General features: G+C 39.0%; 4 protein-coding genes across 6 annotated transcripts in view; 3 read left to right on the forward strand and 1 right to left on the reverse strand.

Annotated features, from left to right (window-relative positions):
* TMEM33 (transmembrane protein 33) overlaps nucleotides 1–11,150 on the forward strand; it is a 12,623-nt gene extending 1,473 nt beyond the window's left edge. Inside the window, exons 3-8 of the mRNA XM_021548298.3 lie at nucleotides 65–159; nucleotides 598–785; nucleotides 1,734–1,801; nucleotides 2,516–2,649; nucleotides 4,558–4,641; nucleotides 6,033–11,150. Of these exons, the coding sequence (XP_021403973.1) occupies nucleotides 65–159; nucleotides 598–785; nucleotides 1,734–1,801; nucleotides 2,516–2,649; nucleotides 4,558–4,641; nucleotides 6,033–6,162 (699 nt within the window). The 3' untranslated portion in view covers nucleotides 6,163–11,150. The remainder of the gene's footprint in view (nucleotides 1–64; nucleotides 160–597; nucleotides 786–1,733; nucleotides 1,802–2,515; nucleotides 2,650–4,557; nucleotides 4,642–6,032) is intronic.
* A 6,462-nt stretch (nucleotides 11,151–17,612) lies between these two features.
* SLC30A9 (solute carrier family 30 member 9) lies at nucleotides 17,613–51,651 on the forward strand. Of its 3 annotated transcripts, XM_021551106.3 has the most exons (19): nucleotides 17,640–17,741; nucleotides 18,677–18,782; nucleotides 19,474–19,647; nucleotides 22,004–22,066; nucleotides 24,633–24,732; nucleotides 25,518–25,610; nucleotides 25,833–25,915; nucleotides 26,946–27,004; nucleotides 27,655–27,722; nucleotides 29,040–29,142; nucleotides 30,950–31,005; nucleotides 32,318–32,453; nucleotides 32,891–32,930; nucleotides 33,363–33,434; nucleotides 33,891–33,998; nucleotides 34,926–35,091; nucleotides 40,408–40,537; nucleotides 43,309–43,422; nucleotides 44,859–51,651. In XM_021551106.3, exons 3-19 carry the CDS (start codon nucleotides 19,482–19,484, stop codon nucleotides 44,901–44,903), a joined length of 1,602 nt encoding a protein of 533 aa, XP_021406781.1. In that variant the 5' UTR covers nucleotides 17,640–17,741; nucleotides 18,677–18,782; nucleotides 19,474–19,481; the 3' UTR covers nucleotides 44,904–51,651. The 3 variants fall into 3 exon arrangements, with proteins under 3 accessions (XP_021405210.1, XP_021406003.1, XP_021406781.1); XM_021549535.3 differs by lacking the exon at nucleotides 18,677–18,782 and having other exon boundaries at nucleotides 17,613–17,741; XM_021550328.3 differs by lacking the exons at nucleotides 18,677–18,782; nucleotides 25,518–25,610 and having other exon boundaries at nucleotides 17,625–17,741.
* Nucleotides 51,652–56,136: 4,485 nt separating this feature from the next.
* Nucleotides 56,137–86,726, reverse strand: BEND4 (BEN domain containing 4). Its single transcript, XM_031504558.2, has 5 exons — nucleotides 86,299–86,726; nucleotides 77,498–78,064; nucleotides 66,174–66,265; nucleotides 62,642–62,882; nucleotides 56,137–59,447 (listed from the first exon to the last, which is right to left on the reverse strand). Exons 1-5 carry the CDS (start codon nucleotides 86,660–86,662, stop codon nucleotides 59,230–59,232), a joined length of 1,482 nt encoding a protein of 493 aa, XP_031360418.1. The 5' UTR covers nucleotides 86,663–86,726; the 3' UTR covers nucleotides 56,137–59,229.
* A 57,109-nt stretch (nucleotides 86,727–143,835) lies between these two features.
* The window catches only part of SHISA3 (shisa family member 3), a 2,950-nt gene continuing 2,606 nt past the window's right edge, over nucleotides 143,836–144,179 (forward strand). The window contains exon 1 of the mRNA XM_021555719.2: nucleotides 143,836–144,130. Coding sequence (XP_021411394.2) covers nucleotides 143,836–144,130 — 295 coding nt within the window. The remainder of the gene's footprint in view (nucleotides 144,131–144,179) is intronic.

A 144,179-nucleotide genomic window follows, 5' to 3' on the forward strand; every position in this document is an offset into this window, starting at 1 on the left:
GTATGCAAGTATTAAGATACCAACTTCTGTTGGGGTTGGTCTTTTTTTTTCTTTTCCAATGTAGCAATTTCTGATGGCTAACAAGTTGGATACAGCTATGTGGATTTCCCGCTTGTTCACAGTTTACTGCTCAGCTTTATTTGTCCTGCCTCTTCTAGGGTATGTACTATAATATTGTTAAATAGCATTAAAATTTTTGAAACAAACTAGATTCCCTTTGCATAGAATTGTTTCTTCCTTTTTACCTTAATTGTAGGTAAATTGCTGTTATTCAGCTTACTTGGATGCTTTTTGTCAGAATAGCTTACATATTTTATATTGGTTTAAAACACTTGTAGCTGTGTTTGGAAAATGTATTGAAAAAATATAAAGTAGTAGTAAATGCATGTTTTTTTGTGTAAATGGAGTATTACATTGAGTTGTGTTAAGCATCTGCAGTAAAGTAAGTGTTAAACAGCTGTTATTTTTTGGGAATAGTGCTTATGTACAATAATATAAATCAATACTTCAAGTATTGTTCAGCTGTGATGCAATTCTCAAAGGTAGAAGACTTCTGAGCTTGGTTCACATGGTAACATCTCCTCTGATGATTTGCAGGTTGCATGAAGCAGCAAGCTTTTATCAGCGTGCCTTGCTGGCAAATGCTCTTACCAGTGCCCTCCGACTACACCAAAGGCTACCACACTTCCAGCTTAGCAGGGCATTTCTGGCTCAGGCTTTGCTGGAGGACAGCTGCCATTACCTGCTGTACTCCCTTATCTTTGTGAATTCCTACCCTGTTACAAGTATCCTTTTCTTGTGTCATCCTGCTAATGTTTTTAAATATATAAAAAACATTATTATTTTCATCACATTTGCCATGATTTGAAAAACTAGTGGAACTAGTTTGATATGTTTGCTATTTATACTCTATATGAGAGGCTTATGTTGATTGATCCATATTCAGTTTAATCAACTCTATAATTAGAGCACTGCATTCTCTGGCTACTTAGATTTTCTTTTTTTGAGGCTTAAGTTTGGTGGATTTTATGACCAGCCTCCAGTGATATTTCGAGAAGATGGTATTTCATTTATTGCCAGTGCAGGGTTCATACATGTCTTCTCACTGTAGTAGACATTCATCATGTGGAGCGATAATTATTCAGTAGTAATTTTCTCAGACAAGTTATTAAACCAATAAGTCTGCAAAATTTGTTCCTGTGGATTGTCAAAGGTGACATGTCAGAACTGACAGTTCCTTATGCCACGTGATGTACGCTTAATGTCCTACTCTTAAAATTCTTCTGGCAGAGATATGTCTACATTCTTGGTCTGTAAAATTGGAATGGCTAGCGACTGCATGTTCTTTGGTAAAGAAATTAATTTTGTAGCATCTTTTAACAAAAACTGCGTGTATTTCAGAGGTTTCAAGTAGTATGCTCAGGTGTGCCTCCTGTGCATAGAGAAAGCATTTCAGTAAAAGCACACTGGTGTCTAATGGTGTGTGATATACTTTTGCATAGTTGCAGACACTCATATTTTGAAGTTAATAAAAGTGCATAGCAAAGAGGTGTAAGAAGCAGAAGGAAGAGCTGTAAATATAGGTAGGTCTTAGATTTATACATATGTTCATCCAGTATAGGTCATTCCCACCAAACTTGCAAAGATCCATCAAGCTATCACTGGTATAGTATAACATCATAGAGAAATGAAGCACTTGCACAGCCTGTAATTTTCCTTATGGCTTGCTTCAGTGAGTATTTTTCCAGTTCTGCTGTTCTCTTTGCTTCATGCTGCCACATACACAAAGAAGGTTCTTGATGTAAGTATGATACGTATATGTTATGATTAATACAGTTAGTATTCTTGGGGTTTATAAACAGATTTGAGTTGCAGGTCTGGTTTGGTTTTCATTGGCTGCATTAGAGAAATTAGAATGAAACCGTAATACAGAATCTCAGCTAATTGTTTTTCTCACTAATTATTTTTCTTCAAATTTCTCTGAAGGAAACAAAATCTGTGGAAGAGTTACATTGAAACTTAAGACATGTATTTTTCAAGCTAAACCATAGTCTCTGAATTTTATTGTTCTCAGTAATAAAGGAACAAACTACAGGGGGAGACTAGCAAGGAAAATACTTGCCATTTGGACTTCCTGCTCAATGCACTGCCTTGTGCATCTTAACGTAACTCCAGGCTTTGGTGTTCCTAACTGGGCTGTCATACTACATGGGCACTTCCTCCTAGTGGACTGAACAAAGCTTATGGCTGTCTCTGTGCAGTTGAACCTAAAATTGGTGGATGAGGGAATTGCAACATCTGATGCTTTTAGTTGAACTCTGTAAATTACGGAGTTCAAGCCTGTAGTAGTTTTCCTCAGGATATTAATCTCAATGAATGAAGTAATCTCTCTGATGAAGTCTTAAAATGCTGAAATGGGTGTTAAATAGCAATTGTTTGCATTTTGTTTTCTCTGTACTAATGGAGACAGGTGTAACTTTTATATTTTCTGTAAATAATTTTTTCTTCTTTAAAGGCACGCAGTTCAAATAGTTTGCCCTTTTTGAGAAACCTCTTAGAGAAACTGAATGCTAATCAACAGAATATTCTAAAATTCATTGCCTGCAATGAAATTTTCCTGATGCCAGCTACAGTTTTTATGCTCTTCAGGTAAGAATAATGATAAATATTTAAGTAATTAGAAACTTCCTATACAAGACTGTTTTTTGCAAATGAATTCTCTGTGGGTTATAGTATTCCATTTGTATGGTTCTGGCTGACAAAGGCTTGAATTTCAAATAAAATTTAAGTGATTCTTAGGCTTCTTAAGTTGGTGCATTCTGACATCAAAAGGCATTGACTGTGATGTAACTGAGCACCAAAAAAACCTTCCCGTTCATAGTGTGGGTGATGAGTCACATGGGAGTTTTTCAGGCTTGACACTTGAATTCGCCTACATTTCTATCAGTACATTGTTCAGTAAGTTTAATTTTGGTTCATTTAGTTGAATATTAACATCTTCAGCTTCACTGAAAGTGAACTCTTATTCTTGACAATTAGATTCCTGAAATTTAAGTGGCAAAGTTTCATTATGCAAAAAGTGTGCAAGTATGAGTAGTTTGCATTCTCTCCTATGCTGCTTCTGAGCAGTGACCCTTCTGGGTCTTTTTATTCCCTTTGATTTTGTTTGTTGTCTTGCCTGTTGAAGTCATTTTAGGAATGTTGAACATGTTGGAATACAACTGAAGTTTTACAGGTATAATGACCTGCCAGTCACAGAAGTTTGGGTCATTGCCTTTTAATATTTGGAGGGGGAATGCAGCCTTTTTTCTATACAAGTTCTAGCATGGTGGGAACATTGTCTTGAGTGGTCTCATAAGCAGTAGAAAGGAGGCTTTACCTTCTTGGATAGGATGCATAATTTGTCTTTATCTTTTGATATATCAGCTGAACATTTTAATGCTTCAACCCTCAAGGGTTGCATTCCATCTGAGACTACTTACCAGCTGACTGATACACTCTATCCAGTATCTGAAACTTTCAAGTGCTTTGAAACTTAGTACAGTATTTTTTTCTTTTGCCTCCTTATAGAGAATGTAGTATATGAAATATTGCTGCTTGATATGTCATCTGGTAGATACTGAAGCTTGTAAAAGGTCATATGCCAAACTTTAAAATAATTGACTTGCTAAATGCAGCTATTGTGAGATTTTGTTCTTTAAATGTTGTAGCATATTAAATTGTTTGTCAATACTGTACGGGTTTTCTCTTTCTTCCCTCTCTTTCTTCCCTCCTGTAGCTCATGTTCACTTTATATTTTCCTTCTGGCTAAGGAAGCTGCTAATACTTACTGGAACTTACTTATCATCATGTTTAAATTCAAACAGAATTTTTCAATAATGTGTTATTTAAAGTGGTTTCAGTCACTAAAACTTAGGGCATTTCTGTACTTCACTGTGTATGGTTTGTGTGCTATGTTTTCACTATTTCACAGCACAGCCATGTAAGTCAGCAGTTTTGTGAAGTACTAAAGCCTAATTTCACTGTAACTGAAATAACTGGGTATTAGCTTGGCATTAAAGTCTCATTATACATCTGTAAGTGTGTGCAGTGTGTGTTCTGAGAATTTTCCAAAAGAAATATGATGTTAGAAATATGATCCAGAAATTCAAAGTGCTGCAATTGGATTGAACAGGGTAACTGTAACTGGGCTGCATATGTCAGCCAGTTTCTGGGCTTACCAACAAGTGTTTTTGTGCTATGGAACATGTGTCCACCAGAAATGAGGCATATAAAAACACTTCATAAATACAAATGCAATACAAGAACAGCACTTAAACTGCTTCATTGAGCAGTTTTATTCTATAATGTTTCTGCATTTTTGAGTGTGTAGTTACATACTTTGTCTTGTCAGATCTATATTTTCTATACCAATGTAACCCAAATCTAGCTTTTTTTTGAGTCCAACTAGTTTGCTTGCTTTTCTTAAATTTTTTTTCTTAAAAATTCCTGGTTTTGGTGTTTTGTTTTGGTTTTTTGTTTGTTACTAGTAAGCTCTACTGAACTATTCTCTTTCAGTGGACAAGGGAGTCTGCTCCAGCCTTTCATTTACTATAGGTTTCTTACATTACGCTACTCTTCTCGGCGAAATCCGTACTGTCGGTAAGTGCTAAATTGATTTTGAAAGTTAGTGTTTAACTGCATGGTGCTTAGGCATTCAGAAGCTTCTCATTCTAAAAGGAACTCATAATGCTACATCTCCAGATGTCACTTGTAGAATGTGAAATACACCTGGATGCTAAATAAAATCCTGTCTGATTGAAGGTTAGATTTATTTCATGTAAGTGATCAGAAAAGTACCACCGTTCTTGAATGGGAGCTTTCAGAACTTGCTTGTGTAATTAAAACTACACTTTGGGAATAGAAAGTCTTTCTTATCAGAGAGATATCCTTATTTTACTTTCTAGGTACATCTGAGGCTAAGCCCAAATATGAATAGGCACTTAAAAACTTGTGTAATAATGAGAGAAAAAAATTCTGTGGATGATCTTAAACATGTTCATTACTTTCTTTAAATTCATAAATAAAATTAATTTGTATTGAAAAAAGTATTTGAAATAGAACCTTACTGATTTTGAAAGTTGGTCAAGCCAATATTATTGTTTTAGACTTTGAAATCATAAATATTCCTATGAGTGTTTTTTCAGGTGAGTGCTTTTTAGAAGTTTTCTTATGAGCATTGCAAGCATAAGATTTTGTGATTTTGTGAACAGAATTTCCAGTCTGTTCGATCAGAAAATGACTTGCTAGAGTGCCAAGAAAGTAGCTTTGGCTGCCACAATATGTAAAGAGACGTGTGAGAATCATAAGCTCAATTGTCTTCTATTCCCTATTTTTGTAAGAAATCAATTGTTCCATCATACTACATATATTTATTTTTAACATAACTAACAACATACATAACAACATCTATGAAGTTGCTTTACTGCTTTGGTATCTAAAAATAATTTAAGCTGTATAATACTACAATACTAAAATTGACATTCAGTAGAACTAGTTTATCCAAAATGTTCTGCTGGCATTTTTGTAGTTTTAAGGGAAATTGGTGACGAGGGTTTTATTTCTCATGTCTCTCTTCTAATAGTTGCTTCTGCAGTGCACGTTTCTTGCATATTGCCAAGAAGTAGCACAAATACAATAGCCTCCCAGCTCCTTACACTATTTGTGATAAAGCATTATTCCTTTTCCTCTTTTTTATAGTGCTTGTGTAGCCTTTACAGCCTTTCTTTTTTTTTCTTTTGGTTTTTTTTTGCTTTAAGGTGGAGTTTTTCTGCTCTGTCTAGCTCGGTAACTTCCAGCTGAGGATAGAGTTACTTAAAATGTTAATGTTTAAAAGTCAAAAATTCTGAAGCTTTTGGAAGCAGTACTGAGTTGGTCTAAAGAATTTAACTTAAAATGTGTATGTGAGTGTGATACTGAGAAAAGAAGTTAATGAAAAAGATATATGTGGATAATACTTCTGATAAATGCTGTCTTTAAATCTGATTTTTCAGGACTCTCTTCACCGAGCTCAGGATTGTTGTTGAACACTTAATAACGAAGCCCTCATGCCCTGTTTTTGTAAGAAGACTATGCCTCAGTGGCATTTCCTTTATAAGCAGATTGGCACCAACTGTTGCATAGCCAAATTCAGGCACTCGTGTTTTGTGAACATTATGAGCAGCTGGCACTTCTGCTGATGATTGGAAATTCCTGGTTTTACACTGATTTCACTCCAGGCTGTATAAAAATACATAAATGCTTTTCTTGGAGATAATATGAAATTTAGCATATCAAAAACAAATAATAGAAACTTAAATTAACTGTGCTGTATTGTTAACTGATGAAAAAAGTAGATGCATCCTACCTAAAACATGCCCTATCGTACAAGTTTGTTGGTTTTTTTTGTTTGTTTTTTTAAATCAAGGATTGTTTGAGATTGATTGAAAGTTATTATAAAAGATCTGTGCTCACTAGGTTTATGTTAGTTGGAACTATAGCTGCTTTAGGATGTCTCCAGTGGATAGCAGTTGATACATATACCTATGCAGTACACTTTGGACAGTATTCTTCTGCTTACTAAATGTATCTGTAGAGCTATTTTGTCCAATATACAATACTCAGTGTAGAAATACAGCCCACTCTGAAGTTAACACAAGGGATTAAAATCTATCAAGCTGACAGAGATAACACTGTTTTCTGAACAAGAGGCTATTTTTATTAATAATACTTTAAAAGAATTCTCCCATGTTTCTGCCTCGTGTCCCAATCTTACATTACGCTGTTGGAAGAAATATCAAGACTGATTACAGAAAACTCTGTGAAGTTTTCTTGTCATAACAAGTTGTTTTACCAAGCCAAAATGCTGACCTGTAGGATTTTAAGACTAAGACACAATGCTTAAACTTTTAACCATGTCTCAAATGAACTAATCAATGTGAATGAAGTAAATTTTGCAGAGTAATTGCAGATTTGTTCTAGTGTCCACACAAATGTGAGACTGCAGTAATTCAAGCATGTTAGCTTTTTAGAAAATTAATCTGTAGGTAGCTCTGTATAAATTGTTATTCCAGTTTCTGAGACCCTCATTGTGATGAGAAATCTGCATAAAGAATTGCACCTGTTTAGGCAGCTTCTGAAACAAATGGGTGTAGGATTTCTTGGCATAAATCCATCTGATAACTGATCTGAAGCCAGTGTCATGACTACAGAAGTGAATATTAAATTAAGTGCATAAATTAATTACACTGGTTATGCATTCACCCAGCAGCTGAAGGGTAGGTCATGAAAAAATAATACTGACTGAACAAAACTTCTTTATAGAAATTCAAATTCAATATTTGCCGAATTTTCTGTAGTTAGTGTTAGTATTCTAATTGCATAAAGTTAAAGGGTATTCATGGGCCTTTTGTAAAATTCTGTAGCACTCAACTATTGGTCAGAGGAACCTTGTGAGAAAACAGTTTCAAAAACAGTCTTGAAGCAAAGTATTTTCCTGCAACAGTTGAGTTATCTTGTTTGTGATAAGGATATCATTCCAATTTTCCAGTTGTACTAGTTTTTAGATCAGAACAATGTATTTATAAACTTACTTCATTTTTTTTTTTGCTCAACCTCTTGGTACTAATGAACCAGTTGGTAATTGAATATGATATTCTTTGACTACTTGTCTTGCTCTCTGAACGTGATTAGCTGTTTATGGAATACTTGCACACTGCAGAAGCAACTGCATGCAGTTAATGCTCTACAGCTGCTAAAGACTTGCAATGAGATTGATTATGTGTATATCCTGTAATTTGAGGATTTGATAAAAACTAAAATTTCTACTGCAATAAAAGGAGTGTTAAATGTAACTCGCTAGGCTCTTCAGGCTCGTTTTCTCTTTAACACAACTTACTGATGCTTGAACCTGGAAGTTGAGCAGAATGCTGTCCTGTGCGTATGTGTGCATGTTCCTATATTCCTACTGCTGCCTCTGAATTGGGATATAATGTCTTGTGCATTTCTAAATCATTTTATAGGGAATTTTTGCCTTGTAAAGTGCAAAAATTTTTGACCTTTCCTTCAAAATCTAACCCAAGAATAAGCACTGCAACAATGGTATCTAATCAGAGAAAAATTCAGGTCTACTTATTACTATTTCAGTTGCTCAGCACGATTTTAGACCCTCTCTCATGTTGCATGATGTGTTTTTTGAATGGTGACATCAGATTCTCTTTAGCTGTTGGCACCACTGTGATGTAAAAATGAATTTGGTCATCTAAGTTGATTCCCCATACTGGGAGTGGAAGGCAAATAAATCTGTAATTACAGTAAGCAAAATAACATGTTACTTCTGAGCAAATTTTTGTGGTCTGACTGCTATTATGGGTGCATTCTACTGTTCCCTAATTTTATGATGTTACTAAATTAGAGAGGAGTCTAAACTGAATCCAGTCTAATGCAGCTGTAACTGAAGGATGCTAAGTAGAGATTCAACTCAATGAATGCAGTAGAAGGATTAAAAGGAGTAAGTGACAAGGAATGACAATGCTGTGAGTAAAGAGTTGGAAGACAGTGCTGTGAAGTAGAACTTGGATGTGAATACTGAATTAATCTCTTTCTATTAAGTCTTGAAAATGAGGAAGGAAAAAAAAAAAAGAGGAGGAAATTTCATAAAAGGGGTTTGATTTGGTTTTGCTAGTAGTATATTTTTGGCTTTGCTTGACAAATGAGCAGCTTGTGGCCTGGTAAAACTTATTTCTGTGACGTGCTGAGAAAACATGGAACAATGTTCAAGCCAAATAAATAGGGTAACTGACCTGTACTCTGCATCAACTTTGATTTTTACTGTAGCCTTTCAGCTGCCTAAGTGATAACCTCGAGTTTCCTCAATGCTGGCAAAAACATTCTATCCTTGAGCCTGCTTCCTCACCACAGTTTGTGACTGTTTCTATTCTAATGATTAAATTAAATGTAAAATGCTGGTAGTATGCTGATAGCTTGAGAGTTTTTTTGGTGAAGCAAGCTGTATGTTCATGCTGCTGTGCTGTCAACAGCTAGCTGTGATGCAGAGGCTGTGACACAAGTCTGTGATTGTAGAGAAATTTTGCAACTGACCATAAAGTGCCTGCCAATCCCAAAATGAAGCAGAAGAGTTTTTGTATTACTGAAAGGTTTCCTACCTAATGTGATAACTGTTTCCACTGGTATAAATCATACTGCTCATTGCTTTTTGTCAGCTTCCGTAAGTTAAGTGCTGTTGCACAGATTCTGTGGGTTGACCAACCCCTTGCACTGTACAGGCTTTTTGTAGAAGTGATGCCCCAGCTTAACATTTGTCTGTTTTCACCTGTAGATAAAGTGTCAGGAGGCATTGGGTCTGTTAAAGTAGCTAATGCCAGTTAGGATTTCTTAACACAAAGTAACTCACCAATACATCCATCCTCTCCTTTATTGCCTTTTATTTGATTTTATACATATATTGACATTTCTGTGCTGTCAGTTTTGTTTTGCTCCTTTCTTTGATGGGTGTTTAAGTGGAGCAATATCTGTTAATGTTGTGAGGATTTAAATAAAAATTATTATAATAATGAGCCACTATTTCTTCCAGTAGTTTTGGAGCTGCTAACTATGTATGTGATTGTTCTGTCCAAACAAATAATGTAGCAAATTATTTTGTACAGTCTGTGTTAGACCCTTTTATCGTTAGGCACCTGTATTCAACACTTGCTATACAGATGCCATGTTTATTACAAAGTTCTTACCCATTTTAAAGACAGGAATGGAGTCATGGAAGGAAAGAGCACTTGCCTTATGTAAGAGTTCTGGGAGAGCAGGAAATAGAAAAGAGTTGGACAAGTGCCCAGATGAAACTGTTTTGTTTCTGTTGTACATATGACTTGTTAGTCCTGCTCCTAAAATTATTTTAACTGTGGTCTTAAACACTTTAAAAAGTACTGTACCTTACATTGCTCAGATAAAAAAGTGCTGTACCTTCCAGTGCTCAGATTAAGGGTAAAGAAGATAGTGTGCTAGAACAACATGTTCTTTTAAAGTCAAAATTGATTTTCATGTGCAATGCTAGGTGTGGCCCTTGTATCATCATCTCTGACAAAAAATAATGCAACAGAGTAAGATCCCAAGCCCTTAATGTGCTAGACGGTGGTAGGGTATGCCAATCTGTTCTGTCTATAATTTTTAATTGCTGTGGTACTCCTATTTGTGGTTGAACTATATATACACTGAAATAGGTTAATGTATTGTAACTTTGGTAGTGCTATAATTTTCTTAAAGTCACAGGAATATTCAGGTCTTGCTGTTTTAAATCACCTTTTAAGGACAGAACCTTAAGCAATTCTTTATTCCAAAGATGGAAAGATATTAGTATGGGTAGTGTAATAGAGTTTAATCTTTAATGTGGATTCAAAAATCTTTTTCATAAAATCTCAGCATTACTTTTTAGCTTCTCTGCAGAAGCTAGCTCTGTGATAATGGCAGATGTTGTGCAGGTAAGGGAGTTTCATTGCTTAGTTCTGTGCCATCCAGATGGTATAAACTTTTAAAATTAATTGAAAAATTCATCTTTTACTTGTATTCAAGGACTGAGGCACAAAATGCTAATGTAAGGGCTCAGAGGGGAAATATAGTTCTCCTGCATATTTGAGAAAATGTGAAGCCCTTTCAAGAAAATCTAATAAACATAATAATCGCAGGCTGCTGACACTAAGGAAAAAGCACCTCATTCGCTCTTTCTTTTATGCAGCGATTTACTGGTCCCTACTGATTTTCAAATTGGATCACTGCAGTAAATTATCCATACCAGTACCTGTGAAAGAAAGCACTGGGATCCATATTTGTTCAGTGCTGTGCCTAAATCAGCAAGAATGATAAATTTGATGGTATGAAATTGGAAATACCAAGGGCTTCTCGCAGTGAATGAGCAAGTAGTTTCATTTCTAATTTATTGTGACCCTTTTTCACTGTATGTGCTTTGTATGTCAAATATTTATTTTAAAACAAATTAAATAGTTTTCTGTATTGATACCTATTGTTCTGTTAATGTTCTTGAAATCAAATTGTGTATTTCTTCTGGATTTTAAATATTACCAGTGTGTGTTGCAAACAGCACTTATTAAAGTTCAAATCTCTGAGTGAGTTTGAGTTACTGACCAACAGCTTTGTGTTAAGTGTTCAGGTGCATGTTGGGTGTTGGTTTTTCGTGTATATGTTTAGTATAGTGCAGAATGCAGTGAACTACTGCAACCACTAATTTACTTTTTCTAGAGAAACAGGAAGATTAAGGTGTATATCAAAACAACAACAAAACAACAAAAAAAAGCCCTGATCCCTTCCATTAATTCATTGGAACTATTCTGCTTAATATCTGGCATATATAACACCAAGTCCTGTGGAAAAAAAATCTACCTGTGTGCCCAGTCTACTGCCATATTTTCAGTGCAACTGTTAGCAGAGAAAGTTGTGTACCTGTGTTTTGGCATGAGGAAACTGCTTTCCTGGAACAAGTGCAGATCATGAGATTTTCATTTGCTACATGTGTCCCTGTGAATATTCCCTTGTGTTAATTTTCCAGTGTTAAAAACAGTGATAAAAGTATGTTATATGAAGATGATGCATCAGTTCAGATATTTCACAGGAAAATAAAGCTGAAAATCAGAAATTGTAAAAGATGCAGGACTAGAATATCTGTAGGATTTAAAGCAGTATCAACTATAGTTTTCATGAAGGTAGAAATGCAATAGAAAAAGAAGGTAGAAGAATGGGGAGGAAAATAATGAGAACACAGAAAATCACAGAATCACAGAATATGCTGAATTGGAAGGGACCAGTCAGGATCAGCAAGTCCAGCTCCTGGCCCTACACAGGACACTCAGAGAGTCACACCAGTTGTCTGATATAAAGATGTCTGGAAATCCTGCTGGATGCTCTGTGGCTTTCACAAACCCCATTTCACCATTCATGGTTTCATGCCCTCAGTATCCTCTGGATAGTACTTAAATTTTCAAGCTAAATTTTCAAGTGAATTATGTATAATTTATTCTCCATTAAAATACTGTTGAAATAGCCACACTGCACAGGAGCTACAGTCGATGGAAAACAGCTGCAATGGAATTACATGTTCTTCTCTTACTATGTTTGAAAGTTATGCAGAGAAAAAGTAAAGAAAGAAATAATTTGGGATTCTTGGTTTTTTTTTTTTTTTTTTTTTTTGTGCTTTTATCTTTCCATGTTGCTTTGCTGTTTTTTTCTTGGCCATCTGGGGGAAGACCTTGTATGTGCAACTCATGAGGTTTTGTCCTGATGTATGTTTGCATAGAACATGATATAACTTAGTATACGTTATAACGTATATGTTATAATGTATACGTTAGTATTACGCTATAACATGATGTAACTTAGTATTTTAAATTTTTTTTTAATCTAGAAAATCTGATGAAACAGATGTTTCCATACTACGATCACTTTCGACATGTTTCTGCTATAACAATTTCAGTTACATTCTGACTAAAGCACAGCAAAAATAATTGTGAATCCTTTCAGCAATAAAGTTTAAATCAAAGCCATGGATAAAAAGTTTTTTGTAATGGTAGATGAAAATCTGAGGTTGACTTTCTGAATTTTCATGTCTAGTGGCATTTTCAGTTGTGTAACTGTATAATACAGAGAAATATTGAAGCCTTAGGAAACTACAGGTACAGCAACAAGCATCAAGTTCAGCATGTGTTTGAGCTTCCAATGTCTCTATTCACATTTCTAATTATCTCAAAATTTTTAACATCACTCTGGGGTAGGGGTAAGCCATTCAGTTGCATTAATATGTATGTACTGTGAATGGATGATATATATATATATACTTACAGCAGTAGATAAATGACTAAGTACTTTGGGGCTTTTCCCCCCTTTTTGGAAGTGGTAATACACTTTGCACTTCATGATGAAACAGCCTCTTCCTGTCTGGCGTCATTCTCTGCAGTGTTACACCTTTTTAAGGGAACTAGTTGTTAAAGAAGATTCTTGCACTGCACGAGTGTTTCTAATATACTGTACTAATTGAGTTTATTTCACATTCTTGTAATTCTTTTTTATTTTTCTTTATGAGCAAAAGAATCAAGCTGGTTTTAAGCTGGTCCTTGCGTGGTTCATGCAAGAAATTATAGGATGAGTGGAGTAGCAAGAGCTGAATGCTGGTACAAGAAGCTTCTTCCAGACCTGTGTTCTTATGCATGTCTGTATATTACTGTAGAGAATGAGTAGTTTTTTCAGTATTTTATGTATTATGCACCTAGTATTGTTTTTAAAAATTTAAAGCTAGCTTTCTTGCTTTTGGATGAAGGTAAGTGCTGCTAACCTTAAGAGTTCTTTTTCCATACTCAGAAGCTGGAAATTTTATTTAATGGTATGATTTGTCTATTTGAAATGAAATAGAATTCTTCCTCCATGTACTAATTTTATTCCAAACCACTGACCTCTAGTGGCTTATTTGAAACTATGAAGTTAAAAATTTTAGTAATGTAATGTGCTTCTCCTGAGTCTATTGGCTAAAGGAAAATAAGTTTCCATTTAAATTTATCAGGAAAATAATGCCTTTTCACAATTCCTTTGGCAGTCACTAGCTGCTGCTGGGGTTGAGGACTGCTGCCCCCAGTTTAAGAAACTGTAGATGACTGCTGATGTTAAGGTGAATGAACTGCATGTGAATAACTGAAAACACTTATCCATGTGCTGGAAATGAACATATTTACTTTTTGTTTATGTAGATCGTCCATGGAATGACCATGAAATAGCTTTACAGAGCTGCATGACTCAGTGGTGTTATGCAAGCTTCTCAAGATGCACCATTCTGTGCTTCAGAAGTCATTCCCCTCGTGCACCTGCCTGTCACAAAATATTGTCTCATTTTCTGTGAATTTAAATGGTTTGCCTGAAAACTTAAAGGCTGTTTGTACTATTGGTATATATCTGCTTTGTGTTAACTGTGTATGTGTAGGGTCATAAAAGGTACAAAAATCAGAAGTCTTTCCCTTTTCTCTTTTCCCCTCTTGCTATGCTAAGGCAGAATATGGTGGGAATTCTGAAGAGTAATTTAAACTACATTAAGTCAATACCATCAGCTCTTTCAGTGGATCTGGGGACATTGTAAGTCTCTCTCCACTGTATGAAGTTGAAATATTTAATGAATTTCAGATTAAAAAGATATTCAAAATTGCTTTATATTACTTCATTTTTCATACAAGGAACACGAAAAATCCTTCATTTCTTATTAGCTTTTACATATCACATATTTCTTGCTAGATTGTAATACTGGAGAATTTCATAATGATGAACTGTTGTAGCTTGAGTAATACAGTCACTATATAATACAGTCATTAAAATAACTCAGTTACTGAGTTATTTTAAATAAACAGGGATGAGGAAAAAAGTTTTCAAAGACCTGTATTTCAATCCAGTCACCTGTCTTTCCTGGTCTGCAACCAGTCCTATGTAAACTTTTCCAGTGTGTCCATAAAACAGGTTCTAAATCTTAAAAGGTTGTAACCATAGTCCCAGTTCTTCCTGAAGACCTGGTAAGGCAACTTAACCCTATAATTTTTTGTAGGCAAAGTAATATGTTGTATAAAAAAGGGTTCTAGAATTTTTGCTAAAGGAGGCCTGAGGAAATGACTGATATGCTAGCAAGTCTCCCCACCTCTTCTGAGCAACATACCAGAATCTTCACACAATTGGTCCCTTAGACAGAGGTTCAGGTGGCACAAAAGCCTAAGTACAAGTATGGTATATAGAAATAGTATATTTTTATCAGCTTAGCATCTTGGATGTTAATGAGAATTTTTTTTTTTTTTTTTACTAACTTGATTTTATGAAATACAGACTTAAAGTAGCTAGGGTTGATTTTTTTTTTTTCTTAGGATGCTGCAGCTGCATGCCAGGAGTCTTGGTGCTTTATTATCAATTGCTTTATGTACATGGCTGTCCCGTGCAGAATAGGCTGGTATTGATGCTCTTTTATTTGCTCTTTGTCTCCATTAGTTTTTAGTGTTTCTCAATATAAAGGATCATGCACAGCTGATTGTGTAAATCCTGACAGACCACCACACTTAGTATCTATTAATCTGTCTATGATATTCCAGTTTTATTTTTTTCCTTACTGTTTCATACATACCGTGCCAAAACCAGACAAAACAAATTCAATTATTCAGATGGATAGAAGAATATGAAATAGTTAGTGGTTCAATTTGGTTTTAGAGAGGAAACAATAAACTTACGACTTCACATCTCTTCTATAGTATAAGAGTATAGCAACGACTCTTCAGGTACAAATGTTTCAAGAATTTCTATATGCTTTCAAACATCTTTACGTAGGGGAAAAAAAAAAGGGAACTCTTAACCTCCTCTTTCTTCTTTTTTTACTGTTAGTCTCTTGCCAAAATAATAAGCAGCTAGCAAATATATCAGCTGCATATTAGACTGCAACATTGACCTCACCTGTGCTACTTTACAACTTGCAGTCAATTTAGTACTTAACTCCAGTGCTGTACATCTGGTACTTAATGATACAGCATCTGTTGCAATACTTCTGATTCATTTGGTATGGCTGCAATTGTACTACTGGGAAGATGAGTGTTAATTATTCTGTGGAAGTATTCTACCTCAATCTGCCTCCCCTGGGCTTCTAGGAAAACTTGTTTTGGCAATGCTGCTCACTAGGCAGCTGGTAAAGATGTGCCAACAAACTTTGTTTTAAAATCTAATTGTGTATGTTAAGACAGGCACTGTAATAACTCTCCTCAGAGATCAAATGCTTTGTGGATTATCAGGTACATTCCTTATCCAAATTCCCTATCAACCTAACTTCTGGTAAGCTTCCATGTTTCTCCCAGTGTGCAGAAAATGAAGACAAGGAAGCCTGAGGCATTTTCTCAGTCATGTAAACCAATATCAAAGCTATACTGGAAAAAAAATAGTGCAATACAGTGCCAGTGGGACAGATTACAGACATGGTCCTGAGCCAGGCTGTAGGTGAGCAGGGCAGGAGGTGTCTCAGCTGGGCACAGCAGCCCTTACAACCCTGGAATACAGGATCTGCCACATTGCACTCTCCCTGGAGGAAGACATCATTTTAAATCTCATTTTATCAGCACTGATCTGGGACGTGCTTTTTAGGGGATGGCTTAGGCTAGGGTGTGGGGATGCTGTGCTCCAGGATAGTTTGGATGGATGGAGATGAGAGATCTCTGAAGGCTGCTCTTGGAATATAAGGTTCATTATAGAGGGTGAAAGGTTTTGCTTGGAGCTGCCTGACAAAGCACGTGGCAGGCCTGAGGGAGTGGGGGAAGGGAGAGGCAAGGGATAGAGGGAGACAAGAGGATGCTCCAGGATAGGGTGGAAGTTCCAAGAGAGGGGAAATTCCAAGAGAGGGGGAGTTCCAAGAGAGGGGAAGTCCAAGAGAGGGAAATTCCAAGAGAGGGGAATTCCAACAGAGCGTCTGACTCCTCAGGGACCCCTTGCCAGGGGGCTTCAAGGTGGGCTGGAACAAGACTTGGGCCAATGGGGTCACAGACACTTGATGCTTCAGGGGAGGGTTACAGGTGTGGGATCAATCATACATTTTGGGGGATGAGATGGAACAGTCCCCTTGACTTTAGGACCTATCTGTAGGTAAGGGCATTGTTCAACCAGTAGGGGGGATTGTTTTCATCCTGGCTGTACTATTGTAAATCTTTTGCCAGGCAATCATATTTATTCATCTTCCCCAACACCAGGGGACCACATTTTCATCTGGAAATCATACAAAAAGATTTAGTGTACATGCTTTAATGTTGCCTATGTCCAGGGAAAGGCAATGAAGCTGGTGAAGGCTCTGCACTACAAGTCTTGTGGAGAGTTTTTGAGGGAGCTGGGGGTATTTATCCTGGAGAAAAGGAGGCTCAGGGGAAACCTTACCATTCTCTACAACTGTCTGAGAGGAGGTTGTATCCAGGTAGGAGTCGGGCTCTTTCAGGTAGCAAGTGACAGGACAAGAAGACAGTCTGAAGCTGGACCAGGGGAAACTTAGATTGGACATCAGGGAGAATTACTTCATAGAAATGTCATTAGACATTGGAATGCGCTGTCCAGACAGGTGGTGCAGCCACCGTCCCTGGAGGTCTTCAAGACTGGCTGTGGCTCTTAGTGATATAGTCTAGTCGATGAGGTGGTGTTCGATCATAGATTGAACTCGATGATCTCGGAGGTCTTTTCAACCTATTTATTCCGGTGACCCTATTAAAAAATTCTGTAATGCGTTTTCACCTGTGCTACGAGATTCAACGGCGTCCGTTTGTTACACGCAGAGGTACGCACTACCCTCCACAGGCACAGCGACAGAGCAGGCCCGCTCCCGGGCCGCCGGCCGGGCGCGGCGCGGCGCGGCCCCGCTCCGCGGGCAGGCGCAGGCGCGGCGGGCGGGGCGGGTGAGTCAGCGGCGGCCCCGCGGTGCCCCCGCACATCCGGGTGCCCCGGCACCGCCCACCGCCGGCCTCCGGCCACCGCCGCAGCCCGGGGCCAGCGGGGCTCCGCCGCAGCCGCGCCGGCCCCCGCCGATGCGAATCGCCGGCCGCCCGCCGGCCGCTGCCGAGCGGCCGCCGCCATGATGCCGGCGCTGGCCGCGCAGCGGCGGGGCTGCCGCGGCCTCTACCGCCTGTACCTGCGGTGCCAGGCGGCGCCGCGGCCCCGCGCCTGCCACGGTGAGTCCTGCGGGGCCGGGCCGCTGCACCGCGCCGGCCGCGGCTCGCAGGGAGCCGTGCCGGAGCTCCGGTTCGCCTGGGGCACAGCGAGTGCGGGCGGTGCTGGCAGCCGGGCTCCCTCCCTCCGAGGCGGGAGCGCGCTCCCGGCCGCGAGCACCGCGGGCGGGGAGCGCCGGGCGCTCTCCGAGGGTGGCCGTGGAAGGAAGGCAGGCTACCGGTGGCTGCGAGCGGTGCGGGGCCGCGCTGTCCTCGGCCGGGCTGTGCCGGCCCCGCCTGACGTAGGGCGGGCGCGTCATGCCCGTGTCGGGCCCAAGTTTGCAGTAATTGCTTGAAATACAGCACGGTCTTACAGGATGTGAGCGAGCCCTGGCTTTTCCTTTCGGCCACAGAGCTCATGGAATTTCACTTCTGAGCAGTTTTGCTCCTTTTCGTGTATCACGGGTAAATTGCAGCAAATGCTTTTTCTTTGTCAGTGTCTTGTGTGCGCATGAATTAGTAGGAAAAATGCCCTCTAAATGTGTTGATTATGTTTCCCCTTTTTAACTGCTCCAGTATGACCAAAGCTTAGGAGAGAACTCTGCTCATCTTGTGCCACGTATTTATTGTAAGGTTTTATAAATTCGTAAAGTTCAGTGAACTGTGTTGAGTTCAGTATTAAGGGCTTTTGTCACATTACGACAACTGTCAGTAAGAGCTGTCCTTTTTTGGGGAAATTTTTCCTCCAGTAAGGTTCAGGTCAGTGCATGTAGACATGTGGGTGTGCAGATAACTGAAAAAGAAAGGAAAGCTGTTCAGACTCTTACAGAATGGACAGTTCTGTAAAATATTTTTTTTTTTTGTGAGAGCTGTGTTATTAATGGTTAAGTGGTCATGCTTTGTATGACTTTATTTACTAGCACCTCTTAATTATTTTTAAAAATGTATTTATTTTTTAGTGAGTGCTTTTCAAAGCAGTTTCCCTGCTGCATTTCTGGTTGGAGGTGTTATTTACCCTCTCTACAGAAGTATTGTGCTCCCCAAAGAAACTGATTGCTAATACAGGTTGGTCTGTACTGCAACTCTGCTTTTGGCTAATCTTTTGAAATGGAAGATTGCCTACCTAGGGTGGTTTCTCAATGGACTTTTTGCATATTTATCTTGTAATTTGTCTGTTGTGAATGCTGCAAAATTTAAGACACTTCCCTGTAAAATGTTTTGTACAATGTTGTGTCCTTTTCTATGTGATTTCTGTGGCAACTGTATAATTTGCAGTTATTTGCAGAATACAGTTCAATTTTTCTTCATTAATAAGTCATGATTTGTACAGTGAAATGAAATGGCAGTACTGGCTAATGGTTTTGTAGTGGTCTGTATGTTATTTTATCAATATATGGTTTTTGAAGACTTTGAGGCAGTATGACTAGAATGAGACAATGTATCAGAAAGCCAATCTTGTAAAATTTATTTTTTTTAACACTTCAGATCATTCAGAGGGCTCTGGGAAAAATGCATACTGGAGTGTGGGAAAAACCCTCTAGTGTTAGAATGAAATTTAGAAGTGGATGATGAAGGGAGGTAGTGAAAGCATGCTATGTACTCTCATTTTGTAGTTCACAAACATGGGTAAAATAAGTCTGGGTCAGTACTTACAAGCTAACTTTCCATAACTTATGCTGCCAGAGCAGGACTGCTTTCCCTTCTTTTTCTTTTCAAAATGGCTGCCTGAAACAGCTTTTTTTCTTCTCTGTGTTAGGATGGAAAATGTCAATGAAAAGTGGGAGTCTGTCTTATATTCTACCATGTAATCGCCTGCCTGTGCAGTTGAGTCAAGTGAGAGTTTATACTTCAAATGGTCAGAAGAAAGATCATGGATCAGAAGATACAAATGGATCAGCCCGTGGAGAAACCCTGCATAAAGTTGAAACAGGTAGTACAAAGCTACATATAATAAAAATGTAAAAGCTTAATATATTTGCTGATAACAGGTTTTATAAATTGTACGATATTATGATTGCAGAATTCTTAGTATTTTTGGTTGTGGGTATCTATATAGTAAATTCAAATGGATAAGCAGGGATGGATGCTGAAATTTATTTCTTTGTCTATCTGATATTTTAAGTGTTTTAAGTTTAGAGTAATCAAATTTAAAGTGGTGATAGGAAAAATGTGTATGCTGAAAGGGTTTAAGTAATTTAAGGGGTAAGAAATGGAATGTATTACTCATCTTTCACAACTTTGCTTGTTTATTTGAATTTTTTCGGTAGTATTTCTGGTGTGTTGTGTCAAAGGAATTAATGGTAAAGATTGAATGAGCGCCACTGTTGACCATTGTGGCATCTCAAGGCCAGGCTATAAATGACTGGTAAAGAAGGCTGAGCTGTTTCATCTGCTGTAGCTTTACAATCTGACAGTTGTTAGAACTGCAGCGTTCACATTAAACATTTGATGCAGTGTGCATAACCTGACCCTCCCTGCTGTTCGATTGTTGATCTTGTGCTTGTTAGGTGCTTGTGAAATTCAGAACTGTCTTGTCCTTGCTTCATTGTAACATCCTCTATTTTTGATGCTTATTAACTGTGGGCACTGCACAGATACAGGCTCGGAAGACTGTGCTTAGGAGATAACAGATGCTTTTCAAAATGAAAGCTCTCTTTCTTTGTGCTTCTGTCTACAGTGGAGTGGTCTGCTAAAGAAAATTTCCTTTTCCTTGTCAGGATAGCAGATATTTGTTCCTTCTTTAGTAACTTGTAAATTCCTGGGTCTGGCAACAGTCTTTAAAAGCTAGTAACTGTAGCCAGCTAAGCGGATTACATTCTGATGTTTGGAAGTACAAAAGTGACTCTTAAGCATTGTTCACTCTTGAAAGTTCTACCATATCAACCTCTACTTGTCTGAAAAATAGTGATTGTGAATGGAGGTATTCTGTATCCTTTTTCCTCAATGATGCACTGTGATTTTTCTGACTCTAAGCCGAGGTAGTAAACTTTGAAAGGGTGCTTGATGCACATAGAAAAATACTAAGACTATATCCATGCACAGTGCATTCCCAGATGAGAAAAGAAAGGAACAACGAAGGGATTTTGTTTCTTTTGATTTCAAGTGAAAGCGGTGAATGTTTAAGGAATGCCAGTTAGTTATGGTGCAACCTTATTTGCTAGATAGGAAGATCAACTTCATAAATTTATAATTGTTTTTTTTAAAAACAGTATCCTTGAATTGTTATTAGCTGTAGTTCTCAATTGCATTTAGGGTATTAATTAATTGCCTGATTGAAACATAGTTATGTAGTGCAAGCTTCAAGAAAATCTGATCTTGAAATAATTTAAGTACCATGTTAGGCTAGAAGTACTTCATTACTTAACGCTAACCTGCTAAAAAAATACTAATTTTTTAAAAATATATCACTCTGAATAAGGTAATTTTTAATTTTATGAATGGTTATGAATGTGTGGCAGACCTCCAATGTTATAGAGTGGTAGGGCACATAAGAGTAGGTAAGTTGGTTTGGCATGTTAGAACCATAAGGTTTTTGTTCTGAAAGCTATGTTGAGATGTATGGGACAAGGATGCAATATTTGTTTGAATTTTCAAGTAGTACTTCTGTTTTCTAAGTAAATCTCACTAAAATTACTGGAATTTATAGTTTTCCAAATATTAAAATTAGTTTTACTATTGTAAGTTATATTTTGTTGGGGTTTTTTAATAGATTCATATTCTCAGGCTTCAAAAACAGCTAAAATACTTTGTTTTTGTTCCAGCTCCAGCTTATTACATATGAGTTGTGGAATTTAGTGTAAATTTTCTGTATTTTACTGTGCTAACTTTTTGTAAATGAAGAAGCTTCCATCCCTTAAAATTGAATCCCATCTTGGAAGCTCTGAAACACTCTGATACATAGCATATATGGCATAAGCCATATAGAATTAATTATATTTAATAACCTAAACTTTTGCATAAAACTTGTCCCAAGCCACAAGTGCACTGTTAAACCTTTTTTTAAAAAATTTGGGGTGCTTTTTGAAATATGTTACAAATTGGTGTTCTTCTGCAAGCTGCTAGAAGTTTCTTGATCAATGCTATATTAAATATTTACTTTTGTTATTTTTTCTTTGTTTCTGTCTTTTGAGAATTTGAAATGTTGGAAATCTGGCAAATACGTCTTCTAGTTGTCAGGGTGCAGTGCAATATTAAGATATGTTCTAATATTATGTCAGTCAAATTCTTAACTAAAAAGAAAAGTAGGTACTTCCATATTTACAGTGAGCTTTAATTTTATTTTACAGGACAAGATACAAACAATGCAGGCCAAAAGCAGTCTTCACCTAAACAGCCAATCCAAGTAAAAGGTAAAGAAATACTTAGTGTATTGGAATTTTTCTGCTGTTTGCTAGTAGTCCAAAACAAAAAAAAAAGTGTAAGGAAACTGCTGCTCCTCTTCAGTGGTGTAAGCAATTTACGTGAATAGCATTTTAAAACACACTTGGGTGCCAGCTTTATTTGTTACTGTTAATTTGAAAATGACTCATTAAAAAATCAAACATAGCAGAATTCCTTCTAATTACTCACTCTTCTGTGTTTGTAATTTTCATTTTAGCTTCAGAGTTCAGCAGGAAAAAATGGATTTGTTTTTTCATGTGTTGTTGCAGTCTGTCCTCCTTGTGTGTTTTTAGTCATGTCCATTTCCCCTCTCAGACTTAATGTGGCTAAGCTGAATAGTTGATCTTCCCCATTCTTATTACTGAGTTAATCTAATCAGTGTTGCTTCTAAATATATTTTGAGCACGTGAACTGCCTAATCTGAGTTCTGTAAAGTTCCCATTTGTGTGTAGTAATGTGGTGGGCTTGGCACTGGCTGGACACCAGGTGCCCACCCAAGCCGGTGTATCACTCCTTAGTTGGATAGGGTAGAGAAAATGTAATGAAAGGCATCTGAATTAAGGACAGGGAGAGATCACTCACCAGTTACTGTCATGGGCAAAACAGATTGGACTTGGGGAAAATCAGTTATTTTATTGTCAGGCAAATCAGACTAAAGTACTGAGAAATAAAAACTGAATATTAAAATACCTTCCTCTAACCCTTCACTTCTTCCCAGGATTAATCTTCTCCTGCTTTTCTCTACCTTCTCATCCCCAGTGGTTCAGAGGGATGTCAGTTTCTTTAGATTTTCTGTGAAATAATTGTGAAGATAGATATATATTTCTGTAAGAGCTTTCCTTCTCTTAATTAAAGATGTGCAAAGAGAAATGTATGTTAAGGATTTTGTTAGTGTCTAGAAAGTGGAATTCTACTCTTAAAATGCTTCTCTGATTTAGAAACTTACCTATCCAAGTATTACTAAGTGTTAGAAAGACAGTAACATTTTAAAGGCTCACTGATCTTAACCTGATTTTCAAAGTGTTTTAATTACATCATCTTTTGTTGAGCTTGTCTTTATTTTGGATGCACTGAATAGCGGTTTTTTTTATCCGCATTTACTACATTTTTGTACAGTTATTTGAACTAGGGGTATGATTGTTGGGATACTGTGCAATATACAATTACAGTACAATATATACAATGTACAATATATGATTTATTTTAGTGAAATTTACCCGTATTTCTGAGAGGTGAATTAATAGATTTTTGATAAATCCATAGGTTGCTTTCTAGTAAGCTTAATATTATTTGGGTATATATTGTTTTAAATAAAAGATGGGAATTGTTCTTTATTAAAAATTATCAGTCTGTTCTAACCTTAGTAAATGGTGTACTGTTTTTAGGAAATCTCTAAAGTTTTTTTCATCACCTTCACTCAGGAGCTTTGTGGGATGAATGTGATTATTCAGGGACTTAAAAAATTCTTCAAGTTCAAAGTGGATGAGAGAAATCAGATTATTATGATAAAAATTGATACCTGTGCTCTTATTTTGCTATTAAGCATCAAAACACAGAAATGAGACAATGTAGAACTCTGGGAAAATTTTTCTCAAAGTATTTAAAATCATTATCTTTCTGTGACTTAAGGAGTACCTCTGGACCAGCTATAGAAATCATATCAATCCTGTGATTTGCAAGAAGCTCATGTGTGCTCTAAAGTCTTCTCACCAGTAGAATCTGAGCTTTTTGTTTTAAGTTGTATTCTGTAATGTTAGTTACATTACAGTGTTAGTTGTGTTATTCTTCTGAATGTAACTAGTCTTCCAATAAACATGTTTTTAATGCATGTTAATGTACAGTTATATCCATTTGAGAATAATATGAAGTTATGTACATACAGACAAGTAGAAAATAATAGCATAAATTGAAAACTCTATTTATAATTTTTCTGAATATGTGTGGTATTCTTTTCCTTGTGCATGAGAACCTGATGTGATGAGTACGACTTCCAGACATAAAAATATTATAAAGAATGTATGTTTTTAATTGTTATGAATGCCCAATGTTAAGAGTACTAATTTTGAACATAATGGTTGAGAAAAATGGTGTATACAGTCTGTCTCATTTCTCTGTATGCTCTGCAAGGGTGAAAAGTCTTATCTGCAGAAAGTGGACTTGATTATTGGAAAAAATAGAAATGGCGCATCCTGTTGCTACTTCAGTTGTTAGACCAAGGGTTTCCAAATGGCCATATTTCAATGCTATTTATGTAGCCAAGCACCATCTCTGACATCAAAGGTGGTGACAGTGGCAGTTAGGTTTGAGAACCCTGAACTACAGCTTAGGAAGTAGCATTTTTGGAGGTAAATCATTCTACCTTACTCATTTCCACAGTGAGGAAGAGCCTTTCTCTTCACTGTCAATTTTCTGTATCACTGATACTGTTTTTCAGATTTCCACCAAGAGATATCACAGTATGACACTAGATTGAATTAGTTGTTGAAGTTTCTGCTGTAGTCTCTATGAGTGACTTGTGTATTTATTTTTTTTAAGTGAAAGCAGTCCTTAAAAAAAGAGAGTATGGACCAAAATACACACAGAATAACTTCATCACTGGAGTCAGAGCAATAAATGAGTTTTGTCTTAAATCCAGGTATGATGGGTTTTAGTTGAGATTCAAATTCTGAATATTTGTTCATTTGTGCATGAGAAGTAATTGTGATTGTAGAGTGATTTTGTGGAGCAACTTTTCAAAATGTTTTTGTGGTGTACATAATTGTAGATTAGTTCTTGTTTAGTTTTACAGTGCACTGGGAGCTTGCACTTAATATTCATGTTTCAGTATTTGCTTCTTAAAGTAGTTTATTTGTACTTACGAGACCATGAATCTAGTTTGGGGGAGACATCTCTGTTCCTCCTGTTTTTATATAATGGTGTAGATGCCCTAATGTATTGCTCAGCACATGAAATTTTATCTGTTTCCCCAAGTAACTTTGTTATCTTCAACCTTTTGCAGTTTGTGCTGGGAGTATAAATTTTGGGATTAAATTTTCTTGTCACATGACTTCTGATTTCCATTTAGAGGGGCTAATTCATAAAGCCTCTTGTTTAGCATATGGGCATGTTATCAGTTGCACACAGAATATTCATTGAATGTTTTCTTATTTAGTGTTTTAATACTTTGGCTTCAGTGTGTATTATTTGATAGTATGAAGACATGATTTGGACTTTTAGATGTGAAAAACAGTAGTTTTCAACAACCTGATAGAGATCACTTGCTTCATGTTGTCTGTCTGTTCTATTTGAAGTAGACAACTTCACCTTTTTTGTACAACAAATTAGTAATATCCAAGTGGTGGGTCATCACCCAGACATAAAAGTCAACTTAGAGCAATATGATCCTTTTCTTACACTAAACTCTTTGTCCACTTTCCTTAGTGATTTAGACCAGCTGAGAAAAATTAAACGACGAAGTCCCCATGATGACACTGAAACTTTCACAGTGTACCTGAGATCGGATGTAGAGGCAAAGTAAGAACATTTAAAAAGGATGATGTAAGAGAGAAAAGAGTTTTAAAAGTCAGGTTTGCAATGTGAAAGGGCAGTAATGTTTTCTGTTTTCTATCTGAACACATTTTCTATCCTGATTATTATAATTACATTGTACATAAAAAATTCAACAGTGTGGTTTTATGCTTGGAAAAAAGAGTTGCATGAATAGAAACATTATTAAGTTACTTTTATTTCATGCAGGTCTCTTGAAGTTTGGGGTAGTCCAGAGGCTCTTGCCAGAGAAAGAAAGCGACGTAAAGAGGCAGAGATCAAGTACAGAGAAAGTGAGTATAGGGTTTTCAAATACCTAGAAATGTCTCAAGGAAGTATGATTGTTAGAAATCCACAAGACAGTGCTACTTTGTTGAAAACATGTAAATTTGTAATTAGAAATTGCTGACTAGGTCTTGTGGCATAATCTTAGAATAAAATGTTACTATCTATGCAGATACAGTCTGTTACTATCTTGCAATTTATCACCTTTGTGATACAGGAAGAGCATACATTCAGTGCAGATCTCTAGACGTACTTTTGGGAGGGGCTTTCAATTTCTAGATGATAATTTACATTTTCAATGCTTTTGCATTTTATCCAATTGAGAATTTTGAAAAGAGTTAAAACTGATATAAATCTTTATACCACTACTCATTAATTTATTCCACTTAAAAGAATTCAGCTTGCCTTTGTGTTTCAGAAATCATATTTTTTTGGTGTAATAGTATTTTTGTTATCCTTGCTGGTATTATCAATAACATGTACAGCCAAATCAGTACTTTGTAATGTATTTGGATCTGTTAGTTAAAACACAAGAGGCAATACTGCTTCAAGATACTTAGTCCAGTTGTGTACCTTAAAATGAGAGGTCAATTTTTTTTGAACAGTTATGCCACTAGAACACCCTTCTGTCAAAAAAGTTTAGAACTGCAGACACCTGCTAAAGGTACCTGTAAGTGTACTGAAAATGCAGTCAGGAGCCTCAAAATTTTTATTGGCCTGAAGAACAATTTTTGGATATAAGTATAATGCCTGAATTTGCAGAAGTAGATTTTGAGTTTTTCCCTCTGTGCCTTATCATTTTTTGGTAGAAACGGTAACAATGTATAGGATCGTAACAGATTGTATTTGGCATTTTGCATGAGTGTATAACAATATGTGTTTCTGATTAAGAACATCAAGGGAGGAGTTTTTACAGGTAGATCATCTAGCTCTTATTAGAATTTGGCTACTTTTTTTTTTTGCATAAAAAAAGTACATTTCAGTTCCTGAAACTATTGGTTACTAGTACATATTCATGATGTGAATTCTGTACTGCAGATCTGTTTAGAAACCAAAGGCTGCTGTGGGAATACAAGGAGTTCTTTGGAAATACTAAGGTAACGACATTTTCGAGTGTTTGGCTAGAAAAGTGTAGTGAAATGTGTTATGACACCTTTTGAAGGAAAGTTTATGTAACTGAATATTACTGGAAGATTTTTTTGCACTGTAATGTACCAGATCTATATCTGATTGTTATGCAGTAGTCAATGTTGTGATGACAGCTTGAATGGATTCCTACTGTGATAGTGTAATCCACCAGTAAGAGGGTTTTTTTTTCAGTTGCCTTCTTATCAAAATTGCAGCTGTACTCATGATTTCAAGCATAACCATTACTATGTGTGGTGAATATATTGTTAATTAAAAAACCTAAGTAAGTTTCTTTAAGAAAAAAGACCACAGAAGATGAATGCTTTTGTCTATACATTGCTGGCTGTTCCTTTTTACTGAAGTAGATGCACACCCTAGATCTAGGTGCCTGGGTGTATATTGGGTGTATAGAATGATTCCTTAGCGTGCTCTGGGCCTTATGGCTGCAGTGGCCTCTACTGGAGACTTCATCTTTTTAATAGCCAACCATTTACCCAACTGCAGTTTGGCTTAACATTCTGTAGTAAATTAGTTACCTTTAAGAACATTTGCAATACATGGTAGGTGTCTCATGAGATCAAGATTTAGTTATTAAATAATATGTTATTTTTTTATGTAGCCACGATCCAGTACAGCAGCTATGTTTTTCAAGGGACCAGGGAAGGTGGTAATGGTAGCTATTTGCATGTAAGTAAAAAAAAAAAAAAAAAAAAAAAAAAAATCTTTGTGCAATAAAAAATAATTTATTTATATTTTCCTGGGAATAGGAAGAGTGTGTGTATTTAAGATACCTGGGTGTAACTAAAATTAATAGGTTTATTTGTTTATTGTTGATAGGAGAGAGTTTAGATGAATACATTGATCAATACATAGAGGTCAAGTATTGAATGTATCTTTGATGAGAGAAGAGCAGTTTTTTTGGAGTTGATCACACTATACAGTTTCTTAAAGTAAAAACTAAAATTTTGAAGGACCTGAAGAAGCAGGTATTTAAAGTTGTCTTTTTTTCTTGCTCCTTTTTGAGAGGAAGCTTTTAATACATTTGAAAGAATATTCAATATAACCAACAGAAAATAGCTCAATTTTCTCTTCGTACTGTTATTTCTTTTCTAATTGCAATCTGCCTTCCCAGAAGCTGCTGGGTTTGCTTCCTCTAACTTGAATATAATTTCTGGCACATGTTAAAATATGACACTAGAAGATGTTAATAGTTTCTTATAAGACTTAATTTATTTAGATTCTTAAAAAATTGGCAATAAATGAAACTCATGTTGAAAAAGAGGAGAATATTATAATTCTCCAGTCCGATTTTCTGTGCAATATGTTTGTAGCAATTAACCCACTGATTCTGAAAATGTTTGAAGTGAGAATGTAGACTTGGACTTGGGTGTTAATAGTTACCAATGTGCAACATAACACAGTGTTTACTCCAGGAAACCTGTAACTGTGAAAATGTCTTCACAATTCACACTGAACATCTTACTGGAGAAGTTCTATAGATAATTTTTACAATGTAATCTAGTGACAGCCTTGTCTTCCTGTCTTTCACATTTGTATCCTACTGAGAATAGCTCAGACTGAGGGTGAAGTAGGGAACCTTGCACTACAGTAGTGGCAGAGGATATGTGGGATTTTCAAAGGATTGAAAAAATAGAAAAGGAAGTTGTAAAGACTTGTATTCTCCCACTGGTAGAAAATTAGTTGTTCTGAGTAGTGAGTGTGATGGTAGTTTTCAGGAAGTGTAACTTATTTGGAACTGCTTAGAAGTCAATGATTTCTGAAAAATAAATGGTGTATCTTTGTAAAGTCTAGCTGAAAAGACTTTTATCATAGTGACCATGCAGAAAATCTCTATGAATTATCTGTCTGCAGAGCTCTCTAATTATTAAACTGCTATTTGAGTTGACCCCTTTCTGGCAGATAATGCATGATTGTGCAGCACTTCTGTCTTTGCTTCTAATATTAAATATCAAATATTCTATTATTTCTTCTCTTTGTTTTCAGAAATGGGTTGAACTTTTTTTTTAAGCTACTTGCTTGGGTTTACACGGGTTCTGCAAGTATGTTTTCAGAAGCCATACATTCTTTAGCAGACACATGTAACCAGGTGGGTATTTTTTTCCATTCTGCTAAAGTTAGTACTTGTAATAAAAATGGGAATAAAGACAGATACTTACAGTAGTTGTAGTGTACATGAATGAATAAAATAGGATGCTTCTTAATTGGTATTAACATAAAAATGAGAAGTCAGAATATAGATTTTGAAGTTTTTTAGAAAAACATTGAAAGAGGGGAGTTGCAGTAAGAACTGTACTCAGCTGCTTCATGGATCATGAGTGGTACTTGAAGCTAAAATGATTTTGGTTAGTATTTTGGTTAAATGTTAACTTGAAATGCTTTTCCTGTCAATTATTGTAATACAGTGAAAGACTTTGTTATTTATTCATCTCTAGGTAGAATAGTGAGATTTTGGGCATCTTGTTTTCTTTTTCTGTTCCTAGATTACCTATCAGCCTGTCACAGCACAAGTGGCCATATATGTGGCACATTTACTTTGAGAAGTGGCAGGCTCAGAATTGGACATATAATATTAATGTGCAGGGATAAAATTAATGTAGTTTTTTCTACTGTATACTATACTATGGTATACTTTTCTATAGAATACTTGAAACATATGTTATGAGACCTTGAAATGATATTGCAAGGCTTTGAGGGGGAAAAAAATCAGCCCTTAAAGAAAGGGCTGAAGGAAAGACTCCTGCAGCTCAAGCAAGAGGAGTCCTTGGGTAGCTCATAAAATGGAACAGTCTTGTGCTCCTCCAAATTTGAGGAATCTATGGAACCTTAGAGCAGACTGAATATCTTGAAAAGGCTATTAACATAGTTTTGGCAAATGTTTTGAGTTGGACCTTGTATGCTTCTCTGTCCAGGAAGACTGAGTTGACAACTCACATTTTGTTTGATGGTTTCACACAACCTTTTAGGTGATCCAGATGTAAAGTGAAGACAAGGGTGCTCCTAATTCAACTGGTACAACTTAAGTTTATGGGGAAGCCAGCCTTAAAGTGTGTGATTTTTCACCAAGTGTGTCAATGTATAGGTGAACCAAGTTTGATAGTGGTATTATATACATTGAAGAGCTATTCTGTTTTGTAAATATCAAAATTGAACATTCCACTGAAATGAGGAGAGTTTTGTTTTCTTTTTCCAAACAATTGACTATGTGGTCTTGGGAAAAACACAGGAGAAACCTTGCTTCCTCAAAGCAGCTTGCTGTTACTAAGACTAAAGTATCTGCATTTTACTTGTTATTATGTTTCAGTATCTGTAATCTTAAACAAAACATGCTTTGCAAAGTTCATTATTAGGTTTTTAACTTCCTGCATCAACAACTTAATACATGCCTAATTAAATATATCCCAGGTAGGCAATTTAGATAGCAAGAGGTTATTTCTTCCTTCAAAATATGCTGACAAGTTGCAGTGTAAAGTTACTGCTGTAAATGTTGTCATCACCCTACCACACCACAGTCTCAGTATAGTTTCTCTTCAAGAGGGAGGTATTTAAATAGCTTTGTTCCCTGAGCAACTTCATTCCTTCACACTGAAGCACAGCAACAACACTTGTGATTGCATGTAATGTTCATTTTCAGTTGTGATTCTAAAATTATAATTAACAGTAATTACATATACACACCATATAATTGCATATACATTATAGATGTAGGTATAACTAACAATTTTTTGGGAGTGGTAAATTTAGAAGACAAATATTGAGGATTATATTCCAGCTCTAATGAAATATCAGTAGCAATGCATATATGCAGTTCAAAAAATTACATCTGCCTTTAACCTTTCAAGTTCACTGATACAGAATGTTTCTAAATATTTTTTTTAACCTCTTGTCTTAAATAGGCATTGTTAGCTTTGGGCATCAGTCAGTCTGCAAGGACGCCTGACCCTAGTCATCCGTAAGCTTTTTGAGTAAATAAAGATTCTGGTAACTATATATAGCAGTAAGATTAGTTCTTGTTTGTGCATCACTTTGTTCTTTTTAATTTGCTGTTTTGTGTCATTTCTGAAACATATTGTTTCAGATAAAATAAGAAAAGGGTTTTCTTTTAAGCTCCAGGAATTGGGGCTTTGGTGGCTTGGTGCATGTGTTGTATTTTTTTTTTTTTTTTTTTTTTTTTTTTGTGGTACATTTTGCTATGTTTTATTTGAATTGTCATTATTTCTGTAAGTTGTTCTAGGCTCTTCTGCCTCTTCCAACTAATAGATCTAATTTTTAAACACCATTCATGTGAATCACAGGATTTTTTAAAAAATAAAAATTACTATCCTCTTCCTTTTTTCAACAAAGTGCTTTTATGCAAGCTAGTTACTTGTATCATAAGGAGTTGTGTTTGACATAAATTGCTCTTTGTTTGTATCTAGTAGTAGGGATATTGCTTAATAAGTTCTTACAATGTCGTGAAAGTTATAAGCTGTACTCTCCATGATATTTTCTTGGCATTGACCTGTTTTACTCCTCATATGTTTGGACAAGTCATTCATTCTTTAAGTACTAGTTCAAAAATGTGTCTAATTTATGGGATTAGGTTTTTTTTTTTCATTAACAACATAATTAAAATTTGAAAAAGTTAAATCTTAAATTGTACAAATATTCATCATATCCCATTTTTCCCTCTCACTCTTTTTTTCCTTCGTCCTTGGTATAGACAAAAGAAGTGCACTGTCTGTTGATGGAGTTAAAAGCAAAAAAAGGAATAAACACAAACTTTTAATATTGTTTTAATTCATCCACTGCACTTAAAAACTGCAAGTGTTGGATGTCTGTAGTTAGCTGAACTACTGAGAGATGTGTAAATTTTATTCCCATTAAATTACCTTTATAAATTATGTAGACTGGCTTCCCACAAAACTAGAATCCACATTTAGAAGTAGCATTTCACTAAAATCTTAAAGTGATGCGAATGTTGTTTATTTTGGGATTTTTTTCAGTTATGAAATAAAATCCTCAGTCATTGTACAAGAGCTAATACAAGATATTTAAAAACAAGTTAGAAAAACATTCATGCTTGATGTCCTTATGTGTATTAGATATCTTTTTTCAAGTAATTTTTTACCCCCTTGGATTAGATTTGATTTATCAGCTTTTACTTAAATAGATGCCAAATCATATGATGATAATTTGAGACATGTAAAAATTAATGGCAACTTTGAGATATGTTTGTAGAGACGTAGAATCTTATATTCCTAAAATAATTTTCTTTCTTTTAGGTATGGTTTCACAAATATGCGCTATATTGCCTCCCTGATTAGTGGAGTAGGCATTTTCATGATGGGTGCAGGACTTTCTTGGTATCATGGGATCATGGGTTTACTCCACCCTCATCCTGTAGAATCTCTTCTCTGGGTAAGCTAATTTTGTTTGATGTTGTATTTAACACCAGTAACTTAATAAAAAATAGTGGCATAGTCTGAAACTCGCTTCCTGAGTCGGTTTGAATCCCAACACAATGAACTCAAACCATTCTTAATGAAAATGGGTTTTAAGGAAAAAAAATATCTTTAGACTATAGTTGATCCTGCAACACAATGAGCTGTTCTCTAAACCCTGCATCATCCTTTCATATCCCCCCCTCCAAGAGGTCCTCCTTTCCTGTTTTGGAATGTATTGCATGATCCAATTATTATTAGTTTTCTTCTGTTGAGGGACAATTACATGACACTCTTGGTAATGTGGTTCTGGAATGCTACATTTGGATAGTCTGTGTTGAAGAGATCTGTAGAAATATGCATATAATATAATATAATATAATATCTGATCTGATTCTTGTTTTTTCCATACAGGCATACTGCATTTTAGCAGGATCATTGGTATCAGAAGGAGGTATGCAGTTTCAAGTTTCTATTTAAGTATTTGTAATCTCTTAAGATTACAATGTCAGTAATTATAGTAATAACTGATCTTTGCTAACACAGTGAAGTTTTGAGCTCTGTTGCAATTCTTGTAAACAAAAAGAAACATGAAAATATTTCTTTTTTATATAAATCTATATAGCAAGAAGTTGAAGAACACAAAATTTGGAAAGTAGACATGGATTACCTTTTTGGTATTGAACTATCAATGAATATAACTGTTCTGATTAGTATGGGAGACACACTTGTGGAAAAAAGTAACTATACTTTATTCAAAATACCAATAATCAGTGCTTTCTTGATTATCTGTTCCTATGATACTATAATGATAAGCTTCTCTTTTCAACATGGAAACAAGTCCTTTTGCCTCTAGCAATTTTCAGCAACAACTTTGTTGTTTCAGCCACCCTGCTTGTTGCTATAAATGAAATTCGGAGGAGTGCTCGAGCCAAGGGTCTTTCATTTTATCAATATGGTATGTATCATTATAGCAGGAAGTATGTGGTGTTATTTAAAACACAATCTGTTTGCTAGTCTTTCCATAATAATAAAAACAATTTTCCGTTTTTCCTTTTACTTTTCCCTTTTTTGATCTATTTTCTATTCTACTAACAAATAACATTTTACAAATTAGGTGAGAACTGTTGATTTAAGAGTGCTAATTAAATACTTGGCTAAGTGCATGTATTGTTCTGGATAAATGCCCCTTTTAATTTTTCTAACATTTTGAGAAGCTTCCATAATTTGGCATATTCTGTATATATATAAATGCTTTCGGAAGTGTGAGCATATGCAAAAATTCAGTTTGTACCTATATAATTGCATAAATTGTTATTTTAAATTAGTGTTGTTAGTATAGTTTAAGTACTATTCATAAGATAGTAAAGCTAAATTTTCAGAGCAACATAACTTTTTTTTGTTGTGTGTGCAGTTGTGCAGAGTCGTGATCCTAGTACCAATGTGGTGTTACTGGAGGATGCTGCAGCAGTTCTAAGTGTGGCTGTAGCTGCTACCTGTATGGGACTGACTTCTTTAACAGGTAAAATTCTGCACAGAGGCAAGCAGAATGTGGATTTTTTTTCCCATGCATGATGTGAACACAGAACATTTAGTTTATATTGGTTGATTTAAATATGTCTCTGCTCTTCATTTCTGATACTTACACTCTGTAAGCAGATTTTTGAGCTATTTAATCATACAAACTAAGTTATTTTTTTACCAAAGCTAAGGTGATCTGTATGCCAAGTGTTTCAAAGTATGTCTTTGCTGGGGAATTAAGTTTTTTAAAGAGGGATGATAACTTACTAATCTGTTTTTAATTATTAATTTTTTAAAGACAATAAGTGTTGGAATTTTGTTTCTTCTGGCTTCTAATGACTTAATTGCAATTTTCACTTTTTATATAGAAGGAATTTTAAAGTTTCATTTCTAGTTTCCTTCATCAGCTTAAAAACACAGTACTATTTCTATGGGTCTGAACATGAATAAGTGTTTGAAACTTACAAAGTACTGTATTCCAGAAATGGTTAATGCTTGGAAATTTTTGAGTTACTGATAAAAGAAGACTGGATTTTGTGCTGGTACCTATGTTTTAGTGTATATAACCTTGTGTATAAATGTATGTTTACTAATATAGAAACACATACAGACAAGAGTTTACTCATTTATTAGTCCTGCAGGAGACAGGAGTACTTCAGGGTACAGGAGGATTTAAGACTTTGTTTTATGATAAATAGTTTTGTTCCAGCTTCATCATGTTCCTCGGTAGGAAAATATTTCCACTTACTTAAGAAAAAAAAAAGTAAAATAAATGACCAACTAAAAAAAACATACCAACCAAAAGAATCTCACTAAACAGCAAAACCCAGAAAACCCCTCAAAACTGTTCTCTTTTCAGTGTGAAATTGGAATTCTCTGCTATGTTTTAGAAATACTCTGTGAAACTAATTTGATATATCTTATTTAGGAAACCCATATTATGACAGTGTGGGGTCTCTAGGTGTTGGAACTTTGTTAGGGACTGTGTCAGCATTTCTAATCTACACTAACACTGAAGCCCTGCTGGGACGATCCATTGAACCTGAGCAACTGCAGCGGCTTACTGAGTTACTGGAAAGTGATCCTGTGGTAAGGTAAGAACCTTTACAGCTCAGTCTCTACTACAAACAACAAAAAGCAAGAAAATAACATTTACTGAGAGAAATCTGATAAGGTTACTTTTAGTGTGGAATCTTCTGTATTGGGATTCTAGAGTCTTTATTATTTGTTAACTTCTATTTCTGTGCTAAAACTTTTAGTAAAAGAATACTTGTACCTCTTGTGTGTTAAACAGCTAAAGCAGCATTGCAGATACATTCTAGCTGTCACATTAACTACAGGAATTTACAATGACCTAATGAGAAAGCCATCACAAACTTAAAACTATTTTCAAATTCATGAAATGCAAGCACATAAATGATACTGTTATGTTGCTTGAATAGTTTATTAGCGCTTAAATATTTAAATTCTGTTGCTGTTAGTGTGTGGAATTCTGTAGCAGTTGGCAGGATGTGCTGCAGTAGTATTATAATGTAATGGATTCTTCATGTTACATGCTTATAAATTTACTCATTGCTAATTTCTCCTTCTTAGCAAGTCTGTGATTTGTAGTAAGCTGATAGCTCATTGTAATTCTAAGTCTTGCTTAAATGCTTTTCAATGGGCTATTTTAGCCTTACCCTATTAACCTTGATTTAGAAGTAAACTTCTTTTTGTTTACTTTTAGATCTTTATTTAGGAATATATTTTGGTGTAAATCAGCTGAAGTATTGTAGTGCTTTTTTTATTTGTAGTCATTTTTGAGCTGTGGAGGGAAAAACTCCAAGCCCATTAGTTAATAACAGAGTACTTGAAAGAAGCTAAGTGCTGGCACCATCGCAGTTCCAAGCAAGAAGTCTGGATGACATGCCCGTCATTCCAGAAACTGAACAAGAATCCTATTTGGAATAGAATTCTGTTAGAATTTTCACATGTCAGTAAATTAAGTATTTGTGGTGGCCCTGGATTAGGCTGAATGGTGAAGGATGTGTCAACAGTGCTGTGTTAGAGTAGGTGAGTTCACATGACTTCTGTAGTTCTTTTTTCCAAAGTGCCTAAGTGGCTTTTGCTTATTATTTCAGGCTGAAATAATAAAATTTCTCCTAGGCCAAGTACCATTTTATATTGTATTCCATTTTGTAGGTGGCTCTGATTTCTCAAAAGAGCAGACTTAGTTCATGTTCTTCTTGCTGCATTTTTTTTTTAAACAAGAGGTACCTTAATTTTTAAAAAGTGTGAATAATAAAAGAAATAAATACTTGTGAGAAACTGCATATTTTCATTTTTTGTGGTTAGAAGCTGAAACATGTTTAGGTGCTTGTCATTCTCTCTGTATGCACTTTGTCTTCACTTATCTCTTTTTAAAATACATTATGTTACCAGCTTTGGTTCCTTTCAGTGCCCAGTTTGTCTTTAACTGAGTTCTTACAACAGTTTGTGTAACATACATCTTCTAAGATCACACCTGGTCTTCATCTCAGTTCTCTGCAACATAAACTTATATTACCCTTGCTTCTTACTAGGTATAGGTAGGTATAATTTGGATAAAAAGCTGAAAAATAAACAAACCAAAGGATGAAATAAGGAAAAAAAAATAACAGCTGAAATTAGGAAGCCTTTTAAACCTTAAGTATCTCTTCAAAGGGTTACCTGTACATTTACTTCAACATAAGCTTTGCACTTCTAGGAGTGTCAGCATTTTCTTGAACATTCAAACTCTCATATTTTCTTAAATGGAAATATGTAGTAGCGTGTTGTACTCTTACATGTCCTCTGAAACCAAATGTAAAAGAAAAAACTCCTGATTGCTGGCCTGCTTCTAATAGTGACTAATATTTGCTTTTTTATTTCAATCTTTCAGACTTTTCAGTTCTCAATGCAATGCTTTTTGCAGTTGCTGCTCCCAGAATATTCCTCCCTTATTCTTTCAGGCATGGTTTGCAATGTTTATTTTCACATGTGTTTTGCCAAATCAGAAGGAGCTCTATTAGGCAATCATTCAATATTCATCAGAAAGTATGTTAGATCCAAATTGACAGAAGGATCCAGGGCCTCTGATATCTACTCCCTCAGCCCCTGTTACCACCACACTTAAGTTGCTATTCCAGCAGTAGCTTGGCCAAACACTGTGATCCACTGCTAATTATGAATTCTTTGATTATCAGACAATACTAACTGCTGTCCTACTAAAATAAGTCTCTCTGGTGGTGATATTTTTTCACCTAAATCTTGATACTTTATTTTTTTTATAACAGGATTGTTTGACAAGACCTACATTCCCTAAAATCTTAATGACAGGAATAAATGTTCTTAATACAGAGTTCTTCTCTCCACTTTTCTAACTATTTTTCCTTCAACTGTCAAGTGAAGCTGTCCTCACTTAAATGGATGGACTTGTTTACTCTTCTTAAATTTTGGCACAGTGTTGTTCATCTGGTTTTTGTTTTAATTCTCATCACTATTGCAAGATGAAAAATTAATTTGCCTTCACAGTTACTCCTTAGTTCTTTTAGCTCTTGAATATAAGTTATGGAACCTGTTGGATTAGAAGCATTTTCTTGCATTTAAATATCCAGTATGCTTCTTTGCTTTAAGTAGGGAAATGCTTTGTTGTACTAATATAATCTTGCTTTTTTAGATCAAGAAGACAATTACTGCATATTTTTTCCTATTCTGTTTCATCAGTAACAATTCCATTTCTGTCTAGTAGCAGGCTTATTTCCATATTATCCTTTGGTTTTGATGTACTTAAAAAAAGTTGGTTTGTATCACACTCTGTGACTTTTTCTTCTGTTTCTCCTTTCAGCTTGTTTGACTTGATAATTTCCCCTTTAACTTTTCTTAGTAATTTCTAGTTGTGTCCCATATTTAACTCCTGATCCTGAACAGGCTTTCATAGTTGTTCTCAGCTGGAAAATTATTTGATTTTATTTTTGCTGTACAGACATTCAATTCTTAACTCTCATTGACACCTTTGGTGCTTAAATCATTCTTGTGTTCAGCTTAACTGAGCTGTGGGAGATTAGCCTTTCATAACTGTGAAATAAAATATGTGATGTGGTGCAGACTGTCCTGTTTCTGTTCTTATGGAATTTTATCACAGATTCCTAGGCATAAGCTATTTTTAGTGACAGTTTCATCTTTAATTTTACTTCATTGTAACAGCTGTTGTTTCGTTGTGCTTCTGTTGTGCTGGAAAATCTGTCATTCTGGTTTAAATGAAAACCAAAAATATTATAACCAATTGCTCAAAACCAGTAACTTGATGTTCTCTGACAGATTTTTCATTAATTTGAAACTTACTCTTTTCCTGAGTTAGAATTGATGATTTCTACTAACCATCCAGAAGCTTCCATAAGTGACTTTGTGGCTTAAGACTTAGCATATACATTTGTATTTTTGAATGATTAGTGATTTTTCTCCTTCTGACTTACTGTCTTATCTTTCCTGGGCAGATTATATGCATTAAGGTAGACTGTTTTCCTTCATATTTATAGAATGTGCATTATTTCACTAAATTTTATCAGGCTACTGCTTAATGAGATTCTCAAATACCACTTGTTATCTTCTTGCTTAGTTCTGATAGGCATTTGATATGTCTTCAACTTTTTTGAATCACATGGCTCCAAATTCTCTTTCTTAACTACATCTGTTATCTTAAATACCCTTTTTGGGTTGAGGTAGTTTGATGCCATCTAGTTTGCTCCAATTAATACTGTTTTGATTTGGTAACTTCTCACAGAATAATTGTGTGAATTGGAATGCAGCTGGAAAGTCTTTATTGCCACCAGTAACCTAATAGCTCTTTTAATCTGCTTAAATATTTACTAAGATGTATTTTTTGGTGTCACTATCTTTAGTTCATGTACTATTTCTTTTTTAATATGCTTACCTCTCCTCCACCCGGAGTATTACAAGAAGTATTCTGTAAAAATTTCCTTTAAGATTGTTCATCTTAAAGTTTCTGTCTTCTGCTCTATTTTGGCTGTTCATTCTAACAATCTCCTAACATACATGCCTTCTGCTTTCTTCCTGCATGGCCTGTGAAGTTATTTCTGATTTATAAATATTCAGATGCAAAGAAGCATTTCTAGTTGGGAAGAGTAAATTTGCTTAGGACAATGGGCATGTTAAATTTCCAGATTCCGTGACAGTGCATGACTTAGCAAAATAAATGGAGTCAAAGTTAGTACTTATGTGCCTTGTGGAATCTAAATGTTGCGTTAGAATTTACCAAATAGTCAAGAATGTATTTTTCTGTTAATAAAACCAAAGTCTTTGAAATGTTTTATACTTGTTTTACTTTGAAAACATCAGAAGCAAGAATTTAAAAAATGTGAACCTTTTGTGATTTGTGTCCCGTGTTTTAGTCTCAACTTATTTTTTCTGACCTTGATGGGAAAATGTGGAAACTTGCTCTGCAGTGGCAATTTTAAGTTTTCTTGGCTTTGAATAGAAACTGAGTTTCTGTTAATATAATTAGGAAAAAAATTAAGTATTTTATTTTGTGTTTATTTTACTCTTGAAATTTATCAGTATGTCTTGGTCCTGAGTTTGCTTCTTATCCCAGAAAATTAAGAGCTTGTTGTTTACTACCTATATGCACATATTAGAATTTGTCCAACAAGCTGGAACAAAACTCTGCTACAGAAAACCAGATTTTTTCAAAGGACCAAATTATAAACATTAGAGCTTTCATGTTCTAGTATTTATTAGGAGCCTTGAAATAAATATAGATTTTCAGCATTTACAAACAGGTCTAATATAAGCTGTGATTAATAGTTCTGAAGGATCAAAAATTAGTTCCAAACACAATATCCATAACTTTTATCTAAGTCAAATGTATTTTTGAAAACTCTCTAAAAGATCTTGCCTTTACCACCTTTAGGAAAGGACATGTCTATAATTGCAATGTGTCCTTTCATTAATTAACAATAAGTTCCTTTCCTCAGAATTGAGGTTACTAAAAGACTGTTAATTAGTGTCATGTATATGCTTGAAAAATTCTCTGCAGGGGAAAATAAGTTTGACTTAAACTTTTAACACACAATGGGGAAATTCTCACATTTTTAATTGTGGATTTTTAAAAAATATTCTGTTGATCTAGTTCTAAATCTGTAATGCTTCTGTTACAGTGATTTATAGATATGTTGGTGCTGCAGAAACCTGTGGAAGCGATATAACAAATTAAACATAAATCAGTATTTAATGGAAGTGTGGGTGGGCAAAATTGGTTTTTTTGGTCAAAGACTGACCTTTTAAAATTACAGGATCATTTTGTGGTTGACAGTATTGTTAACATCAGAAGTCAAACTAGCTAGTGGTTTGTTCTATGTTGTTTTACATTGCCTTTAAAAATGGATGTGTTTCAGAGCAATTCATGATGTTAAAGCCACAGACATGGGAATGAGCAAAGTGAGATTCAAGGCAGAAGTAGACTTTGATGGACGTGTTGTTACTCGGTGTTACCTGGAAAAACAAGATATTGAACAGCTGCTACAAGTATGTAGAAAAAATTGCTTTTGTAACCCCCAATATTTGATACTTACTTTCCAAGTTCAAGTACCTCTAAACCCAAAACTTGCAAATAGATGAGATACATTTCACTTCTTCTTTTGAAACGTTGCAGATGTTCTTTAGTAAGTGTTACTTTAGTTAGTGTTTTAAATGTACTTAGAGAGAACTGTATTATGTGCTGCTGAAAAAGACCTGCATTTGGCCTGAGAAGGAGGAAGGTGGATTTTTTTTCTTTTAATTCATTACCCTTGACATTGGCTCAGGTGGTCAGAGCCAAGTACTAATAATGCCAAGGTTGTGCATTTGCTCCCTGCACTGGCCATTCATATAAATGTTGGAGTAAATAACCCTTGTGTGTCACTTCCACTCATAACATTCTATGATTCTGTGATTGTTTTGTTAGAAAATACAGATTTGTAAAAATGAAAAAAATGATGAGAACATAATTATTCCAATACATTTATTGAATTACAAGATCTGCAGTTACAACTAGAAGCTTGTCACCTGCACATAGGCATCTGTTTTGGCAGAGCCATTTGCCTTGGGTGTTGGTGATGCTGGGGCTCACAGGTCCAGCTGTTCAGACTCAGTGTGAAAATGGATTGCCAGCATCACATGATTTAGCATTTCAATGATGTTTAACAATTAACCATCCTTTAGTAAGTATCAGTCTCTGATTTCAGTGTAGTTCAGAGTAGCCTTTCTTAAGCCCTCTTTTCAAGACTGAACTGTTCTCTGCTATATTCTGTATGGCAGGACTATGAAGTATGAAGAAAATAATTATTTATCCAAATTAAAAGGAGAGTTTTAAGTGAGAAAAACATTTTGACAAGACAATGTTTTTGTTTTCACTGGTATCTTTCTTATGTACATTTGTTTACAACATTTCTTTCTTTTCTACCTTTTCAAAATGAAATACAGGTGTCTGCATTTTGTCTGTCCATTAAGCAAGTACTTGGAAGTTATACTTACTTTAAAATTTTACATTGCAATTTTAAAAATCATTAGTCAGTATCCCAGTTTTTAAAAACATTTTAATGTCAAAATAAGAATTAGGTATGTGTATGTATAGTGCAATATCTGGTCTGTTCATATACTGGATTTCAATTTAATACATTTTTTGAGAGGAGGATTGCTATCAGCTTTGTACCACTGAGATACTGCAACTTTGCCTAGTTTTAGATTGCCAGTTGCTTTGCTGTTGCAGTTTTTAGTACTAGTCTTCTTTTCAAGGCTTTGTTAGCTTTTATTCTTTACCTGCTATTCCCTTTGGCAAATACATACAACCTCCACTAGTTCTTAAAATACTTGGAGTATTGTTGGGAAAGATCTTCCTGATTGATTCTAGGTTGGCAACTGTTTCTTACACGGGTCATTGTTGTTTCATGTAGTAACCTCGTGTCAGCTATACAAATAGCATTGAGGGATAACTCCTTTCAGTAGGCTTCAGTCATCTGAAGTCAAAGGCAGACACTGTGCTTGCCTTTTGACCTATACTTTTCAAATAAGCAGCTCATTCAACTAGCATTGCTGTCAATGTTATTCTTTCTACAGTTGTGAAATATTTGTTGAAATGCTGTCATTTAGATTACCTTGGTTTTTTTCTTGTTAGACTTGCTGTTATTGTAGTCATGGGTTATTGTGGTTGAGATATGTTTTAAGCTTGCTCAATTACATTATTCTTCTTCAGCTTTAGAGCAGTGAGAAAGGAAAATAAGTTGCTGTCATGTACTTGTATGCACAAGAAGAATTAGTTTCATAATTTGTGACTTTTTGCAATAACCTGTTTATCCTAAACATACTGCAGCTGAGGTAAACTACAGGACAAATGGCTTCCAGACAGGTTGGTGTGAGACCTCTAAGGAAAGCTCATGGCTTTAAATTGAAAGACATAAAGTAGATATAAGAAAAAATGCTTTACTGTGGTGGCTGGGATGGTGAGACAGTGGAACAGGCTGCCTAGAGAGAAGTTGTGGATGCTCCATCCCTTGGGGTGTGTAGGGCCAGGTTGGACAGGGCCCTGAGTAACCTGGTGTGGCAGAAAGTGTCCCTGCCCATGGCAGTGGGGGAACAACTAGATGATCTTTAAGGCCCTTTCTGACCCAAACCATTATATGATTCTATGGCAATACTGTAGTTGCCTGCTTTGGTGCTGCTGTTGTCTGTGGTATTTTGGAGGGTGGAGTTTAACATCCTGTCTTCCTTAATCTCATTCTAGCTGTTTCTTATGCTGTTGGTTTCTTACTCTGACTTCCTGTCAACTGTCTTCAAGTTTCTGATGTTATGAAGGACTCATATTTACAGCAGCATTTGTTATGATCCTTGTGGACTTTCAGATGGGTTGGTTATGTGATGCCCAGAGTAGACAGTGTAATGGAATAGCAAGAATGGAGAAAGAATACATGGGGTACCCTGCTCTGCCTTGCTGTGAGAAATACCTCAGAAACTTCTAGAAAATGAATGAGATTCTCTAAACTTATTTGGAAAGTTAAGGAGGAAATCAATTGCAGATAGAAGAAGGTTTTGTATTAAATGCAGGTGTAATGACAGAGCCAGCTGTTTTCATCAAATAGATGCTACTCTTCTGTGTCTTTGAGACACAAGAACAGATGATGTTTTGAGAGTAAATGGCAAAAGCTGAAGTGTTTTGTTTAGGTTTTTTTTCCTCCCTCTTGAAATATGTCAAGACCCTCTGGAGTGTTATTCCTTTATTTTCTTTTCCTCATCTCAATCTCTTAAATTTAATTTCTTCCTAGGAAATTCAGCAAGTGAAAACCCTTGAAGAATTAGAAGCCTTTATGCTAAAGCATGGCGAGAATATTGTTGACACACTGGGAGCTGAAGTAGACAGACTTGAGAAGGACCTGAAGGTAAATTTAACTGCTTATTAGTGAGTGCTGATTCTGTGATATATTTTAAACAGTATCTCTGCATCTAGTTTCTGGGATTTCATTTGTAAATATGAGAGAGGGAAGGAAGTTGATATTACAAATGCAGATTTTCTTGCTCTAGTATTATTATCTGAGTTCTGACCACCAGAAAGTCCTTGCTTTGTCACTGATCCATTTGTTAAATTTTTTGTTCCATTTTATACCAACATACAACAAATTTTCATTCAGTAGGCCTGAAAGTGTCTTTTTTACTGTATTCTCACAATGCCAGACTATTTATAGGCCGTTGAATTCTGTTTTGGCTCTAAAAAAGTTTTTTTTTTTGTTTTAAACTGGTTATTAGAATTGTATCAAATATTTATGGGTGATGGGACTGCTACTCAACGTCTTTCACTCCTGTTGAATCTGTACAGTGTTTATTTTACTTTACAAAACTCTCTCTATTTTTTCATTTTGCAATTTAAATATCCTCTAGCTGATGCAAGAAAGGGTTGTTCCCATTTTTAATTTTGTAAGTATGTTGAGGCTGTCAGTCTTACTTTCCTGTTATGAATTCAAAACTACAAGTATACTGACCCTCAGATAAATGCAGTCCTGCCATGACTGTTCCTTCTTGCCATGAGACACTACTCAAGAGCATGTCTGTCCTTGCTTGTTATATTTCATAAATATTCTAGCTTAAGTTTCTATCCCTAGGGTTGTCCTGTTTAAGAATCAAAATACTATTTTTGATTTTAATTGCACCATCTGAATCAGTTTTTCATACATGGTTTTTGAAGGAGGAGGATCATGCCTGAATTTTTTATAAGCATGGATACTACTTTTTGGTATAGGCATATATATATATTGTGTAGGTACTGAATATGCTTTACTATATATGCTAGTCAGGTTTACGTACTGGATATCTTTGAAGTCATGACTTTGTAATGGATTGTACAATTCATGTAATGGTGATAACATATTTCTGTAATATCAGAAAATGCATATTTCTTAATAGAAACAGTGTTCTGAATCTTTATAAATAGCTTCAGTGGCATAGAAACAAATTATTTCAGCAATCTTACCCATTATTCAGGAAAGTATCTGTTAAAACTTTAAAAAAGTGAGATGTGTATATATATTTGTATAAAACTCTACTGCCTTGTTAAAATTGGAAGCTCCTCCATACTTTATAAAGCATAAGAACTAATTTATCCATGATGTTGAAAAGTATTTTTCAAATAAAAAGATGACTTGACCTTCCAAAAATGCCATATAATATGGACAATGTTTATTGAAACTCTTCATGATTTTAAAATAGTCCCTATGTTACCCAAAAAGGGGATTTGTTATCCAATTGTCAACATCATACTAGAAACACATTAAATATGCAAAAATGAATATTTGCAATACATTGTTTTTAAATTTTATTTCAGCAACGAAATCCTGATGTTCGTCATGTGGATTTGGAGATACTGTAGAGTTGAACAGGAGAAATCTTCAGGTTGCTACACTTGTGGAAAGAAGTCGTGTAAAGGGCTGAAAAGCTTCTGAGATTGCAGTGACCTCAGCACCATACCTCGCTTCCTTTGCTGTAGGCTTCCTGGACTGTTAGCACTGCTTCTGTTTCTGGAAGAGCGCTAGACTTGCAGACAAAAATTTCCATGGAAAAATCAGTTTCAAAAAGCTACTTGAGTTAAATTCCACAGGAGAGTCTGCCCAAGTACATTCACTGCGATTCAGAACTTAGAACTTGAGGTTTAGTTAGGCAAATACAGCTGCCTGAAACTATACAACGCATGTAGTTTTTCCATTTGTGTCCCTTTGCAGTCTGTTTGCACTTCTTTAGTTTCTTTCAAGATATCATTAAAGGTTCTTGGGAGATATTAAGATTAGCTAGGAAGAGTTTGTTCCAGTGGAACCTGCCAACCTTAAATTGTAATATTTCAACTGTGTGATTGTTTCACAGTTTTTCTTTTCTATGAGATAAATTGTTTCAAATGGGCGCTGGCCTTATCTCAAGTACCATGACCTGGAAACTTGCTTTTTGCCACCATTACAACTGCACTTCAGGAAAACAAGGCTTTTCACCTTAGAGGAGCCAGCTGTATGGTTTAGACAGAATACATTGAGTTACTGTGAAAAATTACTGTGTACAAATTTCGGTGCACTTCCTCTCTTTAAATTTTGCTTTTTTCCATACTTTAACACTTGTTCTCTTATTTGTAAATATCTTCAGATGTGATCTGGGAGATATTTATGGTAGTGCTTATTAAAAGTTACCTGGCATTTTTGTCTTTTTATATTTTAATAGACTCTATTGCCAGATAAGGTCTTTGCTAGAACATATGAGAGATGTAGCTGGAATATATAATAGTAAAAAAATGATCTATTTATAATTAAACAAATGAATACATTGTATTTTTAATTTATTTGCCTTTAGATATTACCTGAATTCAAAACCACTTAGTCTGAATTTTTGTATAACTTGACCTTGCTTGTTTGGAAAAGCAGAATTCCATCAGTGGTCCTCAACAATCCAGAGATAAGTGATTAGTTTATAACTTGGAAATGTGAAATTTTAGAGCTGTGTACAATTGTCTAAAGGCTTTCTGCAGTAGGTACTCAAGTCGTATCAGATACTTTGAGACTTAGTCTTTATTAATAAGGCCATGAGTACTCAACATGCAAGTTGAAATATAAATGAAATAACCATATTTAAGTAGCACTGAGGACAAGTCTTTATGCACTTTAATGTAAAATAAGATTTGCTTGTGGGTGACAGGTGGTAATAAGACCATCCTAGTAACTCAGTTGCTGAGTAATGGCTGAATTGCTAAAAGAAGAAATGTTGATATGAAACACAAGTCTTCAAAAATCAATTAAGATTCTATTATAAGCATTGCAGCAAATAATTGTGGAGACCAATATGTACAGATTTGACTAAAAACATTTTAGAATATTTTTTTCATACTAGGTGTCACTTCATCAGTGAACAATGAGAATTTAACATAACATGCCTTTTTGACAACTGCAAAGCACTTTGCATACTGGTCATTTTAAGTAAAAAAACATTCCAGAATTAAGTTATATATGGGGCTTCACAAACAGTTATTGTAGGTGAAAGGATCTTTTTTGTACCCTTTTCCATAATCCCTATTCACTGGTGGCTTCTTTATCGCATATTACCTTATTATGGTTAATTCAAAAGAAGGCTTACTTTATCTGGTTTTCTCCTATTGCAAAACTAGTTAGTATATTTAAGCCTGATGATTTAAAATGCAGTTTAAAGGTAATTTTGAAGTCTCCCATATGAAATAAATAAGGCATATTTTTAGCACATGATAAATAATTTACCTTTCTCCTCGCCCTTCTATGTAAAATTAATCTCATCTCAGTATGCACTCTCCTGGTATTAGTCTTATTCATGAAGAGCACTGGAACCTGGTAATGCATAACATGTTCTCTTCTCCCTGGAATATCTATATGATTTTGAATTTGAATAAACACATTAATAAACCAGTTATTTCAGAAATCAAAAACCTGAAGAGAAGTGAAACTGGGAAAATGTTCTTCCTGCAGGGGTTAGTGAAGACAGCCAATGTGATCCAAGTGGTTTGCATGCTGGAATTATTGATGAATGAATAGTGTCAGTGTGCACTTTGCAGGGCAGAACTTTCCCTGCAAGATTAGTAAATATTATCTCAATACCAAAGTGAGGAGGTATGAGCTTATATTGTTGCAAGTCATCTGCTTCAAAAGCCTATAAAAATGTTTTTTTTGTATTCATTGGAGATGTAATACATCTGAATTCTGATCTTAGTTTTCTTATTTGAGTCAGAAAAATGCCCATTCACACCTTCTGTTTATATTCCAAGATAGAATTGAGTTCCTTGTCTCCCCGTTATTTTACTGATTATAGCATCACAATATGTTAAATTCAAGATGCCAGGACTTGAATGGTTTTAGGTACATTACCGTTGACCAGTCTGAGGACCCAGTTCCATTTTTTGAAGTGACCTGGATGGTGATGTACTACAAAAAGGCAGGCAGATTGGTTTTGGCAGTACTTTGTGAGTTTACATGTCGTGCAGTTGCATGGAAGTACTGATTCACTGAGCCTGCCAGGTTGGGAAAGAATACTAATTCCAAGCTGTTACATTTTAATTTATATGTTATAATTTGCAAATTGTTTTTAAGATATTACATTTTTACTGATAATTTTTCTTTAACTGTCTTTATAGTCAAAATTTTTGAGGTAATGTGGGTCCACAACTTAGTTTACTTTTGTTTTAATGTTTTTGAGGAAAATAATTAGCTAATAAATTTACATTTACATGATAGAGTCCTCAGATTAAAGAACTGTACATGTGTGGAGGAGTGATTTTTTCTTTATCACAAATGCAATTACAAAATGGGGTTTTTTTACAGATTTTAAGGAAAATAAGTGAGGATTTACCTAACAATAAAGTTATATTCTAGGATTTTTTCAATTAAGGTGTGGTGTTTTAAAGTAATTTATTTCTGTAGACTAGCCTTGTGGGTTCTATTTTTTCAAATTTTGTTCAAAATATGGCTGCCCTTTATGCTTTGTGGAAAATTTTTATATGCTGTGGAGTGACTCATAATTCTGTAAAACTTCAAATGTTTGAAAAACTTGTCTTAGTGTTTCCAATATACTGAATGATCTTAATGTATTTGAAGTCCAAGTTGGCTGGATAGTAATAATGTTTTTCTATAGAATATTTTTTTTTGTGTAAAAGATACAATTCTGAAGTGATTATCTTTCCCCCAGCAATGAACTTCAAGTCTAAATTGTCTCCATTATACACTGGAATTCAGCATTTGATGTGGTGTGCCTTTCCCCCTCCACTTTTACAGCATTTATTAAGGATACAGTGGTAGTAGTAAACACCCTGGTAGATTACTGTACTACAGGGACTCTTTGGTGGTTTGTGCTCTGGTCCAGCAGCAGTGGGCAAAACACATTTGTTAAGGACAAGTTTGCATCCTTTATTCCCTGTGACTCATCCTTGAACTGAATGCTTTTTAGACTCCTATTTTTTTTTTCTTCCTTGAATTTCCACACAGATTTTATTGCTTTTTAAAAGTAACTCTTAGAGAAAGAAGCTATTATGAACATCTTACATTTTTAAAAGCAGGGCTGAATTCTATTCTTGGTCTGTGAATTTTGTACTGTACTTCCTGTTCATTAATAGTTGAGAGTAGTGATTACTGTTTTGAAAGCTACAAACCATGTTAACCAAAACCAAGTTTTCTGATTCTGTGAGGTTTTTTTTCAGCTGTATCTGGACACTCAGTTTTTGAGAGATTTCTACTGCCCCCTCTTTGATAAAAGGAGAGTACAGGAATGTTTTTAGGTATGTTTTGTCTAGGTTATACATTGATTGCAGTCCTGTGTCCTCTTTATTTGTAGTAAATTTAGCTGTTTTTTCTTTTTCTGTAACAAAGAAAACAATATATATTACAGAACTATCTCTAATAGTGATGAGTACATCAAATACAGTCTTCATGCAAAGACTTTCTTTGCCCTTGTCTATTCAAAGTGTGGCGATTTTTGAAAATTGTCAATGAAGTAATCCTTTTTCTAAACTTGACCTAGATGTTTTCCTTATAGAAGAAACCAGAGCACCATTTTGTTTAAGATTTGAAAACAAAGTGTTTCCTTTTATGGTCATATGTTCTTGAGGCATTTTGGCATGGTAGGATAATTGATGAATATTGACTCATGTACAAAACCTGCCCTTCTGTGCATATCTAAAGGCTTACAGAAGTGAATATAAAATGGCAATGTGCTTTTTTTCCTTCTAGCTTAAGTGTTGTGCTGCTTCTATTGTTATTGTTGGCTCTGAATGGGGAGTACCATTAACATCTCTTTTGCAGTTTACCTGCTTAACGTAAATGAGAAGTTGAGATGTACCAAAAAGATCTTTTTAATAGAGGGTTTTCATAGCTTAGGTAATTTTTCCTTTCTTGTTAGTGAGACACAAATCATTAAGATCAAAAGTAGACTATATTACATAAAAAAAGAAAAAGGAATCCAGGCTCTAAAGCAACAATAGTTCAATTTTTGAAATGTATGTCCTTTGAGGAAAATAAAACAGAAGCTCTAAGTGGATGTATGGTTTATAGAAACTGCAGTCAGGCTTTGCTGAAGCAAAAGAAATTAAACTAAAAGTATATGATTAAAAGAAAAGAATCCAAGGAAGAAAAAGACCCAAGACACTGAGCATCTGGAAATAGGAAAGGATGAAAATCATCTAAAAATCTTGTCCAGAAATAAGAAATAATGATTGGAGAATTCCCTATACTGAAAATCAGAGCTTCTGTCTAACTATGTCCTGATATGGTGTTCAGCCTTGCAGGTGCAAACCTATTTGTCCACTGAAGACTGCTAAGGGTGATGTTGTAATCTCAGTTTTTGTTGATGAGATGTGTTTGGTAAGTAAAGGGTGAGTAATATTATTTGTGGAAGTGAGAGCTGGAGTGAATTAAAGAGAAAATTAATTGATTATTTTAGACTGAAGCATCATATTGAATGTGCTGTGGGAAAAGTGCTCTGTTGTTGTAAGGTCTGCAGAATTCTTGCAGTGGACTGTAGTCATTGATGAATACATTAGTCTTTATTTTTCAATTTACTGAGATGTCTGTGGATAAGCAAGATTTCTAATTAAATAACATTCTGAAAAGGTGATAAAACATTCAAAATGTAATGTGAAAAGGACGTATGTTTTTAAAATACCACAGACATTATAGCACATTATAATAGATAGGCAGAAAGTATTCTGTTTACGTAGGGTGCTTGTGGACATTTTTTTCTTGTGTAAATCAAAGCTACCAATTAAAAGGCCATGGTTACTTTTTATAAGTATTACACTAACAGCAAGCCCAGTCAAATTTTTGTATAGCCAGCACTCATAGTTCTGTTCTGAGATGCCTGTTAAAATAGTGGAATACACATCCATAATCTAGCATAAATTTGGTTTTTGTAATCTAAATTACAAAATTAAACTGTTTAAAACTTTATGATCAGCTGCTTCAAATCTGAAGTCAGAAGAAAAAAAGAAGCAATGATGTATAAATGATGTAATATAAAAGGGATTTTGTAAGCTTTTCTTCAAATTAAATATGCTGAAGGACTGTGTGAAAAGTGTTTGAAAAATGCCTGAAGCGTTTGGAAAGCATTTTGGCTATTGCCAAGATGGCATTAAATTTGAAAGTCAACAGTGAGGATTTTTCACTCGTGGTACAACTTTCAAAGGGCAACGTCAAAGTCAAAATCCATTTTTCCATGCAATCTTTTAATCAGGTTCACCAGTCCCCTCCCCACCCCATGCATTGCATTCTGGTGTATCGGCTTTTTCATCCTGTGTCCTGGTTACTCCATATTAGTATGGGGCAGTCATTTTGATTTGTGAGGTGTAGACCTTGGAATACTTACCTGCATATGTTCTTTGTTCTGTAATTATACTTGAATTCAGTACATTCTGTATCGTGGCTGGAAGTTGTAATTTCTCAGTAAAATGTTATGTAGCCAGTAAGGGTCGTGTTCTGTTAATTTAAGCAATTTTATATGTATTGGAAAAGTAAGCAATAGCACTGGCTTTAGGCAGCCGATGATTCACTATGTTTCTGAATTCCAATAGCATATAACTGTTTTATGGATGCCAAACAAAGGTTCTGTCCATCTCTTTGTGCTAGTTATTCAGTCTGCGACACTGGCACACACTGTTCAATAGCATGTGCTGGGTGAGGGAGCAACATGCCCAGGCTGGCCAAGCTCTGTGTTTGTTCTCTGAACCTCACTGGCAACTCTGCCTTTCATCCTGCTCGCTCCTTGCCCTCAAAGAGGATGGTTCCTTCCCCAGTACTGGGAAAGCTCTTTCTGCCTGGCTTGGAGGCCCATGGCACTGTCTCCAGTTTGGATTACCTGTCCTGATCCAGATGGAAGGATGACATGAAGAAAGGTAGTACTACAGATGGGCTGCATGTCTGTGTATAGTCAAGGGTATGAAGAATTCCTTGAAGAGGTTGGATCTATGTGTTAGGCTTGCATAGTAACCGTAGTTTCACAATCCCAGCAAAGCTGTCCAAGCCTCTTAAGAAAAAGCTTGAAATTAGTCAGCTTAGAAAGGATTTAATGTACTGTCTGGTACACTTAAGTTATGCTTCTTATCACTAATACCAATAAAACTGCTTATTTATCAAGTTATGGGAAGAACTGCTTCTAACTGGGCTAAAAAAATTCATGTGGTTGGAAAGAAGAGTCAAAAATGTCAGAAATCTGGCTAATTAAGTGGAGAAACTTGAAAAACTGGTTTTTGTCTGTATGGTATCACATACTAGAAATAAAGGGGTCAAGCAACATTGCAGGAAAGATTTTGGCTATGCACTGTATGTCCTTATTGCTAAAAATGTTTCATTTCATAGTGAAGAGACTCCCTTTCTCAAGCGAAGTTTCTTGGATTTGGATTCCTATGGTTTTGTTGTTTTGGTTTTTTTTCCTGTAATGACCCAAATGGCACAAGATCCACCTGAGCAGAGAAGTGACAGACTTGAGGGCCTCATCTCTTGTCTATTTTAGGTCAAGTTCAAATACTGGGCTGTCTTTGGGCTGCTGGAATAACCAGGGAAGTGGTCTCAGCCACTTCAAAAGAGGGAAAGAACTCTGTCATTTCACATAATGTAACCTGGAATCTTCCAAATACTTTCTTTATTTGCTGTCTGTGACATTTATTGAAAGGGCATTCCAAAATAATTGTGTTAAATCAGGGGTAATGGGTTGAAGTGGGATCCTGCAGTCAGCTGGTTGAAGGTGATCTTAAAAGTGCTGTTCAAGAAGGAGTTTTGCCAGTCTTTGCATATACTTTATGAGGGACTTATTAAAAGATCATGAAAAGTAAACCTCCCTTTAGTGTTTGAATTAAACTTTTTTTGAAAACCCTAGGAAAAGGGACATAATTTCTGCTTTCACAGAAGTTGTACCAGCTCAGCTCCCAGTAAATTACAAGTATTGATTTTCCTAAGCTCTTTATGATTTTATTGTTTTTTTTTAAATTTAAACTTCAGTTCTGATGCTGAATTGGGGCTTAGTAAGATCTTTTCTAGGTTCTCTTTCTGACACCTGAGGTGACTGGAACGTTATTCACTGCTCTAGTGTAAACTGATATTCAGTGTTAGAGAAGTATTTTTTTACCTCAAATACTGATTGAACAGCAGCTTACCATTAAATCAGGCTACTTTGGATACACAAAGCATTAAGTTTAGGGTTAAATGTGGGGGTTTTATTTTTCTCCAAGGCAGTAATAAAAAAAAATCCATCTTGAATTTGTTGCATGTAAAAATGCATTTGTATATGAACCTCTGTCTCTGCGTGTTGCAATTGCATGTAGGTGTCTTTGGCTGCAGATTTGTATTCGCTGATGTTTCTCATGAAAGACAACTTTCTCAGCATCTCAGCAAAAATCAAAATTAAATACTGTGAAAAAAGATGCTGATGAATTTTGACAACTTGGAAACCTTTAGGCAAGAAAGACTTTCCAGTAAGGCCTGAACCCATTCTGCTTCTTTTCCTTTATGCTTTGCACCGATTTCATTGGTTTTGACCTTTATTGTAGAATCTCAGTTTCAGGGTGGTTCAAAACAAGGGTTTTAGGTGTAGTAGACTAATTCCAAAATCTATGTTCCAAGTGCTCCAGCTGATGAGTAGGTAATTGAACACTTCTTGATCACTGAGGGAGATGTGCAGTGGTATTCTGGCTAGTTTGGTGGGTTTACAAAAGTGCAAGGGTTAACTTTTTTCATGGAAATGTCTCAGCCTAGAACAATTTTCCTGATGCTGTAGGTGGGAAAGATTCCCCAGGTGTTTCCTTGACATTCTGTTTGTCAAGATACTGTGTTGGAACTTTTTGCTTTGCTTCTCTCTTTGGCAAATAAAAATTCCCTTTTCTTCAATAAGTAGGTTTTGTCTCTTTGAGGTTCTCACATAATTTTGGAAGATTTTCAGCTTTTCAATCACATTGCTACCAAGCATTTTTGAAAGGTTTAATTAGACTTTTTCTGCTCTACTATTGACCCTGTTCCTAAATGGGAACTAAATTTAATATTAAATTTTCTAATGAGAAACTGCTTTAAGTCATTAGCAAACCTGTTTCTTTCTATTTTCATACAAAGACAACCTAGGTTGAGGCAATTATATCTGTCAGATGAGTGGGAAAGTTTAAAGCATTTTTAAGGACAAAAGGGTTTTTTAGCTTTTTCCCAACATTGTTGTTCAAGTTCATGTCAGGATTTTTTTCTCTCAATTTAGCTAATTAATCTGCTGGTATGGCTTTTATTTTTTTTTTTCCTTAGTGTGATACATTTTAGTAGAAGCTGCTTTTATAGTTCAAATGTTGAAGGGTCTGTGGAGGAGGGTTTTTGCATTCACAGGGCAAGGTCACATACTGAGTTCTGCCAAGTATTCCACAGGGCTCCCTGGTGCAGCAGGGAAGGTTTATGCCTGGAGAACTGTTTATGTATGAACTCACTAGGAAATAACCAAGACAGAGCTTCTGATTTAAATAGGCCTTAAGGAGTGGTCAGGTCACATCAGTGGTGTTGGCTTGCTCTATCAGTAACTGAGATTTATGTGATGATTTCCTGGAGCTGCAGTTACACTCACCTTGTGCTGAAGCCCTGGGGTACTGGTTATAGTTATTGATGAGCATAAGTTTCCAAACAGAAACTCACTTTGCAAGTGGGTAGGCATTGTGTATTTGTCCATGCTGCCTGAGCTAGTGGCAGCCCACTGGCTTCAGTCAGTGCTGCAGCAGAGGGAAGGAGGCAGAGTAAACCCTTCCTAGCTGATTGAGGACAAGAGTTTGCAGCGTGAGTAATCTTATTAAAGTAACACTACAAACACTTGAATAATATGAGCTTGCACGTGAGCTTGTTCAAAGCAAATGATCTAAAAACTAAATACCTTCATATGCATGAGGTTCTATGTTTGGCTTGGACTTTTAAGTTCTCTTCAGGGACATCTTGTGTCTCAGGAGAGATGCAACTGCCTGCACGGGCCATGCTTCTGAGGGCACCAGCACTGCTGCACAGCAGGAGCACAGTTTAGCCATCGCCTTACCAGTATGTTTTAAAGGTACTTAGTGGATATGATAAAATGCAACATTATTGAATTACACTCCCCATCTGTGCTGCTTGTTCCACTGCAGTTACTTCCCTGGCCTGCTTCTTCCCCATCCCAGGTACCTGTTCTGTACCCCTTCTCTCTGCCTGCCTGGCCCCAGGCACTACCTCTCACGCTTATCCCCTTCCAAAAGCCCTCCTGTTAGACCTAATCTCTCTTTTTGAGCTACATAAACATGACTGCTGCCTCTGGTTCCCTATTGTACTCTTCTTCCTTGCCAGCTTTCCCTGCTGAATTCCTACCTGTACTGCTTCACCCTGTTTGGTTCATACACAGCCCATCCCTGTTCCCTCTTGCCTCCAGATCTGCCCTCAGACATTTCCAGCCATTGCCCAAAAGTCTGGGAAGTCAAAGTTTTTCAAACAGAAGCTAATTATATTTTTTTGCACATAGATTAATACAGATTTTCTACCTCAATTTCTTAGAGTTCCACTAAATTATTTTGGTGGGGATATTAGTAAGCTGTTCCCACTGATTGTGATAGTCACAAAAAAAAAAAAAAAAAAAGCAGTAGACTGAAGCCCCTGACCTAGAAAATACTTGCCCAACCCCAGTTAGTTTTGCAGCATTACAGGCACCTAAAAGCACTGTTTTATAATGGTACTATTTGGTAACTATTTCAAGTGGTTGACACCAGCCTGCGGACTGGCCCTGGCTTCACAGCCCAGCAGCAGTGATTTGCTGCGCTGAATGTTTGTCACTGTAATTCCTCTACAAATTATCTGGAGCCAGGATTTTCTAAAGCGTTTAAGAGAACAGGATACATTCAGCCATCACTGGATTCTGAATTAAAATGGGATTTAAATGTCACTGCTTGAAAATCCAGGTTCTAAGATTGCAGATGGGTACTTCCTTTGAATAGTCTTTCTGTTTAACCAGCATAAATCTATGTGGCTGTACATTGAGGTGAAAATTATTTATATTATATTCATACTTGAATTCTTCATAATCTTTTCCTGTGCTTTCTGCTGCTTCATACCAAACAAGCATTTAATGCAAAAGAAAATGCTCTAGCCCTTTATATAAATCTAAAACTTTTAATATATATTTATAGTGAGACCCAGGTATCATGGCTGTCACACTGACACAAGATTGCCTCTAGAGAAAGAAAGACAGGTTAACCAGAGACTAACTTTTATTGTGCATTTTTTATGCAACAGAACAAATGGAACTGGAGGTATGTAGTAATAAAACCAATATTCAAATTAGAATTAACACCTGAAATAGTAAACTGTAGGTAACAAATGTCTTTATAATTAAAAAATATTGACTGTTTAAAAAATTCTCTAAGATTTTATATTCTTTAAAAGAAATGTGTGTTGCCACATAGAAAACAATTCACACATCCTATAGAAATCGTCACAAAAACCTTACTAGTCTATATTACACTATGCACTTTTCTTTTGTACAATATCTGATAAAGGTCTATCCCTAACCTGTACTTACTCTACACAGTACAATCATCATAAGAAAGTATTCATAGAATTAACTACACCATAACAATAAAAATATCAGGATTAATGTTTTTTTTTAATCACAGTTTCTCCACAAATATTTGTCATAGAAAATATAGCGAAGGCATGTTGGCACAGATGGGCGTGCAGTGCTGCTACACAAAGTTTGAGAGAAGGCAGATACATAAATGACAGTAAGATTAAAGTGTATGGAAGGATAAGACAAGAATCTCTATCCTCCTGGGACTTCCTGGAGTGACATGATAGATAGCAGTTTCCTTCTGTTGCTGGGAAGGGATGTGCTGGCTTATAAAGCACACTGCCTAAATATGGATATCTCCCTCTGCAAGGGCTTATGTGCTATCTATTATTTCAGGTCCCATATCTAACATATTGCAGATATTTAGATGCTTCAATGTGTATGAATTTACAACACCTAATGAACAAATTAACTGGAATAGGTTGTTGTGCAAGGTTTGGGATTTTTAGAATGAAATGTGTGGGTCAAGTGGCCACGATGGCAATTAAAAATGAAGAACTGACAAAAAACCAAAACATGAACAAAAACATGAGCTGGTGTCTGTTAATGCCTATTGGTGGCCATGATTCATGTCACTGGCCAGTGCACGTAAGCAATTGAGGACAAAATTTTGTTCATAAAGAAAGGTCCAAACCTGCAAAGTAATTTGTACTGCCAAAGCCACTTTCAGGATGAAATGATACTTTTGGTTATTTTGCACAATGAGAGTAGAGGACTGTGAGTGGTTCCAGGATGCTGGCTATGCTTTTTACACTAGAAATAAAGCTAGGCTTACTAGTTATTTCAGCAAATCTTTCAGTTATTAAGTGAAAGGTCTGTCCAGTTCAGTAATTCTGTTGTGACTGTTAAAAAGTGTTTATATCTTAAACATCATACAATTAAGCATCTGAAAGGAAACCATCACAATGTTTACAAAAATACAGCATGATACATATCGCTGTGGACAAATTTACAGTATTATGTTGACTCACACATTCTGAAATGTTTTACCAAATAGTTCTGGTATGTGTCACCACATTAAACATAGACCAGCAAGACTTACACCATCTGAGCAATGTAACATCTTCTATTATAGTTCTTTTTAAAAAAGTGTAAGCTCAACACCGAAAAGCTACTATAGGATATCTGTACTGTGACATTTCTATACACTGAATTTCTCCTCTAGACGCCACCACGTGGTGTGACCGCTCCAAGAAAGTTACCTCCTGCCTGTAATGAAGGAATGCTGTACTAAACCCCTTGGTCTAGTGAGGTCCTGTGTGACTAAACTGCTAGTTGACTTTAAGAAAATAAATTAATTATTTTGGGGCCAGTGAGTACCTTTCAACCCCCTTTCAAAAAAATCACCAAAATTAAAGTGAATCGAGAGGTATTGGACATTTGAGGGACTAAAGCACATGGGGACTGAGCAAGGTCCTCTCTATGGCAGTGCATGGGGAGCCTGTGTCCCGAGATGCCCCAAGGGCCGGGAGAGACCTGTCACCACCACAGGCAAAGGGAGGCAGAGTGTCGGAAGGAAGGAGCTCCTGTGTGGGTGAGCTGAACTTGGGGAGACTGCCCCAGCCCTGCAGCCAGGCTGGGACACGAGGAGCACTACACCCTAGAGCCCTTCCTGGTCTCTGAGGAAGGGTCCAGTGCCCCCTGCCTTGCCTGGTGCATGGGGAGCAGGTTGGGAAGGGGAGGAGAAGGGGAAAGGGAGCCATTAGTAGCTAGGCTTGAGACTTGCACAAGGCGGTGAGGAAAGCTGGGGGAGTATGTGAGCGTTCAGGAGAGTCAACGCTGATGAGGTAGCACTAAGGGTGGCCAAAAGTGAAGTGAGGAAGTGAGCTTTCTTCCCAAAAACAGCTCCCTGTACCTGCCAGTGGGGAAATGTTGCCTCAGGAAGTGCTGGTTTAGGCTGTGGAAGATACCAACACTGGCCTGAGTGAGCACACAAAGGTAAGGAGATGGAAACACCCTGATGTGGAAAGGAAAGGGCATTGTTTCTTTGGCATTGCATGTTTCTGGCATGGATCAATTTAGAGGGACAGCGGACTCCTAAACATTTAAAATGAAACTGTTTTTGCGGATTGACTTTTGTTTTTAAAGCTAGTATCTGCTTCCAAGGTTGTGAACCATTGTAAATTCTGCTCCAACAGCTCTTTTCTTAAAGCTCTCAGTCTGGATCCCATCTCTACTTACTACAGAACATTAAACCAGGTTCTTCTTGCCCAACCCCTCCCTGAATGCAACATTGACCAAAACCAGCACATTGCCTCACCTCTTTCAAAGAATGGCTATAAAACACAAATTAAAGTGAAAACAAGAAAAGGCAATTTAAAGCCTCTAAAGCTACGTAATACAGCTGCAGAATAGGAACAAAGGAAAATCTGTTTTCTGAAACGGCAATTTGTTTTTAGCAATCTTGTTTTAATGAAAACTGTCATGATCAACTCTAATCCTCTAGAAATCTAGAGAAATATACTATCTATCTGATATACAACACAATTTTTATCTGTTAGAAATGCCTGTTATTGTTCTGGGTCTTTGAAGGATTCTGCTGTTGATGAGTGCTGCTGTTTTACTCGAGAAGCTTAATTTCCTGACAGTCGGCTAAGAAAGTCCCTGGATTTTCTGTCTTGTGTGGTACTTTAAGGTAGCATTTATAATTATGTTCTTTGCTGTTAGCAAATGGGAAACCACTCCTTTTTTTTGTTGTAAGTGTGCAGACTTGTACAAATCTCCTAGTCAGGGAAAGCAAATAGCACCCAGCTGCTCTGAGTCCGGGCCTGTGATTGTTATCAATAGGCTGAAGAGATAGTAGCTGCTGTTTCTTTTGACACTTTTATAGTTTTAAAATGACCTTTCCTCTACAACTGGATGAAATGGACTGCATGCTCCCTTTGAGTGAGCTATGAAGGATTTGGAAATAATAGGCACTGAGAAGTCCCATAAAGCAGGTCTTGAAGTGGATTTCTTTCTGTTAACTGGGATATGGTAGGATGGAGAAGCTGAAATGTATGCAAACATGCTTTGGACTCCTAAATGACAGCAGGGTTAAGTATGTTTAACAAACAGTCTCTCCCAAATTAAGTGGTTGCTACTGTTGTATGCTGTGATTCTCACTGCCATCAATCTCCAGATCCATCTTGCATACCTCTGTTGAAGACGTCATCCTGTGACCCTGGGTGCTCAGTCCCTTCGTAGTACGAGCTGCCGTTGTGCAGGAAAGTCCCGACGGCGCGGCCCTGGCGCGCGTGTCCCACCGCGTCGCTGAACACCTTGTTTATCTGCTCTTCAGACGGCATCCACCAGTCCGGGTTGGAGGTACAGTGCATCCTAATGAACTCTGCAGGAAAACATGCCAGGATAAAAAGCAACTTGTCTTTGCAGCATCTGGTATTGCCCAGGTGTCAGAAGCTCATGGGAAATAAGAAAGGAGGTATTGCTGCTCTACTTAAGCAGAAGTAAAGCCTTATGGGGGATGCCATGATAATGCCACTTGGACCTATTTTATTTCTGCATAAGTGTGTTTCTCCACATGCAGTGTACGTTGTTACACCTGAGCTACCTAGGTGACTCATGGGACCTGGATATAAAATCCTTTCTGGTGGAAATACAAAGAACTAATTTAAAGTGAAGGCTGTGATTCAGCACGTGCAATACTTGTGGAAGCTAACACGAGCCAGGACATATTTTATTAGAAACCTGCTGGTATCTATACCCCAAGGTGATTGCTGTTGGCTCTTTCTGACCTCCCTCTGCTGGCTCCTTCAGCACCTGCAACCTGCAGGAGCTCCCAGCCTGCTGGAAAATGTCACTGCCTTTATTTCAGTTTGGTGCTCCTGTCTGTTTGGGATATCTTTCTTTTCAGTTCTGCTATTTTCATCTCCCTGTATTTTACACTTACTTTTTCAGACACTAATTTGGCCTTAGAAATAGTTAAATGAGATCAGAGTGCTGATTTGGGGAGCCTTGCAGTAGTTTTCAATGCAGGAGAAAATGAATTATACTGCATGCATTTTAGCCATTTAAATAGCTGCTGCTGCCACATGCAGCTATTTGTATGTGATTATTACATTTTTTATAATTTATTTTTCAGATTCTTTGACGTGCTATATGCCAGACTTGCAGAAGGCGCCCTGCCTAGTCTGGAGTTGTAACTGCTAGACATAGCTCAAATAGGTGTATTTGGACTTTGAAACATCCAAATATAATTTTAAGTGTAAGGGCATCTTATTAGAGATACTGGATACTCTGTACCTCATATAGAAATGGAGTTGCTTATTTATTCTGTAACATTAGTTATTCCCTCATGCAGCATTGTGTGTCCCAGGATATTTTTAAATTCTATTTTCTACTGTTGACAAGCCAACTGCACAGTAAGTGGTGTAAGGTAACTTCATTACTGTCACCACATCTCCAGACAGGGAATGCTGTGCTTTTACACGAGTTCCTGTGCCTGCAAGGTATCTCATCTGTTGGACAATTAGGATGTGATTTTTGCATAGCTCCTCCAGCAGTGTGTCTGCAAAAGTGATAGCGATCTCTGTTTTAAATTCATTTCCCTGGAAATCCACACAGGCAACAGTAATTCCTACCTAGTTATGTTCACATGTGCCCCCACACTCATCTTTTTCTCAGAGAAATGGTTACCACGTAAAGAAGTAATGCTATAATTTAAGCATGCCAGGATGTTTCAAAACTGGTTCCAGACACCAGTCAGTTGTAGGAGTATATTAAAAATGTTTATATATATTTAAACTCTGAGTGCAGACAGAGAACCAATTTGCACTCTCTGCTATGGTGTAAAGGCATAATTAGCTGGGTTGAGAATTAGTCAGACACTTGTTACCTTGGCTTGTAAATGAATAGGAGCTAGTGGCCAACTCTCAGCACTGGAGAAAGCTGTCATGTTCCCACCTAGACATGAAGGCCCAAAGGGAGAACTGTCTACTCTGCCTTCTTAGCTGGTCATTACATACTGCATGTTTTGGCTTCCTCTACAAGCTTCTGATAATTAAAGAAATTACCATTTCTCTTTTTCTCAATGAATGTTCCCTGTGTTCTGTGAGTCCAGGACCCCAGAAAAGAGACTGGCCACAAGCAAAATTCCGTGTACAGGTGAATTTACTATTAGTCTTGGGAGGCAGGTCAGAGTAAGGGGAAGAAAAGGTTATCAACACTGTGCTTGTGGGTAAATTATTAGGTGATACTTAAAGTAACTTAGTAAATGCTGAAGTACTTGTATCCAGATTTCATTTTCCAGGAGAATTTCTGGGCTCCTGAATCTCACTCTAAACCTCTGCACCATAGTGTACGATGGATTTGCCCTTCAATTTAGCTCTGATAGAGTTCTGGTAGAATCTCATACAGCAGCTTAAGAGATTATTTTGTAATACAAAAACAGCTTGTTTGCCTAATTTGTATGCAAAATCTGAGTTTGTTACCTGGTTACATCAATAATGTACCCTAACCAAAAGTTTTATCCACTTAGCCTTGTTGGATTCTTCTACCCTAAGTGGGAAGAGACCCATATATCTGATGTGTATAACCACTTTGGACTCCAGTTGAATGAGTGAAGATATTTTTATCACTGACTGACCACAATACAGCTATTTACATTGCACTGTTAGTAAAATATTCTTGAGGCTAGTTCAACCAAACTTTCACATATGTGCTCAAAAATATGATAAAGTTAACTATGAATACATTAAAGAAATAATAAGCATATGCATTTACACAATGCAGAAGTCAAAACTAAAAATATATTTTTACTTCGGCTTTAAAACGTCCTGTTTTGTATGCTTTGTTATAAAGCTTGCTACCAGCCTTTTCAAACAAAGTACACAACATTCTTTTCAATCTATACCCTTTCTGTGCAATATCCTCACTCTCTAACATTGTGAAATGCTTGCAAATCTCCCTGCCCTTTTCAGGCTAAATATGGGGGAAAGTTGTTCCCTAACATTTTCATGCAACCAGTATGCCAAAAAAATAAGTTAAATTCTTGACAACACACTTCTGTACACTTTGTAATTAACCTGAAGATATTCTTGACCTAGAAGATGTTTTCAAACCTACTCTGAAACTCAGCTTCTAACTCAAATGATGCCCTGTGTTCTTGTGCATCATATCCTTACTAGACATTAGACTGTAACTATTCCTTTGATTGGTTTTGCTGTGTATTGGTGGTAACAAATGACCTGAGCTTATTATAAAATAGTGTAATCAGGATTGCCTGGTTTTACTTCATTGCTTTTTAAAGTGTATTAGTGTCCTGTGCCCTTGCATTTGGGTCCTCTCTTAAATAAGAGGCCTTGTTTTTTCCCATCTAAAACACCCAAAACACACATACTATACATACACACATATTTGTATGTATGTATGAAAAGAAAGTGAAGGGTTTCTGAACGCTTGTCACCTGCCTGTGAAACCCCTTCTAGTCCTGCAACTGTCAGCCAAAAATGCTTCTACTGAGCCAGAGCCAATGTGGTGAAATGAGATCACATATGGTGGACACTGAGCGAAAAGATGCAGTACCTCTGAGACATGTTACTTTAACTGGATCCAGAGGACGTCTTTCAGGACCTGTCTCTCCTGACTGCACTGACCTTTTCCTTTTTCCAAGGCCGCATGAGTACTTAAGCTCATCGGTTGTGAAAACAAATCTGATGAGATAGCGAAGGAGCCGTCGTCCATCTTTCTTGGAAGAATTTACAGCCTCATCCCACTGTTTACTAGTGATGTAGACAGGGTAGTTGTTCAGCAACTGCTTGCTCCCCTGAAAAATGAAATATTTCTGTTGCTTATTTTACAAGGCAAATAAACGAAGATGTCAGTTGCAATAAAAGATAAATTTTAAACTATCCATGATAATGACAGTGAAACACAATCCAAAGTGAACACGTAATTACTCTTACAGAGAATGAGTATTTCTAAAATTACATTTCCATCTTCTAGAACTCAGATTGGGTGAGGTACAATGAATACATTTTGAGAGGTGTAGCTATTGATAATTTCCACTTTCACAAGCAGGTTAAAAGGAGTTAAGAATCAGCAACTGGGCATATTATTTAAGTTTAATGTTTCTTCTTAGTATGGTAGAATGCATAAAAAGGCTCTTTGAAGACCATGATCAAATAGATCACTTCATCACAGCTAATAGTTTACTTCAGAGGCAACTCTTTTGGTCTATTCTTATAATAAATTTATTACTTCTGTACAACACACCTGAAACTTGACAGCAATTATGTAACTGTGAAAACTGTAAAGAAAATAAGTAAAGCAACTATGAAAACTAAAAGCTTCATTATTATTAATGAATGTTGTATTAACTCAAATTATAGCTTTAAAGAAATACCACTGTGTCAGCTGGAAAAAAATTTTGCTTCTAACCTTTCTTAATTTGTGTGCTTCAATATTCCAACATTAAATGAATGCTGTGGGACTAATTATGGGAATTCCTGTAATCCACACACATTTATAAGCCCTCTTAAGTCAATTGTACTGAAATTGTATTTAATTCTTGTTGCCTGTAAAATGCTATAGTTCAGGATTACCCAATTAATGTAAGATGGTACTGTTAATATACTTGAAATAATTGAAGTACACAATAAAAACCCAAACCACATCCTCCTAGAGACTCATTCACTTTTACAGCTGCACCTCTTTATCAAACCACAAAAATCTGGAAGCCCAATTAGTAAACTCTTTGTGTAGCCCTCAGGTTCAACAGGTTGCAGTGATCTAGAGAAACCCAGGTTTGATGCTCAGTGAGGTGCTCAGCCACATGCCACACTCGTGGCCAGCTGCTGCAGTGTTCTCATTTCCAGGCCTTTGATATCTGAAAACTACTTGCCTTCTTTCACATATTTATTATAGCATCTTGGGAGACAGCTTGAGAGCATCTTTGAAGTTTTTCCTCAGGTATTTGCTTTTAATTTTTTTGCAAGTTTGATAAATATATGGAAGATTGAGATTAGTGAAGACTGTGCTGAGATTATCATTAGATAATCTGTATGATCTAGAGTCACACCACCTCCCAGTGGGGTTAGCATCACTGGGAGCTCAGCCTGTGTGGCTGTCTGCTACTTGTTTGCCTTGCTATAAGCTGCTGGCAAAAGCAGCTACTGACAAACCCAAAATGCTGCAAAGGAAGCCAAGATGTAAGGGAAGAGATGGGCTTTGTCTGTCTGAAGGGCCTCTCACCCCAAACACCTCAACACTTCACTCACTCCCCTGTAGCTATAAATTCAAGTAACACCTAAGAGAACAACCCTTCACCTATAGTATACTCCTGTTAAATTTGGGGCTTTCTCTTTGCACTTCATTATCTCCTCAGGTCACTGCACACAGGTCAGGGTCAATTCCTGCCCTCCATTAATGATACAGGCAGCTGCTTCAGGTTTTGCCCAGTACATGATCCCCTGGGAAGCCAGTAATAAGTCTGAAGACTGCCATGGAAGAACATTACAATCCATCCAGTCCAGCTCCTTGTCCTCTTCCAACACTGTGAAGCAGCTGGGGAAGGAAGAAGAGTAGAGGGGCAGCATGAAAAGCTCTTTGGAGGTAATATACTCTTATGCTGAAGTAGTTGTGACCACTCTGTCCCAGGAGGAGCTGGCATGAGCACTCCCTTGGCTTGTTCCACAACATCAGTACAAAGGACCATGTGATCCTTCCTCATGCTGGTACTTAAAAGTTTTTTTCAGCAGCTAGCTTCACATCTCTTTCAAATAAAGTAAGTTATTTTCCTACCTTTGATTTCTGACACCTATTTTTCCTATTAAAACAACCCTTTAGCAAAGCAATGACCATTCTTACTGTTACCACTACAAAGGATAAGCTGCAGGTAACTGTAAGTACTGCCTTGCTTGCAAGCCCTGCCAGACCTGGTTTATGCAATGCAAGCCCATAATGGCACAGGGTTAGGCTCCAGCCTTGCTCATGTGCACTAAGGACAGGTGCTCATGGGCAGCTTTGCTAAGCAGCAGGCTATCCTAGAAGCTATTCTCTGTTTATATATATAGCATTGATGAAAACAGGGTGCAGAAAGGCCCAACATCTAGATTTTTTGAGAGCTCACATTGCTATTAACTGAGGAGAGGGTAATAAATTTCGCATAACTCCTCAACCTCAATTTTATAATACTTCTTTCTTGTTCACCCTGAAATGTAAGATATTTTTCCTCATTCTTCTCCAAGGCATGATATAGTGTTATGCTACTCTGTTAAACAATTACTGGATTCCTGCTACAGATGCACTTTCATTGCTTCCTCAGAGAGTAAAGCACTTCTGTGCAAAACATTCTTGGTAAATACATGATGTGGTTTGGTGTGTCCAGCAGTCATTAAACTAAAACAAACATAAAAGCTCCCAGAAATGAAATAAGCAGACGCTGAAGGAAGAACCAAAAATACAAATGTATCTCTCCTTGTATTTGTACATGATGAAATTTATGAATAAAAGATTAATAACTGTGTGTTTAATTGAATAAAAAAATTTGGTCACACTGTGACAAGCTATTCCTTGTGAGACATTACAGAACAGCTTCAGTTTTTACAGTATTGAAAATTTTAGTTAAGCAAAAGAGCATTAAAAAAAGGAAAATGAATCCTTGGAATATACTTGACTGATAACAGCTAGTGATAAATATAAATATATATACCAATTTGCACAGGATAGAACTGAATGGAGGAGCAAAGTGATATACACCCTGAACTGCTGCATGCCATGTGCAGCCACTCTCAGTCACACAGCTAAAGCTGTCACCAGATAGCCCTAGCCTAAATTCTACTCACAAATATGGTTTTTCTAAAGAAAGAGGGGAGAAAAACTACCCAAGGCAAGGCAAGCACACCTGGTGCTGATGGAGGGAGTTATGTGCTGCTCAGTAAAGTAACTCTAGATTATACTGATGATGTGTTTCCTCCATTTAGGGGATTACTGCACTTAAGAATGGCAGTTTTTAACCTGTTTTTACTACTAAATGCCTACTGATTTTTTTTTGCCTACGTGTTTGTAATGAATTATCAAGCATAAAGAGATGTAGCTTGTTTTCATTGTACACTACCTCGGTTGGATGGTCTGCTGGCTGTGGTACCATAAGCTGGTTGTGGTGCTGAAGCACAGTCTTCAAATAATCTAAAACCGTCTGGCAGGGCACTGCATGAAACAAATTGCAATTACTGTATGTTAGCTATAAAGCATAAAATAGAACAACAATATTAAATCAAGCAGTGTTCCTTAGTATCTCTTTTCTATGTCTGTGAGATTTATTTCAAATAGAAAATACTTCTCATTTTGATTTGTGAAGATATTTCATTTAATAAATGTACAAGTATTGTATTGCCTATACCGAGGTCTTTGAAATTAATTTTGTTTTTCTACCCGCTAGTTTTCAAAGGTTTTTTTCCTAAGTTTGAAATGTTAATTACTACAAATATAAATTAGGTCAGCAGTAATGATAGTAAGGAAAAGAAAAATCTGTAAATACTGTAAAAATCCCAAATCATACAAAGAAGGAAACATTTATTGGACCTAAATAATGCATTTATTAATATGTAAATATGCTTAAATGTTTTTGAAACTACAGTCTGATTAAATATACTAAAGAGATTCAATGACTGGTAGACGCCAATTTCTACTCCCTCCCTCCTCCCAAATTTATTATAAAACTAGGTGTTAGGCAAATTGCTTTATTTCTCTTTGCCCTCATCCTCCCCCCTTTCTATTCCCACCACTCTTATCCATTTCAGTAGTGGTACCAACATCCTATTCCCTTCTGTTGAGGTGATAGGTTAATTAGGGATGATTCAATTATGGGTCTCTCTTAAGCAGATGCTGCCACATCCCTGATTAACTCTGGAGTATTTTTGAAATACAGCTCTTTTCTCCTGAGCCTGAAACACCATAGGAGAATTAAACAGATATTAATCCAACACTACAAGTGACTTGTGCAAGACTAAATAAGCACAGTTTCTAAGGTACTTTATGATTTCCACATTTTGAATGGGTTGTTTTTGTAAAGTATTCAGACTTAATTGGAGCTTCAGCTCAAAACCCAGAAGAAATATTTACATTCCCTTTTTTTTTAATTACTATTTCTTTGCATTTTATTATTTCTTTGCACCTGAAAAAATGTGTTTTGGGCTTTATCTTAAGCTGGCAATCTGAAAGCAAGCACTGAGATATCTGAGAATGTCTAAAGGTAGGATTTATGGGTATTTTCCCCTATTTTCTTGGCATTCACACCACACAGCTTACTATGCCCCTGTCTAGGCAGACAGGGTGCAGAACAAAATTACTCTGTGCAAAACAGACCCTTTAGTATGGGATAAGAGGAGTTACATCCAGCAGTCTGCATATAGAAGTCATGTGAAGTGCCTGATATGATTAATAAATTTATATGTTATTGCACTCCACGTTGACTTCTCTGTAAAGACAACCCATCAGTGCATTTACTCCTGCTTCTGTTTTTTCACACAGTAAGTAATCTCACTGCAGGCCATCCAAGGATGTGTTCACCTATATTCTTCCAAGGGGATGGGGCTTAATTGAGAAGACAACAGGAAATTACTTAACCTGTTGTGTCCTAAGCAGATGAAGTGCAGCTCTACTTGAACTCGATGCTGCTGATAAAATGTCTTCTCATTACCACTAAGAAACATGAAAGTACTAAAAGGTGGCCAAAGCTTATAAAAACTTCTATCCTCATAAAAGCACCAATGTTTTGAGCATTGTAGGCTTTTTTTTTAATCATTGTAGTGGTTGGAGGATGCTGATCACTTCTGACTTTAAAGCCATGACATAGCAGTTTGCTGTTGATACAAATAACCTCAGCCTTCCAAACACCACGTGCTACTTGCAAATCCAGATTTCTTGGGCTGCCATATTAACTGAAACCTAGAAGAAACCACCCAGGGGCAGAACGAGGTGGAGAGTCAAAGCTTTGGTTTTGTTGCTGCGTCCCTCTTAGGGCTCTGCAGATATCCTCTTTGCTGAGAACTGTTTCCTCCAAACCCTTCAGGAAATGTAGCTTTGTAAGAACCTGGATGTCCCAGTTAGGAAGATGAATAATCCTTTAAGTCTACCAGTTTATAATTTTTTTTATCTTTGATGGGCATCTCTACAGGTTTAACAAGATCATAGCCCCATGGGCTGATAACTCTGCATGTTTATGCAGGTATCCACTATCAGGACATCACCAATTTGTTCTTACTGTAAGTAGTGGGAGAGATACCAACATCGAGATAACTCTTGTTATGATTTAGTAAAAAGCCTGTGTAGAGGCAGTAATTTTCCTGCCCATTAGGGAAGAGGTTTCCACAGCCTTTACTTTCTGCAAGTGTCAGCATCTCAGAATGGACACTGGAGATGACCTGCAGAGAGTGAAAGGGCAAGGTCTTTGCAGGAGCTAAAGGGCAAGGAGGAGGAGAGCCTACAGGGAACCTGGTGTGCCAGGGAACGCTGGTCTGGCTAAGATGTTACCCAGGACACATGTAGAAGGTGGCAGGTGTTTGCTGTTACTGATCCAAGTTTAAGACTTCGTTGTTACTCAAGGTATCTGTATGTTGTAACAAGTGCTTATTCAGCACAGCTTGTCACAGCCTTCTCTGCAGAGAATCTTAATTTCTAATTAATAGTGGAACACCTGCACTGTGCCAATGACAAAATCCAGGCTACGATCTCTCGGCCTGAGCTGCCACACAGCACAGCGACTGCCTGGACTAAATCCTCCTTGCCACAGACAGCATCAGCGGGTAAAACACCATAGAAATCTGTCATCTCTCAGTGATGCAGTTTCTACCCACAGGAACATAAACCTTATTTCACGTCTGCATTTTGTTTTCCTTCAAACTGGGGTTCACAAAATTTCTTGGAAAAAATATAGAAAATGCCCGTTACTTGCTACATACTTAGTGGTTAAATAATTTCTCCCTCTTCTCATTCTTAAGCTCAGCACTGATCTTCCAGAGGTGTTAGGGTCCTGCTAAAAGTGGAGTCCCTACACCTACTTAAAAGTCTGTACAGCTGATGGCCACAGGTCTTTTAGCCATGCTGTGTATCAATACCCAGACAGAAAGTCACTGTGACTTCCAAAAGCCTTTCTCAGTGCCCTGAAAGCCCTCAGTGCCTTTCTCAGTGCATTTCCCAGGGGCTGAAACCAAGCAGAGCCATGCTCTCTATACCCCAATACACAGAGATTGGCCAGGTCTGTCACCCCACATCTTCCTCTCTCACAGCTACCTCTGCACCTCTTGCAAGCTGTAGGCAATGACTGCATGCTTTCCCTCATGGATTAAAGTATTAAAAACATGGGCTCTGAACAGTTTCACAAAAAACATCCCTCCAGAAATTCAACTGCATCACTGCAGTTTTCCCGAACACAAATCTATTTGTATTTTTAAATCATGTTTTGTAATTTAATGTTATGTAACACCCTGAATAACTGCAATACTCATCAACCAAACTTTTCATCTCATCAAAACCATAATTTGGCAAGATGCAGCCTGGTACTAATGCCATTATTCTGGTTAGCACTCTATTAATTGAAGCTGGCATCAGCGGTGCAATTAGTTTGTCTCGGCTCAATATCAGGCCAATGAAACCACCATCATCCAAGATATCTCACGTCCTTTAATAAAAAAAATCAGATACTATTTCCATCTTTCAGTCTTCTGAAGCATCAAAAATATTACAAAGAAAATAAAGATGGTAAATAAAGAAAAATGATGGTCAGAATTGTCTTTTTCATGTTGGGTTTAGCTCCTGAAGTGAGTTGTCCAGACCTCATGGTTTTGAAAACAAGACACTTTGGTAGCAGCTGCCTTGTGCCTTTGGTTGCTGTGCACTTAGGGAGGAAAAGCTGTGGTGCCCAAGCAGTACTGCTCTTCAGTGTCCCAGCAGTGAGAGGCAGCTGGGACAGGCAGCTGAGGCTGCAGTCCCACATGAAGCTGCTGATAAACGTATGAGAACACCCAGAGTTGCAATGGAAATGGAAAATATTTCTACCTGCTTACCATCATCTTTATATTGGTGTGACTACATCATGCTACTCTTCACAAGTACTAGAACAGAAATACTCAATGAACAGTTCCATATTATTGATAAAATCTATTTCTGTGTGATAATGGTCCAATACTGTTGTTAGGCTGTCATATTTTTCCTTTATTTTTCCAGGGAAAGGAAGCCTTCTCTAGACAATGCTCCACATTTAATTTTAATCAAGACAATGCTCCACATTTAATTTTAATCATTAATTTGCCCTTGATAAAACTGCTTTTTACACATCACATAAACTTTCCCTCTAATCTATTTGTTAAGTTTCTAACTCTTCCTTTACTTTCCCTCTAAACTGGTTGGTTTTGTAACCAGTTGTACTTTTCCTCCGACATAGTCTTTTGGGTCCTTAAGTGACATGTTTTTAATGTTTCCCAATTATCACCCACTCTATTTTTTTTTATTTTTAAACATTTGCCTCTAATAATTGTTTCCAAATTATTATGAAGAGACAAGAACATCCCTATTACTGGTTTGAGCTGGCTTTTTGCTCATTATAAATGTTACCAAGACACAGTCACTTACACTGGTATCTGTCAAAATGAGAACTCTCATTTATCCACCCAAAAATGCAGCCTCCAGTGTAAAACATTCCAGGGCTGTTTATATTGCCAAAGCACAGCACTGTGAAGAGATGCTTGGGCCTGCTGTAAATACAGCACATCTCCAAGGTAAATAAAGTGCATCTCCAACCTCTCCTGCAGCAGCAGACAGTCCCAGTGAGAAGGGATGGCTCACCCCCAGTTTGGCTGCGTGTGTCTCTGCAGTGGCCTCATCCCCATAAACAGACAGTAAGAAATCTGGTTATTCTGTAATTAATAAGATTTTGATGAATCCCTTAGCACTCAAGACCATTTACCTCTGACTCACCAGAGGGGAGGGGAGTTGGGAAGGGTGAACATCTACATCCACCCTGCTCAGGCCAGCAGCTGTCAGCCAAGACTGGCTCAGCAGTGCACTGTGTCCTCCTTCACTTGACCTTGAGCAAGGCTGCTCTCCGAGTTCATTGCAGGGCATTTCTAAATTGATGCTTGACTGTCAAAAAGATGTAACAAATGATAGGGAACGTGCTGACGAACCACAGGGCTGTGTGAATTTCTTATAACATTAATGGAGATGCCTTTGCTGCCTGAGATTTGGAGAAGTGTGCATGGCTTGGATTATTTTAGCTCATATGGTCATTTATTTCATTAGTCAGCTGAAAGCCAGCAAAAGTTGCATGGATGGTCCACAAAGGTAAGTTGTTTGGGGTGTGATGAGCTGGAAAAACAGCAAGAAGCAAGGAGAGATGGGGAGGAACTGATTTCAGTGCTCAAGCGCCTGCAAATTTGGATATTTGTGAGTGGATGGTAAAATAAAACCAGCACCCATTCGTAGTGAAAGCATATAGCAGAAATCAAACGAATTTACACAATGTGTAGGAGGGTGTTAAAGATTTCCTAAACTGACCTACATGCCAGCTGAAAACAGAGAAAGGAGAAAAATTCAAGCAAATATCCCATTACTTTAAAAATCCCTTTGTTTTCCAGGCAAATAATTTAATTTCTATAAATCTACATCTGAAAAGCCATTGTACTTTTAATTTTCTTTTGCAATAGATTTCTTCCAGAAAAAAGAATGTTCCCCTCCCCTGGGATGTACACCTCTGCATAAACAACAGATTAAAAAAGATAAAAAAAGGCAGCTGTGCACCTCATTTAAGTGATGCTGCCATATGCTCCTGTGGCTTTTATTTTTGTCTGTGCTCTCTCACTTTCCTTCTACTCATTAGAAGGAGCCTCTTCTTGTGGTCCCGTTCAGCAGTGAAGTCTTCCATTTGGAAGGGACATTCTCTGTAAACCCCTGTACTGCACATTTCCACTGCTGGTAACTAACAGGGAAACCAGGAAGTCCCCTGTGAGAAGGCACAGCAGTTTGTGTCACTAAAAACCAAATGTTTACTTGCAAAGGCCAAAAGAAAATTGAGAGCTGGTAGTTCATCCTTGACATCCTTGAACTGCAGCTACCCACAAAACTCCCATCAGCTCCAGTTTCCCAAGTTGGCTGAGAAACCTGATCTCCCCAGTTCTTGTGGTTTTGTATCCAGAAATGCAGTGAACACAGATAAAGCAAGCCCTGGTCTGCTGCAATTACATGTTTCAATAAGTTTTTGTACTCAGGTTGGTTTAGCAAAGTAAGCTGTCACCCCCAGCAGCAAGCAAAGCCGTGCTACAGATTCAAAGGGGTTCTTGTGCCAAACTCTGGGTGCCCGAGGCTCTCTCTTCTCACAGTAACTTCACACTTTGAAGCTTAAGAGCAGAACGAGGCCACAGATCAGACCAAAACATCCAGAACATCAAGGGAAACCAAAGAAGTGGTTAAATGTGAACATCAAGAAAAAGGACCAAAAAAAAAGGACATGAAAAAGTGTTCATCATAACCCTTGATGGCTGCTTTATCTGTACTGTGGCTGTGGTAGGCTCTTTGGAAACATGAGGCTCTGAAAGTATAAAGGAGACAGGATTTGTAGGGAATAGTAGTATCTTTTATTATATCATCCAATAGTCAGGAAGAAGAGTCAAGCCCTGGGCATACAAAACCTCCTCGAAAACTTGTCTTTTTCAATTACGTTGATATTAACTCTACCTGCAAATCCCACTTTGCTTTGGCTACTTCTAGCCACCATGAATGTAGGCCCTATAGGTAACCAGGACTCAACATTTGAGAGGGTTTTCCTTTCTTCTCCATCCCTCTGCTATTTGCTGGAGAATTTTTTGCTGCTGGCCAAAGTAAAAATAATCATTGTATTTGTCACACACTGCTTCATTTCCTTACTAAATTATACCTCTTTACTACTTTCAGACTTATCCAGAACCACGGGGCAAAGCTGGGAGCACCAGGAGATAAACCCTAACTCATGATTATAGACCTTTGCTTTAATCACCTTGAAATTTCTCCCTTTCAGATAAATAAGCATTAGAAAATCATGCTGATAATAATGAAGAACTCTTTAATATCCTCATGGTTAAAATCCATGTCTTGTATGCAGCTCCACAAATATGTCTTTAGATTCACTACTGGGAAAGTATCAGAGCCACAGTAATTTCTATACAGAAGAAAGAAACTAGGAGACACTTTTCTTCTCATGTGGATGGATTACTTTGTTTTGTTCTTAATTATTTCAAAACCTTAAAGAGCCAATGATGAGTTTGCCAAACTCCTTCCAGGAATTACCTAAACTCCAATTATTTTTCGGAAGAAGACATGAAAACACACCAAATGAAAATGCTTCTCTTCTGTTCAGTAAAATTGAAAACTGAAAATGCTTGGTTAATATTTTGCCCTAAAAAAATTGATATTGGGAAAACTGGATAAGTTGAAAGAAGTGGCACTGCTTTAAACCCCAAGTACTGAAATACAATGTTTTTCTTCATTTATTCTACAGAAATATGTATTCTAAGTTTTCATACAAATTTAAGTATTGTTTCAGTCAAATCAAATGGGGTTTTTTTGAGAAAGAAAAGTCTACCCATTCAGCAACTGAAATATATGGGATATTTTATCCATGTAATCGTTTCTCTCCAGTGGCGATCTGCCAAAGAGTGACGCTAGGCTACAGGCAAAAAGATCCTACAGAACTGAAGGGCTCTACAGCAACAGGGCAGAGTCCTGAAAACTGAAAAATCTTATTTTCTGTGTCCAAAAACTACAGGAGGATATGTCTTCTGTAATATTTGTTAAAAAAAGAAGAAAATTGCCTTTACATCTGCAGAGAAAACACTCTTTTTCATGGTAGCCTATTTGTGAGCCTTGCTTTCCAAAGCTTGAGGCAGAGATGTATAGCGGCAACTATTTTTAGATTGCAAACTCTCATGGATTTTAAAAGGGCTTTTGCATATGGAAAGTAAAAAAAAGAAATGCAAAGTATTTCAGGAGAAGGATAAAATGATTCATATTATACAGCAGAAGCGAGGGGTTGGTGCTTTTATATTCTGCTGGCAGAGTTGCTAGTGGGAGCCTCAGTGACTGTGGGGAGGGCATGGTGCACACTGCCATCGCCCCACAGGGTCCCTTGCCAGCCTCATCCAGCAGCTCTGGACTAGCTCTCCCAAGGATGGGAAGAACAACCACTATGCAAAAAAATTCCTGCCCTTTCAGTGGCTTGATGGAGACAGTATGGCAACCTTCACACTCATCTAGCTACTGCCTTGGTTGCCTCTCCACAACGCTCCTTGCCTTCCCTGGCCCAGCCGATGGCCTGCACGAGGTAGATGAACATGCAGGGAAGAAAGTTTGTGCTCCGAGATGAGTTTGATGTGATAGATGGTGGCAGACAACGCTGACACTCTGCAGAGAGCTTTCTGTTTGCCTCCTGAGGCATGCAACATCTTGATGAGCAAAGAAAAAAAGGCACAGGACCACAAGCTCCTGTTTACATGTAGAGCTGGGCATCTCAAGCCACAGAAAAATTTCTGCCAGCTTTTTTGGTAGTAGAAGCTCACAGGAGCAAAATGAACACTAGAGAAAAAAATAATTAGACACTGTCTTTAGTTATTTTTGATTAACTTTGCTCAGTGGTGGCTGTGTGACTGCCTGAGAATCTCTGTTCTACCATGTGGCAAAATCTGAGGGATCTTCTGTGGCTCTCAACACATGGGTCACTTCAGATCTATTTGGATATGTCACCAGAAAGCAGCAGATGTATCTGATGATGATTTTATGTTGGCAGATGAAGTCCTACCTTATTGCACATCTTTTATGTCTGTCTGCTTCCTTTGATACACTGCTAACAAGGAGTTTTGTGATTCCTGGGGGAATATGATTATGTATGTTTATCACTTTTAAATGGGGATGAAGGCTAAGTGTGATGACCCAGGTAAATACTTGCTGCTTAACCCAGCATTAATCCTAGCAAAATATAGGCAATCATGAGATTCAAATGACAAAGAACTAAAGAATATGAATATAATTAATGCCAGCCAAAATGGTCATATGCAAAATAGATCTTGCCAGACTAACCTGATTGTCATTCTTTGATAAGCACATAGATTTGGCTGAAAAAGCTGGTCTGAACAGTATAAAATGCCTAGACTCCTGAAGGGCATGTTACTTACTACCATGAGTTAGTTGATTGCAACAGTAGCAACACTCAACACCAGCAGACCAAACCCTATTTATTAGGAACCTGCTATTGACATCTTGAATATTTGTCATTGCAGGAATCATCATTAACAGACATGTTTCTAGAAAGGCCCAACAAGGACTGATGACATCTTCAAAACTATTCAACATTCCCAACCAGTACCACAAAGTTGATTTAAAAACAATTTGAAAAATTCTGGATGATACGGAAATTGACAAATCAGCAAACAGTGGGCAAGTGGGACAGTCAGAGCAATCTGGAACACTCAGTACATGAACACAGACAAATACAAAGTGTGTACTTTTAGGAAGAAATGTGCACAGAATGAGAAGCTCAGCTGCATAACCCACCAGGGAAACCATGGGTGCAAGTGAAGAGTCTATTTACCTTTGATCAGGCCCATAGGAACATATTGCATGCATTTCCAGTGCCCAGATTTTAAAGAAATTAGCAGAAGGGGAGGAAAAAAATGGCAAAGAAGGATTCAAGTAATTTGAGGAGTTTCAAACAGTACTGTTTGCTTTGTTTATTTAAAATGGAAATTAAGTCAGCTTTCAGTCTGTAAGTACCTTCAATCAGAAGAAGTACCAAGACCTATAGAGCACTTCATTTAGTGCAGCAAAGCATAAAAGTCAATGGTTAAAAGCTGATTTCAGGTAGTCAAGCAGGGAACAAGGCACATATTTTCACCAGTGTAATTAAGCACTGGAACCAAGTGTCAGGTAAGAGATATAGACACTTCTTACCAGAAACTGGAGGCCTTCTGAGATACTATTTGAATCAAATACAAGTTATGCATTAGTGAAAGTCAAAAAATTACTGTGTTCAGTACAGGGGACTCAATGAAAGCTGTCAGTCAGATTACAAACCCTACAGGATCATCTCTAGTCTTATATACCTGAAGGTAGGACTCCACAGGAGCTGAAGTCCACACAATTCCCTTTGTCATGCAATACCAGATGATGTACTAACCACTGCTGCAACCAGTATATGAGTTATGGTAATTCTAAATTTTTGGGAGAAGTGAGGGAGTTACTCTAAATTTTGCGTTTTCTTTGCACTGAACAATGCTGCTTATGGGATTTGCCAGTATCCCTACAGACCAATGCACAAAAGAAAAACATGATGTGATATAAATAATGCATAGTACATCACTGATACCTGGGGAGAAGAATTATGAAGACTACTGCTTGCATTTTGCTCAGATTTTGCAACTGCTTCTACATGTTGGGGCAGTAGTTGGTTACTGCCTTCTTCCTTTCTGCATAGTTAGCATCTTTGCAGCTCATGCTGTACTAGACATGCTTTTCTGACATTCAGAGATCAGTTCAATTAACTTTTCATGGACTACTCTAAGCACTCAAATTCAGGTAAAAAAGATGCAGTTGCCTAGTGTCAAAAACATGTTGTATGCTTCTTTCTTTGCTAAATTCCAATTTGCTTTTAGTATTATTATTTGAGGTGTATTTTTGCCTGTGCTGAAAGTTTAGAAAATACAGGTCCAGGATACCTAGTCCTTATCCCATACCACTCTTCAAGTATCTTGGCTCACCTGAACAGTGAGAGGTCCTAGGTTTAAAGAGCAAGAGAAGCTTTTCACAGAAGGGGTTTCTATTTGATTTCTTTCTCTCTCCCAGTGGCTTCTAGGTATTGCTGAACTGGAATGCTGTTGTTAGGTTTTTGTTGTTGTTCTTGTTGGGTTTTTTCAGATTTATTTGAAGATGAATGGGAGGAGATTTAGTAATGCTTCTCACTGAGCTAGCAGCAATTTAAGAGAAACTGTTCAAAGTAAAAATGAAAATTATTTCAGGTAAAATTATGGATGTAACTTTGAACAGCAACCAAAAAAAAGGAGCCCCAAAAGGAAATTAGGTTTGTAAGTTGCAATGTCAATTAAAGAACAAGACAGTTAAAGAGTTATGAAAGTTATGAATGTTTGAAATTACTAGGACAAACCACCACTGATATTTGGAATTTGGGATTACAAGTGTATCCCCACCTGAACACACCTTACTAGTGTAGGACTCAATATTCACAGAGATAAGTATCAGCAGGTAATTTTTCACTGGGCACAGCTATAGGAATTTTGGCTGGAGACAAATTCCAGTGTTTGATTATTATGATTGCAACTTTTAAAAATTACTAAAACTTGAAATAAACTATTACATTATTTTTATCTCTGAATTTATCACATTGCATGGCAGATTATTTACCTGGAATGCTCTCCAACTTTCTACGAAGCTCTTCATTTTCTTGTTGCAATGAAATTACCTCCTGCTCTAGCTCTTGACACCGAGGGCAGTAACCTTCTTCCTCTTCCTCCTCTTCCTCCTCTGGAAGTGTAGAAGATGATGGATGACCATGAGATTCCGATGTTGCTGGAGATGTCCATCCACCTAAAGTGTGTACTGGAGAGGCTGAAAGTGGATCCACATCTGCCAAATGGCTAAAATCATTTATTGATGAGGTGTTCTGAGAAGGGAAGCTCCCAGAAAGTAAATAGTTCTGAAGGGAATCAGTAAAAACTCTCAGAAAGGCTGAGGTTTGTTGTTTCTTTTGCATATACTGCATCTCTATGTCTAAAATGTCTGATGTCTGACTATGGACCATTTTCCCAAGCTGACATTGCTCTTGTCTTTCACTATAATTTGGGTTTTCCTGCTTTATGCAAGAAATCATGGACTGAGAGTGATTGTTGTCCAGTAGTTTTCCACCACAATTTAAGAGACTTAGAACCCGGCTGCATTGTTGAGCAAAGGCATCCAGAATCATTCGACTCTCTGCAACAGAAGAAAAGATGAATCACAGAAACCTAATGCAAGAGGTTATGCCAGGCAGTAGCAGCTAAATGAATGTACACAACTGTTTACAGTAGCATGCATTTTATTCTTGAACATATTAAAATTATGGCTTCTGCTTTAGTTCTTCTGCAACACTGTGATTTAAAACAATCTTGACTCTGTTTCTATTTTGAGAGTGCCCTTGTGCCCTTGCTGTTAATCAGAAATGCATTGTGATGATAGACACTGCTTACTGACATCTTCTTTCAGAGGGATTAAGTCATGAAAATGGGGAAGAAAATTCAAATTGCATCCAATTTGCTACAAGTTCAAGTAAGTACTGACCTGAAAGCCTATTTCAAGCTGCTGAAGGGCATTATCTGTATATATTTGTAGGACTTTGCACTATACCTTTGTCCTATGCCCAGTTCCTTTCCAACAAGGCTTCCAAGCTTTGTTATTTCTCCTTTTTGTCTTTGATGCACTTGTTTGATATTGGGCACAGGACACTCCACACAACTGACCTTCAGTTCTATGGACTTTGCTTCTGTTCCTTTTCCTCTAGGTTCCATATATGTCCAGGAACTACTCAGAGTGATAAGCACAAACACCTCTTCTAAAGTCAAGCAAAGACATCCTAGACATCCTACAGGTTTGCAGGCAGGCCAGTATAGCACAGTGGAGAGTGGAGTTCTTCAAGATGCTCTGCATACAATCAGGAAACTCTACATGGGATTGTGCAGCAGTTTCTGGAGACAGCAGCTCAGCTCTGGAAGTAGGATAGGGATGCCGTGCTGCACCTACTCAGTTTTGCCTCTCATGACAGGAGGTGTCATGTCTCAGGGAGCAATAGCAGCTACAAGCTAAACCTACAGAGTAGGATGGTTCATTTCTGCAATGTCTACATGTGTAGCTGAAGCTGCTATAATACTTCCTGGACCCTGACAGAAAATGACCAAGGTATTTATGATATTACCTGTTAGGCTCCCCAGTAAAAACAGCACCTTTTAAAGTTTTTTTTCACCTTATTCAAAGCTAAGTTCCTCTAGGTATCTAAACAGATGTAACTAACATTTTGCAAAAGAAAAAAAGACTGGTAGGTTAAAGCACTGCCAATTTTGGAGAGCACTTCTCAGGCAGGCTTGACTTTTAGAAAGTGACAAATGCATTTACTTTTGAAAAGGCAACCTGCTACAGATACATGAGACTAAGCACCCCAGACCTTCATTTACCGTAACTTCATCAGTAGCCTCATCACACTCATAATACATAAAGAACAGAAACATTCTGAATTCAGGCCTTTAAGGGGTGGCACTTTTCACAGCACTTCTTCAAGATCCACCACTGTCTAGTAGAAAATCTACTTTACACTGAGGTCAGTACAGCTGACCTGAAGATTATTTGAAACAACACTAATTTGCATTTGTACCATCCTCTGGATCTCTGCGAAGAGGGCAGGGCTAAAGCAGCATACAAATATTTCAGCCTTGAATGCAGCCAGAGGAGACCTCCCCAGCACAAAACCCTGATGTGATCTGCTGAGGACTTAACTGAAAAAACAGGAACCTGAGGTGGGCAGAGCAAACCCAAGCCCAGTGCTGGGTCATGAGGCTGCCTGGGGCCATGCAGGGATTGTCCAGAGGCTCCATGGGAAGAACTGGAGTGGTCCTAAGACCACTGCAAGCATTCTTGCCATCAGCCTCCTGTGTTTATGAGCCATATCACACCCCTGGAGACAGGTTCAGACTAACGAGGGCAGATTTCTACAACACATCTTCGATCCAAAGCATTATGCAGTACCCTCTGTCCACACTATGAACTCCAAAGGGCAGAAATGCACTGGTACCCAAGTGGGAGCCGATGAGGTGACAAGTCCATTACCCACTGCCTCGACTTCTCTTTTTCTACACCAACATAAGGCCAGCTGTCTTTAACCCTTAAAATTAATGCAACTGCAAAACAAGACAGGAGATGTAATATGAAATAAAAGAACAGAATCCTGGTGGCATGACAGCTGTCCAGCTGAGACCTGATAAACCAAAAGGAAACTAGGAAATTCAAGCATCACTAACAACCCCAAAATGTGTTTTCTTTGTTTCACTTCTTTTCACATTTCCCCATTAAAATTATTACAGGATGATATTGACTGTAACTTTGCAATCCTACTACAGAGTGTTTTTTCATTCATTTTAATCCTATAATCTGATTCCAGACCTGAAGTCATCTATACTGTTTGTATTTTAATCATTATTGTCTCTGTTCACAAAACGATTACATATTTTTTGCATATCCTTGTTGCATGGGGACAAGATATGAATGAAACAACTGAAAAGGGATTAGACTCTTATAAGAGATGTTACTCCAATATTTATTCTAAAACCAGCAAAAAGTAGCCTGACATTCAAAATACTAGTTTTGAAGAATAGCAAAATACATATTAACATCAGTAAAGATTAAATTAATTATTAGTTTCATTTTAAAATTTTATGCATTAGGTATAGTCACTGTGATAATGGTTTAAAATGTAACTGAAATTTTATACAGAAATTACATTATTGATTTAATCTTCAGTATCAGATCTATTACAAGGGCACAATAACAGCAATTACTGTTTTTTTTCTTAACATCACCCCATACTCAAAGACATAAAAATGAGCCATGACAAAGCAGGGCTCATTTGAAAGGCTAACCCAGAGATGCACAAATGCTTTTTTTCTGGGTACTGCTGGACAGCAATAGTGAGAGATGCTCTCAGCACATATTCTGGAAATATCTGTCTCTGTGCTGAAGTAGGTTCTGCTTTGAAGAGACTTTGACACCAGTAGTGGTGCACACACCCACAGTCTGAACAACCCTAAATGAGAATGATAACTGCAGTTATTTCTTATGATGGATAAAAGAAAATGTTGCCCATTTAGCATATATTGTAGAAATTGGGATTTCAGCTTTTACAGACCGTCTATAATTAGAAGTGCAAGCACTGTGCAACATCTAATTACTTAAGAAATGACAAAAAGTTGGTTTTATGTGATTACTACTGAATAAACACCAATCTATGATTCTTAATTGATTTAATATTATGTATGTATTTTCTATGAAAGTAGGATTCTAGTGAAATCCCTGCACTGGACTAAAACAATGTAAGCAGTATATTAAAGTCTTATTGTGATATTCCTTTTCGTTATTACCTTGCTCACCAACCATGTAATTCTAATGTCTCAGACCCCAGAGTCTTTAGTCTTACAGAACTTCTATTGACTTTAACTACACATTTGCCTGGAGGTGGACTTGCTGGATAAGACCCATAAAGTGCTAAGAGAACAGGATTAAATTGCTAAAAGCATAAGTATTCCTAACTGGATTGTTTGAGACTGCAAGCAACCAGAAGATACTAGCACATGGCAAACCAGGTACAAACTTCAGATACAGCATGCATCTTCACATCTTTTTCTCACTGACACTGGGACTCAGGGAGGTTCTTAGCTATTTAACTGCTAGACTGAAAACAGGATTTAGTCAGAGCAAATGTCTGAAACTCAGTCTGATAACTTGCACTAACTAAGGAATCAGGAAGGATGCCTGGAAAAATTTGGCAGGTATAACTTCAGCTTTTCCCACACCTAAGGATCTTTTCAAAATTTCAAAATTTATCAGACAGCTTTATTAATAAGCATTGTGTTTGGTCTCAGTGGCTCTGGATTCGGGTTGTGGATTTTCCAAATTTTCCTTTGTATTCTTGGACAGCTGGTTTAAAAAGTCATCTTTATAAGTATTTCATGGGTCTGAATGCCATACATTCTCTCCTGCAGGAAATGTATTCATTGGTATTTAATTTTCAGAGGGATTGTGACTCTCAGGTTCCTTAGCGATTTCAATCACCTCACTCTTCACCTTGCAGTGACTCAGCCCTCTCACCTGATTATTTGTATTTTTTGATCTGTTTATTACAATATTTTTATTAATTGAGATCCTGGGACAGTACCTCTCAAACTGGCCTTTATCCAAGCATAGAGACTTGGTCATTATATTTTTAGATATGACCATCTGTGCTTAGGTCACAAAATTGAGAGCATTTGACACCTTCTATGACTATGCAATATTTTCTTGGGCATTTTGCATGAAGATCATCTAGACAATCCAGTGGATTAAGACTACAAGTGTCTGGCCATTTCAGTACTTATCTGACAGACCTGCTTCCAGATGAGGGCTCACAACTTGTAAGGTAAGGTCAAAACACTGATGTTCATCTTTGCTGTTCATGGAACAAACTGTTCAAAAAACAAATTGTTTTTCTGTCTGGGCATAACAAAGCCTTATTAATTGGTTGTTTTAAATATACCATGTTTTTGGCACTGATATCAGGTGCTACCAGTCCTGCTCTTCTTCCTGTGCTTTCCATGAAAGCCCACCCTAAATTTTAAGCTTCACTGTAAGGTCTACATCATGCTTTCCTAAGGAAAAGGACTTTCTTTGGTGGATTATTGTACTGTTCAATGCACATACTACCAAAGACATAGTTTTCTTACCAGGAAAGTAATCTGGATAGAACTAATATTTTACAGAGGAAAATGAGTATCTGCTGGTACTTTGAATGAATCCATCCATGTGGCTCATAGCAGCAACAGCAGTCAGAGTAACCTCTACAGGAGAGAGAAGGATTGTGTTGCACTGCAGCTTCAGATTCCTCATTGTAAGATGACATTTCTCATGCAGGATCTTTCCCTGCATGATGGGATCTTGAGCTAAATTTTTCTTCACCATGGCACTGAGTGGAGAATTCCTGTTTTTCTTCCTTTCCCTAGCCATTCTTCCTGCAATTCTGCTGGAGTTTGGAGGTGAGAGTGGTCTCTTAGAGAGCAACTGAGGGAAAATCTGGTTACCCTTGTGAAGAGTTCTAACCATTAGAAAAGGCAGCAAAAACATGGAAGTGCCTTTAGTCGTGACTGTGTTTGAGGTGACCACTTTCAAAAGCAAACTTGGAGCTGTGAATCCCAAGGGGCCAGAAATGTCATGCCTGAAGTTTAAGAATCAACTGCATTAAGTATTTAAGTTGCTGGCACAGAGTTAGGCATCCCAGGAGTGGTATTTTACTAGTATTTGCTCACTGTTGCCTGCACAAGTGAAAAGGTATCAGCAAAAAGAGAGGTATCTCTGAAACTGAACTTAGGAAGTGGGTATCCCTACCAAACTGCTCTACAGCACTCCACCCTGTATTCAAGTAAGCACCTGCCAAGTGCTGAGGATAAACGGAGTGGGAAAAGTGTAAAAGTGTAGACATCATGGATGGTGACTGCCTTGTGGAGAATGCATGTGCAGCTGGACACCTACTCAGGGGATGATCTGTCCCTCTCTACAACACCCACCACTTGAGATGAGCCTCTGGCTAAGAGGTGTTCTGAGCCTGTCCCCCTTGCTGCTGTGGGGAGCGCAGAGACCCCACAGGTCCTGGCCAAAGTACAGGCAACTGTGCATGGGGAACATGCAAACGCCCTCACTCTCCAGGGGCAAAACCCCAACTCTGCTTCCCCAGAGGCAGCCTGTGCTATTAAATTGGCTCACATGTTAGTTAAGACGATTTCAAGCCTCTGGACAATGGGACTTCTTCACATACATACAAGCACTGGGGTCCCAGCTAGCTTCCTGCTCATCTTAGTGGTGCCACAGCTCCCAGGAACAAGCTGATGGCGTTACTCCATCACCAAGCAGGAAGGATGGGCACACAGCTCAGCAAAGCATCCTTAACTCTGGGCTTAAAATACCTAGGAGATCTAAACCTTGCCTATTGCTTTATAGAATCACAGAATGTTTTGGCTTGGAAGGGACTTTAAAGTTCATCTAGTTCCACACCCCTTGCTGTGGGCAGAGATATCTTCCATTAGACCTGGCTACTCAAAGAGCCATCCAAGCTGGCTTTAAACACTGCCAGGAATGGGGCATCCATCCACAGCTTCTCTGGGCAACCTGATCCAGTGCCTCATCAGCCTCACAGTAAAAATTTTTTTCCACATATCTAACTTAAATTTCCCATCTTTCAGTTTGAACCCATTATTCCTTGTCCTGTTGCTTCAGTTCCTTTTGAAGAGCCTCTCCACAGCTTCCTTGTGGGCCCTCCTAAGGTATTGGAAGGTTGCTATGAGGTCTCCACGCAGCCTTCTCTTATCCAGGCTGAACAGTGCCCACTTTCTCAGCCTGTCTTCATAGGAATGTGCTCCAGTCCCCTTCCCAACTTTGTGAGCCACCTCTGGTAACAACTTGTGCAAAACACTACTTGTACACACTGTAGCAATTTTCTGGTTTGCTTTCTCCTGTTCCGTTTCTCTTGGCACTCAAACCTGAGCAAAGGGTAAGTTGGGAACCATATAGGAACCTGAAGTAAAGCCTGAATGTGCAGTTGAAGGGACAGGGACTTCAAAGAGCTTTGGTACATGAATGGCAATTCCTTCACTCTCTTTAGCACAGAATTAAATCAAAGACAAGCTCTGAAGCCTGCTCTAGTGCCTGGTTAGTACAATGTGCCCAGGAAAAAGAAAGTCCAAACTTCTGCTCATCGAAGCCCAGAGGGCTTTGCTGTGAATATGGCCTCATATATCTACCAGACAGCTGAGTGTTTTCCATGGCATAATCTGCTTCTGTAAAGAAATGTAGGTGTCACATTTATCATCAGTGTTTTGATTGTGGGCCACAAAGAATACTTAAATACCATTTGGGCATTTCATATAAGAAGCAATTTCATGAAGAAGGATGACCTTGTGCCACGGATCACAGAACTACGCCCCAGAGATGTGAATTCTCTGGCTAATCTATTCAAGTGTTAAACTTTTTTGGTAAAGTACTTATTTGTAACAAGACATGCTAAATTCATCCAGTACAAGGCTACTTCTAAGCAAACCCAGGCATTAAAACATACCCATATATCCTATTAACTAGCGTATCTCCCTGTTTAGTAAGGAAATGTCATCACATTTGTTACAAAGGCAAACAGCAACATACCAAAACAGGATCCAATTTTTCTAAATAAATAAATCAATGATGTGTCAAAAATTAACAGATGAGTTAATATAACCGATGTTATCAAAACCAGATGGTGCTTCATAATATTCATCCTGTTCAGTCAAACCCTGAATATATTCTGGACCATCAGTATATAAAATAGGATGCTGCTATTTGTGATGGCAAACAAAAGCAATCATGCCTGCCAAGCACATACTATAACAGGCAGCATTTCAGCTCTGCTAGACAGAAAGTAATTAGAATGCTTTTAATGTCCAAAAGAATGATGCTGATAGGCTGCCACAGATGTGTAGATTTATGAATATTTATATGGTGGTTTATAGCTGACACTTTTATCAGTTGAAGAAGATAAAATATCTGCCTGACTCAAAAGCTTGACAGTCAGGTTAATAAAATCTCATTAAAGAGAATGACCTATGCAATTATATAGGATTTATTGTAATTCATTTTTGATTGTACTCTGCTTAAAGATGCAATTTCCCATTTCCTGATGCCAAATTTAGGTTGCATATCAAGATCTACGTGGTTTTTTAACTCCAAGCCATCACCAGAGGAAAGATATGCATTCAGCGTCTCAGTATCTTACACCTTAAAAGAAAAAAAAAATAAAATAATTTGATCTCCTGTTTGTCGCTGCATCTTATGAAAACGGTGCAGGCAAGCAGCCGATCTATTTTCTTTCTGTTAAAATCATCACCTCTCTATCAGCAGCCTCTCCATCACCAGCAGCTCCTCCGGTAGCCGGCCCCAGCCTGCCGCCCTCCCTGGCGGAGCGGGGCTGAGCGGAGCGGAGCGGCCGGCCCGGGGCTCCCCCCGCCCGCCCCCGCCGGCAGCAGCTCCATCCCTCCATCCCTCCATCCCTCCCTCCCTCCCGCAGGTGCGCACCGGCCGGCGGCGCCTGCCCCGCCAGGTCCTGCGCGGCTGGCGGCACGGCCCCCGCCGCGACCCCTGCCCACCGCCCCGGGGCGACGCCGGCCGGGCAGCGGCCCCGCCCGCCGCGGGAACTTCAGCGGCGCCCGAGCTCCGGACGGACCCGGCCGCCCGGCCCGTCCCCGCCGCGTCCAGCCCCGAGCGGGGGCACCCGGCGGGCGTCGCGCCCTTCGCCGGCCGCCCGGGAGAGGGGCGCGCGTGTGGGCGGCGGAGCCCGCAGCCCCCATCCCGCTGCCGCCTGCTGCAAAGTGCCCCGCGAAGTTGCGCGGAGGAGAGAGAGGAGTTGCGGGTACCTGCGCTCAGCTCCGCGCCGCCGCCCCCCGCCGCCGCCGGGCAGGGGCCGTAGCGGCCCGAGGAGCTCGGGGCCGGCGGCGGCGGGCGGGGGTGGCCCTGGGCAGCGCCGGGGGCAGCGCCGGGGCGGGCGGGCCCGTTGGGGAAGGGGCCGTGCGGCGCGTAGGGCAGCGGCTCGGCGGCGTGCGGGAAGGGCTGCCCCGCTCCGCGCCCGCGGGGCACCTCCACCATGGTGGGTCTCTCATAGCGCTTGGCCAGCGTCGTCCGCTTCCCGGGGAAGGTCTTCAGGACGCTGTAGGGACCCCGCTGCTTGTAGATTTTGGGGGTGCTGGGCCCCTCCTCCGCCGGCTGCATCTCCTCCTCCATCCTCCGCCGCCTCCCCCGGCGCGGCGCGGCCCCGCTCCGGGGCTGTGTCTGCCGCCGCCGCGCTCGTCTCTGTGGCACGGCGGAGCCCCGGCGCGGCGGGGCGCCGGCCTGATTGACAGGCGGTCGCGCCAATGCCTGGAGGGAGACGGGCGGCGACCGGCAAGTGTTTAGGGTAATCTCTGCTAATGGCAGCGGGGCGGGGAGGCGGGCGCTGGCGGGGCCGCCGCCGCCCCCGGCACCCCCTCGCGGGGCAAGTGAGCGCCGGGCGGGGGGCGAGCGGCTCCGGGCCCCCCGGCCCCGCCCGGCCCCGCCCGGCCCCGCCCGGCCCGAAGGGGGCCGCGGGCTTTCGAGACCGGCCCGCCCCGCCGAGCGACGGCCGCCGCGAAAAGTTTGTGTCCCCTCGGCCGGGCGCGGAGCCCCGCCGCCCGCCGGCCATCCCTCCCGCTCTCCCTCCCCTCTTCTCTCCGCACGGAGGGAGCCGCGGGCCCGCCTCCCCGGTTATTAGGGGTGAAATAAATAATGCCATAAATAAAAGTATTCGGGAGTCCAGGACCTGTCAGAGTTGATTAGGGCACAGAGGACATTTTCTTTCTCATTATGCAGAAGTATTTCATGGCGAAATAAAAGAGGTTTCGCTGTAACTCATGCATGTCATATTTCCAGGAATCCGGGAGATTAATCACATTTAACATTATTTGCAACGCCCCTCGCCCGCTTTTTGCAAACGGCTTAAATGCGGCGGACGCGTGGGGCGCAGGCTGGTCCCGCGTCCCCTGCTCACTTTCCCCTGTCGCCTACCCGGGCCCTTTCAGGGACAGTTAAGAAATAATGAAGCGATGGTGAAAGACAGCAGGAGAATGAGATGCCATCGAAAGACGTTTCTGAGAAATGGTGGAGCTCTGGGTGAGATGGGAGACAGCTGAAACTGAATGATATGTTGAAGAAAAATAAACGATAACAAACTGCTCTCTTGCTCTCTCCATTCTTTTCTGCTAAGCAATTTTATATTTTGCATTACCATTTCCCTTCTTCTGTCCCACTTCTCTCCTGCTTCTGTTACTATTTATCAGGATTACAATAAACCCTCTGGCTTGTGGAAGTAAAATTGCAGAACACCTTAGCTGTATTAAACGACGGCAGTGGGAAATCATTCCTCTCAGCACGTGTAGTTTTGGCCACTTATTGTGGTCATCACTCTCCCATTTCAGCTTTTTTTATTTAGTCAGAATTGGGCTCACTGGTAATGAAATGCAACCTTTCTCTGCTGATGGTAATTAACTCCTGCAATCTTCAGCCCATCTACTGCAGAAAAGTGGAGTTAAGTTCTGCAAGCCATGCATTCTTTTCATGCAGAGTGTACCAGGAGCTGGGCTGGCTTTGGTTTTGATTTTTATGACAAGTAGAGTAAATCGATTCCTTGTAGCAGCCAAAAGCATCAAGTAAAGGCTAGTGTGATAGAAATCGCTGCTTTACCTAAGCAAAATCAATCATAAGTCTCTTTGTTTCCTGCCTGAGTCTGATCACTTGTGCTTAGAAAAAAAAAAAAGAAAATTGTATTGTAATGCAAAATAAAGGCTGGAAATATTTGTGAGAGAAACTGTTCCCACTCAGAAATTAAAGATGTCCTCTACCTTGTCTTGTCTGACTGGCCTCTACCACAGCAGCTATTGGAGGTCAGTACTAAAATTGTATAAGGTTAATATTAAGCTCCTAAAAGATAGATTCAAATAAACAGCCTAAAATTACTTTCTCAGGTGTCAACTACATTCATAGAGTTCACTACTCTTTGGTGTAGGTGCCTATGCCTGAGCTCCTTGGGGAAGAAACAATCCTTGCCTAAAATGAACCTCACAGAGACGGAGAAAACCAGGGGTGACAGGTCACGTCCTCCAAGCTGCCCTCTCTCTCGCGGTCCAGGCAGATCATTGGGCAGATGCTGGCTCTCCATGGACAGGAAGAGAGAAGCAGCTTTGCAGTTAATGGGGCTCAAAGCCACTGAAATTATGTGGGGACCTCATCTGTGAGGAAAATGGAATATGCACTGAATTTCTTTTTGCTGAGGTTTTTGGTGCCCATCGCCACCAAAGTATCACTTCAGTTGCTTTTAGGAAAGCTTGGCGTTTCTCCTAGTTTGCTCTCAGCGATTCTTTTGGGTATACATACCTGAAAGATCTGTTGATGTCTCCTCGCCTTTCCTTTTATGTTTTCCCCTGAGTTTCAGATGACAGACTCTGGTGTTGTGGCCAAAAGACTGTTCTGTGCCTAATCTGATGCGTTCCTTCAGGTCAGTCCTGTGATACAAAGTGTTTAACCCCAGTGGTCCCGCCTTTTCCCTTGTGGAATGCCCTTTTATAAGGAAACCCCATTTTGCTCCTGAGCTCTGTACAGGTATGCAGCCACTTCTGCAGGAGGACTCTGTGGATGGGAAGATGCCACTGTATCTGCTGTGAGCGGTTTTGGGCTGCCCTTTTCCGTGGCTGCTCCTGTGGCACAGCCTACTGCTCCCCTGTGGTCTCAGCGTGTAGTCATGAAATGATGAAACCAGTTAACACATAGCATTTACCTTGACCTTGATCAATTAAAAAAAAAAAAAAAAAAAAAAAAAAAAAAGCCTTAGCTGATACCTCCGTCTCATTTTCAGAAAGCCAAACACCTTAATTTCCCTTGGACTGTGCCATGACTTGGGATTTGACCCCGAAGAGAAGGTTGTGTCTTTCCCTACCTGTTTACTGATTCAAGTTTTCACTGTTTCACTTGACACTAAGGGCTGGAGATGTGTAACAGGATTATTGCAGAGCACTCTAAGTGAAAAAATGATGGGAAGTAACCGGTCCTCAGTAAAAAACCTAATCAAAACAAAGGCAACAGGCACAATGAAAAATAAGAAACCAAACATTGCTGCAGTATACACTCCTCTGCTCCTAGAAATCATAGCACAGAGAATATTTGTCAGTATATAGAAAAATACCCAATCTAGACACAGGCCATCAATCACTGAACATGTCTGTGTTGAAGGTACTGTGAGGTACTCAAAGAATAAAAGTGTGATTCATCCCTATCTTCTGAGCAGGGGCTAAATCTTGCTCCACTTATTCATGGGAGCAGTGCTCCTGTGATAGCTAAAGCAAGCAGGATTTGGCCATGAACTGCCAATATTGCTCTGCACATTTGGAGTGTATGATGAGAGCTGAGATTGGCAACTCTCCTCTGTAATCTAAACCACTCTGCAGGCAGGCTAGCCATAATTTGCTGCCCTAAACATTTAACCCTGGCTAGTTAATTTAAGCTTAGCTCAGTTGCTCATGTTTATGGATAAAGAAACAAAAGGGAAAGCATCAAAAGGAAAAGATGACTGTGGAATTCAATATTTCGGCAGCTGTTGATAGGTAAATCTTATTGAAGTGTAGCATTCAAAACCAAAGGCCCACATTTATGATAATGAGCCTAACAAGGAAATGAGATTGACACAGCAATTCTCTGTTTTTGTTGTCCCCTGAGGTTAGAGATTATGCAGTGCACGGTGCTGTTTTTAGCCTCTTTGGTGATTCCAACTGTGAGAGACAACGCTGTGCATATTTGTCAAGGTTGCACTTTAATCAGGTGACTCAGGAGCTTTTTGAGGGAGAATGTGAACTGCTGGTCTCACTTAAACCTTAATCCACATCCTATGTCAGAGATTCATCAACCAAGCAGTGTAGCTTTTAGCCCCTTATTTTCCCTTATGCTTACTCAGTGCTCTGAGAACACGCTTTGAAATAATTGAAATGTATCTATCATGGTTACATTGTATTTTGAGAATTACTGGAATGTTTCTCAGTGACATTAATTGGTTTTAAAATATTTTTGTCTTTCTAATTAGTAAAAGATTGATGAGCAGTGGAAAGGGCATTTATACACAGGCAGAAACATATTTCCATGCTGCATTTGTGTCTTAATAAAATGGTTGCTAACTGGTTTTTATGCCTAGTAAACACTGGAAAGATAGAAAATATCCTATAACTTTAGAAGGAGGAAATATCCTCTGTTTTAAATGGGATCACATGGTATAAAAGAAACCCCAAGTCTCCCCGAGGGCTGGAAAATGGATAAATGAATTATTTAAATATAGTTAAAGGATACACAGGAAAAAGTAATGGCTCTGATACCCAATGTAGGCAAAATTATTAATATTTTAAGGAATCAATTGTGGACACATGAAAAAGCTTGTTTTAATTAAAGATAGCTTACATAAAGCAGTTTCAAGCAGGGAGAAACAGTATAGGATACTTGTTGCTGAGCATTTTGTAGAAATACATTATGAATAAAATGAATGACATAACACAGTCCAAACTTCCATCTACCCTAAAAAATCTTTACTGTCTGGTGTTGGAGCATTTTAGAATATCTCCACCTCTCTGGAGCATTAGCTCTTTCCCTAGCCCTTGCCCAAGCTTGCGGTGCTTTCTCTTGGTCTTGGCCATCACCGTATAATGTAGAGTTGCTCTGTATTGCATAGCTGCTCTTGGCAATGCTTAGTCCTCATTTTGCACACTTGGCATTTTGAGACCAGCATCTTGAGAGGTCTGATGGCTGTGCACCTAAAGGCAGAGCTGGTGTGCCACAGGCTGGGACCCAGTTCTTGACTAAACCTGAGTGCATCTCACTGGTCCTGTTAGTTCCTGCCCCTCATGTACTTTCCAATCTCTGTTGCCCAGGCTTGCAAAAAGGTGGTCTGTGGAAACTGCCACGCTCCTGCACGGTGTGGATGGATGGAGGCAGAGATCTCTGAAGTTTGCCCTTGGGGAAAGAGGTTTATTGGGGGTGCAGGAGGGTCCTGCCTCGTGCTCCCAGATGCAGCACATGGCCGGCCCTGAGAGGGAGGGGGAGGGGAGAGACAAAAAGAGGGTTTAGGAGAGGGGAAGCTCCAAGGGAGGGGAGGAAGTTCCAAGGGGGGGGAAGAGGTTCCAAGAGGGCGCGTGGCCCCTCGAAGCCCCCTTATCAGGGGTTTCTAGGTGGGTTGGGATAAGGCATGGGCCAATGGGGTTACAGACACTAATGTTTTAGGGGAAAGTACAGAGGTGTGGGATGAGCCATACATCTTTTGGGGGGTGGGATGGAACAGCCCATTTCACCCCAGGACTCATCCGAAGGCAGGGATGTCATCCGGCTAGCTGGGAGAACTGTTCTCATCCTAGCTGTATTATTTATGAACAATCATATTTATCTATCATCTGCAACAATGGTCCTTGCTGGTCAGAAGTCACACTGAGCTAGAACTCAATTAGAGTAGAAAACACTGATTTCCCCAAGCAGAGACTTCACTGATATTTTGCACTGAAGTATTACACTTGGGCCCTGCACTTACACAGATTGGTGGCTGTTCAAAAATGTGGTCAAATTTTGTCAAGCAAGCTGTGCACATCAGTTACAATGAAAACACAGATGGAATGGACAGAGGAAAACAGCTGGAAGCAGATGCTTCCTTAAACTGATCAAGATGGGGCATCTGTAGTTTAAGCACAACAGGGTACACATGATCAGCCTTGTGGTGTTTACTGATCAGAGAGTCAACTCAGCTTAATCTGACAAAAAACTTGGGCCTGAAGATACCAGAAGAGATGGAGGCGTGGGAATGACATATGAATCTTTGCTGAAATAAGGCTTCAGTCCATATTAGATGTCTTTTCAGCTTTAAAGCGAGCCTAGAAACAGAAGGGTACAAATTCTTCCCTGCATTTCCCTTCATCACTGTTCCATTATCAGGCAGCCTCTAAAACTTAGATGAAATAATGACAACAGCTTCTCTGCATCCTTAAATGGAGAGTTCAATCACTTAATGGAACAGAAATGAAGGACTTCCCTTACATTAGTAATCGTGTGGAAGCAGCATTAGTAATCCTGTGGAAGGTCCTAAAAAGCTGGGGGCAAAATAATTTCTTAGAAGTCCAGAAAAGAAGAAAGTGATGGGCAAAACCTGGAGTTTCCTGAGACCTCAGTTGCACACAGACTGGTACACCACAAAATAGCTCAGCTATGAGAGGTTCCAAAAACTTTGAAACATAAACTGAATTAAATTCCACGTTAATAGAAATGGGGAAAAAAAGGCAACAGCACATACAGGCAAAATTTTCTGGATGTAGGGCCAGGAGACTGCTGCAGTTTAATGTAAGAAGGAATTCCATAACTGTGCAAGCCTTTATGCATGGGAATGTGTCCACAGCAAGCTACATTTGCTTAGGGGAAAAAAAAAAAATAGGTGAAACCACATTTGCTCAAGGGTAAATGCAGAGATGCTGTATTTGCAGAGGCTGGAACTCTTCTGATCATCACCTACCTCTGGCTTTCCAGCCACAGATGGGTTGCTACCAAAGGTGTTCTCAGAACAGCACTTCAAATAAGTAACATTCTATGAAAATGTATGCTTTTACTTGTTTAAATGTAAAGGATTTAGGGGGAAAAAATTGATGAGATGTGTGTGGTTGTCTCAGAAAATATGAGAATACCCTGAGCATCCATCAGCTTTACTTTTTAGATTACTCTGTCATGAGTATCTCTTTATATCCTGAGCATCCTCATTATTATATTCTTGTTTCTTTGCTATGTGAGTTTGTGGCCTACAACAGAAGAAATTGCCCATTTATACCAACAGAGAGGTGAGAGTTAACTTTAGCTAATGCACTTTCTCTGAATCCTAATTTAAAATTGAGGAAGCCTTATATCAGCCACTCTCCTTGAAAGTATCTAATGGGTTTGATGCTGGTTCTGCCATCCTTAGGTAGACTAGATGAGATCAGAATTTAGATAATTTACATTATTTTAATTTGGAATAATGTTTAAAAATTTATTAAAATCTTCCAAGCTGGTATGAGAGTGTCTCTACAAGGAAGCATTTCTTGCTGTCCCTCTACAAACAACCATTTCACTTATGTAGAATTTAGCTTGTTAAAAAAAGAAAGCTGGTGGGTTTTTGTTTCTTTTTTTTTTGTCTCCGTACTTAATCAATGTACTTTTTAAATTTTTTAATATCATGGTTACTGTAATTTTCTTTTGCTGGGAAAAAATCCTCTCTGGTCAGCTCTGTTAATGATGGAGTAGACCATGATTTCCAAAGAAATTATTGTTTTCTAACCATATATATGTATGAAAACAAGATACTGTGGCTCCTGGAAAAACCTAAGTATCAAAAAAGGCAGCTGTCCAGGTTTAAAAGAAAATCCATTGCCCCAATACATCTAGACAAAGCATGAGCACAGACATGGCCTTTCTCTCTTTGCAATTGCAGACTTGCAGACATATACACGTGCCTCCAGAAAACTGGAAAACTAAATATTAAAACCTGACACACATTTAAGATTTCACATGTTCACTTACATAGATTAAAAATGCAAATGAAGCTGGCCTCAATGAGATGCTGAACTGAGATCAAGCTTTCTGAAGACAGGCTCTTTCCACTTTCTTCAGAAGAAAGAAAAAAAGTGTTGAGAGTTTTTATTCACCTGGATGAAACAAAAAAAAAAGTGTAAGAACTATTTATAAATATGTATGAATAAATATTTAATTATATATGTGCTGAATGGTTTAGCTGTTGTTCAGCAAATACATAATTTGTTAATTTTGCCTTCTTCCACTGAATAATTTATTCATCAGATCAGCTCTTTTAATATTCACTAGATGATCGGCTGATCAAATCCTATTAGCTGAATATGTTATTTGATTTTTTTTTGCCCTTTTCAAAAATCACTTACTCTATTGGAAGAACATTTCTGTGATTTATTAATGGTATATTCCATCAAGTCCATGGTGACATTCTTCAAGAGTAACCTCTAAAGACAGTAGATATCTTGCTCTTGTCATATGATATTAAACTTTTGTAATCCTGACATGTGTTGGGTGTCTTTGACCAGGAAAATAAAAGCCTGTTTCCAATGGTACACTTCCATGTCACAAATTAATGACAATACATGGTATGTTTTATTTTTTATTTGATGATTAAATATTGAATTATTTAGATGAGCTACATCAATAATTCCTATATTCTGGTTTATTCAAGTGTCTACCCTGCAGTTTTTTAGTACTCTGTAAAGGATTTCTTCTAACCTCTAAAATTGCCATATAGCTTCAGAGATACCCTGACATTACAGTGTGGAACAAAATGGAGAAAGGACAGTGTCTAATCCTTTACAAGTCAACCTTGAAGTCAGTCATCTTATAGCCCTTTGTAGCTAGAAAAGGACTTCTTACACTTACCACTTGAAAGGGGAAATTCTTAGCTTTCGATTGTACTGTCTTCCTACCCAGGGAGGTCTGCAGCGATCAGGAAGTAAAGCCATAGTGTCATTCTGTTTGGAAAATTATTTTATGTTTTTATAGTATTCTCTGACATTTTCATAATTATTAAAGATTCTGAGGACATACTTTTTCTCTTAAGCTGCTGAAACCTAAATATTCAAATAAGGCTAGCTTTGTAAAAAGGTTATAAAAAGTATCAACAATCAATTAAAAAAAAAGACTTCTCAAGCCAATTCTCTGTAACACTCCTGTGTAAGAATTACAGAAATGCCAAATAAACAACAGGGCAGTGACACTCAAAAACGTTGAGACCACCATTCTGAAATGATCTGTGTAATTTTGAGCTGGTGCCAGTCAAGACTAGTGACGACATCTAGTACACAGATATGTGTGCCACAGTCTGTGTGCTACAGCCTAATGCATTCCAGATTTCAAGATGCATGCATATGTAATAGCCTATATAATATTCCATACAAAAATTGCATTAAGAAAATGTTAAAGTTGCCTAGTTCGGCATTTAAAAGTCAGGAAATAAAATTAAGGTTGTACATGCAACATTAACTCTGTTCCCTAGAGCATTTGTCTATGATGCAGTCTAATTACATGATCAAATATTATTTCTCAGATTATACAGTATAATACCTACATTTTTTTTTTTCATTTTCCAAAGTGTGAGGTGCATTAGGGAGACTTCAGCTTCACCTTCATATAAAAAGTCTTCAAATAAACGTGGACTTGTCAGTCTGGAGAAGGGATACCTGGAAAGAGTTGTAACAAGAGGTTATAAAAGGATGAGTGGTATAGGAAAGGTGAATGAAGAATGATGATTCAGTACTCCTTCAACTGTAAAAGCTGGGGAACATTCATTCAACTAGCAAGTTTAAAACACACTTATTTTACATGGACTCAGCACCATAGACTGAGAAGATCCAAACTATAATGCATCCAAAAGACATCAGAGAAATGTACAAACCATAGGGTTGTTGCTGACTGTGTACATGTGAGCTAGAGTTACTCTACCCATGCCAAGAAGTCATAAATTGCTGGTGACCAGAGTCTGGGAAGATCTACCTGTGAAGGGCTCATTTAATTTTTTTTCTGCTCTTTCTCCAAACAACCAGTAGTAACCATGCTTCCAAAGCATTGCAGTTACCAGTGTTTCCATACAAAATAATGAGGATGATGATGACAGTAATACCCAACATTTGGAATCCCTGCCACAAGGAAAGGAGAGGTGAGTGTGACTCCTTGGTCTGTTTACCAGCTGTGAACTCCATCCTCAGAACTACTCTTTACTGGAGATCCTTATGTGCACACCAATAACCCAGCCTAAAATTTTTGCAGGATTGTCCTTGTAACACTTGTTCACTGCTCCAAACTCAAGCAGGACCTTGCCTTAGAACTGGCTGTTTTAAGAACTCAGCAGAGGACAGCTGAATCCTCCACAATGTTTCTCAGCAGTTTGAGGCACCTTAGAGTCTTCTCTCCCTGACTCTAGAGACAGGTACTGATTGTGAGATCGTTACAGTCCACTGCTGGCTGGGATGGAGTGCCCTTGGCCAGGCAGTGATAGTGAGCAACCCTGGGAGCTCTGGAGCAGAGATGCCCAAAGGGACATAGGAGCTGACACACCCTCCAGGTACAGGCTGTGTTCCCACATGAAGCACAAAACTGAACTGGGGCCACTTTCCTATGGCATGGACGTGTGTGTCAGACAGAAATCAGGTGGAAATGACAGCCATATGATTGACCATATTCACAATCTATTCCATTTTTTGCATATATTATCTGCCTCCTTCACCTGCACTGTGACTGCTAATTCATTTTTACCAAGAGCCTTTTTCTTATGCTAATGAGGTTCTTTAAACAATTGTTGCTAAAAAGCTCACTGTGTAGCAAAAGAAATGGTCCTTTCTTTTCCCAAAGTGCAGAACAGTCCTTCCTTTACGCCCTGACAGGCCTGAAATGAGAGTGTTGCTCCACTGAAGGTTTAAGGTCTGTTATTTCACTCTTCATTGGGTCTGGAAGTCAGTATTTTACATAATTGAAGATCATGAAATATTAGTTCTGGGAATTAGATTTTGACAAAATCTTGACAGATAGCAAGGTATTATGTATAATTAACACCAAACAATCTACAATTAGAAGATTTAGCATATACCAATGTTATTTTTAGGAAATTAATTATACTTTACCAAACATGTGAGTGATGATTTTTATACCCTCTGAAGTCTAAGGCTCTCCATGACTTTGCAGATAAAATGACATAAAAACAGTGCCAATTTTCACATCGAAAGACCTGAATTCTTCATTTTGTGTTTTGCAAAATGTCTGTAACTTTCTGTAATGCACATCTATATGTAACACCTCAAGATTATATCTGGGTGAGGCAAAATAAAAAAAGCTGTTCAGTTTTTATTGAGGGAAGAGCTTTCTGCATGTGGGGAAAACCAAGCTTGATGTTTACATCTGCCATGCAACAATGACTCATACAGCAGGATTTTCAAGCAGAGTGGGGAAAAATAAGTGTGAGAGGAATTGCAATCTCATTGTAAGGACATAAACTAAAGTGCTGACCATATACAGCTATCCCCTTACTTACCTGTATTCTGAAAAAAGGTCATTACTTATTTGGGGACGGGGTTGTTTTGCCATTTATGTGTGGGGGGTATAAAATACAAGCATTGTATAAACACTCTACACTGCAAAAAATCATTGCACAGCACCCTCAGCACTGAGGAATGTATCTCTTCATCCCATTGCACATCTTTAATGGAGATATTGTAAGCAACTCTTGTCTCTCTGTTTAATTTTCTACTATATTTCTCTTTTTTTCTTCCAAACTGGGGACTGACCATTCCACTAATGGATAGAAAAGAAGCCATCAATCTTTTTATCTCTGTGAGAGACCCAGCTACTGGCAGCTACTGTCTCTGGAGAGCGTGGCAGCCTTGCTCTGCTCACAGTCCATCCATGGGGACCTGTATGAGTTCTCTGTGGACTCCTCCCATCTTGTGAAGAGAATTTCTTTCCAAAATAATCCTGGAGGTATTAAAAACTCATCCCTGCTGGCTGATATTCCATCCAGGGACAGATTTGTGGAGGACAGCTGTCCTGAAGGGCTGACATGGTTGCACGCAGCTCTGTTTTCCAAGATGTGTCTCCAGTGCCTGTCCCCATTACACATGTGCCTTGCCATGGGCAGGATTTTGCACTTGCCTTGCAGATGACAGTATCACAGGAACACAGCACATTTGGGCTAGAAGAGTTGCTGTGATAGTAAATCCATGTGTGGAGCAAGTTTAAAGGCACCTGCAGAGGGAATCCTTCCCAGCACTCTGAAAAGTCTACACACCTGAGCCAGCAGTCTGATGGGGCAAAGCAGCTTCTTTTCAGAGCTGCTGGTGGAAGATGGGGTACAGGCAGTATGATGAAACCTTGCTCATGGTTAGGCACAGATAGAAGAGCATTGGAGATGTGTTTCAAACTTTCTTATTGAAGTGGCAGGGTTTTTTGGATGGTAAATCCACTTTTACATCAGCAAATCTGCAAATTAGTCTGTCCAAAAAATCCCTGAAAAAGAAGTTCAAATGCCTGAGACCTCACAGTCTCCCATCTACAGGAAAAAACAACCAGACACTGCTTCTTTTGAAAGAAGCAAAATCTGGGGGGAAAAATAAGATATTTAAAGAGGCAAAACTTATGGATTCATTTGATTAATTTTTTTTTCAGACTCATAGAAGCCATTAAATGTTTGCAAAGCAGTTTTTTTTCTGTAACATTAGATTTAATGGGAATAAATCAGCTGAAAGACATGATTGCAAGTATGGTAACAGCAGGATTCTGAAGTATGAATTTTGAGTTTAGGCAGTCTTTTTTCTATTCTTCCATAAAGGAAAAAACTCTTAATATGTAATTTTTGAGGCATTATAAGCAAATAAAAAGTGACATAATTCTTTGGCATTAAAACTGACATAAGTTAGATGATACACAGACACAGATAACTCTGAACTACAACATTCTTCAGGGCTGACAAAATTATTGTAAACTAAGACTTTTTAAAGCAACAAAATGAACCTGGTTATAACAAGTTAGCATAGGTTACATGACCTGAATTCTGATTTAAATTGGTTAAATGTTGGTAATGGGTAAGAGAATATAAAAATATACTGTGGGGAGAATATTAATAAGACTTTCACAGGAAGAACCAGATGAAACTGTACCCAAACTTTAAAGGGAACATTAGGGTTGTGGAATAGTTGTCAAAACTGACACTGAGTGAAGCAATGTGGCTTCATGTGAGAAGACAAACACCTCAGACCCTAAGTCTGAGATCCCCATCAGAACATGCACTGGCATTCAGCTCCATGCTGCTATGCGAATGGAATGGCTCTGATGCTTAGTCCTTCAATGTTGCATTTCTAAATTTGTTGTGTTAAATACACTGCTGCCATTCCTAACAACAGTCCTCAATCCTACTACAGCAAAGAAACAGCAGAAGATAAATTATTTCAAAACCACAATCTGATCTTGTGTAGTCAATAAATGTTGAGGGATCTTCCAAAAGGTAATGTTTAGGGGTTTGCCCCAGACCACATAATAAAGCTGGCAGAGCAGAATATGATTTAGGATCAACCACCTGCCATATGGCACTTACTTCTCCATCCTATGCTGCTTCTTGATCATGCTAAGTTAGTCACAGCTCCAGCAGCAGAAATAGGAGTTGTTTATTATCCTCAGCACAGTAATGATACCTCAGGCCACAGTGATAAGTAATTGAAACAACAGGGGTCTTAGAGAGACTTAAAAACAGAGATCTTAAAATACACAGAAACTGGTGTATTAAATGGAATGTGTAACTAATAAATTGCCAGCTATTTACAGTATAATACAGCATCCCAAATTCAGGCATTTTAGAAACTTTGACTTCCACAATGCCACTTGATACTCTTCAGAATGTAAAACCCCATCAAGATGAGGCTAAAATAATAGCAGTAATAATAATCATAACAACAACAACAACAACAACAATGACATTCACACTTACTTTTCTTTAAAGGGATTTCCACTTGTAAATGCAGGTAGATGATGAATGATTTTAACACTAAGGTGTGACAACAGTCATGTGCAATTAAGGGCCCAATATTATGCAGTGCTGAATATCTATGATCTAAAGCTGATAAGGATTTAATTGAGTAAATAACAATATTTATAAATATTGTTAGCTTATTGTATCATGTTCTTCTGTGACTACAGATTAAGGTATCAAAAACAAAACAAAGTGATTTCTCTTCAATTGTACTTGTCCTAAACAGATGTCATGGAGCCCTCCTCTGAGGATGGAAGGACACAGCCTACAAAGCAATTCTTATGCCATCAGACCTACTGATATGTATTTCTCTGTGTTCTTCATTAAATGAAATTGCATTTGATATTTTTCATTTGTCTTTATGATCTATTAGTAACACTTTACCTGCCTATCACTCTGTATTTTCTACATCATTGTATCCAGTTCTTCTGCTTTTAAGATGGTCCTAGAATTTTTAGTGCTATTCCATGTACTGTATGAATTTTGAGCATATACTTTATGCAGCTGATATATATCATTCTTAACAGAAAGTTTTCCAAAACCATTGTCTCACATTGTAATGAGATACAGAGAGATTAAGGATATTTTAGTACTTTGGCTACTGGATGGCACATGAAGGGCAATATGATAAAATGCAAGATAAAACTGTGAGCTGAGTGATAAAACCAGACAAGTACATGAAAGATTCTTCTGTCAGAGGTTTTTCTTATTTGTCATGCAAATATTGCCTGAATGTACTATTACTGAATCTAAAGTTTGTAATTTTGCAGTTAGTAATTTTCCATTAGGGGTAGTATTTCATTTATCACTGCTAGGCTGTCTCTGGAAGACTAGGAAATAAGACAGTCATACAACAGTAATCTCCCTTAACCTGTGCTAATGTGGCTGTGCTGTTTATTTCTAGTAGAGTGCACCATTTGCCTGGGGTGGCATCCACCAAGGTACTGCAAGCGTGGCTTTGCAATGCATAAAATCAGCAGCTGGCTCCTACAAAATGCTCCCAAGAGGAAGAAAAGAAAGAAAATCATACTACCAGGCTCTCTAGGTCTTCAGGGCAGAGATATGTACATCTGCTGTATGGTTAATGTGCAGAGCAGGCAAGCACCACGACTTAGGATATGCTGGGCAGCAGGAACTGCTCAGGCATCACTGTGAGTGGTTTCTGCCATTGAAGTACAGACAAGTGGAGGAGAAATGAGTTTGACACCCCAGCAACCTCAGCTGACCTCTTTCAGGAACCGAGGGGGTATCTGTTTTGGAAAGGTGCCAGCTGGCTCGACCCAGCTTTGGGGGTGCTGGTGCTGCACTGGGGAATGCAGTGGCTTAGGTTCCACCAGCTCCAGCCCACTGCCCCAGAGCTGCTGGGGAAATTACCCTGATTTGGGGATGTCAGTGTGTAAAGAATGGGGATGTTAAGAGTTTGAGTTGTCTCTCGGTAACTGCATTCACATCAGAAAAAATAGGAGAACACTTGCCCAGCAATATTCCAGTTCCATTTTTATATCATAATGGAGAATTTCAGTCTGATCCAGACTTTTGGGATGTGGCTGGAGCACCTAAGCATCACACCACCAGTGCACTCTGGTTCTAGCAAGGGCCAAGTTGTGCAGAGGTTTGGAGAGGTTGCTGGTGCCTGTCAATGAAAGCTTGTGGAGGCTGCCTGCCTGCTGATGCAGCTTTGAAGGAAGACAGGGCTCACCATAAGCTACTTGAGAAATCATAGACTCTGTGTAAATTGCACAAATTACTGGCCAAAGATTTCAAACAATGAACACATTTGTTCTCAAACTATTTATGAACAGGAAGAAAACAAACCTCACAGTAAGACAGTGATGTGTTGAATATGCTTTGTTTGCCTGGCATTAATCTGAAGGAGCTGGGTTGTGTGACTCATTCAGTCAAGCTGCAGAGATAATCAAAGGGGTGAGAAATGCTTCCAAAGGATCCCCTTTTGCATCTTCAAACATTCTCTCCAACTCCCAATGCATTCAGTACAGAAAAATTAAGATGAGGCTTACAGCCTTGCAGGTCTCCTGTCACCCTGTGCAGCTGAACTGAGACCAAACTATCTCCCAGAGCTCACATGGGAGCAGCACAATTGTCCCTTTCCGTATGCCATTAGTCACATGTATTTTCAGTCCCTGGGGTAGATCTCTGCAGGCTGCATGTGACCTGCTGCCTGTCCCCTGCCACACTCTTTCCACAAGGCCCTTCCTGTCACCTGGGGATGGAGATGTGCTCTGCAGTCCCCAGTGTCTTGGTAACAAGATATCTGGCTGCTCTTGGTGAAGTTCTGGGGTCCCTCATGGATATGTGACACCCAGGAGTAAAAGAGAATTATCACTATAAAAAAAATCTGATCTTTTCATGTGTATAATTTGTTCCTGTGTTTGTGTATAACTGCATAGCATTAAACTCTCTCTAAAAACAAAAAACTGCAATTCATAACCAGAAAAGTGAGAGAGACAGAGAAAGAGAGAGAGAGAGAGAGAGACAAAGACTAATGCTGGGAATCCCAGATTGCTGAAAAGGAGAGGAAAAAGCCAACACAAAATTGCTACCTGAGATGATTAAAGACACTTCAACATTTTATAGGGAACAGCCTGCAAAACTGCTACAGAAAATGGTGGGAGATAAGGCAGGAAAGGAGATGGCTATCAGAGCAAGAAGTTGGCAATCTTTTTTGAAAAATAGTCACTACATGAAAAAATCCTCTCTTGTCTAAAGGAAAAAAAAAAAAAAAAAAGAGCAGATATAACCAAGGAACATATAGATGATCAGTGTCCCATGCTTCATTCAATCAGGCAATCAAGATAATTAGAAAGTATGGGGAAGATTGATTAATGGCCAAGACAGACATTGAGTTGACCTTTTCTTTATTACTACAGCACTACCTTTAAATAGTCTCCACTTAGTAGGGTTTAAAATGGAAAAGTGAACTGTTATAGATATACTAAATATGTAACTAAGAATGCATGATCTAATATCCCTATTCTATAGCTTGCTTTCCACCTTTAATCTCCACACCATCTCATCTGAACATGAATTAGTTTAATATCTTGAATCCATGCTCTAGCAGTTACACTAGGTAGTATCTTAAGAGAAACCAATGTATTTAATGGTAGTAAAATAGATACAGTTTATAATGTTTTAAAATTGAAAATATGAAAACATAGGGGGTCAGTGCTACTTTGTGAATTAGCATCAATTTTGTTATGAAAAGGAGCAGGATAAGGGAAGCTGAACCAGTCTCTTCATGAGATTCAGTGATAAGTGAGGGAACATATCCAGGACTTTTTTGTGACACCTTCTGCTTAGGAGAGCCTGGCATGTCCACAGTAGAGTAACCTGGGCCTCTCCTTCATTATGTCAGAGATTTTTGGCTCAGTGACCCAAGGTGGGGCCAGTGGAGCTGCCACAGCACCAGTGCCAGCAGCAAGTAGGGAAAGCAACTTTATGCAGGCATCTCTACAGCTGTTAGCCAGTCTCCTTGATGTGAGGGGAGGGCTACCAAGCAGGCTACAAGGCAGGCACAGCACAAAGAGGACATCATGCAGGAGAGGCTTGCAAGGACCTCTGGTACCTAAAAAAAGGTATCCCAAGCCAAAATGTGCAGCTTGCAATGCTCACCTGAGAGGGGCTGAAAACAACACAGGTCACAAGTTTCAGGAGCTGGCTGGGTTGTGCCTCTGGGCTAATGGTGTGGAGCAGACTTCAGGGGCACAGGAATGGTGCCTGGGTCATATAGGAAATCTGGGTGTGTCCAGGGAATATCCCTTTTAGGAGAAGGATTTAATTTGATTTTTTATATAAAATATTCTTCTCTCTGGTGAGAAATATACTGAGCTGTGCTCTATAAGGTGACCCTAATAGCAAATGTAAATGAGAAGCAGAGGTAGGTACAGACACTTCTCAGCAGCAGAGTGTGGGAACAAATGATGCAGGATTTTGCCTGGAGGCAACTCAGGGCAGAAGCGTTGTCAGATCTGGAACAAAGACAATGCACAGCATATCCTGCCATCAGCAAGAGCTGGACCACAAGCAGTGTGGGCCTGAGCACAGCTGAGCCTGCTGTGGAGGGCCCAGCTTCCCACCGAGCTTCAGTGATAGCTGCTAAAGAGTCACAGCATTTCCTCAGCTGCTGAACTGAAGAATGGTGTGTAGTGCTCAAGGCTGTTTGTGAACAGTGCTTTTCCTCACGGGCAGATCTGCGGGGGAAAGGGAGAGAAGTTAATTAGTAAAACTGGAAGGCATTTAGAAAAATAAGTATGTATTTGGAAGAAAATTCATACCGACCTATTTGGTATAATGCAGGTGAAATCAATGGATCTCTACGAAGAGAGGCTTTGCAGAAGTTTACAAAATCTACAGGGAAATTACGACATTAAGCGATGTTTATAACTACAGAGTAACGTTTCAGGCAAAAAATGTTATATGTTGTTCATTTGCAGAGGTCAACTCCCCTCCAACTACAGAATTAGCCTTTTAATTTTGTAGAGTTTAAAACAATTCACATATTGTATGAAAAAATTTCTTCTGTGAGTTATCTACTAAGCAGAAATAATCTTGATTGCCAGCCTTGGGTCAGGCATTCAGCTCATGTAACCCAGCAGAACTCCTCTGGTGTCAATAAAACTACCTTGATTTACAGTAGCAGAAGATCTGAGCAGTGTAAAGCTTTGAAAAATTGAGGTGTAGGTTTATTCATTATTTCAAAGGTAGAGGCTTGATCTGCTCTGCTGAGACATGACCTTGCTGTGCCAGACAGCTATGCTAAGGTCTCCACAGGCTCAGGAGGACCAGGGTTTGCTCCGAGACTGTACTGTGCAGGAACAGCTCCTCATTGAGTAGGAGCAAGTCCAGCATTCCCTGAGGAATGCCTCTTTACCCTAGCTCATCAAAAACTCACTTGCAATGGCAATTAATTGGTTCTGGGATACCCTCCAATGCAAATGGCCACATCCAAAGCCCTCTATTTTGCTGCCTTCAAAGGACACTACAGCTCAGTCTCAAGGGTGTCAGTTTGAGACTAGTGCTTTATATGCATCTAGGTCAGATTTCATCTGTGACCAAACACGTGAACAGTGGTCCTGTGCTGATCTAGAAATGGGTGTAGGGCCATGTGGGGGCTTTTGTAAGGCCATTGCTCCACTTGCTGCAGTGTGGGTGTGAGAGGGGTGAGGGTCTGTGTGAGCACATGGAGCTGCTGGTGCCTTTTCTGGGCTGGGCTGAGCCTTCACAGTTCTGTTCTGAGAGCACTGGCAGGGAGGCGAGGCTCCGGAGCTGGTCTTACTGACAGTGTTGCTCCAATTTGAATAAAAATGTTTAAAAAAAAGACTAATAAGGAAGCCTCAAAATATAAAAATGTAGCTGCCTTCAAAACAAAAGGGCAACAAACAGCTGCTGTGAAAACTGCAGAAGATGCCAATGGGTTAGAGCCAGGTTTGATTGAGTGTTTATATTGCATTAAAGGCCACAGAGCTGGGAACTCAGTGTAGTAAGGTGCAGAATACTTCTATCTAGTGCTGAGCATTTTCTCATTTGACTTTGCTAGAGGAAACTCAGGGAGCTCCATACCTCAGAAGGTGACTGAAAGCTCTGACATTAGAATCACACTAATAAAGTAGTTTCCCTTTGTGGGATGTGCATTCTCCCTCCCTGTAAGTTTCAAATAAAACTACTCCTTAAAGTAGGAACAAACATTTTACTTATGGCTAGAATGCATTTATTGGTAATTTTCACATAAATCAACTTATATGAAAATGTATTCATAATCCAAGCCTTCTCTATAGTGATAAAATGTTTCTGCTTCTGTGGTAGAAAATAGCTTATTATGCAAACAGCATTGCCAGTGTTACATTATGCATGGGAGTCACCTGGAGAACATCACAAAAGCTTCAACCAAAAGGAGAAAAAGGAGGGGAGAAAATCGGGTGTTCCATTTACTGCACCACTTGCCTATTATAATTAGCTGTAAATGAGCTGATATCTGTACTTTGAAATGTATTTCATATATGCCTTGGTAACATTATACAAATAAGAAAAGCTGAAGAGAATGAAAGGATATGAAACTCACCCAGAAATGGCCTTGCAAAATGTCACCCCAATTAAAAAAGCAAAAGCCAGTTGCCATTTTTAAACTGGTTAGTTGTATTTACTTTGAGAATACCTTGGTTATATTTATATTCTACTTGATTTAATTCAGGTTGCTGCAGTTTCCCACTGGACTGTCATCATTATGAATGACATTGTTGAGAAGTCTGATTAAATAAGATCTGCTCAAGCTAAAACCCCATATTACCTCAGATATATTTAAAATCATCATGGGGGAAAAAAATCAATTAGTCCCAGGACAATCATTTAAGACCCGTTGTCTCATGTGGCCTTTCTTATTGGGGGATAAAATGGTGGTTTAAAAAAAAAAGTAGAAGAATGAGAGCAGCCCTGTGGGGAAGGATTTGGGGGTGATGGTTGATGAAAATTCAGCATGAGCAGGCAGTGTTAGAAAGCCTGTGGATCCTGGGCTGCACCATAAGCAGTGTGGCCAGCAGCTTAAAGGAGGTGATTCTACCCCTCTGCTCTCCTCTATGAGACCCTACCTGGAGTACTGGCTACAGTTCTGGTGTCCCAAACATACAAAGGACATGGAGCAGTTGGAGCAAGTCCAGAGGTGACCGCAAAATTGGTTGGAGGACTGGAGACATGACTGGGAAGAGATGAAAAATACCACAGAAGAAAAACTTGTTGCTAACATTGCATGATGTATTATATATGAGCATATATGTTCATATATGTATAAAAATGCAAGCATATGTGTATGTAAACCTAACTATATCTATATCTATAAATCCAAGACTAAAAAAGAGGAACATTGTCCGTGACTCATTTAAGGCCAGCAATCCTGAGGTCCAAAGTCTTTAAAAGGGACAAGATCATCACAAGAATCTGGGCCAAAATACCCACAGGAGTGTTTGAGAAGTTAGAATTAACCTGTGGCAAAAAATAATATTTCTGGAAGTGGCAAGGGAAGCTGCATTTTTTTCTCATGGGGGCTACACAGAAGTGACACAATGGTTGCTAAGGGAAGTACAGAATGGTAGAGGAAAAGAAAGTGTCTGAAAGTCCTGGTCAACAAAGATAATGTATAGATATGCAGTGAAAACCAATGTAAGCAATAATAATAACTGATATTTGGGAAGAAATGCTAAGTTGAAATGGATTATGTTACTTTGCCAGAGTGCATATGCCAGTAGAGTGTGTACAGACAAAGCAGGAACAATGAGGATGACAACAGCATCACCAGCTCAGAAAAATTTCCTCTGACCAATGGACACTGCTGCAGAAGATGAATGGAATATTATATTGAAATTAAATGGAATGTCTATGAATTTTAAGTTGTACACAGGTAGACAAGCTGGTGTGAAGCCAGAAACACAGATATTGTCATGGACATAACAGCTGCAGATAATGGAGAATTGGAAATGTTGGACTTCCAGTGGGAAACGTATCTCTACTAAGAGGGTGTGTGAACTAAATGTATAAGCAAATACTAAATTAATAAAAAAGGACCTGTAGATGTGCCAAAGATGAGGGGATCTGTTTTTGACTTTAAACTCCAATATAATAAAGAAACTATGGTTATTACAGTGAAAAAAATGCTAAATATATTTGTTAAGAAGTTGAGGGGATCTTTCAGAGGACAGGTAAGGAGGAAAAAACCTCCAGACTAAATCTAAATAAACCCTTTATCCTCCATCTAAAACTTCCAAATCAGGTTTTTCTCTCATCCTTAACCAGAAGGCAAAAGCTTAACTAGTGAAGTCATTGCTACTGAATCACAGGGTAAGTGAAGTGTTCCTCTAGAGTGGGTGCAATTTCTGGTCACTGCAGGGGAAAAGAGAACCTGTGGTTATTTATTGGTGTATTAAATAAGGATGTGGGAGCTGAAGTCTGCTGCTCAGAGAGAGAGGGCTCTGGAAACATGGACCTTGCCAAAGATACTGTGATGTGCCAGTGCTGTCCAGCCTTTGTGAGAAAGTGTTTGCTCTCCCCACGTTGTGCCTTCCTGAGGAACTGCTGGCTGTACTAGATCATTACAAATGCCCACAAGTTATGTTCCTGAGGAGAGTTCAGCAGAACCCGCACCATCCCACACCCATCTTTTCCCTTGTCTTGGCTGAGAAATTTGTCTCCACTTTCTCAAATATTTTATCCTATCTCTACTTTGTTTATGATACTACCTATCTTACAGTACTGATGAGTTGATTTTTTTCTCTTTCTGTCTACTATTTAATAAATTACCTAATGAAAAGGTAATTAATGTAAGAATACATCAAAGCTATGCTACTCTTCTTGAAACTCTTCAAGCTTTGGGGGACTGTGGGTGCTCCTGGTTCATGCTGCAGTCTGGGTTAAGACCTCTCCCAACTCCATGGTGCTCTTGGCTTGTCTCAGGACAGAGGTCTGTGTGGCTCTCAAAAGATTATAGAGAAGTCTCATCTCAGCGGGAATTAATTTTTCCATTTGTGTGTTCACCCTTTCAGGATTGGTGATGGGCTGTGCACTAGCTCTTAGTGATAAATGTGCAGAAAATGATTGAGTAATATTAACTGAAAACTCACCCTATCCCTAAACCATCATCACAAGTGCCCTGCCTGGCTTTATGAATGAAATGATAGACTGGTGTGAAAACCAGTAGAGAGTATCAGGCAGTACATATGCAGATAGCAATAATGAGCTCTCAGTTACAGGATGTTGAAGATCCTGCTGCTTTCTGAGTCCAGCATAAGGAAGATTATTTTTTTCCTGAAACACAAATGGTGATGAGCAACCACTGGGCATTGGACTAGATGACCTTTAAAGGTTTTTTCCAACCAAAACTCTTCTATGGTTCTATGATCCCTCCTGTGTGATGCCTAGCTGACTTTGATTTGACATGGAAACTTGTCATGTGTTCATATTCCATCAGTCTCACAAATTTTGTCTTGACTTTCTCAGAAGGTTTTATCTCATAACATATAAAAGTGAAAAGTCCTTTAACATTCAATATACTCAATTTAGTTTAATTAGTAATTAGAAAAAAAAGGGTTTGAGACAAATTAGAGAGGCAGAGACATTTCAGTGGAATGACATCTTTGTGACATCTTTGGTAATTGAATACTTCTGGAGAGAGGTAGTAGCTGAACTGGAAAAGCTAAAGTTGCTACATCCTTGCGCCACACTTCAGAGAGATGCTACTGTGTAAGCCCCACTGCAGGCCTTCAGGTCTGGCATGGAGGCCAGAGAGATTACAGTTTTTATGATACAAGCTCATTTTCCTGCTCTTTTTTAGCATTCAAATGTTAAGTGAGAGTGCGCTTAAAAATTCACAATATTCTTCTGCTTTTCTAAGGAAAAGGATGGGTGTGAAAAGAAATGGTCTGGTACTGACATGAGTTATAGTGAGGTAAAAAACAGCCAGACAGCAAGAAGTGGCTTCAGGGACTGGAGACTTCCTATGACAGCCTCCCAGGGAGCTAACTGAGATTTTATGATGTTGACTGAGAGTCAGAGACAAGCAGGAGTTACCTTGCAGGGATGGAGGATGGTGGAAAGAAGCCTGTAGAAGGATGATATATGGTGTCCTTTCAGGCTGTTAGATGAGACAGAACAGTGCTGTTTCAAGCACAAGGCTGGGCTCATAGGGTAATAGCTTGCTATAGTCAGACTGTAGCACTGGATTATTATGGCTTTGGAAAAGAGCTATTAACTATTGTTAAGGTGATTGATCACTTTTATCATTTTGGTTATGGAAGGAGTTTCACAATCAGAGCTAATCATGGGGCATTGCAGTGCCCCTGTCTGCCTAAATGCCGAAATCCAGAGATAGATAGTGAGATGATTACAAAAATTGCAAGACTGTCATTTCCATATTGAACACGGATTGGGCAAAAATCATAACATGCGTATTGCTGAGACACCACACATAGGGAAAAACACTTAGGAGACTTGCTTGCAGCTGCCTCCAGAGAGGGAAACAAACAAGCTTGCTAACTCTTCTGTTTAACTTCTCCAGCACACAAAGTTTCTGCAGTTTTTAGGTTGTGCTGCTATGCAACTCCCATAGCGTCTGGATGTTTGGGTTCTTTGGCATGGACTTCTGCTACTACTTGTAAGATTCACTGAGGTTTCATCAGGGAAAGCTCAGAAAAAATTCCCCTGTGCCTGTGTTTGTAGTAAGAGGTAATAAAGCATCCCTCATGTGCGGAGGAATGGAGTCATGTTAAGTGTTGCATGGGCAAAGAGATGCATTCAGTTGCCTCCAGAGCAGCAAGACACTTTCCAAGAATACAGACTTCCATCTTACTTTCTTGCATTGGTACTGTTATGGCCTTTTAAAAAGGTTTTATCTGAGAATACTATCTGATGAAAAAAGAAAAATCCAGATTAGTTTAAAATCAAATAGGTTTTCAGAAAACTAGTTGGATTAGACATTTAAGTTCTAGGCATGGAAATCTGATCTGAAATAAAAGAACTAATCCATGACACACTCTGCAGAAACACATGGTTGATCCTACATTAAGATTTGAGATGCCCAGAACACATCAAATTAATTCACATCTATACCTTGGTGTTCTCACTAGCAGTAGGTAAGAGTAAAAAGTGTAACTGTTGCCCAAATGCTCAGCATCAGGAAGATGGCATAAAGGAAGCAGCTCTTTCTCTGCTTTTTTAAGGTTCACTTTCTCTTCTTGGGAACACCATGAAGATCTGCCTAAAAAAAATTACTCTCCACCATAAGCAATGTAATGATTAGTTCCTAGTAGAAAGAGCATGTTCAGCTTAACCTTGCAGAATTTTTGTTCTTAATAGTAAACACAATAGAAACAAGAGGAAAGAGACTGCATCAGAACTGGACAGAAAGGGAAAATACCAATGACACAGGCATGACAAGTCAGGCTTTGATTGATTAGTACAAATAATAAATGGTGCAATTAAAATTCTGCAACAAAGCAATGTATTATGGTGTGCAATATTAATAACATGCCAAAATAGCAGTGCACGTATTCACCAGGGTGGTCTCTTGAACTGCTGTTTTCTACAATGACTGACTGCTACAGGAAGAAAGACATCTCCCAGTGTAGCTAGTCTGCATCAGAGACCTCATGCAAAGAAACTTTTACCTGTCACTGCTATGCTTGTTTAGACTCTATTAAATAGAGACCTGTGACAGATCCTTCCTCACATCTTTCCTAGTATTTTTCTACTTTTTTTTTGTTAGGAACACAGTCTCTTCTGTCCCTAAACTCCAATGTTTGCAGGATGTGTTTTTCTGCATAACAGACCTAGTTCAGCCTTGAAAATAGCACCATCATAATCCATAAATGGGAATGTGAGTAAAAATGTAAGCATTGTGTGGTCTGTCCTCTGCAACAGTCTGGCTGGAGCAGTGGGTTCCAGCTCAAGACTATGCACGTGAAGTGCCCTAAAAGACATTTATGTGGGTTCTCTTTGTGCTCCTTTGGCATGGATGACCACCAACCAGAATTTAATCCATCAATTCATGGGTCATAACATGTTCATCTTTCACTGATGCAAAAAAAGTCCTGTTCATAAATGTTATACCAGTGGATAGAGTGATATGTACGTAAGATGAATTTGAGGTTATTTTCTATGACTAAACATATCTGCCTTGAGAGAAGATAATTTTGCAGGGAATGGAGAGTCAGTGTCAGCTGGTGTGCCCAGATTACAGACTGCTTCCTGAGCAGAGAGGAAAACCAACTCTAAAGTCTGTGAATGTGCATGCTAGCTAGATTAGATTTGTACTGATAGCTTTTGTTTCCATTCCTTTCTCTCTTGCCTGGTTTAATATGCAAGGCTATATATGGAGAAAATGTGTCTCTGTGCTGGCATAGCAAAGATAACCTTGAAGAGTATAAATGAATGTACGTATTGATGGAGCAATTTGTGTTTTTATTGATTTCTTGCTGTGTCTCGCTGAATTTCTAGTATGTAGCATAGGCTGTAACTATTTTGTTATGAAGAATGCTACAGAATGTATTTTCCCACACCAATTCTTAAGGGATATGGGCAATTTATGCATGAAAATATGAAAGAAAGCATACCATATATATTGATTATTATTATTCATTACTATAAGTAGGGTTTAGGGCTGCAGCTAGAGATACTTGAGATCAAAACAGGGTGACATACATTTTGTATAGGAAGGCTGGGCTTATGACATACCAAGATTTTAAGCCTAAAATACATAGCTTTTGCCAGTGTAGAAAAAGTTGAAGGTGAAATGGTTACACAGTGACACATTCCTGAGAAGATAGGATATTTTTGTAGGTTGATGATGTTAAGGTGATTAATGATGTAAAAATGCAGACACGTGGCTATTAAAAGAAAGTCTGAGCTGGCTGTGCTCTGTGCTGGGGACTGGGCTGCACTGTAGGACTTTTCCCAAGCAGGTGAAGTGGGGCAAGGTGTCACCAAGACGAGGATCTTGGTCCTGGGGCAGGAACCTCTCTAGGCCCTGATCCTGCATGTTTCTGGATCTGTGTTCATTTCTTGAAACTGGTTACCTTCAATCATCTACACAGGAGTGTAGGGATGGGGATCTAGTCCGCATTGGTCATACAGTGATTAGCAGCTGAAGACTGTGGGTGTCTGTATGTGCATCTTGGTTGGATTTTCTTCCATTAATCTGTGTTTTGCAATTCCTGCTTCTGCCACACACTCTACCTTCCCTGAGTAGAGAAGCAAAGCAGAGAAATATGTTGCAGACTAGTTCTGTGCAGCCTTGTGGGCTTTGAGAGTGGTCACTGCTAGGGCAACTCTGTTCCAAATTTGAGCCATGTCTCCCTTCAACTCAAGGAGTAGGAACCCTTCTTCTCTGGTGACTCATGAACAAATGTGTCCATCCTGCTCTGGAAATGAATGATACCAGACACCAGGCTGGGGAGAAAGGACCTGCATTTGGTCCAGTATTTGTTCTCTGAAAGTACCAGAAGTGAAAGCCCAAGGAGCACAAATAACAGTGCACATATTGCACGAGCCTTCCTTTTAGATGCTGAAGAACTTTCTAAGCTAGTGGTTGCCTCTGAACCCATGTTTAGTAGGCAACAGTAGCACCACTGTCCATGAATACATCTGATCTCTTCTGAGCTAATTTTTACTTGGCCTTTGTAACATCCTCTGGTATTAAATAGCACAATTTAATTAGACTTTCTTTTGTAGATCTGGGCCTCTTGGTTGTAAATGAGCTTAGATGGCAATTAAGACGGCTTTTAAAATGGAGAAAGGAAGTCATGAAGCTGCTCACAGAGATTGGATATGTGAGGGTGAACACTGAAATGTGCAATGACAAAGGCCTGAGCAATTGAAGGTTATGACTGACAAAATGGAATAGCAGTAATTCCCCAGTTCTTGCAGGATTTGCACTTACAAGAAATAGAGAGATTAATTATGTGACAATATGGGTATGTCAGAAAAATGATTTATTGCATGATGTACATTATCAATATACATCAATGAAGTTTTGGGTCATCATGCAGGTAACTCTGACGATGATTGCTTGTAAATGAAGATGGTTTTATCATATTACCTTTCCATTCATCTCCTTACAAAGACTTGAACTGAATATACTTCCAAATTTGTTTATATCATGGGTTTGTACCACTGTACTGTGGTAGAATATGTTTCTGTTTATTCTTAGCCCTTTGTCATTGTTTCTTTCTATACACTGCATTCCTAAGACAACTAAGAGCCTTATTTTTGAAGAGTGACAATCTAAACCTAGGCCAGCTTTTGATTAATGCATTAATAGAGAAATACACAGATTTAACCACAACGACTTAAAACAGAGTAGATTTTATGCACAGGTGAGCTGCGAAGCTGTAAGTATGTCAAGGCAGCTCATCAAGGGGATCACCAGTGGACAGAGCTGGTGATTCTTACTGTAACCTGGTGAGCAAAACATGTTGGCACATCCTTGCAGGAGAGCAGCAATGCTGCTTACCTCCCCTGAGCAAGTGCCAAGGGGGTTTCTGCTTAGGCCTGGCACTTCTCTTGTCAGCTTGCTTGATTCTTAACATTGTTTTGTTAGAACAACCTGTTAGTGTCTAAAAACTGTTCATTTCCTTGACTCCATTTCTCCTGGCTTAGTGTCTTGCAGGAGTGATATCAATCTCACAGAGGGAGGATCCCCACTTGGTGACAGAGGCTGGAGAGGACCCAAGGGCTGGCTCCCCTTGCTCTGCCTGTGGCCATGCCACGGATCCCAGCACTCCGAGCACTTGTACTTGGAGCACTTTAGAAAAGCAGATTCCACTTCACAGAGAAACTGGAGAGAGGTGAATGGACCCACAGCAAATTCAATTACATGGAAAATCCTTATTTTCAGTATTCTGTTTTAGGAAAGAGCTTGTGGATCTCAATCCAAAGGAGAGGCAGGGCACCCTTCTGGCAGGCTTCCTGAGGGCTGGTTTAAATGTTTCCTTATCTCCATCCACACTGGAATGGACATCCATCAGCTGGAATGGACTCCAGAGCTGTCTTGCATTTGCTCATGGGCGCTGCCTGGCTGAGCTGATGGACTCAGCTGAGCTGGCATCCAAAGATATCTTCTCTCAGGTGTATCTGTGTGGAGGGCTGGAGCCAACCTTGGAGCAAACTGTCTCCTGAAGCTCTAAAACCTGTTAATTTTCTGATAAACTGCTGCCCTAAATTCAAATCTATCAATCTTGGAGACACCACATCTTCATTAATACTGTTACTGAAGGGAGCAGAAAGGTGATGCTAAGGAGCTTGGGGCAGCAAATTCCCACACAGTTGACAGTAGGACTGCTGTTTTAATTAGAGCTGTGCAAAGTCCTCTTTCTGTGGGAAATTCTAGTGGCAGTTCCATTCTGTGGAAAACACAGAAAAAAAGTCCTATGGAGAAAGATAGCTGAATGTTTTGATTGGCAAGAATTACATTTACAATTTTATTTTTGTTTTAAAATTTCTCAACTAAATAACTTGAAGATGAAATCAAGTTAATCTAGATCAAATATGTTGCAACAGATGTTATAATTTTTGAAAATGTTTTTCTAACTGAAGCATAACGTTATAGAAAATCTTCCTGGAAGACATTTTAGTATTGAGTTGAGGGATTTTTCTAGTTGAAACATATTCTGACAAAATGCTTTAAACACACTCTTGTTTTTGTTTTGAATGCTCTCTTTAAGGGGTTTTAATGCACTTTTATAATTTCAAAGAAAATGAAAACAAAGAATAATAAAGATAAAATAAACTCTTTCTGGGATTGGGAATATTTAGCAATAATGGGTAACACAAACCCAGAAAGTATTTTTAAAATGGCCTGTACAGTCTTACTGTTTTACTCTGAAAAGTAATTGCTTTTGAAAACTACTGCCCTTCTTTTATATAATGCTCACATTTTACAGTGCTTTCATTAATTTATGCTGACAACATTGTAATACACCCCTCCAGAAGTACACAGAAGGGGGAAATTTCCTGGGAATGTTTCACATCTCATGGAACATTGGTACCATTTTCTTGCAACCATAGAAGAGAGTTTCCTGTTTTCATATATTTCTCTTTAGAAAGACTAGATGGGTTGGTGAAAAAAAGGCTCTCAAAATACATCAAAGTTGCCAAGGCAGAAATATAAAGCAGCAATTTGAGGATCTTGAGGGTACTATGCACACTATTAAACTAATGGAACAGCTGTTGCTGACAGAGGGGCAAGGTTTTCAGGGCTTTGGGAAACTCTTGTAATTACTTGTTGGCTTGGTAGATTTGTTGCAGATGTTGAAAATTCAGACACTAACTGTTCAGCAACTAAAGTGAATTTAAAAAAAAACCAAACAACCCCTGAATATTCAAGAGGGATCTATTTACCAACAGGATGATTCCAAATGACATTTAGTGGTCACTCAAAAAGTGATGCCCCTCCTGCCAGATCACCAGCTCATCCATTCAGGGCTGTTGGTTATTACTTCCATATCAGAGTCTTTCCTTCTGCTAAGAATTTACACCAGTTCCTTGAAAAGATAAAGCAGAGACCATTGTTTCTCATTGTGAGTTTCATGTCCCCCAGAGCATGAAATGCAGTCAGAGGGCTTGCTATTGAGCAATACTCTGTGGCTGGAGAGGGCAACACGAGAATGGGAGCTCTGGGCCAAGAGCCCTGTTCAGCTTAAACCCGCAGCTCCAGCCCAGCAAGAGGGTCCCACGAGGCCTCTGGGTATGAGCTGCTCTGCTTCTGACCATGGGGCAGGACATCCACTGCTGGCTGAACTGACCTGCTGAGCCTGGTGGTGTGGTTTAGGCAGGTTCAGAGACTAGTGGGCAGCAGATCTTTGGGTTGTAGAGAGAAGAGTGACCATGTTTTGGTGGTTCATTGTTCTTACAGAGAGGGCCAATGCGTGCCTAACTGGAGGTTGATCAGAACTCCCCCAAGAACGACACTGAACTAGACTAGCTGGATACTGGGTGGGTGTCTTTGGATTTTAGGAGACTCGGGGTATTTAAAGCCATATATTGTAAAAATGACAGATTTGGATTGGTTTGGGAAAACCAAGACCTCAAAGGTTCTTTTAGATCATCAGTGTTCCAAGGCAAGTGCAAAACTGAATTATGTGATGAAGTTTGTGACTTGAGTTCATAGTATCTTCTGTAATCTCTCTCTGAGAGAGAGTGATCTTTTCTTGTTCCAAGGAATTTTCTGTTCTTCTACCTGACAGTGGTAACACAGTAGCCCGTGCTGGGACTTATTTAATTTGTGATTTGGACAGAGACAACCATGACAACAGAAACTGCATAAAATTTTCACTTATTTCTACATAGATTTCTAAAGAAAGATCCTTCTGCTGTGAGATAATTGTTTTTTAAGTACTTCCTGGATGACTGCTGGATTAGAATGCCATCAGTTTGGATCTATCTTGTACAAATCCATAGAATAAGCAGCAGTTTGTTATTCCAGACTGGGAAGGAAGCTCCTGAAACACAAGTCTGATTTTCACTCTAAATGCTTAGTACCCCCTCTACTGAACTCAAAAGAAATTTCTGGAATAATAGAATTTGACTTTTTTTCCCTTTTTTTTTTTTTTTAATGATTGAGCAATTTTCAAAAAATGCATCCAAATCCAAGTGAAAATGAATGTAGATAACTCAGAAAATTAAGAACTGAAAGGCTATATTTATATTGATCCTGGTTTTTTCCTAATAATTATATGGTAACAAAATGCTAAACTAATGGTACCAAATACAAAAGAAAGAGGAAAAAAATCAATACTTATTATATTCAGACTCAGAATGGTCAAACAGCTATGACCACTTTTTGACACATTTGCCAATATTTCCTTCTGGCCTCCTGTTAGCAGCTGTCTGGTGAAACCTGATGAAAGGACACAAAGGAATAAATCCATCCAGGGTATAACTTAAGAGGAATGATTCTGGGGACATGTTCAGTCCATTATGGAGCAGGGAGTGTCAGATGATTGGCATGTCTCCAACAACAAAAGATTTTATCCAAAGATGGAGAAAATTCATTTAGCACATATCGTTTTTCCCCCAAAATATATTCAGAGCAATGCATATTGTATTTTCTAGAATATGATTATCTTTAAAAGATAATTTTCTTGCATATATTTTTTTATTCTTCTTGGTTTCATATTTGTAAGTTGAGGGAGACTCCCCTCAACAAGTGGAGAAATTTTTTTATTTTATGTGTCTGTTCTAAGAAGCCTTTCTTGTTTATGATGAGAAGGATGGAATCTTTAGGTGTTAAATTAGCATAAAGTAAAATGTAAAATCTGGTCACTACAAAGAATCAAGACAATTTCCTCAGGCTTCACCTTGCCTAGAGAAACAATTTAGAAATTTCAGTAGATGTGTTTGTGACATGGCTAAGATCAAACCTAGAAGATATCCTCTTACACAAATAAAATCAAATACACTTGTTTACAAGTGAATCCCCCAAGGTTTCTGAACTTTAATTTTTAAAATTGTCTCCCTGGAAGGTCAATGAGTCAGGGTAGGAGCCACCCTATTGCTCTCTGCATGCACTGTGTGGTTTGTTCAGAGAGGTCCAGGTAATGACCAAGCCACTGAAAGCAATGAAGTGCTAAAGAGATGAAAAGATGTGCCATATTCCTTGCTCAAACTTGTGCTTTGGTCTAATATAAAAAAAAATTAGTCCTTCCAAATTTCATCTATGGGCTTAGAGTGACTGACATACTGAAACTTGCCAAAAGTGAGCTAGAATTGCCAAGAAGGGAAAGGTTACTATGTACTGGAGAATATATCTTCACACCTTTGGAAGAAACTCTGATGAATCTGAAGTCAGGATGTGTAGTCAGTTATTCTGATTTTTGGACATATTTTGAGACCCTACTTTACACAGAATGATGTCCTGTGTCCTACACTTCAGAGTGACAAAGAAATAGGGATGTTACAAATGGCCACAACGTTACCACCTTCCTTTTCACACAGTTTTCCTCAAGAGGTATCTGATACACAGTGTTACTGATAATGTAGTCAGCTGTCCAAGATTCATTTGTGCCAAGGTACTGCGTTGTTTTATGTCTCTGAGAACTGGGAATGTCACAGGAAAATGTCTTTGGCCAGCAGAACCCAGGTTTCTTTTAAATCCTACTTCTATAACTTCCATAATCATTACCCCTTGTCCTATTGCAGTAGAACCTGCAAAAAAGTTTGTCCCCATCTTTCTTGTAAGACCTCTGAAAGGCTGCAATAAGATCTTCCTGAAGCCTTCTTTTCTCCATGCTAAACAGCACATTGCCGGGTCATGTCCAGCCTCTGATCCAACAGCATTCCCAAGCCATTCTCGGCAGGGCTGCTCTGGGGCCATCCATCCCCAGCCCGTGTCGATAGTGGGGGTTGTCGCAGGTGAGGGGTCTTGCATTTGGCTTTGTTGAATCTCCTGAGGTTCCCATATGCTCACTTGTTGAGCTTGTCCAGGTCCCTCTGGATGGCATCCAGTGTCTCAGGCACATCAACCTGTGAGCTGCTGGGGGTGTCCTGAGACCCTGCACCCGACTGCCCAGGCAGCAAGTGACAGGGGCACATCTGCCAGGGGATGCCGCGCCGGGGACACGCTGGGACAGACCGCGTGTGGCGACAGCAGGGTGAGGCTGGGGACATCGGCAGCATGAGGCTGGGGACATCGACCGCAGGGTGAGGCCGGGGACATTGGCCGCATGAGGCTGGGGACATTGACAGCAGGGTGAGGCTGGGGACATCGGCCGCAGGGTGAGGCCGGGGACATTGGCCGCATGAGGCTGGGGACATCGGCCGCAGGGTGAGGCTGGGGACATCGGCCGCATGAGGCTGGGGACATCGACAGCAGGGTGAGGCTGGGGACATCGGCCGCATGAGGCTGGGGACATCGACAGCAGGGTGAGGCTGGGGACATCGGCAGCATGAGGCTGGGGATATTGGCCGCAGGGTGAGGCTGGGGACATCGGCCGCATGAGGCTGGGGATATTGGCCGCAGGGTGAGACTGGGGACATCGACAGCAGGGTGAGGCTGGGGACATCGGCCGCAGGGTGAGGCTGGGGATATTGGCCGCAGGGTGAGGCTGGGGACATCGGCAGCAGGGTGAGGCCGGGGACATCGACAGCAGGGTGAGGCCGGGGACATCGACAGCAGGGTGAGGCCGGGGACATCGGCAGCAGGGTGAGGCTGGGGACATCGACAGCAGGGTGAGGCTGGGGACATCGGCGCAGCGCGGCCAGGCCGGGCTGCCCGGGGGGCCGGCCCGCCCCGGCGGCGCCTCCAGAGGGCGCTCCCGCCGCCGCTCGGGGCGCTCCCGCCGCCGCTCCCGCCCGGCGCCGCGGGGCTCGGGCGCGGTACCCGGCTCCCAGCGGCCTGCCGACGGCCGGCATCGGCACGGCCTGCAGACCTTCCGGGAAAAAGCAGCCGCGTCTCTACAAAAGGCGGTTTGGTTTTTTTTTTTTCTTTTTTTTTTTCCTTCTTTATTACATTCCATTGCTTTGATCAATTGTGCTGGTTTCGGCTGGGGTAGGGTGAATTTTCTTCCTAGTTGTTAGCACGGGGGTTTTACCCTTCCGATTTCCCTTATTCCATCAAGCAGAGTGAGTGAGAGGCTGCGTGGTGCTGAGCTGCCGGCCGGGGTTAAACCACGACGTGAATACGCAAAACATTTGAAATATTAGTAGGGTCACTACTGCAAATACGGTGCCCGGGGAAAAGGGGCTCATGTGTTTTTCCATAAGTTCTTAATTTTAAGAAGTAACTAGCAACAAAGGAAGAAGAGGTGGTCTAAGTCTTTTGTGGGATGCCTGTGGGTGGGAGTCGGGATGTATTTCCTCCTGTTCTCCTCTCTCCTCTGGTGCTTTAACCATAAGTAATTGAAAGGAATTTCCTATATTTGGAATAGTTTTTATGGTGGCTGAAAATGCAGATGCTGAGCATGCTCACCTTTACTTCAAATAAAAGAAGCTCTGGATGAAATAAACCTCAAAGAAGATTCAGCACTTCATGAGTTTTTGTGAAAACTACAATGTTTTGAATTCATACATCAAAGAAGAACATAGACTTCAGATAGGATTTTTATTTAATTATTCTCTATGCCAGATAATTTGGGGTCTTGGATATATAGGTAGGATATATCATACTTTCCAATTCCAATACTTTTTAATTGCATCAATGCCTTAAGGTTGGTCTTATTGAAAAGTTGCCTGTCTTTTAGCTAGCAGAATATAAAGTTTGTTTCAAATAAATATGGATGCTCCTGTGAAGTCAAACCTGCCCAAGTACAAATCTGGCTGTCTGAAAAGAAAATAATATCAAGAAAAGCTCAGTGGTTTTAATTTTTTCAGACTACAAACAATGTGATAAATGCCTGTAAATGTTTGGGATGCATTAATGTGTTCCTGATTCTTCTAGTTATGGCTTTTCAGGGCACAATTCATATTTGTTTGCAGACACTGGCAGGGTGGACAGTGTGCTCTGACAAGCTGCAGGCACACGCTGCTTCAGCAGATTCCAGGGATTTGTTCTCACTGTTTATTCCAAAAATAAGAACATCTCCTCCTAATAAATGTTGTATGCAAATGTGGTTCAGTCATTTCTACATGAGATTCTAATTCATTCATTTAGAGATGTTCATTTTGTAGTGTATGCAAATTTGCATATGTAATTCAGCAAAGGCAGAAGCAATCTTTTATTCTTATCACTTCTGACATTTTAATCAATGATTTATGTCTTATTCTTACATTTTTTAGCCCTTCCTTGGAATGCTAAAGCAGATTATTATGCATTGATATTACTATACATATATAAAGCTCATTAAGGCTCTTTGACAGAAAAATGGACAAAGTGCAGGAACAGGGGGCAGGCATTTGGGGCCTTATGCTTTACCTTCTCTACAGGCTGGTTTTGCTCATTTGATAAACAGCTTCCCTGTGTTAATGTTGCTCCATCTGTGCAATAGAGATAGCACTGCCCAAACTCAGAGGTGAGACTAATTGTAGTTTTTAAAGCTTCTTGAGCTCCCTGACTGGAAACTGCTCCCTGGCTGGAAACTGCTATGTAAATATTCTTCCAGTCACAAAGAAAATGAATGAGGTACAGTCCTAGGCAATGGAGATATCATCCATTATTTCCAGGTTTTGTTTGTGTCAAAGGTGTCTGCAGAAATGGTAACCTCTTCTTCTAGAGACTACCCCTTGTAGGTATTCACAGTCACACACTCACTGACTTTTTGACAAAACACAGATTTTATTGCTATTTCCTTCTTCTGACTTCATTGGCTTTCCAGATCTGAGGGACTCATGTGAATTTTATTACTTCCTAGGCACCATCAACAGAATAATTTATCTAGTCTCAATGCCAGTCAGTCACTCCTCCGTGAGTCCTTGGAGGGCAGTTGAGTTACAAAGATGATTGGGAAAGGCCGAATAGTAAGACAAAGAATTATAGAGGAGTAATTTCAAAGGCCTGATTTAACCAACAGACCTTTACAGCTGGGATGAATATGTGAATAGAAAGAAATCAGCTGGGATCCCAGAGTCCCTTTTGAGTCTAAACCTTGGTCACCATATTTAGAAGAGTGATGAAATAACAAGGAATTTTTCAGAAGTGTAACTTCAACTTAAAGGGTGAAAATATAGTCTGCAATTCTTTCAGAGTTAGAGCTTTGATTATGTGATTTTTGGAAATACATTTGTATTCTTATATGCAATAAAATCAGACTTGCACCCTGCAGGAATCCAGTTCCAATATTCACAAGTGTAAATCCATCAATGGTACTTGTCAAAAGCAAAATCTCAAGCATGTTTACATTTAGAAATGGGAACTATAAACTTATACTTTGTGCTTAGAGGTGTGTGTTTGGTAAATGTCACATCATATTTTGGGAGAACACAGACATATATGAGAAATCTATTCTTTATTCTGTAAGACTGCTGCAGCTGAAGTTCACAGTGTCCCTCTAAAAGGAAAATTTCTGGAGGACACCCAAAGTTACAGTCCAAATACTTTTCATCAGAGTAATTTCTGAATTACTTCTTCTGTACACTCCAAACTACTGCTGTACACTCCAGTCTGCATCCCATATTTGAGCAAATCCATGTGACTGCAGTTGCTAAATAGTTGGCCCAAAGAAAGGATGGGAGTCACAAGAGTCCCAGAAGATACAGCTGGGTATTTTCATTATAAGAAATTGCAGCCTGACATCTAATTCTACACAGGTTAAAGTCCTCTGATCTTCAAATATACCCAGATAATCTTGATGTCCTGCTATCAAGCCCAGGATAATGAGAATAAACAAGATAAACAACTAGCATGATGAGTTTCTTTCTAGTAACTATAGTAACAAAAGTAAACATTTTTGACATCTGTGTAAAGCTAAACAACCTTAAGAGAGATGAGTGTGCACCTCTCTGATCTTGGACATGTAGCTTAAAACTGTTCTTGCTGTTACTAGTGAAGAAAAGTACAAATTCTAGGGAGGTGCTCAGGAGTCAAAGAAACATGGGGAAAATAGGCATTGAAGTATCTTATTTGTGTCACCTCTTCTAAAATAATTACTCAGACTGTTGTTTTTTCCCCTAAACAAACTATGTTAAGAGTTGTCTAGTTTCACAAGGATAGACAACTATCTTGAAAATAAAATATAATATGTTATTTTCAAAATGGTTCCAGGACCTGGAGCTCTAAAAATGTCATTGTCCATACTCTTTCTCCTTGTCCTTCTCCTGACAGGACAGAAGAAAGAGCACTAGTGCTCATAATGTCAGAAAATGCATTTTATTCTTACATTGCATAAATACTTCCTGTTTTATAAAGACATTCCAAATATTTTTTATCTTATTTCTCTTTATTTTGGTTTTGTTTATATAAAATGTGAAAAATTACAACAGGGATTGATATCCTTGTGTTCTCTGTTGTTACTGAGAGCAGACCTCAGAACCACAGAGAGTTGGTAATGTGGAATAAAGGAAATAAACTCAATTGCAACTGTAATGGTTTATTATTTCTTAAACTTTATCCTACAACACACTCCAACCTTCTACTTTCTGAGAAGCAGAAGAACACCAAATCCTGTAAATGAGAGAACAGGAAAAGGAAAGAGATTTGGACAGTGTAAAGTACAAAGTGATTTCTGCTTCTGTATCAGAGGCAAACAAAACAGACACATTTTCAGTTAGGTACACATATTTTGTGTTTTTAATTGCAGGCTATATGGTGTCACAGGAAAGTCAACCCAGAGCAGCACGTTCTGGGCTGCTGCTCCCTCCACTGCTCTTACAGAGCAGAGCTGCTCAGCTGGTGCCCCAACCTCTCAAGCCATTTGAACATTTCATAAAAAGCTGCACTTCTGGAAGACTTGATATTTTTTCCAGTATCCACACAGGCCCTAGCAATTTATTTTTTGGTAGTAAGTACTCATTAATTGAATTTCAGAGTTTTCCTGTGTGGTTTTAAAGGTAATTTGGCCGGAGGTAAGAATACAGACCCCAAGGGCTGCAGCCAGCATTTGTTTCACATAAGTCACAGCTTACTCCAGGTTATATTTTCTTTGGAATGGAAAGCTAATTTGTTTAGTTATGTTGGTCTGAGGGCATCAAATTGGACCATACTGTCAGTGGTAACAAAAACAAGCTCACAGACTGCTCAGGACATCAGTAAAAGTAATTGGTCAAAATACTTCAGCCAGCCATAACTCTAAAGGTAGACGTCTGATAAGTAAGTCTTCACCTTTCAGGAGTTATCAGTCCATACATCATTCTTGACATGAAATGGGCCTCATTTCCACAGCTTTAGCACCAGAAGGATTTTTTCTCCTTAAAAATAACAGCTGTGCACAAGATAGCGCTGAAAATCTTATACCAGTAACTATTATCTTACTGAATCATACCTTAAGAACAGTTCTCATTGGATATTTGAGTATATTTTATAATTGTACTACCCATCCACTGAAACACCACCTTTCAGATCAAACCTTAATACTAACTCCAAGCAAAAGAAGCTATCACACTTCCTGCTAAAAGTAAGATCAAATAAGCTTAATTATTTAGTAAAATTGTTTGTGCACAAGTGGCTTCTCTTTCATCATTATGTCTCAGAATAACAGAACAATTTTCTTAAACTAAAAGAGTATTTCTAAACATATGAGTTATATGGCCTCTTAAAATTTTTATGCTGCGCTTCTTAGCAATGTGAAATTATTATAAGGAGCAAGACGGTAGGCTTGTTCATGAATAACATGAGGATGTTCTCTCTGTTGCTGGAGCAGGTGCCACCCAAACCCCTCTGGTGAACAGTGCAGGTGGGCTCCTAGGTCTGGAGTCCCTGGGACTTCCCTCCTTTGCTTCAAGATGGAAGGAGGCCTGTCACAAAGGGCTATCTCTAACAAATAATACTGAATATAGATCCAGATACTCTGTTTCTCTCCTTATATTGACTTTGATGAAGAATTAAAATGTAGGAAGAGTAAAGACATCTCTGCCCTTGACGTTTAGTTCTCTTCACATCAGAAAATGTTGTACCACCATGTTCCAATGCATACCTCCTGGCTTGGGGTTTTTTTTTTTTTTTGCTATTGTAAAGCTTTAATAGGTCTGGCTGCATTGGTTTTGACAGAATTAATTACTCCAGAGGATCAAAGGTGTTAGTATGACCCTGACTTTTTAGAGCATAAAAGGATAACCAGTGTACAAAATTTCAGATGCAAGAACTTCAGCCTCCTTATTCTGATGATCCTTTAATGTTGTCAGGAAGGAAACATTATGTAAGGCATCTGAAATGTGACTCATTAAACTTTTTGTTCCAACACCATTTCTCATAATTTTTTTTTTTACAATTGAAGAGACATAAGTAAATTCTGTTTCACATTATCTTCTCATCCCTTCTTTGATAGGAAGGAGGAGAAAAGAAGGGAGATCATCCTGGGTCATGCATACTGACTAAAATTCTTTCTTTGACAGACTATATAAAGAAGCAACTGCTCCTAGATATATCACTGGTGAAACAAAGATCAGCTCAAGTTATGGGACAGACAGAATCTGTGACCTCCAAAGCCTCTCCCCTGAATAAACCTCCAACCTGGAGCTTGGACTATAAGTTAAGGCACCACAGGGGGAACCTGAGGTAAAATACAGGCAGTACTCTTGCCCAGATGTTACCTCAGACCAAGGAGGTAAACAAAGCTGGGGGAGATGATAATAGACAAGGAAAGCCAACACAGCAACCATGCTGAAATCAGCTGATTTTCTAGCTAATTATGTGTCTGCACTGCATAATTTTTCAATCAAACTAATTTTGTTTGTATCACTTAGCATATAGTCTAGTATTCAAAGAATGATACTTCTGCAGTATCTAGCTAATATATAAATGTCCTGATGATAATCAGAAATGGGCAAATCAGCAGTCACATCCCAAATGGATTTCAGCATGCAGGCCTTGATGATACAGAGTTTGATATATACAGGTACATGGGAAATCAGGCTGCTCCAGCCACTATGCAAGATTATGTGAAGACAGGGGACATAAGCTTTGTTACTCGCTTTGTTCAAACCTGGAAACAAGCTACTGGAAAACCAAATACTATGCTTTTAACTCTTCATATTAATGGCTTGTTTAACTTTTCCACCTGTTTTCACGTTTCAACAAGTCATTCTAATATGTGACCAGAAAAAGAAAAGGGAGACATTACAATACCAAAAAAAACTGCCCATGTGAGTTTAATAGTTCTATTTTTATAATTATTTATTTTAAATTATTGTCTCTGCAAGCTGTTGAAAGATGTTTTCATGATACATTTTTCATCAAAAATGCCAATCTTCTTTCTCAAGAATTCTGCCTTTAGTTTGCCTAGTCCTCCATCTGCTAAAAGGAGTAAAAGGAGTCTCTTTTGTGTGACACTCCTTCGTGCAGCACACAAACACACCTTGCTCAGCCATTATTTGTAGTAGGACTGTTTCAGAGGGTCAGTGAGATGAGGCAGATTAGAGCAAATGCTAACTTAAAGTGAATGACAAGTGATTCAAGGGGGTACATGAGTACCAACCACTTGATAATCACTTGATAATCACAGGTTAAATTTGGCTTGACTGCATGTCAGGGCTGTATGATGCTGCCTGTGCCTAGTGCATCCTGAAACGCACCAAGATTGATCTGATATGGAGATCTGTGGGTTGAATCAATGGATATTTTGACTTTGGATTATCCAAGTATCAAATGCAACAGAAATTCTTTGCCTGAACTTGACAAGCTGGGAATTGACAGTTCCTCATCTTATTGCATGTTTTGGAAGCCAAGGTTCTGCCTTGCTTTAGTGCAAGAAAAGGGGCTAAGGGACACTTTGCTATCTAGGGCCTTGAACTGATCACCATTGCCTTCCTCAGTATTAGCAGCTTCCAGCCTGGGGAATGGCATTATAAACACTCCAGTGAAATATTTAGTATGAGAGCAGATCTGACAGAGACAGGCATTGTCAGCACTGATGCAGGTGCTGGTGTGACAGCATGAGAGCAAACGGCAGGGAATTATGAGGAAGCACCATTCCCAGGGTCACACTGCAGTCTGGCTCACAAAGAAGTGTCCGTTTCTGTCAGAGATGTGGCTTTGTGCTGCCTCCCAAGTAGGGGGCAGAGAGAGCACTACCCTCCAGCTGCTAGTGGGCTAGAATTTTTCCACTGAGATGTTGCTTCCTGGGATTGCTGTTTCTTTTGTATTTGTAGACATCTTTCCCTTTACTATTATGTGTATCAGGTTGTCCTGAAGGCTGTCAGGGTTTCAGAGCTAAGTCCATGTAGCCACAAAATGAGTCTCAAAAGGCATCTTGCAGTTTATCATTGTCAGGCATTTGTAAATTCTGTGGTCACCAGGAGTTTTGGTACATAGCAGAGATCTTTTTTTGTATGCACCCTGAAAATTTTGCTCCCAAAGGATGTTGATTAAAAATTTTAATAGGGGTTTTAACAGCCAAGCTGCATGAAAATGCTCAGCCTTTAAGTACTGTCACCAGCATTAATAAAATTACTGGGAATACACTGTGCATTTGTGTTACAATTATCCCTCAGTTTCTATTTTGTTCCTCTGGATCACCTTACTTCCTTCAAGTACCCTGTCTCCATGATTTATTGCTAGATCTGCTTTGTCACCATCTGCTCTGCTATTGCTCAAGAATGAACAAATCCACAGAAAATATTACTGTCCAGACTAAGCACCATATAAGCATCCTTTGCACATTCAGCCAAACATTGACTAATAGCAAACTAGACTATAATAACAAATTCCCTCCTTTCCTGTTCACTACAGTTCAAATTAATATAAAAAACTTGGTGGAATTCAGCTATCCTCCTTGGGGATATAGGTTACCATCTGTCTGGTTTCCAGTGGTACATTTAAAAAACATTTGTCCCATTTTTATAAAACATCCTGCTGTACAGAAACAATTTTAATATCTAATTACACAGCATTATGTATCACATATGTCACAACCAGTATAATTTGGCCTAAGTTTCTCTTATCTAGTTTAGTCTGTTTTGCTCTTCTAAATTAAGTTATCCAAACACCTATAAATCCAATAGCATGCCTCTAGCTAGAATAATTTAAACAAATAAGTAAATACTGAACTACCTGAAGAATATTTTGGATTTATTTTGATAATTTATATAAGATCTTCATTTCAAAAGGAAGCAACATTTTAAACTAAAGGTTAGTGTACTTACCATTGCATTAAAAAAATCCAAATTAGTAAAAGTAGACAAGAGAATGATAAAAGGTTTCAGTTATTATGGTGCCAGAACATATGTCAAAAATGTAGCAAAATAAATTATTCTTTCACACTTCTCAAATCTTTCCAGTTGTCACCAGAGGACAGTCACTCTGTAATCAGTGAGAGGACAGACTCTTCCCAAGCCACATCTACTCTGGGTTCTTGATGGGGAGTCTACTCAAGCCTGTAGGAAGCTTCACCAAGCCATGGTTCTGTCAGGGACCTTGGTGAGGGTCTGGGTGAGGCAGCCAGGCTGCATCACAGCCGGGGTGTGGTCACACCCCTGGCCAGCCCACTGCCCCTGAGCACCTGTACAATGCAGTTTAAAATGCTCTGGGTGCAAAGATGCTCTGGGAGCATTGTGATTTCAAGTGCACATGAAACTTCTTGATACCAAAATCCCATGAAGTGGCAGCATTCCTTGTCCTAGGCCTTGCACCACTTTGCCTGGCTGGGCTGTATTTCTGCCCTGCTCATGCAGGGATGATGCTCCAGCAATGGAGGCATGATGCCTAGAGCACCCTGCTTCCCCATGCCCTGGCCAGAATCTCTCTTCTTCTCCCCCAGAAATGAGGGCGTTCCTCTTGGAGAGCTCCAGCCTGAGTGGGATGAGACTGTCTCAGGAGCTGGAGCTGAATGAGAAGAGAGACAAATTTAAGTAAGAAAAAAAATCCTTTCTTCTTCTACCCAGAAATTCAAGTAGAAATTCTACCCTTGGCTAAAAATTGTGGTATCCAGCACCAAGTCGTGTCATGATACTTTTTTATGTTATCAAGTTCTGGAAGACTCAAATAGTATTTCCCACAGCTACCCCAAGGAGAACACTTGGAGCAGACCACTCTTGAGATGAGGTACAGATGATGAATAGCAGCAATTATTTTTTTTTGAGAAAAAAAATTTTTCTGGCTGTATCTAGTCAGAAAGCAGCTATCTTGTTCACAGCTATTTGTCTAAGAGAAGCTATAAATTTAACTAAAGTTCACAGGGAACATACACTCTGAAGGGTGGTGGAATTCTTCCCTGTAATCACATTGGTTCTGTCACACTGAAACTGAGCCAAATTACTCAGAAGTCTCCCTCAATTTCTCTGAGTGTTCCAGATAGATATGACACAGTTGATCCAAAGAACATTGTTAATGATGGAGTGTGTAATATATGATTTCCCCCCAAAACTCAGAGTCACCTTAGAAGAACATGCAGCACCTAAGAAGCTCATCCCAAAAGCAGCCATTCTTAGTTAACCTGCCTGTCTCCACTGAAATGCCATGTGCTCTTCCATGTGAGAAGGACTCTGGCTGCTTTGCAAAGAAAAGGTCTGTTCTAAGGAAGTGTCTTATTGGAGCAAGGGAGAGAGGTTGAATACACAGAGATATTTTGAGAGACTTAACTCTGTCATTCCTAGAGGGTGAATGGTCTTTACCTAAGGCCTATGACTGGGGAAAGGGGAATCACATCCCACAGGACTGGTCATTGTTTGGTTGCACGTTAGCAAATGTCAGTTGTCTGATGTCCTGGGCACACTGTGGGCACTTGACGAGGCACTTGACATGACAGAAGAAGAGGCAGGACTGTCAGCAGTGCAGCACCAGAGGCATGCATGTGGTCAGAGCTAACCATCTTTTGCAAACCATGATTATTTTCATGATGTTATTGGTGTTAAACTGAAGTCACAGTGGTAAATATCAGACAGAGAATGATGTAATTTAAAAAATGGACATGTAATCCTCAGGAAGAATTGCAGAAAAGAGGGAAAAGTTTGCAAATCACATAAATTTTAGAGAACTTGCTCTGTTTCAAAGACATCCCAGTAGGACAGAAAAAGCGCTTTGTAGGAAAGACTTCATAGGCATTAGATATTTTATTAAAATGCTGAGCTAGTCAGTGAGATTAAGAAAGTATTCAGCTATCAATACCAAAGCCTATTTGATAACTACCCCCAGTGGTATTATTATAGTATCAGGTGCAGCTAGCCAAGAGAAAAATAATATGATAGCCATGAAAATTTATCAGATGTTTCAGGACAGATAATTTGACCAAGAACAGTATAACTCTGAAGTTATCTCAGAGGAGACCTCCTGAGTTCTATAATATTCAAACCGACATATGAATGAGTAAAAAAGAACACAGGTAAGTATCATAACTTATATTTCATTATAAGTCTATTACCCATGTCTCTTACCTCTTCAACTATCCAATAAATATATATATAAATACAGAAGGAAAATAATCTCTAAATTTACCTTGCTATAACTTTGCACTTTTTGCTGAGCGACAAATTTTTAAACTTCTTCCCCAGAGCTTCATTTACACATCTGCTCCTGAGCACATTTATTCATACAAAAACTGTGATTGCCAGAGCAATCATGCTTACAGCCTGGGTACAAAATAATCCTCCATTTATGACTTGCCTATGCACAGAGGTCTAAGCGCTCCAATAAAGGCAGGATTTAACAGGCATCTCACTTCTCATCATGGAATTAATCAGGACAAATGATGGTAAGGCAGGCATTTAATAGGCAGATACCAGTCATGATGTTTGCACACATAAAGAGATAGTATCTGATGCCCCTGACCTGTACAGTGGGACAGAAGTCAAAAGTTTGTGTAAACTTATTAGAGATGAGAATGGAATAAAACAAATAAATTATCTGTGTGATTAAGTTGCCTTGTGAAGGAGAATGGTCACAAGAGGCCATTGTTTTAAAGAAGTCTTGGCTCTATCACAGTAAGGAAGATGCAACTCTGGGCACCTCCATATTTTCCATAGTTTCTTGTATCACCAGTTCCCTGCTGACCAGTGGGATGCACAGCTTTGATCTCATGGATGCTTCCATTTTATTTAACTAAATTGGGGTTCAAATAGGTCTCAGCATATTTACAAATCCTTTCTTGTGATGAGTGTCCACATGGCTATGCAAGGAACTAATGTATCTTACCTTTCATCCCTAAGTGATGGGAATATGTGGTAGCATTCTTTGCATAAATCTGAAGTATGCACTAGGACAATATGTTAATTCCATTTTATGATTGCTGGCAAATACAAGACAGGGATACACATATATTCATACCAGAACATATATTAATAAACTTAATGAGCATTTTAAGAATCTCAAATCACTCAAACCAAAACAATATAAAGTGTTTTTTAAATTATTTTCAAGAATGACAATTATTTTAGTATCTCTGTCTCAGTTCAACTTCTCTAACTAAATACAAAGCCCTAGCTGTAAATAAACTTCAGAATATAAAAGGTGTATTCAATTTCAAACATATCTCCTGTTTACCAGAAGGTGACTTAATTGTCTTTCTGGAAAAAAAATGTTTAAATCTGCTTGATTAGTTTATAAGAAGGTACCAAAGTAAGTCTACAAAATTCAGATGACAAGATGAGTTTCATTATTAGTAACAGTGAACCTGAGCATTTTTATTCTTACTGTGCTAAAGACTGTGATTTCCTGTAGTGTATTTTTAATTCCAAAGGGGTATTTGATGGAGGGTGTGGGAACAAGCCGTTACAAAATCTGTGACTGGTCTAACATCTAAGGCTGAGAATGCCTGAGGACTGGGTATTCTTGGCAGAACTACCAGTGTTTCATGTGAAGACATGAATTTTTATCCTGTCTTAACTATTGATGGTAAAGATCTTCAATCTGCTAGCAGAGACTCTTGCAGAATAAATTGCTGATACTTAAGTTCAACTCTGGAGTGCTTGTGAAATAGAGTGATGTTTAACAATACAGCATGTGATCTGCAGAACAAAAGTTTCAGCTAAGAAAAAGAGAAATAGGTGACTGCAGAGAAGTGCAATTATTCATAATTGCAAAATTATGAAATATTTACTAGAAAGTACCTTAGCGTCTGAAAAAATTAAAAAAAACAAACAAACTTATCATGGAAGTGTAAGATTAGGTCTTAACTAGGTTAATCTACATGACATTTATTTGTTTCACTCCTTGGTACTTTAAAGCATAGGAATTGTAACAGGTCTATTAATCAAAGTGATAAAAGAATAAAATATTCCCACTTAGCCAGGAAGGCATCAATTCAGTATCAAAATCACAACATTTTAATTTAAAGCTGTCTATCTGGACTTTGGAAATGTTTAGACTATGCAACCAAAAGTTAGAAACCAAACATTTGAACTAAGCTGATAAAAAGTGATCATTAATTGAGGCTGAAGTCAACAATCTGGTACTGAAGAAATTTCTAGGCTCCTGAGCCAAAAGTCTGAAGTAAGATTAAGTTTGTAATAATTCATCATCAATTCAGGATGAGATAAGCTCCTTGAAGGAAGCCAAACATGGGTAATACAGGGGACTACAGGCAGTCTGTACAATAAACATTAACTTTTCTTCTGAGAGGGAGGCTAATGATTCAGCTAATTTAGGACTGGTTTTTTAGAACAGTATTAATAGTGATTTAAGGTTGAGGCTACTAACTATTATTGTTGTCAAAGATTTATATAGACATGCCAGCTATCAAACCCAGCTGTGATAGGCAGTGTACTTGCACATATTAGCGCCAGCACTTGCTCCACTGACCTCAGTCTAACCCCAGTGGTTTATTACTACAGGAATTGTACAAATAGCCTCAGTTATAAAGTGATAAACACAAGTGAGATGCTCCAGTTCACAGCCACCCAGCAAGCAGCAAAGGGCTCAAAACCAGGCTATGAACAAAGTGCGCTCTGTTGAGCACTGCAGATTTTCAAGGGACAACCTGTGGCTGCTGGAGGCCTGCAAGGCCCACGGAAGTGGGTGGGAAAAGCAAAGTGCCGCTATGGCTGCTTTTGCCTTGCACAACGGCTCCCAGTTTCTTTTATCCACCTAGTGTCTTTCACAAACTTCTTGAATAGGACATTTGTGCATAGGATAGATGTAGGGGAGGAGCTGAAGTGAGGTATTTTCCCTTGTTTTTTTTTTTTTTTTTTTTTTTTTTTTTTTTTTTTTTTTTTTCACTTGCAAAAAGGAGCCCTTGAGAAAGAGAGAAATGTTGCCCATGTGTTACTCATATAATCTGTATGTGTGGTACACTGGTACATCCTCCTGCTTCTCTCCTGCAGACTGTGGAGAGAACTGCTGGCTGGACCTGAGCAGGTGCTTCTTGCAGCCTTGCTGGGCAGCTGAATTGAACTGGAGGGTGGGACCAAGACTGTCCTGTGCTCCTTACCGATCCTTGCAGCTCTTGGGAAATGCAAGCGCTGGGCAGTCACAGCAGCTGGCAGGGAGGAGATGTGAGAGGCAGCTGGAGAGAGACAGACACAGGTCAGGAATGGGGAGGGAGAGACTGCTGGATGAAACATCTGCTTTTGCCAGAGCTGGGATCTGAGATGATGTTCTTGCGACACACTGCACAAACTGGGCTGCAGTGGTGTCTGCAATCTGGCACCCCCACTGGAGCTTTCCCACCGGGAATGGCACATGCACTCCTCCTGCCCTCTTGCATGGTTTCACCTGGCTGTTCCAAATGCAGCCTTGGTATTATAAACAACATCAGAGAAATAATCGCCCACCACACTCTGTGCCACTTCTCATTCCTCACCCAACACTCGTGCACAGTCTGTATCACGATGCCTCTTTTGCAGCACATGCTCTGCACTAGCAGAAACTGCTGCCAATAAAGGAAAAGCCGTGACATTTTTTGGTTATGAATACTCATGTCTCCTGGCAATAAACTGCTCCTGCCATATCCCTAGCCTGCTCTGTAGATGGCAGTGTGCATTTACTTTCTGTGGTATATTTACATACTAGCTGCTTTCTTGACATTTGCTGGAAAACTACTTCACTCAGTAAACACCGAAAATGATAACATCGAAGACTATATTTAAACACTATAAACTTCGTATCTGAAATAGGAGTATTTGTTAAGTGTTTGCTGTAAACTTTAGAGTATCATAAATCCACTTGTTTTTATAGGTCAGATCCCAAAAGAAATCTAAGCAAAGAGACTGAAATGTAGATAAGCAAAAGAAAATTTCCTCTGGCTGTTGTATATAAGAATAATAAGTAATACTTAGAAATAAAGTTATTAATTCCCCAAACACATGACTACATTCAGTCTACCAGAATACTTTAAGTAAATTCAAAGCTAAATATTTTAAGTCAACATTACCAGTCTCAAAAATAACTGTGTTCACCAAAACATTTTTTGAATCTTCTCAAAGTTATTTAAAGTTTTAGTATTATTTTAGTGTGCTACATGGCAGAGTATAGCCTGTACATATTTTCCTACACAATTCTTCTTTGAGTAACAATCAGGCTTCACAATTGCATTGATTCCTACATGGTTGTAATGCTGTAAAGTGCAAAGGATTAAATGAGTTTGTGTGGACACTGCTGCTTGTGTCAGACAAGCCTAAAATCATAAAATGGGCTGGAAAGGACGTTAAAGGTCATCTCATTCCAAACCCCCTGCCACAGGCAGGGATACTTTTCATTAGACCAGGTTGCTTAGAACCCTGTCTAACCTGGCCTTGAACTCTTCCAGGGATGGGGCCTCCACAGCTTCTCTTGGCAACCTGTTCCAGTGCCTCACCACCCTCACAAGTAAAGAGTTTCTTCCAAATAGCTAATCTAAGCCTCTTCTTGTTTAGGCTAAAAGTTTTGCTTATTGTCCTGTCACTATTTGCTTGTGAAAAAGTCCCTCTCCAGCTTTCTTGCAGGCCCCCTTTAGGTAATAGAAAATGCTATAAGGTGTCCCTGGAACCTACTCTTCTCCAGCTCTCTCAGCCTGTCCTCATGGAGCTCCATTCCTCTGATCATCTTTGTGGCTCTCCTCTTGACCTGTTCCAACAGGCCCACGTCTTTCTTATGCTGGGGGGCCAATAGCTGGACATAGCACTGCAGGTGGGGTCTCACAAGACCAGAGCAGAGGGGCAGAACCACCTCCCTTGGCCTGCTGGCCATGCTGCTTTAGATGTAGCCCAGGATGTTTTTGGTCTTTTGGGCTACAAGAACATACTACCATCATATATCTACCTTTTTCTGAATGTCTCTGATGTACAGTTGATGCCAGGAAGTTTTGAGCTGACTTTTGTTCCTTAAATCTGGGCTTCAGGACTGGCACATGATAACTAAAACTAAGCATGTAAGTGAGCATGAGATACAGCTTTGTTCCTTCCCAAAAGTTTTATCTCCCAAGAAGGAAAACTGGCATGGAGACCAAGATAGGAAATGATAAAGTGTGCATGGGGCTGTCTGGCTTGAGCAGAAGTCACTCCCAGGCTCATCCAGGAGCCCCTAAGAAGGCACTAGGTCCAATGTTGCTGGGAAAGCGCTTTGCTCTTCATTGCAGCAGAGAGATAAGCAAGGTGGATATCAGATGGGATGGATATACATCCCAATAGTGGCTGCCTACTGAGTTCTTCAGTTAAAATCTTCTCTGGTTGGTTAACCACTGCAAACCAACTAAATCCTTCTCAAGATGAGGCCCAAGCAGCAGTAGGTTTATGTTGGTGACCCTGAGTTGCCATCCACTCACAATTACTGCATTTGCTTACAAAGATGGAGGTGCAAGAGGTACAGACCCCTCAGGGAGCAGACAGTGTTTGAAAGCCACTACTTGCTGAACAGCAGTGACAGAAGAATTGCTCACAGATGTTGTGCCAGGGGGCACTGGGAGGCAGCCCATCCTGCAGGCACCTTCAGCAGGGAAAAGGCTCATGCTTGGCTAATGTTTGTGTGAAGGAAGATACCATGGGAAGCTCCACAGGAGCCTGTCATGTCGTCTCTCCAGCTATGGCAAGGGAGATGAAGAGGTTGCTGACTGAAGAGGTTGCTGCATGTAGAACTGTGGTGAGACACAAATGCAGACTCTGCCTGGCACCACTGCATCATGACTTTGGTTATGGCAGCACCCAGTTTGTAAATCACCAACTTGTTTGGCTGTCTCATGGGATCTTTCATCTTCAAACAGAGAAGCCAGTGTTTGGAGACTTGTGACAAGACCAGAGTGAACCAGGTGAGTCAGTAACCATGCTGTTTTGGCTGGGGTAGAGTTAATTTCTTCAGAGTAGCCAGTATAGGACTGTGCTTTGGATTTGGGCTAAGAACAGTGTGAGGGAGTGGCTGCAAGGGGCTGAATTGCAGCTGGGGTTAAACCATCACAGCAACACAAAGGCAAATGAAATACTGTGCCTGCAAATGAAGGGTAATACCATTTAGAGAGGCACGTTCATACTTCTATTTAGACACTTAACAGGACTTTCGGTCCACAGTATTATTTCAGAGGAAAGGACAGCCCAATGAAGACATCTGCCTAATGTTCAGGTGACATCAAGAAATTACCAGCAAAAGATTTTCAAAAGTGTATCAGTGTGCCTGCTCTAGGCTTTGAGTTAAAGCCAGTCCCCAGTTATTACAGATCCAAAGTTTAAAATGACTATATATTTGTCTTGCTAGCTAAGACTCTTTTTGGCACACAAATCTTGTTTGAATGAAATTCAGGACAGTGCACTTCAGCACAGGATCCCCAGATATTCCCTCTGTGCACATCCTGCTCAGCCAGATAGCCTGTGCCTATCAGGCTGCTCACTGCATGCAGAGGTGGAGATGGCACTGCTGCAAGGCTTCTCACCTCCCCTGAAACAGTTCTGGATGGCCACAGAGCTGAGACTGGGCGAGGTGACTGGCAGGACCTATCTTGCTCAGATCTGGAAATGCAGCATGTCAGGAGCAGCAAGCACTTGAGCACAGCAACTCTGCAGCTACTCAGTGACTGAGTGACCCAGTCCCTGACTTGCTCTAGGCTGTGGGAGATGAGGTAGAGCTCTTCCTTAAATCCTACTCACCTGCAGTCAGAACAAAGAATATGGGTCTCAGTCTTTAATCTCATCTAATCTGTCATTCACTGATTACATTATCATAAATATAGAACTAATTTATGTTGCCAAATGTTAATTTCTTCAGACCTGTAATGTCTTAAATTCTTTGGGAAGTCTGCAGTTTGTAGGAACTGTTAAGAGGCCATTCTGCAGACAAGTTAAATTCAATGCATGGAAAACCCCACAACAATCTGTTATAAACATGCAATGGTATCAACACAAATGTGGATGGGTGGTCCTCAGCTGGGTGAAATGTAGTCTGAGGAAGATGGTGTTGGGGACCTGAGCCAGAGGAATTAAGGGGTCCTATGTTCAAAGATGCAGAATTTCGCTCTTTTTTTAGCATTGGAGAGCTGATATTTAATGCTCACATTAAATTTTTAGCAGCAGTAATATAAGAATTTTTTAAGATTCCTGTTTGTACCATTAAAATATTTAATAAAATTACCTCTTTGGTTGCTGATTCAAATTTAAATTTGAACTAAACCAGTTTAGTTTACCAGGTTTAGTTCTACAAAGGAATTACTCTTTTAAATCAGAGGCTCCACTGCCTGTGAGTTCCTTGTGTGTAATTTTCATGTGTAATAAGCAAATAACTAGTGCTAGATATTAATATATCCTACAAAACAAGCTCTCCCTTAGTTCTTTAAAGGACGTATCCTACTTAAGGCTAAAGGTATTCCACAATGTGTTCATTTGGAGATTTCTTTGTGCAATTATTTGTCAGTTATTCTCATGCTTTAATTTCATAATAACAAAAAAGGAAAATGCATATTCTTAAACTTAGGCATATCTTTAGGCACTCAGATAAGGATTAAAACATTGCCCTCATATACAGCAATATTTATTTTGGGGAAGAATAAAAAAGCATTGGTATGTATTAATTCTTTATTTTTGAATGTTTCTTTTTTTTTTTTTTTTTTTTTTTTCCTGGTCTGAGTGAAAAAAAAACCAAAACAAACCACCTACCCAGTTGTCTTCATTCCCTGGTAAAGACATTTTCTTTCTACACTTTTCTACACTCAAATATCATGTTCTCTCACATCCTTTCACCTTTTCCTGGTCATTAATTCTGTTTCAAGGAAAAAGAAATACACATTCTGCTACAGAGTAAAGCAGGTCTGATGCTATGTGACTCTGCTTTCTCCTCTGACCTTTCTGTTACAATATTCATTAATATGACTGTTTGGGGGATTAAAGAATTGCCTGGCAATAGCATACCAAGCTTTCCACCTCTAGCTGGTAAGCTTGATACTGTTTAATAATGACTACAGCGGTTAAGATTATTAGGAAGTATGGTCATTTACTTGCAATAACTCATTTTTTCACAGAGAAGGAGCTCTGTGCCAAATCATGGTTGATTAACAGTTTTCATGTAAAACAGTGGTCAAAATGTGGCCATTTTTCAATCTTTTTTTGGCTGTCAAAACATTTCCCCATGTTCAGTGCTTTGAAAACCGCTGTTGAAATACAAAAACCCAGTCATTTTTCTACTTTATTTTTTACTTTTTATTTTGGGCTTTATTAGCTCTTGTTCTACTAGTGGTTGGTGTAACTACATACTGAGCATTTTTTTAGAATCAAGAATTGTTGCTTGGAGAATTTGTTTCTGAATTCCAAAGCACAGGAACTTCTAGTTTAAAGGTACAATTAAACATTTCTTTAGAAAACCTTGCTTGGTAGCCATAAGACAGGGTATTTTTAGCCACACCTGGAGTGAAGGATAACTGCACATCATGTAAGATCAGAAATTCCTATCTATTCTAGAAATACGTCCCTGCTTTTCTACTTCTAACAACTCTGTGTTTAGAGCTGTTAGAAGTAGAAAAGATGGATGGAGGAGAGCATTGCTCTCCTGAGGAGATGGAGAGCACTGCTGTGGTTGTACAGAGGGGATACATTCAGCACATGTGAGTTGTGAATGTAACCACAATCAAATCATCTTTGAAGACATGATCTCTGTAGAGCTCAAAAGTAAGGCAAGAGTGATCATCTAAAGGGTAGATGGGGATGGCTGGGATAAAATGTTCCTCAAAAAGGGAAGCTACTTTGCTGGCTTAAAATTATCTTCCACTCTTGCTGTCTTAGGAGGAGAATGATGACTCCTGAGGTTTGATCCCAACTCCTCTACCTAGCAGTGCTACAGACTCCAGATAAGGAGCCATTATGGTGACGTGTACACACAGATTGAGATACCAGTAATCAAAAGTTCTGCTTCTTGAGTGAGCCCTAAGGCACTTGTGATTAATCTCACTTACTTTGATAGTCATGAGGCTGAGATAGCCTGACTTCTATGTTTTTCTCCACAAACTCTAACCAGTTTTTGCAATGGTTACCTGTGGGCAAGAGTAAGTGCTGCTGCCTTTAACAGCTGGCTTATGTAACTTTACCCCTCAAATATTCCTGAGAGACTTCAGCAAACATGGTGATATTCCTGACTGGGATGGAAAACCATTCAGTGCAGGAATAAATCATAAAAAGCTGGCTGTCAGAGCTTCAAACTCCAACCCAAACCAGAAAATTACAAAAGAATGCTGAAAAAGAAGCAAGGAAAAAGAAAGAAGAAAAGCACCACATTTCTACTTTATGGGCTTCATGGGCCTTTTAATTTGCTGATGTAGGCAATAGGATGAGGCTCTGCAGCCAGAGGAGGAGCAGAGATGCAGCCAGAGCCTCCTTGGGACATGGGGCTGATTCTGGGGCGTCTCGCACCACTCCTGCCAGCCCTTCCAGTCTGGGACACATGTGTGGCCTGGCAGGTGACAGGGATGCTTGTGGCCTGGCAGGTGGCTCTCCCAGCAGGACAGTTGCAGGAAGGGTATTCTTATAACCACTCAAGACTAAGGATATAATTTGGGAGATCAGCATACAGGATTTTATTCAACACAGTCTTTATATGCACAATGAAGCAAATCATGTAGCTCAAGGGCTTGCAATTTAGGTGGCAAAATCTTTGGTTTTATTTTTAAAGGGAAATCTGCTTGCACGAGGCTGTTTTTAGAAGCTGGTACCTGTTTTTAGAAGCCTTTTTTACCCTTTGAAATCCAAGACAAAATGTAATGAAGAGCTAGGGTGAAATGAATGATCCTGCAAGATATGACTATCAGGAAAGATATGAGCTGAGCCTACCTGTCATTGCCCTAGTCAAGACAGAACTCAGACATTATTTAGGAATGTTTGGGAGATTTTGTCTCTGCTTGGACTCTAGTAGCTAATCCAAAGTTCTGGGACTTTACCTTAAATTGGTAGTACCTGCCTGAAGTGATATTAGGATTTACTTTCATGGTAGAGCTTCATGGGTCACGGCCTTGCTTTATAATCTGAAAGAATGCCAAAAGTGTAATAGTGAAATCAGGAAAAAAAAAAAAAGAAAAAAGAAAAAAAGCCCAAATCCAGAAAATGGAATTTAGCAAAATAATTGTTAGCGAATATGTATATGTTTAAGAAGATTTTAATATCTGTTTTTACAATTGATCTAATTGGCAATAGTAAGGTAATTACTGTGCACAGGGAGCCAATTATTTCAGAAGTCATTTAAGAAAAATTGTTTGATCTTGCCTAGAAGCAGATGAGGAGTGCTATAATGTGTTCTCCCTGTAGGTTTGCTGTGGAGACAGTAAAAAAAGCCTGGTAGATAATAAGACCTTAAAATACAATTACGTTTCTTTTCTCCCGACTATATGACTGATCTCACCTCGATTAATTTTAACACTGAGCTTTATAAAGAAAACCATTCAGAACTAGATGAGCTTTTAAAAACAATGTTTCTCATTCAAAATGAGTGCGATGTAATTAAGTTTATGACACATCACCTGGAAGCTGGAAGGTTTTGGTGGGAATAAATAATAAGCAAAGTCAGAACTGGTACTTTGCAGGAACATCACCCAACAAAAACCAGTCTAAAAGCGAGCTACTCAGAGCCATCCAGTGTCCTCAAATCCAATCTATCCATGACATCCAATGTCATCCTACATCCTGCAGATGTAGGATGATCAGCAACAGTCAACATGATAGTATTTTCCTGTATTCTTAATTATTTGTGGATTTAGTTTAAGGCAAATGGCAAAAATCAATGCAAATTAATCTTTTAGCATGTTAAACTGTACCTTTGCAAAAAAGGGAGCAGAACAAATATTTTTACTATTTAGGTCAGAACAATCCAGTTCACCTTCACTACAGTCACATCACATTCTGCAGGCTATATCAATATTTTAGAAAAAGGAAAAAGACCAAAGAAGTAATTTAAAACATCAGCAGTTTATAGAAAAACTCATGTATTTTCAAAGCTTTCCAGGCTAGCAGTGTTTGTAGGATCAGTCCTGAAATCTGCCACTGACTTATTTGGCAATAGGGAGATAAATGCACTTGAGTAATTGAAATGCTATTTAGCCACACAAATGTAAACCAACAACACACACTTGCAAACCCATACTTAAGAAACTCTTAAAATAATTTTCTTGCAGGATGGAGAAATTTGGGATTCAAATAAAGAGAAGGTTAATTTTGCCCATTTGCAGGACACTCTGTACAGGTGCCGTCAAGAGAGGGGAGCAGAGAACAGCCTCTGCCTAATGGAACACTAAGATGAACATTTGTATTAACAATCCAAGCACTAGAGATGGAGCAAACAAGGAGACATAAACACAGGTCAAAATCTTCCCAACGTCTGTGAGTTGGGAGCCTCCTCAGTGCCTTCACCCAGAACTCTATCACTGCAGTTCCTATGGTAGCTTAGGATCTGAAATATCTCTATATCTCAGAAGATGTTTTTCAGACCACTTTTTTTTTTTTTTTTTTTGGGAACTGATGAATTAATTAACAAAATCATCATATGAGCTGTGAGATATTTATTCACTGACTCCTTCCAAATGAGGCTTTCCTGCAAACAGAGTATGGCTCTGTTGTCTCTCTTCCCTCTGCACCTGAGACAGCTAAATGCACCATGAAGACCTTACTGAGTTCCTGCTCCAAGCCTCATCCTGGTCAACACAGAGATTCCTTTTGACCTTCCTGGAAGTTGGATTAGGCCTTTAAAAGTCATACATTTTAAAACATTCCATGAAGGTTATGTTTGCTTTAAAACCACGGTGAACTAAATGCAAAACTGTATTAATATTTAACATTGGCTTATAAAAACTAGGAACTTGTAGTCAGGACAGCTGGTAAAAGTTTAATCCACATCATCATTTCAAAATGAAAATGCAGAGGAGGACAGAATATCACATTTTTACTTTCAGAATCTATTTGTTTTTCTTTTATATCTTCTATAGCCATATCTGTTAAATAGCCATGAAAAATATTTTTCTTTTACACAATTTTTAAATTTGCTTTTTTGATTTGGTGGTACTGGTTATACATACAGAAATCAAAACAGGAAAAAAGGGCCAGAGGGGAAAAAAATAGACTAGATTAGTTAAAAGAAAGAAACCCTACAAATATAGTGCTAGTGGACTGTATTTAGGAGTTGGCCAGAAGTCTAATGTCTTGATAGATGGTTCTAAGCACACATTTTATTGCTGGTACACAGCACACTTTGTTCCTTTTGTTTGACTAAACTTGCCAACTTTGGAAATTAGTGACATGAGCATTCAAAATGTTGGACAAGTGGTCAGATTCTGATATACATATTCATACCCCAGTGGTAAATGATGTCAGGAAGTTTCAGATACAGGAAAAATGCATTCTTTTGTCCAGCGCAGCTTTAATATGAGTTTCATAAGTACTTTCACCGTTCGAGCAAGAGTGCCTCTTAGATAGCACACAGGGGAGACATCATTTAAAGAAACGTTTCTTTGCTTGAACCAGAACTCCAAATCTGCTCAGTTCATTTAAAATGTTTTTTTCCTCTAGAATAAATGAATAAGCAGTTCCTTTTGTGGTTTTTGCTTGGTGACTTGCTATTATTCTTCTAGCAGAAAAAGGATTGGATTCTTCTATGAACAGATGTGTTCCTCCTCCCTAGCCCCACACCCATTCTCTCCCTTTGGAAAATAGAGGTGACGGGCCTGGTGTTTGACTAAAAGAGGCTGTAAATCTTCTGGGGATATGCTGTTATATCTTTGCGCATAAAAAGTACTGAGGAAGGGAAACAGGTTAAAAAGCAAAAAGTCTTTGTAATAAATCACACACTGTACTTGCTTTTTAACCCTTAGAAACGCAGGGCTGCTTTAATAAATTGCCAGTGCAGAGACCTTTCTGCTCCGTGGCGGCCGGGAGTCAGGGGCACGGTCGGGTGTGTGGGACGGGAGATGCCCGCAGTCCCGCTCAGCCCTTTTCTCGCAGAGGCCGGGCACAGCGTGCCGAGAGGATGAGGCTCTGGGAAAGCAAACGCTGATCTGGCCGCAGCCTCCCTCCCTCCCTCCGCCAAGGCACAGAGCGGGACCGGCCGAGCCGCAGGGGCCGGGGCCAGCGGCGTGCGGGGCGATGCTGCGGGGACGGCGGTGAGCGGCGGGGCGGCCCCGCGGGGCGCGGCTGGGGAGCCGTGGGGGTGGGTGTGGGTGTCGGTGTGTGTCTGTGTGTGTGTGTAGGTGTGTGTGGGGGTGTGTGTGTGCGAGTGTGAGGGTATGTGAGGGTGTGTAAGTGGGGGTGTGCGAGGGTATGTGAGGGTTGTGCGAGGGTGTGCGTGCTGTGGAGCTGCCTCCCAGCCCCGGACGCGGCGCAGGAGGCCGCGCACCGCGCCCGGGGCCGCCCCCTGCGCGCCCCGTCGGGGCGGCGGCGGCGCTGCGGGGAGATGGCGGGGCGGCGGCGGGCGCTGCCGCGGCTGCTGCTGCGCTGCCTCCTGCTGGGGCTGCTGGGCGGCGGCGGCGGGGGCCAGCCCGGCGGCGGCGAATACTGCCACGGCTGGGTGGACGGGCAGGGAGGCTACCACGAGGGCTTCCAGTGCCCCGAGGGCTTCGACACGGCGGCCGCCACCATCTGCTGCGGCTCCTGCGCTCTGCGCTACTGCTGCGCCGCCGCCGAGGCTCGCCTGGAGCAGGGCGGCTGCACCAACGACCGGGAACCCTCGGAGCCGGGAGTCACCGCCCGTGAGTGCCCGGCCGCGGGTCCCGAGGCGGGCGGGGGACGGTCCCCGCG

Source organism: Lonchura striata, chromosome 4 (assembly GCF_046129695.1).
Source record: "Lonchura striata isolate bLonStr1 chromosome 4, bLonStr1.mat, whole genome shotgun sequence".
NCBI lineage: Eukaryota > Metazoa > Chordata > Aves > Passeriformes > Estrildidae > Lonchura > Lonchura striata.

What these genes read in the sequence shown, in the direction of transcription:
- SLC30A9 (XM_021549535.3), top strand. Translation starts at nt 17,645, where the DNA reads ATGATGCCGGCGCTGGCCGCGCAGCGGCGGGGCTGCCGCGGCCTCTAC. An exon ending in ATCATTGGTATCAGAAGGAG is followed by an intron (nt 32,931 to 33,362) that starts GTATGCAGTTTC and finishes TTGTTGTTTCAG; the next exon opens with CCACCCTGCTTGTTGCTATA. An exon ending in GAAAGTGATCCTGTGGTAAG is followed by an intron (nt 35,092 to 40,407) that starts GTAAGAACCTTT and finishes GATGTGTTTCAG; the next exon opens with AGCAATTCATGATGTTAAAG.
- BEND4 (XM_031504558.2), bottom strand. Translation starts at nt 86,662, where the DNA reads ATGGAGGAGGAGATGCAGCCGGCGGAGGAGGGGCCCAGCACCCCCAAA. An exon ending in AAAGTTGGAGAGCATTCCAG is followed by an intron (nt 66,266 to 77,497) that starts GTAAATAATCTG and finishes TGTTTCATGCAG; the next exon opens with TGCCCTGCCAGACGGTTTTA. An exon ending in CAGCAGACCATCCAACCGAG is followed by an intron (nt 62,883 to 66,173) that starts GTAGTGTACAAT and finishes TTCATTTTTCAG; the next exon opens with GGGAGCAAGCAGTTGCTGAA.